At 35.5% G+C, this 144,179-nt stretch overlaps 7 protein-coding genes, 1 long non-coding RNA gene, 1 other non-coding gene and 3 pseudogenes across 11 annotated transcripts; 8 read left to right on the top strand and 4 right to left on the bottom strand.

Moving 5' to 3' along the window:
• Positions 1-21,748: 21,748 nt before the first annotated feature.
• LOC148566157 (uncharacterized) lies at positions 21,749-22,880 on the top strand. The gene is made up of 2 exons (XM_088486633.1): positions 21,749-21,777; positions 22,160-22,880. Exons 1-2 carry the CDS (start codon positions 21,749-21,751, stop codon positions 22,878-22,880), a joined length of 750 nt encoding a protein of 249 aa, XP_088342759.1.
• Positions 22,881-34,246: 11,366 nt separating this feature from the next.
• LOC148566156 (uncharacterized) lies at positions 34,247-34,609 on the top strand. The gene has a single exon (XM_088487404.1). The coding sequence runs from the start codon at positions 34,247-34,249 to the stop codon at positions 34,607-34,609; it is 363 nt and encodes a 120-aa protein (XP_088343530.1).
• Positions 34,610-35,537: 928 nt separating this feature from the next.
• On the bottom strand, positions 35,538-37,505 carry LOC107644361 (spermidine hydroxycinnamoyl transferase pseudogene; annotated as a pseudogene). The gene has a single exon (XR_015883141.1). The product of XR_015883141.1 is annotated as a spermidine hydroxycinnamoyl transferase pseudogene (transcript).
• A 421-nt stretch (positions 37,506-37,926) lies between these two features.
• Positions 37,927-43,538, top strand: LOC107641264 (uncharacterized; annotated as a pseudogene).
• A 6,180-nt stretch (positions 43,539-49,718) lies between these two features.
• On the top strand, positions 49,719-63,113 carry LOC110262593 (DNA mismatch repair protein MSH7-like). Its single transcript, XM_088487057.1, has 4 exons — positions 49,719-49,942; positions 50,166-50,232; positions 62,749-62,844; positions 62,961-63,113. Exons 1-4 carry the CDS (start codon positions 49,719-49,721, stop codon positions 63,111-63,113), a joined length of 540 nt encoding a protein of 179 aa, XP_088343183.1.
• Positions 53,146-53,790, top strand: LOC148566155 (uncharacterized; annotated as a pseudogene).
• A 15,895-nt stretch (positions 63,114-79,008) lies between the features above and the next one.
• LOC148566154 (uncharacterized) lies at positions 79,009-79,605 on the bottom strand. Its single transcript, XM_088486632.1, has 2 exons — positions 79,555-79,605; positions 79,009-79,476 (listed from the first exon to the last, which is right to left on the bottom strand). Exons 1-2 carry the CDS (start codon positions 79,603-79,605, stop codon positions 79,009-79,011), a joined length of 519 nt encoding a protein of 172 aa, XP_088342758.1.
• Positions 79,606-84,714: 5,109 nt separating this feature from the next.
• Positions 84,715-84,822, bottom strand: LOC148566153 (small nucleolar RNA R71). Its single transcript, XR_015884638.1, has one exon. It is a non-coding gene; the product is annotated as a small nucleolar RNA R71 (small nucleolar RNA).
• Positions 84,823-105,989: 21,167 nt separating this feature from the next.
• Positions 105,990-115,017, top strand: LOC107644359 (aldehyde dehydrogenase family 2 member C4). 2 transcript variants are annotated; one of them, XM_016348196.3, is made up of 9 exons: positions 105,990-106,212; positions 110,322-110,464; positions 112,638-113,021; positions 113,117-113,206; positions 113,672-113,845; positions 113,939-114,076; positions 114,249-114,386; positions 114,496-114,557; positions 114,637-115,017. In XM_016348196.3, the coding sequence occupies exons 1-9, from the start codon at positions 106,116-106,118 to the stop codon at positions 114,908-114,910; spliced, it is 1,500 nt and encodes a 499-aa protein (XP_016203682.1). In that variant the 5' UTR covers positions 105,990-106,115; the 3' UTR covers positions 114,911-115,017. The 2 variants fall into 2 exon arrangements, with proteins under 2 accessions (XP_016203682.1, XP_016203683.1); XM_016348197.3 differs by having other exon boundaries at positions 106,023-106,212; positions 114,620-115,017.
• A 1,005-nt stretch (positions 115,018-116,022) lies between these two features.
• Positions 116,023-126,671, top strand: LOC107644360 (DNA mismatch repair protein MSH7-like). The gene is made up of 7 exons (XM_088488583.1): positions 116,023-116,535; positions 116,618-116,721; positions 116,812-116,931; positions 124,759-125,648; positions 125,868-125,934; positions 126,308-126,403; positions 126,519-126,671. The coding sequence occupies exons 4-7, from the start codon at positions 125,425-125,427 to the stop codon at positions 126,669-126,671; spliced, it is 540 nt and encodes a 179-aa protein (XP_088344709.1). The 5' UTR covers positions 116,023-116,535; positions 116,618-116,721; positions 116,812-116,931; positions 124,759-125,424.
• Positions 126,672-128,076: 1,405 nt separating this feature from the next.
• Positions 128,077-130,089, top strand: LOC148566152 (uncharacterized). The gene is made up of 2 exons (XR_015883581.1): positions 128,077-128,411; positions 129,484-130,089. It is a non-coding gene; the product is annotated as an uncharacterized LOC148566152 (long non-coding RNA).
• An 11,146-nt stretch (positions 130,090-141,235) lies between these two features.
• MBF1C (multiprotein bridging factor 1C) lies at positions 141,236-142,224 on the bottom strand. The gene has a single exon (XM_016345432.3). It carries the CDS (start codon positions 142,119-142,121, stop codon positions 141,468-141,470), a length of 654 nt encoding a protein of 217 aa, XP_016200918.3. The 5' UTR covers positions 142,122-142,224; the 3' UTR covers positions 141,236-141,467.
• Positions 142,225-144,179: the final 1,955 nt, after the last annotated feature.

Here is a 144,179-nt window from a genome sequence, read left to right as displayed (position 1 = left end):
GCAACTTTGTTACCAGCGCACAGGCATTTCAAACTACTAATCTTTAAAAAAAAATTCTAACTTGCTGAAAAATTTATCAAAGTAGTCTTTATATGTTATGAGATTATCCTAATAAAATCTCAAGTTATTTTAATATTGATTCCCGCTTTTAATTTAGAAGCAACAAAGTTCACAAGAATTCTATATTATTGTATTAAGATAGCTAATATCTTTCTAATTCTAGTAAAATTTTACTTCAAAGCACCATTGCATAGATCAAATTAGTACCTTAGTACATAATTTCACTTACACTATTTTATTTCATGAACCTAACCAAATGTGAATCATGAAACATTAGGTCTCATTGAGAAATCTGATAATTTAAAATAAGAGTTATTAAGTTCATGAAAAAAAAAGCATGGTTTAATAATTAGTTGAATGTAATAAGGAGAAAAATCATATAAAGAATTTATTTAGCTTTAAGAAATAGGATATCTAGTCTCTTTTGTCAGAAATTGCCAGCAATTTTTTCCAATATCTAAGATCTACAATCCCAATCTCACAAGGGCACTACAAATCAAGAAAACAAATCTCCTAAATCTCTATAAATAAGAACAATGGTTAAGAACAAGAGAATATTTAGAAAAGCAAAATGTTAAGAACATTCTCAAGTTTCATATCTTAGCCAAAACAAAATTCATCTTATAATCACCAACCCAAAAGCAAGCATTCATAATCTTTCTCTCAACTTATTAAAACAGAAATAGTTCCGTGATAGAAAAGCCATATTCAGCAACAAAAAACTATAACGGAATTGAATCGTCAAATTAGAAAAACACAACCAAACTTCTAGATCAGAAAAAAAATTTTCAATCCAACTAACTGATTACCCAAATAATTCACTACACTTAAGCAAAAAAAATCGCCAATCGAACAAACAACAATAACATTTTATTCATATTTCATCACATAGTCCTTCTTCTTGAGCAACAAGATAACAGTTTTTAAAATTACTGATTTAAAAGAAAGAATCAAAAGCAAATTAAAATTATGTGTTATAACTTCAAAGATTATCAACATAAGCAAAAAAATTTCAATATCGCTTATCAAATCCAAAACAAAGCATTTCGATCAGAAACTCATAAAATCCATGCAATCTACAAATCTAAATACAGTTCTATAAGGGAATTAGATAATAATTCACGGCAAGCACGGATCGAATCTTCCAAGTAATGCATGAGATATTGACATCAAGAATCAGAGAGAAGAACAACACGAAGATGAATAAGATTAAAGCATACATTTAGAAAAGTGAGGAAAATTAGCATTAGCTACAAGGCAGATATCGCGAACTGGAATCGAAATTGAAGTCATTGCAAAAGCAAGTTCAAGAAAAGCTACCAAATGATAAGTCAAGATTGGGTACAAAGAGACAGGAGTAGTAAAAGGCAACAGAAGACGCATGATCACAATCAAAAGACAACAATGACACAGAGGACAAAGATGACATTCATATAGGCTTCTGATATTGCCACAATTCGTATAAATATGCACGCTTCTATTTATACAATTGTGATCCTACCATAAGACACTTGTTCCATATTACACAGGTTAACCTAAAGTTCTGATACCACTTTGTCACAGTCCAAAATGAGCTACGACTGGCGCTTAGGGAAATAGTTTCCCAGCAAGCCTAACAGATTCGAATATAAGACAAATAAGAAAGTTACAAATATTTTTGATAAATTTACAGTTTCAAAAATGAATAATTACATATTTTTAACAAAAATAAAATATAGATGGATCCTGCCTGTGACATATGGAGCAGATGATGTCTAAGAACTCAACAAAGAATAGATACCTTTGTAGATCATTAATCTTGAATAGAAGGCTCACATAATCAAATATTTATTCCTGAAAATATTTTTAGAAAAATGGGGTGAGTTTTGCAACTCAGTGACTAGACAATACATCTATAATCGACATGAGACCATAAAAATATCATTATTAAAGTGATTTTTTAATTAGAAAATAATAATTGATAATAATAATAAGCGAATCAATAAGGGAGTTCTCATACAGAAATCAAATCAAAAGTCCACACTTGGGCGGCTCCACCTCAATGGGTAGCCCTTTCCTCTCGTGTGTCCTAACAGAATAAGAGATCTAACGTGTGGCCTACACGTTAGGCTAGCAACACCCCTGCCAGCTGAGGTCTGAGTTAGATGCTTCTAAGTTAACGTCATAACCACTGTTAACTACAGTTTTCTAATACGAGCCTCTCAAACCAATTCAAAACATATAATTTCAAATACAACAAATCTTTGATATTTCAAATATATAAGGTATCGAATCAAATCAAATCATATTATACTTTCTCATCAAAATCTTTTCCAATCATACTTTTTCAATCATAAGACATTTCAAACATATTTCACAATCTTTAAACTAAGTGAATACCAACCAATACTTCAATGCTTCAAAAATAGATATTCAAGTAAAATCAAATATTTTAGAATAATGTAAAACTTCATCAAAAATATATATGGTCTCAAAAACAGATATTCAAGTAAGATAAAAAAATTAAAATAATACAAAACTTCATAAAAAATATATATGGTCTCATGTATAGTTCTGAAAGTATAAACTTCATAAAAACGAATTATTCAATTTTAATAAATCAATTATTCTAATCAATTTAAAACCATTCAAGACAAATATAGTGAGTATAATTCAAAATTATAATAGATATATGTCAAAATAATCATAGATGCACAATCAAACAATTATAAATGTAAAGCCTACTCACAACTTGGTCCCAAGGGACCGAAGATACCGAATCCCAAGTGCCAGAATCCAAGGTGACGAGGATTGAAGTAGAATGGAACGAATGAGCGCAGAATTTGGATTGGGGCAGCGACAAGGTGGAGCTGGCGATAGTTTGGGTTAGTGACAGGAACGATTTAGCTCCACGAGCGGCACCAACAGCTCCAGCAGTAACCAAGGTTCACCCGAATGGTGACGCAACAACGGTGACGAAATAGCCCTCTATTCACCGTAGCTCCTCTCGCACATCCTATTTCTCTCTCTTCAAGCACTCTCTTCTCTCTCAACAATGGTGACAGCAACTTGGCATGGCGGCGGTTAAAGCTCAACGGCGACGGAGACAAGGCGCGGCGCCACCCAACGGCTCCTCCTTCCTCCACGCAACCCAGACGGCGACGATCCAGGCTTCGGTAGTGGCACAAATGGCGAGAAATGGCGACGAAGATGGCTGGCTCCAGCGACGGTGACAGGTCGTGATGAGGACGATGGTGGCGACCTTCCAGCATGCGCGAACAGCTTCCCTCTCTCCTCGCGTTCGCCTCTCTCTCTCGTCTATCGTTGGCGACGACGACGGCAAGGCGGCGCGACAGCGAGCTGAATGCGGCTGGGCAAGACGGGTGCGGTGGCGGCACGACGGCAAGTTGGACGACGGTGAGGCACACCGCCTGTGCGATAGCTATTGAAAGAAGGATTTATACCGGTTCGGAATTTAACCAAATATTTTTGCTGTGAGCATAGCCCAAACCGACAATCGATCCTCAAATCAAAGTTTAGTTGTGGTTGTCACAAGTCCAACCCAATAAAGATAACCGAGAGTATTAGTCCCGGGTCGTTCTCCCTAGGAATCACAATCGAGTGATCAATTATTGGTTATGAGATACAAGGGGATTGGGTTGATAAAACAAGAAATTAAATGGCAAGAGATGTAAAGCAAGCAAATAAATAAAACAAGTAATAAATAGACATTCATGGCAAGGATTGAGAACCTAGGTTTTCTATCCTAATCATTAATTATCATACAATGATTAAAAATAGCTAATCCTATTTCGTCATCCTAAAATCGGAAGAAGGTACAATGTTATATTCACATTGAGAGAAAGTCAAATAAGACTAGTTAATCTCAATCCAAAAGTCCTAATCAACTTACTAATTGAATTAGCAAGAGATTAGAGTCAATGAAAACAATATTAACTAACAACCCTAGATCACCAACATGAGTTGGCTGTGTATTAATGACTCAAGATTGCCTAATTTCTCTTTCCAAGCCAAGAATGCTCAAAAAGCTACTCTAACATCCAACCAAGTATTTTATCAAACACTTGGAAGGCATAAAAGGAAAGCATCATAAAATTACAATAAATGTAAATCTACAACTACCCAATGCAAGGAATTAACAATAACAACCCAAATAAACAACAATAAACAAAAAAATATTAAATTGCATTAAAAAGAAATTAAAGTAACAAGAGTGCTCATAAACATAAAAGTGACACAAAAGGAAAATTAACACCATAAACTAAGAGAACAAATATGTAGGAATAAGAAATTGTAAAGAAAACAAGATGAAAGCAAGAAATTAAACCTAGATCTAAGAGAGATTAACCTAATTCTAACATAATTCTAGAGAGAAGAGGGAGTTTCTCTCTCTCTAGAAACTACCTAAAGCGTGGTCCTAAGCTAATCTAATTGCTCTCCCTTGATCCATCTTGAATTCAGCCTCAAATAGCTTCAGAAATGAGTTGGATTTGGGCCTGGGCAACTCAGAAATCGCCCCCAGCGTATTCACTTTAATGAGGTCACGTGATCAGCGTCACGCATGCGCGTGGTTGATGCTTGCGCGTCGCTGGCAAATTTTCCCCTCAAACGTACCCGTGGGTGACGCGTGCGTGTGGTCATTAATGTTCTTCTCACACGTACGTGTAAATGACGCGTGCGCGTGGCCTTGATTCCTCCAAATGCTCATTTTTTTCATGAATTCTCCACCTTGCATGCTTTTCTCTTCACTTCTTCCATCCAATCCTTGCCCTATGAATCTGAAATCACTCAACAAACATATCAAGACATCGAATGGAATTAAAGTGAATTAAATTTAGCTATTTTAAGGCCTAAAAAGTATGTTTTCACTCTTAAGCATAAATTTAGAGAGAATTACAAAAACATGCTATTTCATTGAATAAATGTGAGATAAGTTGATAAAATCGCCTAAAATCAACACAAGATAAACCACAAAATTAGGGTTTATCAGCCTTCTCCCTCCTCTTCTTCCTTCTCTCCTCCTTTCCCTCACTCTCAAAATCTCCATCTTTCTTTTCTTTCTTTCCTCAGCTCGTGGGTGTGTGCTGTGAGGAAGAGGGTGTGAGGGGAGTGAGGGTGTGTGCGACAGTGAGAGGTGAGTGAGTGTGTTAGAAGAGGGTTAGGTTTGGTTTGAAAAAAGGGGAATAAGGGTATTGTAGGGATTTTACAGAGGTCATCGTGAACTAAAATTTATTAAAAAAGATGTTAGCAATTATATTACAAGAGAAGTTTGTAATGTATCTAAATAAGATGATGCCAAAGAATTTGGGGCTTACTTATTTAAAATGAAAGAGAATGATCAAAACCTTTTTTATGAGCTTGAACTTGAAGCTGGTGAATTGATTAAAAATAATTTTTGGGATAATTCACAAAGTCGGGCTGCTTTTTAGTATTTTAGGAATATTGTTTCATTTGATACCACTTATAAATTATAATATAAACAGATACTTTGTTGTGCTAGTGTGAAACATTTTTGGTGTAATTAGAAACATTTGTTGTTTTTTTTTAGAAATATATATATCTGATTTTTGTTGTTATGTTGTTGAGTTCAAGTATAATTCTTCAATCCCAGCATCCATCACTTTAAGCAAATTTTCCATCTCTTCAACCAGTGATGGGCTGGATTCTATAATAGTAGCTTTAGTGCTTAGACGACCTATACCAAAGTCAAATGATGGTCCATACATGTCACATCATGAGAACTGCAGGATGACATAAAAAATTATTTCGAATAACTCAATACTATGAATCAATACAGTACATAATAACTAATGGAATAGCACAAATATATATATATATATATATATATATAAAAAGAGATTCTTGGGCTTGTTGTTGAGGTTGTGGGGGATTGGAAGTGGATGTGCGTGCTTGTTGTTTTTGGGCTTGTTGTTGAGGTGGTGTAGGATAAATTGCTTGAATTGGCACTTTAATGAAGGCAAACAAAAAGTGCATATTATTAAAATAGTGCTTAATAGCACTAAATTTAGCACAGAATAACTGACAGAATATCACCAAAATTTTAAAAAATTATACTTAACTAAATGAAAAATATTAGATTCATTAAAATAGAAAATTTATATATTCAGGGGTTAAGTTAGTGATAGGCTAGGTTCTATAATAGTAGCTTTAGTGTTTGGAGGAGTTATGTCATCACTATCTTGAGAGCTGCAGGATGACACAAAAAATTATTTAGAATAACTAATGGAATAACACAGAAATTATAAAAAAAAAAAATTTAACTAGAACTTACACATAAAGAGATTTTTGTTCAGGTTGTAGAGGATTGGAAGTGGATATGTATGCTTGTTGTTGAGGTGTGTAGGATGAATTGGCACCCTAACGAAGACAAATAAAAAATGCATGTTATTAAAAAGTTATACTTAATTAAGTGAAAAATATTAGATTCATTAAAATAGAAAACTTACATATCCATATGCATTTGTTATTCAGCACCAGTCTCACTCTCAAGATTAATAGTTGGACTACTGATTTAAAATACAAGAATTTATTTTGTGAGACATATGAATATGGTCTTAATAACACAAAAATTGTGCAATATCAACTCAAAGATAGGATACCTTACTTGTCAGATTCTAGTACATCTTTCAATTTTAGTTTCTTCTAGATTTCTTTTTCAGCAAGAGGAGCATTTTCTTCCTCCATTGGTACTTCTTTAACTTGGACATCTTCCTCCATTTATCCCTTTGGCACTTCCAAGATGAATAACACTGAAATTATATTAGGACAGCACAAAAATTATTGAATAGAAATAAAAAAAATTACGTTATATATGAAAACTTATAAGGTTGTAGGCAGCAAACTCTTTTTTTCCATTTTTTTCATGTATTTTTTTTCTTGAAAAAAATTTTTAGAGGAGATTCTTGTGTTTATTTCCAAAGAAAAAAGATATGAAATTATAGTTATGAACCAAGTTATTCATATTAAAAGCACGTAAGCTACACAATTGTAACACAATAAATTTATATTTAAGAAATAAAAAAATAATAAGAAAAATTACACGAGATCACTTGGTGCATTTAAAGATCCCTCAATGCTTGACTGTGTTTGAAACACAAGATTATTCTCACTCGAAAAATTAACAGTCGATATTCTAAAAAAAAAGAACAGCTTTTAGGAAATTATATAAAGAAACAAAAAGAGAACAATATAAGATCTTGACTTTACCATTCTGAAGAAGCACGTTGAGCTTCTGTTGAGTCTTCTTCACTTTTTTGTTGTTTAGGTTGAACAGTCATTATGCCACGTGGCACTTAACGTAACACGTCATCATCTAACTGACGGAAGGACTAATTTGATTTACATTTTATTTTTCAGGAACTAATATGACTAAAAAAATCATTTGAGGACTAATTTGAAGAATGAGTGATCTTTCAGGGATGAATTTGAGTATTAACCCGTGAAATATCTTTCTTTTTAGCCTTCACTTCTGTAGGTTTATCATTCTTCTTTGTTCTTCTTTCTGGTTATTTTCTTTTTTTTTTTTCCTTCCTTTCTTCTCTTTTAAAACAGAAAAAAATTTGTTCAATAAATAGAATATATTTTTAAATAAATATATAGCTTTTAAATCTTACTTATAGTCAGAATCAATCCTTATTTCTAACGATAAAAGCTCTATAATAAACTTTTTTTCATTCTTCTTCTTTTTACCTTTTTTTTCTTACTTGAGCTATGCCCTTTTTATGATTTTCTAAAATAGAAATTTAATTAATTAACATATTTAGAGCCCGTTTGGGAAGTAGCAGAAGCTACTTTTTTTTTTTTACTTTTGGATTATGAAAAGTCAAAATCTACGTGTTTGGCAACATTTTAAAAAAAGCTTTTAACTTTTCGAAAAGTTAATTCACAGCTTTTTGAAGAAGTAGAATTATATGACTTCTCTGCTTCTCGATAAGTCATTCTACTACTTCCTTAAAAAAAATTTAATTTCAAAACAAAAAAATCTACTTTCGTTCTTGACTCTGTGAAAAATACTTCACCACCATCTTCACGCAAGGTCTACTAGAAGTACTGACCTTCCACCATCATTCCACCATCATTCTCACGCAATATTCCAAATCTCACCATTTTCACATAATGATTCATCTGATGGAAGTATTGATCCTCCACTACCATTTTCAGACAATATTGCATCTGAACAACCTAGCTTCTAGGTATTTTTTTTTTATCATTTTATCACTCTATTTTTATTATTAAATTTGTATTTAACTGTGGTATGAAATTTCAGTTTTAATTTTATTTTTTTCACATGTGATTTTATAGCTTGTTATTATTTTCATAGTTAATTATAGCAAGTTCCTACCTCAATAAAGGAGAAGGGAGTTTTAATAGGAGTAAAAAAAATAGAAAATAGCAACAAAATATACATTGACACACATTTTATATTTATTTTTTATTTTCACCTACCATATCATACACAATATTAGTGATTAGGTCATGTAAAATCAACATTCAATATTAGAAAGTATTTTTTATCATCGTTATTTTAATATTCATTCTCTTCTGTAAAAAAAATTAATTTTTGAGTTATTTATCCAAACGCTACAACTTTAAAATAAGTACTTTTATAACTAAAAATCTAAACACAAAATAACTTACTTATAAGCTGCTATTAATAAAAGTCCTTATGCTTTAAACTCTTTTTCCAAAAGAACTTATTTAAGTTATTTAACCAAACTGGGCCTTAGTGCTATAAGACAGAACTTTGGGTGTTAATTTAAATGACATTTGGTGTTATTTTGTAAAGAAATAATGATACCAAAATTTGAAAGAAATGAGTTCTTTTATTTTACCATTTCTTCCTTCCCCTCACATTTAATCCTTTTAACGAGCATCTCCCTTATCCAATGGGCAACTCACAATAGTCCGGGCATCGTATTTGCTATGATATCAATAAATTTGGACTCATAAAAGTATATAATTATGATTCATGAGTGTAAAAAGAAACTTATCGATTGAGTATTTTTCTTCATTTTTGTGACTCTTTAGTCCTTTAATTAAGAAGTTCAGCACATGAGTAGCCCAATTCTGCCCTCGTGTATTTTCAGTATCAAAGATCGTTGACATGTGAATTAGAGAGACTTTGCTCATGGTTGTTGGCAATAAGAAGCAATTTTGGATTAAGAGAATGAATATCCTCGTGAATTTCAACCTATTTTCTTCTCCATCCAGGCTCATTTCCAACAAAGATTTTGTCAAAGAAGACAATGAGGAGCCTTTGAAGCTTTCAATAACTTCTTTTTTCTCTTCAGTGCTGTCTTTATTTTTAATCTTTTTTGAAAAAGTATTCCCTACAACACCAAAATAGGAAAACAAAAACGACGTTACCAAAGAATAAAAATACCGAAAGTTGATCATGAGAATAGATTAGAGAAGCAAATTTTATCTATTGTATTTAAGTCTAGGACATCCCTTATCTTTACAGGGGTTATGGTGATTTTTCAATATCCTGTGATAAGGGTGTTTTCATACAAATTGAAAGAATTAGCTAATTCGTTCAGAAGCTTGTGTGTCACATTTAAGGATGGGATATGGCTCAAAGTACAAAATCACATTTCATCCACAATAACTTTTTTCTCTCTAATCATTTTTATAAAAACATCAGTTATAGTTCTTGTAGAGTACCGCAAATCATGTGTTTTTAGCAAAGTAATTTAAAAATTATGTTATAAAATTTATTTATGCAACAAAAACAGAGTTGTTTTGTTAAAATATGCTTACATCATATTTTGGTACTTTTTTAGCTATAATATGTTTTTAACAATTTTTTTCTTTGTCATTTTGCTTGTAATGAATAAAAAAATGAATCACACTGAATCTAACTCATAATAAAACTCAAAAATTACAAATAATCACACCAAAAAATTTATCAACATGACTTAAATCATTTAAGAAACAAAACAACTGCATAGACACTCTAAATGCAAGCCTATGAAATGAATCACACTGAATGTAACTCATAATAAACCCCAAAAATTACAAATTATCACACTAGCATGGCTTAAATCATATAAGAAACAATACAACTACATAGAGACTCCAAATTCAAGTCTATGACAAGAATCACACTGAATCTAAATTAAAATGACACCAAAAATTGGAAATGATGACACAAGAAGACTGATCAACATGGCTTAAATCAAATAAGAAACAATACGACTACATAGAGACTCTAAATCCAAGCCTATGAAAAGAATCACACTAAATATAAATCAAAATGTCACCGAAAATTGGAAATGATGACTTGAGAAGACTCATCAACATGGTTTAAATCATATAAGAAATAATACAACTACATAAAGACTCTAAATGCAAGTATATGACATGAATCACACCGAAGGTAACTCACAACAAAATCTGAAAAATACAAATGATCACACCAAAAAACTCATCAACATGGCTTAAATCATATAAGAAAAAAATACAACCACATAGAGACTCCAAATCCAAGCCTATGTCAAAAATCACACTAAATCTAAATCAAAATGACACCGAAAATTAGAAATGATGATACCAGATGACTCATCAATATGACTTAAATCACATAAGAAACAATGCAACTAGTCAACTACATAGAGATTCTAAATGCAAGCCTATGACATGAATCACACTGAATGTAACTCATAATAAAACCAGAAAATTGCAAATGATCACACCAGAAAAATCATCAGCATGGCTTAAATCATATAAGAAACAAAATAACTATATAGAGACTCCAAATCCAAGCCTATGTCAAGAATCACACTAAATCTAAATGACAATGACACCAAAAATTGGAAATGATGACAGAGAAGATTCATCAACATGGTTTAAATCAAATAAGAAATAGTACTACGTAGAGACCCCAAATCCAAACCTATGACAAGAATCACACTAAATCTAAATCACCGAAATACTACAACTACATAGAAGCAAAAATGCACGATTTAGAATCATATTATCTTCAATGATGTTTCGTCTTTTCATTTTTTAGAAATGCACAGAGAGCTTCGTTGAGAGTTTCTTCGTTTGGTGTTGTTGTTGATGATTCGAAACTTAGCATAGAGAAGTTCGTTGAGATTTTTTATTTGGTGGTGGTGTTGATGATTTAACCTAGCAGAGAGAGGTTGGTTGAAAAATTTTTAAGTCATTTCAAGTTTAGTGTTAAAATAGGATTTTGAAATGATTTTTCGTGTCAAAGAGCGCACATTGAAACGTCGTGTATGTGAAAAATGAGAGCGTATTCGCATGTAATGAATAATAAAACTATTTTTTTGTTGAATTTGAATCAATTTAATTTAATTTGGTCACAAAAAAATTTATATGTGTTGTTTATTTAATTTAAAACATACATTAATCAACTCTAAGCACAAGTGCATGACGACTATCAATGAGATGATAGCTTTAAATAAAAAATCTATCACAATCAAAAAAGAAAAGGTCACTTTTCAAATTTTTCTTTTTCTTTGAAAAAAAGGCACAAGTCCAAATAAAAGAAGGAAGAGCGACGGGCACATACACTTTCATATTATACAAGAAGGTTATCACGTATAGAAAGAACATTATTAGTATTCAAGTACTTTAATGATTGATTTTTATTATAAAATATATACATAATTAATATTAATAACTAAAATTATTAAAACATTAATATTTTTAAAATATTTACAAATTTTCTTATTAGATATATTTACAATAATCTAATATAAATACGACTAATTTTCTAAATATATACGTAAGTTTGACAATTAATTTTTGACACATAAATATAAAGCAAATCATACTATTAAAGCAGAGTAGAAGAGAAATTGCATGATTTAACCAAAGCTAAAAACATAACATGGATCAACCAAAAGCATGTTTTTATATCATTCGAATCAAGCTAATTCGAACTAGAAAAACAAGAGTAATTCAAATCATATCAATTCGAATTAATAGGAAAGTGTAATTCGAATTTGATCCATTTGAATTATGCATGCATTAAGTCATAGGTAGTTCGAATCAGCCAAATTCGAATTACGCATCCAGGTTGACTTAGGTAGTTCAAATCACATTGATTCGAATTATGAGGGAAGCAATTCAAAGTGTAGTTCGAATCTGACTCCTTCGAATTATCAAGCCACCCACGTGAATTCCATGACATAAATCTAATCCATGCAATTATTTTAATACACAACAATTATATTTATATGGAGCCAATGCTAAATCGAATTTAATTAGTTCGATAATACAAATCTATAAAAAAATTGTATTTTATAAAATTTAAAAATTTTTATTATGTAATAGATAATAAAATTATAAAGAATTGTGAAAGAAAAAGATGAAGAAAATTTTATTAATTGTTGATTGATTGAATTGTAAACTATGAAGGTAAAACTAAGTATATATAGAGTATTGGCCTATGAAAGATAAAAGTAGAAAAAGATAAGATAGAGATAAAGATAACTATAAGATAAGATAAAGACTAAATTATAATTTAATTTGTGTATTCTGTTGGGCTGAATTTGTGGGCCGTGAGACGTCTTTATTGTTGTCATGGGCTAAGGTGGAAGAGTGGTTTAATACGCCCCCGCAAGCTGGAGGATGAAAGATGTCAAGAACACTAAGCTTATTCAGATTAAGATGGAAGGGTTGAGGAGACAAAGGCTTGGTGAAGATGTCAGCTAGTTGCCCAGAAGAGGAAATTGGGAGAAGTTTCATCACTTCAGCTTGAACTTTTTGTCAAACCAAGTGACAATCAACCTCTAAATGTTTGGTTCGTTCATGAAAAACTGGGTTAGCAGCAATATGAAGAGCACTCTGATTATCACAATATAAAACTGGTGGGCGGATAGGAGAGATGCGTAAAAATTGTAACACATTTAATATCCATTGAAGTTCACAAGTTGTGTTGGCAAGTGCACGATATTCTGCTTCCGTGGATGAGCGGGCAACGGTGGTTTGTTTCTTGGTCTTCCAGGAGACTAAAGAACTGCCTAAGAAGAAACAATAACCTGTTAAAGATCGTCGAGTGTCAGGACATCCGGCCCAATCAGAGTCACTAAAGCCGAGAAGCTAAATTTCTGATTCCCTTGGAAAGAAAAGTCCTTTGCCGGGACTAGTTTTCAGATATCGTAACACATGCTTGGCAGCTTGAAGATGAGATTCAGTAGGAAATGCCATGAATTGACTTAATTGTTGAGTGGCATACATGATGTCCGGTCGAGTAGTGGTGAGATAGATAAGACGGCCAACCAAACGACGATATATAAAAGGATCGGATAGCAGGGGACTTTTGTCTTGATATAGTCTTGTGGTATTATCCATTGGAACAGAGGCAGGTTTAGCACCTAATAAACCAGAATCCTCCAAAAGATCAAGACAATATTTTCTCTGAGATAAGCAAATTCCCTTCTCTGATTGAGCAACCTCAATACCCAAAAAATATTTTAATGGGCCCAAGTCTTTAATTCGAAAGTGTTGGTGCAAAATAGACTTAATGGCAGCAAGTTCAGAAATAGAATTACCAGTGAGAACAATGTCGTCAACATAGACTAAAAGGATAGAAATTTGATCACCAATGAATTTGACAAATAAACTATAATCAGATGAGGTCTGCTGATATCCATGAGATAGCAAAAGATGAGAAAGTTTGTCATACCACATACGACTAGATTGTCGTAAACCATACAGTGACTTTAGTAGCTTACAGCATTGATTCGGTTGAGGAGATATAAATCCGGGTGGCAGAGTCATATAAACATCCTCAGAAAGATCCCCATGTAAGAAAGCATTATTGACATCCAACTGATGTATAGGCCAACGCTTCATAGAGGCCAATGCCAAAACTAATCTGATGGTGGCAGGCTTGACAACAGGGGAGAAAGTTTCCAAGAAATCAACACCTTCAGTTTGAGTGAACCCTTTAGCCACAAGGCGTGCTTTATATCGATCAATTGAACCATCAGGCTTGCGTTTGATGCGATAGACCCATTTACAGCCAACTGGCTTAACCCCTGCAGGGCAATCAACAAGACGCCAAGTTTTGTTCTGCTCAAGAGCATCCAACTCATCTTTCATAGCACTACGCTAATTAGAGTGTTGATTGGCGTCCTTAAAAGACTTTGGCTCAATGTCAGAATGTAGAGATAAAAGAAACTTTTTATGTGAAGATGAAAGAGAAGAAAAAGACATGACTGAAGATAAAGGATACTTGCACTTTGAGGGAGATTGATTTGTAGAGATGAGAGAAGAATTACACAAGTAATCAGAGAGATATGCTGGAGGTCGGTGAGGCCGGTCGGAATGACGAGGATGGGGTTGCTCAGGTGGTGAAGAAGGTGACGGGGGATGAAAAGGTGATGGTGGACTGGTGTCTAGTGTTGAAAGTGATTCAGTGGTCATGGGTTCAACTTGATTAGGAAACGATAGTGTGGAAGAAGGAGAGGTTGTTGGAGAAAATAAAGAACTAGGTGGAGTTGGGTCAATGGGTATAGGTGAGGGTTCAACTGGAAGACTAACTGAATCTTGTTTTTGAGAAGGTGTGTTTGGCAATGTTGGGCTGAGTGTCTGGAATTGGACATTTTTTGTGACTAAGGGCAAGATCATTTCATAAAAAATCACGTTTCTAGAAATCTCAATTCTTTTATCTTCTAAAACATAAACAATATACCCTTTAAAACCAGGTTGAAAGCCAATAAATACAGCCTTTTTGGCTCTTGGATCAAATTTTGATCTGTTTGCCATTTGGGTAGAAACAAAACATAAGCATCCAAAAATTTTAAGGTCATGATAATTTGGTGGATGATTGAATAAAATCTCAAATGATGTTTTAAAATTAATTGCGGATGATGGAACTCTATTAAGTAAATAAACAGCATGTCCAACAGCATAAGACCAAAAAGATGATGGTAAATTAGATTGAAACATAAGAGCACGAGCTATATTCAAAATATGTTGATGCTTGCGTTCTACCCTTCCATTTTGTTGAGGAGTTTCAACACAACTACGTTGATGAATAATGCCCTTTGAAGCATAAAAATCAGGTAAAATAAATTCTGGTCCATTATCGGAACGAATAGTTTTGACTTTGGAGTTGAATTGTGTTTCAATTAAAGTAATAAAATTTTTTATTTGATTTTGCACTTCTCCTTTTGATTTTAATAAAGTAACCCATGTAAAGCGGCTAAAATCATCAACAATAGTAAAAAAATATTTATGATTATGAATAGAATTTTGTCAAAACGGACCCCAAATGTCAAAGTGTAATAAATCAAAACTTGCATTGGCTTTGTTAAAACTTTGAGAAAATGAAAGTTTCTTTTGTTTAGAAAGATGACAAATGTCACAAGCCTCGTTATGATGCATAGAGATAAAAGGAAATTGTTTATGTAAATGATTAAGTCTTTGCCCAGACAGGTGTCCTAAACGAAAATGCCATATATTGGAAGGTGTAATGGGTGGAGATTGGATAGAATTTATGGAGTGTGTAGTGGATGAATTTTTACCGAAATTGGGTTCAAAGACATATAATCCCTCTCTCATTCTGGCCAAATCAATCGTTCCCAAATTGTTGCTCTGTAGAGTGCAAGAAGAAGATGAAAAAGTGAGTTCACATATGAGTGCTGAAGTAATTTTTGAAACAGAGATATTATTAAAGTTGAAATGAGGTAAATAAAGAACATCATGAAGAACCAATGATGGTGAAAATTGAACGATGCCTTTATAAGAAACAGTAGTTCGAGAACCATTTGGTAAATGAACAATAATAGGAGAAATTTGTGTGTAAGAAATAAACCAAGACAAATTTGATGCAATGTGATCTGTGGCACCAGAATCAATGATCCAAGTATTCAAGAATGAATCTCGATTTGAAGAATTGTTAACAGTAGAAAAGGCATTGAAAGAACAAAGATAATGAGTAGTTGGACTTGGCAAAAGCTCAAGCTGGTTTGAAGGACGAGCTTCTTCATTGGAAGGAAGTGCCATGAAAGAGAAGTGTTGGGCTGACGAAAGATCCAAAAGAGGCTCCGGATGAAGTTGCTGGTGTGCCCTTTCTCCTTGATCCATGGATGTCAGCAGAGCTCAAGAGGAGCTCTGATACCATAATAAAATTATAAAAGAATTGTGAAAGAAAAAGATGAAGAAAATTTTATTAATTGTTGATTGATTGAATTGTAAACTATGAAGGTAAAACTAAGTATATATAGAGTATTAGCCTATGAAAGATAAAAGTAGAAAAAGATAAGATAGAGATAAAGATAACTATAAGATAAGATAAAGACTAAATTATAATTTAATTTGTGTATTCTGTTGGGCTGAATTTGTGGGCCGTGAGACCATAGTAGCTAGAATCTCGATTTAACTCTTAAAATCTTCCGATATTACGATTTTAAATGAGTTTATCGATTTTACGAAATTTGTACTAAGTCTGACGATTTTACATTTAAATCTTGTTAAGATTTTACGTTTTACATTTTTTGTTTATTTTTTCGATTTCACATAAAATCTCGATTTTCTCTACCTTGCGTGAGACGTCTTTATTGTTGTCATGGGCTAAGGTGGAAGAGTGGTTTAATAATAGATTAGTAAAAAAGTACATTACAAATTTTTATAATACTCATCATAACAATGTTTAATTTAAAATTATTTACAATAATAATAATAATAATAATAATAATAATAATAATAATAATAATAATAATAATAATAATAAGGTTTAAACATACTTTGTTATATTAGGTTAGATAAAAATTAAACCATTTAAATAAATAATTCGGTCAAACATGAATTCATAATTATGTAAGTATGCAAAGGATTTATTTTTTAAATTATGTTTTTAAATTAAATGGCATTCAATATTATTAGATTGTCCTATTTTTAAATCGGTCAATTCATTTTATATTTTTAAAATTTTTTACTGTAATTATTCATTTTGTAATAAGTACAACTAAAATTTAAATAACAATTTTGAAATTAAACATTATTACGATGAGTATTATAAAAATTTGCAATGTACTCTTTTACTAACCTATCACATAATAAAAATTTTTAAACTTTATAAAATACATTTTTTTTATTATCGAACTAATTGAATTCGATTTAGCATTGGCTCCATATAAATATAATGATTGTGTATTAAAATAATTGCATGGATTAAATTTATGTCATGGAATTCACGTATGTGGCTTGATAATTCGAAGGAGTCTGATTCAAACTACACTTCTAGTTGATTCATATTACGATTTTGGCTTTAATTAAATCACGTAATTTCTCCTCCACTCTAGTTTAATAGTGTGATTTACCCCATAAATATGAGTAATATTTAAAAATAAGTACCATAACATTTAATTTTAATTAGAGTAAAAGATAAATAATTTTTTGACTTTTTTGTTTACAAATATTTAAGTCTCTAAAAATTAAAAAGTTACTAACTCTCTCAGTTTTAAAAACGCATGATGAGTTGGGAGTTAAAAAATGTATCGAAAAATGCTTATCTGGAGGGGAGACAGATGATTTGTTTGTTACGGTGATGTGGTTGGTAAAAAGTAAAGGAGAAATAGGTTCTGTGGTGGCTCTAAATGACGCCGCGCGAAGAAGTCTTCTTTCCTTGCGCAAATTGCATGTTTCGCCGATTAACCTTTGCAATCCGTTTAGTCTTCTTTTGCAATCCTTCTCTGAAAATTCTGTAAAACCTAGGAAAGAAAGAACTTTTGGATGGATTCTGGGGTTATATTCTTATCGATGCGGCGTCGAAAGTTACCGTCGCTAGAGGCCTTCCTGGTGCCGTCGTCGCTGTCGTCGGCGACCTCGTCACGGGCTTCTCCGATCATCGATTCCCCTTCCAGCGCAAGAACTCTCACTCCCTAATCCGAAAGATCGAGGTTTTTCAGCTCCTATTAGAGTCACTGAGGGATTCAAGAGTGCGCGCTCTACTTGAGGGAGCTCTATTTGCTGGTATATCGTTCCAACAGATTCTCCTTGATTACTGCGCACAATTGAGCAAGTTATGGCTGTTGCTTCAAAACCACTCTATTTCCGGTCACTTCAGAATTTTCGACCCTTTTGGATGTTTTCCCTGTTAGGGCCGTTGACCTTAGCAACAATGTTAGAGAACAGATTGAGTTGTTGAGGAGACAGTCTAGGAGGGCCAGATTGTTTGTGGATAAGAAGGATGATGTCGTTAGGATAAAGTTCTTTTCTTTTCTCGAGGCATTTGAGAATGAGAGGATTCCTTGTTCTGATGAATTGAGTTGAAGAGTAGTGATGCGAGGAACTGTGTGGCTGAAACTGAAGTTTTGGAAGAGTAGATTGTTAATCATGAGGGTGAAATTGGACCAACCATTTCTGTGCTTAATTAATAGAAAGGGGGCTGTTAGACAAAATATAATTTTTATAAGAAAATTATAAAAAGAAATAATTAGTTATTTGGTAATGTTCATATATATAATATTTATATTTATTTTAAATTAAATTAGATCATTTGATAGTTAGTTATTTATTTAAATTTTGAAATTAACATCAAGCAAGAAGTGCGGGAACAGTTACAAGAAATTCAAATTTTCTGCAAGTGGTGCACAAATAGTAACTGTTAGCTGATATTAGGCTAGTCTATAAATAGAGCTTTAGGAAAATATTGTAATCAGTTCAGTTTTTCTTGGAAAACGCTTAGAAACCCAAAAAACGCTCTCAGCCCCTTGGCATCACAGAGTAATATTGGGAATCTTAAGTAATTCCTTTGAATTCAAACACTTGTACTTTGCTTTTTTCCGGTTTTTATTAATAAAATTCATCTACTTTTACTTGTTATTCTCTTTTACGTTCATGTTTCTTCCTTCATCTCCTTTTTAATTTCCTGTTTATTTTAATTTCTGCATTTTACTTTGCCTCCGGCACCTTGCGTGTTTTCTTTTCATCTTTAATTTTACTTTCGAAACTACAATTGAGACTTTGAGACACCCACAAAAGGAGTCGTTTCCGCTCCTTAAATTAAGATTGTGAAACAAAACTCGAAAATTGTTGATTTATTTGTTGTTAACAATGGAACAAAAATTTGAGTAAAATAAATTGGCACGCCCGGTGGGACATTGTCAATAGATTGTAGTTTGTCAAAAGAAAAATCAAGAGTTTTTGAATTTGCATGTGGTTGCGTAGTGGTAAGTTCGTGCGTCCAGAGCCAAGGAAATCAGCGTCAGTTGACATGTCAAATACTTCTGCAGCATCTTCTTCTACTTCTAGTGATGAGATTAGAGGAAATGAATCCAAAAATTCTCCTATGGTTTCAAACGCAGAGCCTACCTTGATGTCAGTGAGGCATGATGGTGTTGGCCATGCCCATACAGGGTTAAATGCAACTCACATAAATACCGTGGGGTGGCCGCCATATGGCTTGCCACCGGGGTATGTCCCCTCCATGGTGACACAAGGATTGCCTGTGCCTCTCTACTCAACTTTTCAAAATCCTATTTATCAAAATCCATATGGCATGTCAAATGTACATGTTTCTGGGGTGTCAGGTTCACACATATCACAACAAAATTTTTCACATGCTGTTAATGAAGGAAATAATAGTGCATCTAATTCTACTACATCTACCGTCACTAGGGTAGAAAATTCCAGACCTGTATTTCCTGACATGTCAAGAGCAATGCCTGTTAATCAACCTAGTCAAACTGTGGGATCTTTAGCAAATATTAGGCAACAGATGGATGAAAGCCACCATGATCTAGTAAACATGTTAACTCATCAAATGGTGACAATTTTAAACCCTCTTTTAGAAAACACAAACACTAGAATTGAACAATTAAATAGGCAAGTTAATAGAATTGCTACTGTGGTAAATTTAGAAGAAAATGACAACCAAGGTTTAAGATTTGATAATGTCAATCAGAACGGTGGAGCAATTCCTAATTATGATGTTCATATGCCTAGACATGGTCAAAATGCTGATGATATGTTAGAAAGACTTAGGCAAAACAACTTAGGGGGCATTATAATCTAGCAAGAAATGTTGAAAAGTTTTAAACCGTTTGGGATTTAATGTTGGTTTCTTAAATAGGTCATATTTTGTGTCTGCTTTTCCTGAATGTGTCCAACAAGCAGAGCTCCCAAGGGGTTGAAAAATTCGAAAATCCCTTACAAAATTTTCTGGAGAAGAAAATGAGTCTACAGTAGAACATATTGCTCGATATACTGTTAAAATTGGGGAAGCAGCTTCTAATGAATATCTCAAGATGAGATACTTTCCTTCTTCTTTAACAAAAAATGCATTTACATGGTTCTCCAACTTAAGACCAAATTCTATTCATTCTTGGGCACAGTTAGAAAAAAATTTTCATGATCAATTTTTTCGAGGTGAATTAAAAGTTAGTCTTACAGATTTATTCTCTGTTAAACGTGCAGAGGGAGAATCCATTGACACCTATTTGGCACGGTTTAGAAACATGAGAAATAAATATTTTACTCCGATTCCAGAATCTGAAGTTGTCAAAATGGCTACTAATGGGTTAGAATTTGGAGTTAGGAAGAAACTTGTCAATCAACATACTTTAGATCTTTCCCAGTTAGCTGAAAGAGTAAGACAAATAGAACAAATTAAGAAAGAAAAAAAAAATTTCAAAAAGTGTTCGAAAAAGGTTGCATATATTGATTATTTTTCTGATAGTAGTGATTCAGATGAGAAAGAGATTTATATTGCCGAATTACGTGGGGGTCCTCCTTATGTATGCAAATCTTTGAAGCGTGTTAAAGGAAAAGAAAAAGTTTCTTCTTATTCTAAAGTTGAAAATAAGACTTATTCTTTTGATATTTATAAGACAGATTAAATTTTTGAGGTTTTATTAAAAGATAAACAGCTTATTTTACCAGAAGAAAAAAAGATGCCTTCAGCTAATGAAATAAAGAATAAGAAATTTTGTAAGTTTCATCAGGTATTTTCACACACCACTAATAATTGCGTCCGTTTCAAGGACTTGATACAAAAAGCAATTGAGGAGGGAAGATTGAAGTTTGAGGATAAAACTACTATGAAGGTGGACACTGAACCATTTGCTACTGACTCAAATTATGTTGAGTCATTCAATTTGTCAATCAACATGGTAGAAGTTGATACCACAATGGTTAGTGCTAAAGATGAAAATAAAGACCTAAGAGTCTTTGAGCAAGATAAGAAGCCAGTTTATCCTCGTCCTGGTGAGGATCTGTTAGATCTTTTGTTGAGAATTAAAGAATCTGACAGCACCATTGCCATGTGCCCAAAGTGCAATGCTATTTTTGACAAGGAAGCTGCAAAAGAGTTTGAAAAGTACAAAGTTGAAGAGAAAGAAAAGGCTGAGTTGAGAAAGAAGATTGCTGAAAAAGAAAATGAAACTAACGAGCTAAAGCGGAAGATAGCCGAGGGAAAACAAAAGTTGGGCGGTCAAACTCCTTTGAACAAGTGCGTCAACAACACTGGGGTACAACCCGTCAACCAGAAGATGAAGACTCTGGTCATGATTGGTGGAAAACTTGATGGATTTTCTCAAAAGACAAGAGTACCTCCCACCAAAATTTCAAACAATAAATGGGTCCAGAATGTGAGAAATGTGTAGAATCAACCTACTGCTTTTACAAGAGGAAAAAATAAATGGGTAAAGCCTAGACCTTTTAAGCCCAGGTACTATGAGTCTCAGTTATGGAACATGAATCATGCACAAGACGGAGGTAGTATATATATTCCAAAAAATGTGCCTATTCCCTCAAAGCCAATTTATTCTTGTTATAATTCTAACATACAGCAGGTTCCTAATTATTCTCCTTGGCAAAATTGTCAAAATATTCCAAAATATTCTCCTTTTACAACTTTTGAGCAGAAAGAGAATATACCTGAGTATGTTCTTTTGGATCCATACAAGGGACACGGAGTAGATTTTCCTCCTTTGCCAACCATGGCCAAGTCTGCAGAAACAGGCAATTCTTCTAATCACCCTAAATGCAATAAAAATGTCAAGAAGAATCTTGTTGAGAAGAGGGTAATGGTTGAAAACAAGGGAGAAAAGGATGAAGACTTAATTACTGATAATTTTGACACTGATTTTGATGACAGCTTAGAAGCAATATTTGGTGTTAAGCAACCTATAGCTGTGGTGTCAATACTGCCTGAGGAGTATAGTCAAGTCCAGAAAGTAGAGTCATTAGAAGATGATTGTTATGATGTCTTCCCTGGAAGCGAATGCTTATTGCTAGATGATAATATGTGTGGTGGAGGATTATTTGAGAAGCCTACTGAAAATGATAAGGAACACTTACGTCCACTGCATATTAAGGTTCGTGTTGATGGAAGGATAGTCAATAAGATTTTGGTTGACGGGGGAGCTGCTGTCAATCTCATGCCTGAAAGAATGATGGGAAGGCTTGGAAAGACTGAAAAAGAGCTGATTAAAAGTAGCATTGGGGTAACAAATTTTAATGGAAGGACTTCTTCTGTTAGAGGTGTGGTTCTGCTGTCAATTGAGGTTGGTTCTGTCAATAGGCCAACTCTATTTGTTGTTGTTCCTTCTAAAGCTGGTTTTAACTTGCTTTTGGGACGTGATTGGATTCATGGAATGGGTGCTATTCCATCCACTCTACATCAAAAGTTGATTTTCTGGAACGAAGATGGAGGAGTGGAAGAAGTTCCTGCTAATAATAGTACATGTTATTATGATGAGATGCATATGGAGTTCAGGATGTATAATCTTGGAGTCAAGCCACTAACAGTTGACACCAAGGCATTTAATCCTGAAAGTATTGAGATGTGTAAAATAGATATGAATGGTTTTATTTAAAAAAATGCATCAAGTTTAAGATCTTGGACAAAAATAATCTCTCATTGACATTTGGGTATGTACTTCATAAATACAAAAGCCTAATTGACTTAGAAATTCTGTTGAGTCTCTTAGCGCTTGGAGTCAAAACTATTAGAATGTTAGTGTGGAGATTTTATAGGATTAGAAATTTTATCAAATTTAATTGACACCTGGAGTTTAACATATGAAAGAAACGACTTCACGAAGTTAAGATTTTGTTACTTCTGAAGTTAGGAAAATTGTGTCAATTAAAACAATGAAAGTGTGTGTCAAAAAAAAACTCTTAATTGAAATATTAAAGGTCAAAACAAAGGTCAATTGATACACATTTAATGTGCCGAAATTAGAAGAGATATCATTTGACACACTTAAAAATTTCATACAAAAGAATAGACCCCATTGACAGTTCAACTATTAATGTAAAAAAATTTATAGACTTAGAAATTATGTTAAGTCTATTACTAGTAGGCATTTAATCTGTCAAGCGGATGTGTCTAAAATGTCAATTGACTCTCAATATCAAAAATAAAAAAAATGTCAATAAACAACTAAGTTTTCTCACTTTCAATCTTTGCATATCTTCAAGTGAGAAATCTTGGGGGGCATCTTGTTAGACAAAATATAATTTTTATAAGAAAATTATAAAAAGAAATAATTAGTTATTTGGTAATGTTCCTATATATAATATTTATATCTATTTTAAATTAAATTAGATCATTTGATAGTTGGTTATTTATTTAAATTTTGAAATTAACATCAAGCAAGAAGTGCGGGAACAGTTACAAGAAATTCAAATTTTCTGCAAGTGGTGTACAAATGGTAACTGTTAGCTGATATTAGGCTAGTCTATAAATAGAGCTTTAGGAAAATATTGTAATCAGTTCAGTTCTTCTTGGAAAACGCTTAGAAACCCAAAAAACGCTCTCAGCCCCTTGGCATCACAGAGTAACATTGGGAATCTTAAGTAATTCCTCTGAATTCAAACACTTGTACTTTGCTTTTTTCCAGTTTTTATTAATAAAATTCATCTACTTTTACTTGTTATTCTCTTTTACGTTCATGTTTCTTCCTTCATCTCCTTTTTAATTCCTGTTTATTTTAATTTCTGCATTTTACTTTGCCTCCGACACCTTGCATGTTTTCTTTTCATCTTTAATTTTACTTTCGAAACTACAATTGAGACTTTGAGACACCCACAAAAGGAGTCGTTTCCGCTCCTTAAATTAAGATTGTGAAACAAAACTCGAAAATTGTTGATTTATTTGTTGTTAACAATGGAACAAAAATTTGAGTAAAACAGGGGCAATGACACGGTATAGTAAGTTTCTACTCTTTTCGTTTGAGGAAGATGATGACGACTTTGGTTTGGGGAATGAGAATCAAAAGAAGGCCAAGGGGAGGCGAGGGATTACACCGGCGTCGTTTTGAGCCACAGGGGACTTATTTATCCCTTTATTTTTTGCTAATTATCTACATCATCACCGGAAGAGATACATCATTTATTTCTCTTTCAAATTAGTATTTTTCGTTACCAATAATGTTAGCCAAGATGGTTTCAGCCAAAAACCAGTTAAATGTCTCTGGGTAAATTCAAAATTTCTATGTGGATGGTACTTATGCTAGGTATTAGGATGCTTTTTTTTCTTTGTAAATTGGATGGTTTTGAATCTGTTTTCTAATTTATCATGTTTTAGGTATTTAGAGAGGGAAGGAGGATGAAGAGACGGAAGTTAATTAAATAAGTTTCCGTAATTCACGTTGCAATGATACTGAACGTATCTCCTCCTAATTTAAATGTGTTAAAATATTTAATAACTAATATTTTAAATCATAAATAAATAAAATTAATTACTATATTTATAATTAATTAAATTGTTCCATTCTAGGCTGATTTGGAGTTGGTTCCATATACTTTTTCTTTCGTTACGTTTTTTAACCCTAACTCAATCGATTAAAGGGATATAATTGTCATACGTTTTTAAATAAAAGGAAATTAAATGTAATTTTCAATTTTTAGAGGTTTAAATATCTACAAACAAAAAAGATAAAAATATATTTATCATTTACTTTCTTAGTTAATGCTATAATAACAAGTGTAGTATGAACTCCATTAACAATAAAATTTTATTGAATTTAAATTTTAAATATTTACTTAAATTATTTTTGAATATTAATTTTTCAAAAATTTTAAATATTTTTTTATCAATTAATTTCTATATCCAAGTCATTTAACCAACTAAATTCAACCAAATAGTTTTGATCTAATTTACCTCCACTCGTCACTACTAAAAAAATTTTGACTCACCGGGAGAATATATAACTGTATTTTTCATACGGATTGCGTTTCCTTTCTCAAATTTTCTCAGCATTTTCTGCGTATCTACGTTCTGTTCCATCTCTGCGTTCTCTGCATTTTTCTTTTTTTTTTATGTTCTTTTCGTTCAAGTTCAATGCTCTTTTATCTGATTTGAAGATTTGGATCAAAATTTTTGAAATCAAGCTGTGAAATCAGGTTTGAACAGGTATTTCATTGTCGAAGATAATGAATGATTCAAGTTCAAACTATTAATTGAACCAAAGCGAAGTGGATTATTGTATTAAATAGAATCAAGTGGCTGAGGTGTGGTTCAATTCTAGTTAATGTAGTTCGTTAGTAGTCTATGATTCTGTAGGTGAATAATTTTGTTTTTGTCTTTGAAAATTGCTGGTCATGGTTGATTGTTTGAATTAAATGTAATGTAGCAGTTCTAAATCTGAATTATTATTGTGATGAATCTGTTCCGTTCTTGTTTCGATGTATTTCTATTTATAAATTAGTGTATTTTGAAAATCTTTCGATGTACTTTTAGGTTCAGACTTTCAATTGGACCAGGCCGAATTGTATTATTATTTTGAATTGAATCAAGTGGTGAGGTGTGATTTGAATCTAGTTAATGTAGTTTGTTGTTTATGATTCTGTAGTTGAATAATTTTGTGTTTGTTTCTGAAAATTGTTGTTCATGGTTAATGGTTTGAATTTGAATGTAATGTACGAGTTCTGAATATGATTTTATTATTTTGATGAATCTATTTCATTCAAAGTTTCGGTGTATTCTAGATTTTAATATGGTTTATTTTGAAACGATTTTGGTATATTTTCGGTTTCTGTGTGATGTTAATGAGCAGTTTGTTCTAAAGGTTAGGTGACTTTTAACGTGCTTGAAGCTGAAAAATTCTACAAAAATTATTCTAAACTTGCAGGTTTTTCTACGAATATTTGGAACACAAATAAGAAAGAAAATGAAATTAAGAACCAATTGGTTACATGTACCAGAGAGGAAAATGAAAATCGAAAATATTTCCAACTGAGAAGACGAATCCCTTAGTTAGATTAAATTGTCCTGTAAGAATTTATATACATATATTGAAGGACGTTGGTATTTAGATCATTTCAAAAATTGTGTTGCATAATTTACATTCATGTTGTCCAAATCAAGCAGAGATGCTTAATCAACACAGATAATTAAGCATGTCTATATGATGTACAATAGAGAATAACAAGAAAGCCAAAATCAAACCAAGCAAAACATATAAATCATTTGTCGCAGTAACAGGATGTTATCGTAAATTAAGTTTTATTGAAAAAGATGAGAGAAATTACATCACGAGAGAAGTCCAGAATATTTCGGAACTAGAGGATGCAAAAGAATTTGGGAAATGCTTATTAAGAATGAAAGAGAAGAATCAAAATTTTTTTTCGAGCTTAAACTTGAGGTTGATTAGTCAATTAAGATTGTTTTTTGGGCCGACGCAAGAAATAGGACTACCTGTGAATATTTTGGAGATGTTATTTCATTCGATACCACTTACAATACAAATAGGTAATATGTTGTTCTGGTTTATCTGTATTTTGAAATACTTTCGGTGTATATATGATTTATTTCTGTGTCATTGTATTCAGGTATAATTTGGTTTTTGGTTCTTTTGTTGGGGTGAATCACTACGGTCAGTCAACACATCTGGGATGTGCTTTGATGAAAAACGAGAATATTCAATCATTCAAATAGTTATTTGAAAGTTGGCTTCGTTGCATGGGATAAAATGCTCTGAAAGGCATTCTTACCGATCAATGTGCATCGATGCAAAGGGCTATTGAGGCTTGCTTGCCCATAACAATTCATCGGTGGTGTATTTGACATATCATAAAGAAGATACCAAGTAAATTAAATGGCTACAAGTGACACAAAGAAATTGAACACGAGATGAATCATGTTATTTGGAACTCTTTTACAAAAGAATCATTTGATAGGAATTAGAATAATTTCTTTATGAAGTATGGTGTTGGGAACAATAAGTGGCTTTCAGGTAATGGTATCTTTATTAGGATTAACTGATGTTGTTACTTTTAGTGTGTGGATATTTATGTGTTTTACTTGTGCATTAGAGGTGTCAAACTGTATGTCTTTCAGTGTATTTTGGTTATGATTTAGGTACCATCTGATTTTTTCAGAGTCTTTTGAAGATCGTCATTCATAGATTTCAATTTATCTTGATCACCACTTTTGGGTCGGGATGAGAAGCACACAAAGGAGCGAGAGCATGCATGCTTTTTTTAACAAGTTTATTACGTGCAATAGATCACTTATCCAATTTGTCAAACAGTATGATAATTTTCTAGGAAGTAGAGAGCAGACAGAGAAAATTGGTTGTTGCAGATTTTTATACCGTCATACTGTGTGCAACAAAATCCTCAATAGAAGCTCAATTTTAGCATGTGTATACTCACGAGAAGTTCAGGGAAGTCCAAGCACAATTTAGAGGAAAGGTGAATTGCATCACAAGATCAACGCAGTCCGCTCTAAGTTATACGGTATATGAAGTTGTATAGCAGGTTTCTAACTCAACATTCAACAAATTTTCGGTTACATACAATGCGATATCATCTAAAGTTAAATGCCAATGCTTATTATTCGAGTCAAGAGGGATATTGTGCCGTCACTCTCTGAGTGCGTTAAACTTTGAGTGAGTAAATAAAGTGTCACCAAGATATATATTGGAATGATGGAATAAGAACGTAAAGAGGAGGCACACATGGTGAGAAATTTACAATCCACATCTTACCGGCAAGTGCACTGGGTTGTACCAAGTAATAAACATAGGTGAGTGAGTATCAATTCCACGAGGATTAACGGATTAAGCAAACAATAGTAAATTGATTATTCTAGTCAAACAATCAACATTTAGGGTTTCAATAGCAAATAACATAAAAACATAGAATTAAATAAAAGCAAACTAAAATTGGTTAAAATAATATGATAAAAATAGTTAAGGTGTCAGAGATATTTAAATTTTCGGATTAATATTCAATGTTAACTACCTTAATCATACAAAGATTATGTTCATGGCAAACCCTAAGTGATTAAACTCTAATTCCTTAGTAATTTGATCTCATATAACCTAATCAACTGCCAATTCTTTGTCACTTAATTAAATTAGAAGGTTAAGTCTAAGTTCTAGTTTATAAGCCACATAAACCCTAAGAACCCAAAAATAAGACGATTATATGTCACATATCGTGTTAAATCCAGATAATTAGAGAATTGTGAGAAATTAGTTTCAAGCTATAATTCTAATGATATAACTTTTCCAAGACTCAAATAGAATTCAAGTTGAATTAGAGTTATTTTTCAATAATCACTAATTCTTAAGATGAAGAACGAAACCAATTCTTAAACAATAATCAAAACATTAATCAAGAGTAGAAGAATAAATAATTATTCCATCAAAGTAAATAGAGCTCCTAACCTTAACAATGGAGGATTAGTTGCTCATAGTGCAGATAATTCCAAATCCTAATCTAAAGTAAAACCTAAAACTAATGAAGAATGAAAAGAGGGAAGAGAGAACGAGTGTAGTGTGTGTTCTTGGGGAGGAAGAAACTCTCCTATTTATAGTAAAACCTCTAAGACTAAACCTAGAATTCAAATTCAAATTAAATCAAAACAAAATCAAATCTAATCATTCAAATTCAAACTAAATCAAAACAAAATCAAATCTAATCAAATCAAATCTTTTTTCAATGACTCTTTGACTAACTAATGATCTTTCTTGTAATTTAAGCTTGGTGTATTCAAATCTTCATTAATTACGAAGATTTTTCGGGTCCGGAGATGTTGTAGGTATTTGGCGCAACTTTGATGCCATTTGGTGTTGCTTTTTACACAATTTCGCACTTCCTTGCTTCCTGTCTGGCGCCAAATGCCGGTTTATGGCGTTTGGCACCTGGAGTCCCGAATGGAATGGTGATTGCTGGACGCGGTTTGGCGCTAAATGTCAATGTCGCGGCATTTAGCGCCGTGATGCTAGAGAAAAAGTATAGACTATTATATATTGTTGGAAAGCTCTAAAAATTGGCTTTATAATACTGCAAGAACCGCGTCAATTGAACCTCTATAGCTCAATTTGTGCTCGTTGGAGTATGAAGAGGTCAGGATTGACAGCATCCACGAATTCTCTTTGCACTTGTCTTTAATTCTTGGTTCCTTCTTGTTCTTTTGCTTCTTTTTCCTAATATTTTTCTACAAGAATAATGAAACCAAGGAAATCAAAGTACTAATAGAAAAGTCTTGAAAATCATATAAATATTAAGCAAAAGTCACAACTTTTCTATAAGAAATGCTAATGAAAAGTGCTTAAGATGCTCATGCATCACAATACCAAACTTAAGCTCTTGCTTGTCCTCAAGCAATCAAAGAATCATGGCTTAGTCATCAAATTTTTCAACTTTAAAATACAAGGGGGAATGGTTGCAATCCAAATGAGTTTAGTTAGCCATTTCACTTATGCACAATTCAACACAATTGGTTATAATCTTTCAAGGCCTCTGTCCGGATTAGATTATAGAATCCTTCCTTGAATCATCACCTTGAAGCAAGCTTATTTACTTTCTTTCTATAATTTATTTTCATTGGGTGCTTTGTACCTTGAGCCTAGTCACGACTCTAAATATTTTGCCTCAAGCTTTGCTTGATACAAAAACACCACAAGCACATCATTTGGGAGCTCTTTGAGTTTACTATGTCCTTTGAATATTTCCCATCATTAGTGCTCAGAGCCTTTAGCTTTCTCCTTTTTTGGGGGAGTGCTTTGCACCTTGAACCTAGCCATGACTCTAAATGCTTTGTTTTCAAGCTTTTTTTGCTTGATACATAAGCACCACAAGCACTTGACTAGGATGCTCTTTGAGCTTATTTCTCTTTCAATATCCTTACTCAGAGGTACTCAAGGCCTTTGACTTCTCTTCCAACCCTTTTTCTTTTTTTTTTTTCATTACATGTTGCTCCTTCAAGACTTTGTCAAGTGTAAAGACTCCATAATAGTCATCTAGACTAAGACCTCAAGCAATTTGGCTCAGCTTGTGTTGAACATTCTTAGTTAGTTTGGCCTTCCAAACTCACATTGTCATGCTCTTTATTATCAATCCTTTTTTCTTTTTGTTCTTTCTTGGCACATGATCCTTACCCACATTTAGGAGCAAGCACAATTATAATTGTCATGTTGTGATGGACAAGTAATGATATGCACTTGACTAATAAGAATTCTAAATGCGTTATATAAGATAGAACAAGATAACATATGCATATAATTAAAAAGGAAGGAAGCGATTAGAAATCAACAACCTTAGTTCTCATTTCCATCAACTTCATCATCTTCCTCTTCATCATCCTTTTAGGCTATGTAGAGCATAGCCTCCAACACCAAACTTAGAATGGTTGCTTGTTCTCAAGCAACAAAGAAAAACAGTGGTGATAAAAATAGGAATAATCATGATTGTCTAGTGAAAATAAGGATGCAAGGCAAAAACTTATTCAAATAAAACAAACAGAAATTAAAAACAAAACCAAAGTAAAGGCAAAATAAAGCAAAATAAATATGTTACTAATGTATTGGCACGGGGGAGTGGACCTTGCATGGATGAAGTGTGGTAACACCAAACTTGGTGTGAGAATACCAAACTTAGTGTGACACAATCAATGAAAGCAATCATATTGGTGTAGCAACACTAAACTTAATCCATGAAATACATATGCAACATGAAGCAAAGCAAAAAGAAAAATGAAAAGAAATTACCTAATGTTGGGTTGCCTCCCAACAAACGCTTCTTTAACATCACTAGCTTGATGATTGGTTCTTGAATTTTCTTTCTCTTCTTCCAGTTGGTTAAGAGAAATGACTTCAATGGACATGAGGAGAAAAAGGATACCCACTAAAAAATAACCCCCATATAATTTTCTGATTCACTAGGATCAAAGAAAGCATATTTAAGTGTTGAGGGAGAAGACTTCAATTCAAATGTAGGTGGTGCATTTAGATTTTTCTTTCCGAAAGTTTGCATGCATTTTTCCTCCTTAATTATTGGAATGTGTAAGCATGGAGTGTGCATGACTTCCTCCTTTGTTTGTGCATCTTCCTCTCATAGCCTCTGAGGATATGGAATCCTAGGCTTGTATTCCTCCACTACCTCCTTCCTTATTGGAAGTTCACTTGGTACATGGGTCTCTTGGTTTTGCTCTTGCACTTCTAACTCCTCCTTTGTAGTCCCGGTTTGATATTCATTGTTCTTGCTAAGCACTATTCAACTCTTCAAGTTTATTGCTTTGCATCCTTCCTTTAGATTTGGAATTGTGTCACTGAAAAAGGTGTTGGTAGGCCTCTCAGCAATTTGTCTGGCTATTTGATCCATTTGAACTGTCAAGTTTCTGATGGAGGCCTTGATTTCCTGCATGAAGCTAATTGTGTTTTTGGCGAGTTTAGCTAAGGCTAGCTCCAGAGATGATGGTTCTTGATAAGAATAAAGAGAGGATGGTTCTTGATATGAATAGAGAGATGATGGTTCTTGGTATGAGTAAGGAGATGATGGTTCTTAATGGATGGAATATGAAACATTGAAGTTTCCTTGGTCTTAACTTTTTCAACTAAAATCCGGATAGTTCCTCCATCTATAGTAATATGAATCATTCTTTGAGTGTGAATAGTAACCCATCGATGCTTTGATGTATTTGTTGAGTGATTTCAGGTTTACAAGGTAGGTATGGATTGAAGAAGTGGGGAAAAAGCATGCAAAAAGTGAAGAATCCATGAAGAAATGAAATTTGGAGTGTTTCAAGATCATGCGTACGCACAATCATATATGCATACGCAAGTTTGTAAATTCGTGCAACCATGCGTACGCACAATCATGCATGCGTACGCAATTTGTAAATTCGTGCAACCATGCGTACGCATGGTCAGGCGTGCGTACGCACGACTGTGATCACGTGAGTTCATTTAATGCAACATGTGGGTTGCAATTTCAGCCCTTCTAAAGCCCAATTCAACTCTTTTTGAAGTAGTTGAAACCAAATTCAAGAAAGAACAAAGGAAAAGCAATTAAGGTAGCTTAGGAACATATTTTAGGGTAGTTTTAAGGAGAGAGAAACTTCCTTTTCTCTCTAGCATTTAGGATTCTCAGATCAATTTCTCTTTAGTTTTAGTCTTTAATTCTTGTTTAAGTATTATTTCAATTATATGCTCCATTACCTTAATTCTCCTAATTTCTCTTGTTAATTTCTCATTTGTGCCATTTTTTAGTTCATGAACTCTTGTTAATTTCAATTTTATTTAACGCAATTTGATATTTTATGTTTCCTTTATGCTTGTTTTAGTGATTGTTATAGTTATCTTGCAATTGTTAGTTTTAGTTTTTATTAATTCTTACTATTTTACCATGCTTTCATTTTATACCTTTCAAGTGTTTGTGAAAATGCCTCTCTTAGCTTTAGAGTATATTCTTTAGCATTTTTGGCTTGGAATTGGAAAATTAGGTGATCTTGAGTCATTAATGTCCAATTTAGATTGGTAATTCATTAGAATGATTAGTTAATCTTGTTTCCATTAATGTTACTTATGGATTGGGATTAACTATATCCACTTGACTTTTTTCCGATGTTAGAGATAATGAAATAGAATTACTCTAGGTAATTGTTGTGTTATAATTAATGATTATGATAAAAAACCTTAGAACAACTCCAACAGTTACTTTTTGGAGTTCTTATTAGTGTGCATGTCAGAAAAAGAAAGAGACCAACCGTTAGAGTGAAATGAAAAGGAATTCCTTCTCTTGGATCGAGAAGGGAAAGTCCTTTTGAATAGGGACTTTTGTTGTCCAATAATAACTTGCTATTTGGTAAGTTATTATAAAAATAAATAATTATATAAAATTTTAATTAATTAAATAATTATATTAAATAATTAAATAATAATTAATTCATATTAATGATTATAATAAATTATTATATTTTATTTAATTAATAATTTATATTAATTATTTAAATAATAATTAATTAAATAATTAAATCATAATTAATTTATCAATAATTATAATAATTAATTAGATTAAATAATTAAATTTCTATTTAATTAATAATTTATATTAATTATTTATATCATAATTAATATTGAAATTTCTGGTTCAAATAACGATATCAACGTGTTAGATCGTTCTCCAGTGTTCGATGATATTCTAAATGACCGTGCTCCAGAGGTAAATTATACTAGAGTAAAGTATCGTTTTTATCCCAACATTTAGGGTAAGTCCCAAAGTTGCCCCTAACATTTCAATCATCCTATTTAAGTCCCTAATGTTTCAAAATTGACTCAATGTTGTCCTACCGTTAGGGATCCATTAACAGAATTGACGGCGGGACAAAATTGAGACGATTTTGAAACGTTAGGAATTTAAATAGGACGAAAATGTTGGAGACAAAAATAATACATAAAAATAAATTTTAGTTTTATCCTTTAATAATATTTTTTTACTGTACATAGTATTCAATTATTTTTCAATCACATCTAAATAAATTACACTTAATCACATTACTTTCATTCTAAATAAATTTATTTTTTATAATTTTACACTTAAAGTTATAAGTTAATATAAAAATATAAAAAAATTTATTTAGAATAAAAGTAGTGTGATTAACTGTAATTTACTTAGATGTGATTAAAAAAATAATTGAATATTAAATACAGTAAAAAATTGATATTATTGAAGGATAAAATTAAAATTTATTTCTATGTATCATTTTTTATCCCCCAACATTTTCGTTCTATTTAAGTCCCTAACATTTTAAAATCGTCTCAATTTTGTCCCACCGTCAATTCTGTTGACAAATCCCTAACGGCAGGATAACATTGAGCCAATTTTGAAACGTTAGGGATTTAAATAGGACGATTGAAATATTAGGGACAACTTTGGGACATATCTCAAACGTTGGAGACAAAAACGATACTTTACTCATTATACTATTAATGGTAATAATTATACTATGGGATACTATTTAGCAGATGGTATTTATTCTGAATGGGCCATATTTGTCAAATCAATCTCAAAGTTACAAGGGGAGAAACGCAAGTTATTTGCACATTATCAAGAAGGGCAAAGAAAAGATGTGGAGCGAGCATTCGGAGTGTTGCAAGTACGCTTTGCAATTATACGTGGTTCAGCTCGCTTTTGGAAAAAGAAGCTTGCCAACATAATAAGAGCTTGTATTATATTGCATAATATGATTGTTGAGGATGAAAGAGACACTTATGCAAGAAATTTTGCTCAAGACTTAGAGTATGACGATGTCGAAAATGGCTTATCACAACCTCAATTGGGAGAGGAAGATTTTGCACCATACCATTAATTTCTCTAAAGAAATGTCCAACTTCGAAATAGGCAGCAGCATAGACAATTGAAAGAGGACTTGATTGAACATATATGACAATTTTACAATACTTGTCGTCAACTATAGAGCTTAATTATGTTTTTCTTTATATTAAGTAATTTTACAAATTAGTGTAATCTCAAATTATATATTGTGTATTATTGTTACATATGAATTTTTTTAATATTAATATCTTTTAATAGTGAATTATTTTAAAATTTATAAATTTAAATAATATTATTGAAAAAAATAATTACTTTAATTTTAAATATTTTAATTAATTAATTAAGTGGGACCACAATAAGGACTAAAGTTAATTCTTCCTAATAGAGAAGAGAGATGCTTTGAGTTCCTATTTACTGTTTATGACGCAAAAGTTGATATGGAATTACTTTTTATGACATATGGATCATAATTAGAAATTGGGATGAGTTCCCTATTGAAGATGGTTAGTATTTATTATCTTTAGTTGTTTGCTTTACTTTATTGTCATCTAAATTCTTATATGCTTATCTACAAACTCCTTTATTTTCATAGCCGATAACACACGTATATCTCATTGTAATTTTTTTGAGAGATTATCCGAGATTTAATACTCTCAATTTTTATTGATTTGCACTTGTAACAAATAAAATTAAACTTTGATAAAGAATTCATTATTGTTCTAGACTATTCTTCCAACAAAATTATATTTTATTAAAAAGTTTTTGACCGACATTCATTATTGCCATCAACACGACAGGAAATACAAAAGTGAATGGAAATAATATCGGGGAGTGCTAGAGGAACAATGAAAATTTTGAACAACATAAACAACCACCAATCAAATAAAAATACATTACACCCTAATTTAATGCTACTAATTAAATTTACTCTTTTAACCCTATTAATTTACATTGTTTACACATTGTTCAAAAATCTTGTTTGTTACTTATACTTTTCCAATAATAACACACCCAACTCAGCTCTAGCAAACTGAATTTTATCACACTAGTGAATTTTTTTTTTTCAAAAAGAAGAAAATACAAAAGACAGATTAAATTATTTTGAAAGAGCTAATACCATCATCTTCATCCCTTGTTTTCAAATATCTTCCCAAAAGTATTTGATGAAATCTTTCATGTGGTCTACCTGAAAGTGCATGTACACCACAACACCATATCCATTATCACCATCTTCGTCAGGCATTAGAGCAATCATCCCTCTATCATAAGGACACAGACCACAAGGACCAAAATAAAACGGCTTCCCCAACCCAAAATCAGCCTCATAAAACGGCATGCTCATCCAACTGCCAAGTATAATGTTAGGATTCCCAAAGAAAGGCACATCAGCTCTATACTCACCTTTCTCCGAATAATGTGTCCTAATCAGATCCCAACGGTTTTCAAACCCTGCCACGTAATGCATTTGTGATTTAACAAACTCGTGATTCGACACTTTATTAACAGCTTCCCTTATTTTCTGCGCTGCGTAACTGATTGGTTGAGTGGTGATTTCTTTAGCGTAGCAAGTTGGCGTAACCGTCGGACCCAACGCGTTTCCGAAGTAGTTTTGAGGAAGTGGCGGATTCAATCTGTTGCGAATATCGACGTTGAATCTAACGACCGTTGGTTGATTCTCTTCAAGATTACGAGCTTTGCAAGCGCATCTCCATATATGTGCGCTGATAATTTCGAATCTGCTGTACGGTCTCGGAGATGGGTTATGAGGAGCGTTACCGTTACCGTTTCCATTTACGGTTACATTTGCATTTGCATTCGCATTCATTTTGAGCTTCTGGACGTGTTCTGGTGTGAGTTTTAACCGCGCGAAGGTCGTCTTCTTCTTTTGCTCTTCGATGCTGTCGGTTCTTCCGAGGATGAGCGGCAGAGGCTTGAACTCCCGGTGGTCGAACAGGGGTGGAGTTAATGGCTCAGTTGGTTTGAGCACGGTTCGGTCGAGAAACGGAAGCTCGCTTGGATCTAGCTTCGCACCTCGAGCGAGCTTCGCCCATGAGTTGATGAAGCCAATGGCGGCGGGGCCGTCGCCTATTGCATGAGAGAAAAGGATTCCGACTGCAAAGCCGCCATCGCCGCCGTAGAACTTTGTCACCTGTGCCAAGAACAAAGGAAGCTCGTTTATTTGACGAGAGTAGTCAACAGCTGGGATGAGTTCTTTGATGCTGGGTTCATTTGGAGTGAAGTCTCCATATTCCGCCATTGATTTCTTCGATTCAGCTTCGAGAAGCAATACCCCCTTTGCGTTGCAATCGAGTTCCAAACGGCCACCGTCCGTCCAACTCAGCCTCCCGGCTAATGGATAGTAGTGAACGAGAATCTCGCTGAGAGAATCTCGCATTCGCTCAACGAGGACATTGACATCGACGACAGTATTGTTGTTGTTCTTGGCGTTGTTCTGTTTTGGGTTGTAAAGGTAGATTGAAGGTGTATGACTCCATCGCCAAAGTTGGTCGTTGTCTGATAGCCATAGAAGACCCTTTGGGGTCTCTTCTTTTGGGATCACTGTATGAGTACCTAATATTGTTACCATTGTTTCAGTCTCTCTTGTGTCTAAAGGCTTCGTTGATTGCTATATAAGACTATGATAGCGGTGAAGGGGACTATTATAGTAACGGCCAATAATGCTAGTGTGAGTAAAGCTATTTTCTTCCTCACATGAGAAACGTGCGTGGGCCAGTGAACTTGTGACGCCTTATCATGATTGTCTCCACAAGCTCAGGCATGTGTTAGACATAGGTTTGTGTAGCTTGTTCATGCTTAATGAGGGTGGATATTGGTTATTCATTAATTATTTAATTAAGTTGTTGGACATTAATGACAGTGGACCTTATGTAACTTTTTTGTCCTTTGGTTGTGATGTTATTGGTAACGCTGTTTTTTACTGGTAACGCTGTTTTTGACATGAAAGTTAGGTTTGGCTTGGTAATGTGTGGATGGAAAATGAATTGGGTTGTGAATATTGTATGACCAGAAATGAGTTAATACTCAAATTCGTCCATGAAACATACTCCGATCTCCATATTAGTCCCCGAAAGATAAAGTTAATCAAAAGAGTCCTTGAAAGATACACGACTGAATCAGATTCGTCCTTCCGTCAAATCGCTTGATGACTTGGCTAACGTCTGCTGATATGTGACGTTAACTGCCACGCTGGCAGAGAAGAAAAACGACGCCGTTTTGAGTGAATGCCCTGATAGTCATGATTCGGCGCCGTTTTGTGGGCAGAATGGAGATTTTGTGGTTGGTTGGTTTTAAAGTGTGTGAAGTGAAGCAGCAAAAGAGGAACGTGTGGAGATGGGTAAAGGCAACCCACAAAGAAGAAGCACCGGCGATGAGCTCCATACGGCGGCAAGGTCTGGTGATCTCGTCGCTGTTCAGATGATTTTGACTTCAAACCCTTTGGCTGTTAATTCCAAAGACAAGCATTCGAGAACACCGTATCCTCCTCTCATTTATTATCACTACTAATTGCTAAAGGAACCCTAACACTCTGTTCGGTTCCCACGGTAAATTCTCCATTCAATTCGTTTGCTTTGAAGTTTAACTTGTTCTTTCCTGATGATAATTGAATCCATTGCACCGTGATTTTCTTCCCTTTCCTTTTTGACCTATCTGCATCGAATCGTGGATTAGCTTCCCTAATACCATTGTATTGGAATCTCTGTTGACTTATTGTTTATGCTTTTTATCTTTTTGTTGCATGAACAGAGTTGTGCTGCATGTTTTATCTGAAAATGATTTGGTACTTTGTTATGTGCTTAATGTGTAATGCCCTGTGAACTTGTTATTATGGGGTAAGGTTGTTTTATTGGCGAGTAAAAATGGGGTGAAACTTTTCATGGAAGTGTTTGATGACTAAAATTACACATGGACTCATGAAGCTCATCAAAGAAAACTTTCACCCAATTTTTTTCCTCTAATTAAAGATACCCTAGGAAGAATTAGAAATAAGTAAGGATGTTTTATATAGGGTAAAATGAATTTGGTTTGTCTTGGAAATTATAGCATTTCCACTTTGTTCCTTTGACAATTAGCTTTGGACCATAGACTTCATTTAGCAGCATTTGCTGGACATGCAGAGATAGTAAGTTATCTGTGCAAGAATAAGGTTGATGTTGGTGCTTCTGCTATGGATGACATGGCCGCAATACACTTTGCCACTCAGAAGGGGCATTTGGAAGTTGTTAAGGCTCTAGTTGCAGCTGGTGCATCCATCACAGCTTGTACTCGCAAAGGCATGAATTCATTACACTACGCAGCTCAAGGTTCCCATCTGGAGCTTGTTAGGTACTTGGCCAAGAAAGGGGCGAGTCTTACTGCCAAGACAAGGGCAAGAAAGACTCCTTTGGATCTTGCTAACAATGAAGAAGTCCGCTCAGTTCTGGAGGAATTCGAAAGATCAGCCAAGAACAGAGCATCTAGCAACAAAGATAAAGCTGAACAGTCTGATCCAAAAGCATCCACGTTGGAATCAGAAGATAATCAAGTGCCAAACAGCCTGCAGTGGCTGTCGATGAAGAAAACGGTGACGGAGAGAAGACAGAGACTAATGAGGATGACGAAAATAGTGATAGAGAGAAGAGGAAGGCTAACGAAGAGGACGCAAGAGAAGACTCATCACAATCAAAAAGGGCAAAAAGTTAAGTTAAGCCATCTCCAAAGTTCAAATGATATCCAAGAAGAAGAAGAAGAAGACATGTAGGTTGGCAGAGGCATAGTCTAGTAGAACGACACACCACCACCACGGCCTCCATTTGCTGCCTCCATCGTCGCCCGAAATCAGCAATTTCAACACTAACCCAATCATATGGCCCACTGATTGTTGAAGACGACGTATTTATCGTCGAAATTAGGATTAGGTTTCAAACAATTAGGGACTGATTTGAACTGTTTTGCCAAACTTACCTTGTCAGCAATCGGTTATGACACGTTGGCCTCTTCCACGTTGGAAGCTAACGAAACACGTCAGCAGACGTTAGCCAGGTCACTAAGAGAATTGACGGAAGGACAAATGTGATTAACTTGGGTATCTTTCGGGGACTCTTTTGATTAACTTTATCTTTTGGGGACTAATATGGAGATTGGGGTATCTTTCAGGGATGAATTTGAGATTTAACTCGACCAGAAATTATAGCTGTTGGTGTAAATTGTTAAAAGTTTTATCTGAAAAAAAAAAAGAGAAATAGGTCTTTAACTTTTTGGCCTAAAGACATTTAAATTTCTAACGATTTGAAAATATATTTAATTTATTGACCTTCTTAAAATTTGGACACATCTTTCTGTTTATTTGGGTCTGGCAGACCCAACGAAAACATCAAACATGGCTTCTGGTGTCTTGATTTGGCCGATATACGGATGTACACGTGGAAAAATTTTTAAAATGGGACAAACTAGACCCAATGATTGATATGTCCAGATTTTGAGAAAGTCAAGAATTTAAATGTATTTTCAAATTCTCAAGGATATAAATGTCCGCAGGCCAAAAGGTCAAGAACCTATTTGTCCTTTCTCAAAAAAAGAAATTGTATAGTTGTTCAGTAAAAATTAAGATTGGCAAAGCGGGTCAGCCTGCTCTGCTTTGCCCCATCCTGCCAAAATCCGTCTTAATCGGTCTGTCCACCAAAAGACAGTCTGGAGGTTGGCGGGCCACCCTGCCTTCTCCTTTTTTCTATATAAAAAACTCCAAAATAATATATTAATATTATAAATATCAACAAGTAGAACCAGAAATAGAAAAATATAAAATAGATATAGAATATATAAGAAATTCAATATGAACATTAGAACATGAACAATAGAAAAACAGAGAACATGAACATTTAACAATAAACAAACAGAACAGTCCTCCCAGCTCCTAGTACCACAAATCGAAAAATAAAAAAAATTAAAAATTAAGAAAATAGAAAAATAGACAACGCTTAGTCACTGTCATTGAAGCGCCGCCCGCTACAGATTTGAGAGAGGGATTTACAAGCCGTCTAAGTTGTTGGCTGTGGACCCGAGAGAGGAAGAGCAATGTCGCGTCGCCGCTGGTGCGAGAGAGGAAGAGACGTGTCGCATCGTCGCCAGTACAAGAGAGGGAGAGCCGAGTCTTCGTCGCTGCCGGTGATTCTGCCGTAGACTGGGCGAGGGAGACAGAGACGTGACGGAGAGAGGGAGAGAGAGAAGGAAAGCGAGACAAAGAATGCAGAGAGCCAAGTCATCATCGCCAGCTCGCCACCAGTACGCCGTTTATTCCGAATGCATCTGTCGATCAGAATCTGAAGCTGCATTTGTTTACAGGGACGGGACACTGAGACAGAGACACATAGATACAAAATTGTGTTTAGCAAATGAGACATGGACAGAGACATTGTGTTCAAAGACACTGAATTAGTGTATTTTATGTCCATCCTGATAGGAAGGACACATAGATACTAATAAGGGACATAACTTATTTTTTATTTTTTCTTACATTATTCTTGTTCATTTTTCATAATTATACTTTTTATTATTATATTTTTTTCTCAAATTTTTTGAATGAAAAATGTAACACCCTCACTATCAGAAATCATGCTTCCGGCTGTGCTACTGTGATAGCAAGAAGTATTACGACTACTTTACATACTAAATATTAAAATAGGAGCCTGTGACTCGACACTGTATCGCTGATTTCTTTAAAAACCGGAAATAAATACTTTATCTTAAGAAAAATACAAGCAGGCATAGATTCATATACAAGACTCCTTACATAATATCTCATAATATAATATACATATAAAACATACAACTCCTATCCCTCTTACAAACTTGTAATAAAAAAAAAGACGAGGGAAGAAAATAATCTAATTAACACAACAACATATAAACCAAATGCAATATAACTTTTCTTAATGCTTCTTCATCCGGTTCCAGAAAAGGTAAAGCTGTAGGGGGGTGAGAACCTAACCACATGGTCTCACCACAGAGTTTCAAAGTTGTCATAAGAAGATATTCAACAAGAAAATTATTTTCAAGCTCAGTAATTATCATTGCCTTATGAATCTTTTAAAAACCAATAGGTAATTGTTCAAAACCTTTTCAAAGAAACAATGTTCAATCTTTTAGAAATCCAAAACATTTCCTTTCTTATAAGAAAATCTCAATCAGAAACCAACCACGCAATCAAACAACATAATCATTAACTCAGCACCAAAGTTCATTCTCAAATGTAGCACGCCAGGACAAACACAGGCAAGACAGACAAGGAAAGCACAAGTAGGTAGCAGTTAAGAACAGTTTAGCAATTAGGCAAACCAAAACAAGTTCAAACCCAAGCAAAGCATACAAATGCATGTGATGCATGCCTGTCCTATGGCTGATGAGGCTCATCTGTCGGTTATCCAGCCAACCCGACAAGTCTGAATTGTCCTTAGGCTGTCCCCCGATGTGCATCCCCAAGAGTCTATGCATAGCTTTTTCTCAAATAATCAATATTGCTCAATAGGGGTAACATTCCCGGGAATTTATATAGTGCCCGGTCACACTTACGTCGTAGGGTCAACAGAGTATCGAGTTTTCAACCTGGTACACGTGGTGGCAAGCCACGGCACTTAATCCAGGGAATCTCGTATCTCAGATATTTCAAATTCATAAGCCATATGAATAATTCAAAGATCATATCTCAACATTCTCAACATCATAATCATTCATCAATCCAAATCTCATTTCCAAATTCATTCAAAAATCATATTTCAAAGAAAATCCTCATCATCCTTCTTTCCATTCCGTTCGTTAACAATCCTAATTCAAAATGTAATTTTTTCTTTGATAAATAAATCAATCTTAAAACATATAATGTTTAAAAACAAATCTTTTTAATTAATTACTTCAAATAAAACATCCAATTTTATAAAATTTCGACAGCATCTCCTCTAAAACTTGGACACTGCCACCCTTTTCGGGTTCCAACCAAATCAAACCAGACTCCTGTTAATCAGTCAAATCACTTCCAATAACCATTATCACAACAACACTCAATCCAAGGAAACTGCAAAATCCAGAATTCAATCAACCAATCCTATAAATCGCAATTTTAACCGACTTCAACCAACAACATCAATCAATAGTTAAGAATTCTCGGTCATCTCAAATAGTTTCAAACCAAGCCATTCCTCAAACACTTTTTGAATCATTTCCAAAGTAGCAAATCATTCTCAATAAATAACCCGTTTTCAAATATCAAGTCTTTTCCAAATTTATTTTAAAATCAAATTCCGATATCAAATCGGGTTTAATATCAAATCAAATTTTAATATTAAATCTTTTCTAAAATCAAACCGTTTCCAAAATTAACCTAAAACGCAATAATAAATCTTCTCTAATAATTCAAGGAAAACTGCTTTAACAACATCAATCAACTAATCCAAATATTTAGCTTTCTCAATCGGTCAATTTATCAATCAAACTAATAATCTCATTCAACCAAAACAGCTCAATTCAATTCATAAGACTCACGAAATCACAAAAATGTATTTTACGCATTAATATCGATTTACAACAACCCTGTAATGTAAAATAGATTTAAGAAAAACCCCTACTCCGTTCTTCCCAGCTATGGTGGCGGCTTTCATCAAAGGCGGCAGCGGTGGTGCTCAGCATTGGCGGCGACGACTCCAGCACAGCGACAAGACACGGACGACGGACTTGCAGCGAGCGCGACGGGCTCCTGCTCCCTTCCTCATCGTAGCGCTTCCTTCCTCTGTGAACCGTATCGATGGCAGCACAGCAGCCCGACGGTGGCGGCGGCGTGGCAGCGCGATGATTCAGTGGTGGCGATGGCAACCGGCGCAGGGAGCGGCGGCGAGGTAGCAGCGCGACCTTCCCTCTCTTCTCCTTCCTTGGTTCTCCCTCTCTCTTCTCTATGTGACATGGCGGCGCGGCGGTAGTGACGTCCGCCAGCGCCGTCTCCCTCTCGTCCCTCTTCCCCCTTTCCCATTCTTCCTCAACGCCCTTTGCTCTCTGTTCCTCCCTTTCTTTTCTTTTTCTTTTCTTTTCCTTCTTTCTTTCTTCGGTTAGTGGGGTATGAAGGGGGGGTTAGCATTGGCGGCTAGGTTTTTGGGAAAATTAGGGTTAGGATGATATTTTGGGGATTTAGGGTTTTGGTAAAAATTAGGTATAAGGATAATTTGGTAATTTTAATAAAATTGAAGCATAAAGTATTAATTTTTTTAAAAACTAATTTAATCTCTAAAATTACTGTAAAATATTATTTGTGGTATAAAAATACTAATTGATTCCCAATAAATTACTCTAATTGAAAATACATGGTAATATAATTAATTTTCTTTACCTTTAACTTAAAATATTAAATGATATAAATATAAAGTAACTAAAATCAAATCATATAAAATTCTTATTATTTCATAACTACCAATTTTATAATTTAAATATAGAAAATAATTCAATAATTATAAAATTAGACAAAATTCTAATTTAAATAGCCAAACCTCATTATTTTCGAATTCTCAGAACTTTAAATCATAAATAGAAAAATAATCCGTAGGTATAGAGTTTGGATAAAAACCTTAATTTATTTCAAGTCCGATTAATTGCCTTTAATTATTTTTCAATAAAAATAATTTCTGAAATTAAAACTATAAATAAATATATATAATTTGGGATTAGTTTAAAATAGGACTTTTCAAAAGTCTTGGGTCTTTCATCCTAGCCACGTTATAAAAATTTTCGTCCTCAAAAATTGATACAAAATGAAAGAGATTCTCACCGGAATTCAACTTCATAGTTTTTTTCTATTCCAAAGCAAGGAATAGAATTCAATTCATCTATGATTTTAAATCAGATGCATTCCAAACAGGCTGAATGAGATTATTGTGAAAAAATGGATAGAAAAATTTTTATTTAACGTAACTGATAAAAGAATTTTTTAATAATAAACCTTTCTTTAGGAGCAATATTGAAACTTAAATTTAAACACCAATTATCCTTATATAAAGTTTTATGTTATATTTAAGTAAAAGTGAGAAGGATGTAAGAGAAGATGAATCAGAAAAGAAAAAAAAGTTTTTCAATTATGCAGTAACAGTAACCTGATATGATAGATAGTAAGAGAGGAAAGAGATAATTATAGAAGTTTCGTGATTGTGTGAATTAATTAGATAAGAGAGAACGTGAATGTATATGATGAGAAAGTAGATAAAGTAGTGGAAGTTTTTTAATATAGAATAACTGATATATAGTAGGATAGATTATTAGGAAGGGTAAAATTGAAAAATAATTTTGAACACCAAACTCATGTATTGGCATTATATATATATATATATATATATATATATATATATATATATATATATATATATATATATATATATAAGAATTTTGATTTATAAATTATAAATTATAAGTTCTAGAATGTTTTTAATGCCAATTTACATATTTTAGATTGATTGCTTTGAGTTAAATTTACGAAATAGGATTTTTAAATAAATTTATGGTCTTGTTGGACTTTTAAACAAGTCCGGCTCGAACCGAATAAAAAATAATAGACCTAGACTTAAGTCATATATTTACAACATGATTTCGGTTTGTCTAAGCTAAAATTCGACTCAACTCGAACCTTTTTATCATAGTTTTAAAAATCAGACCTGACTGATCAGACGAACGGGTCCTAAACTATTAGAAAGCGTCAACAATTTCGATTTGATTTATTAGATAAAATTGTCATTATAAAAGCTGTCCCAAAATCATTGAACCAGCCAAAAACCAATCGGTCGGATCGAACTAGGACCGGCCAATTTTTACTTTTCAACCTTTTTTTAGTTTTAAATTAGAAAAAAAAATTAAAAAAATAAAAGAATAATTACCTCTCCAAAAATTTTAAAAATAAACACTTTAATTTCTAAAAAAAAATTAATACACAGAAACATACTCAAGCTTTTCTTCCTGCAAACGAATCAGTCCTTAGCTTAATTTTTCATTTGTACTCGACAACGAAAAACGATGACTGATACATTTAGACACCACATGGCCCATTACGTGTCATAGACAAATAAGTCCCCATCCGTCGTAAATGAATTGATTCAGAAAAACCGGTTTGCAAGCTCAGCTATGGTGGACTTCTCCCTCCCAATTTCCCTAATTGAGTTGTAATAACCCAGCCAAGCATGATACGCGGCTTCTCCCTCCCAGTCAAAACCATGGATCATCTTGAAAAGCCGAACTTGAAATATCAAATGTATTAACCTTATAATCAGGTGTTTGCATGACATACTCCCTTAAAATATGGTGTACTATTTGAAAATGTGATTCGTGTGGAGCAATAAGAAAAGATTGCTTGACCTGTAATCACAAACCAAATCAAGCATTAATGCCTAATGCCGGAAATTTTCAATATTTAATTGAAATATATAAGAATAACACACAAAGCACTCTTATTAAAGGAAAATCTTCTTTCATTTTCCGATTTCGCCCCTGAGCTTGAAACCAAGAACTCTCTCCATCTTAGCGAGCACAGCCTGGTTGGGCTGGGCTTTGCCGTTCTCGTACTCCTGCACCACCTGCGGCCTCTCGTTGATCTGCTTCGCCAACTCTGCCTGCCTCATCTTCTTATCCAGACGGGCCTTCTGTATGGCCTGCCTCGCCTCCACCGCCACCCGCTCCAGCGCCGCGGGCTCTGTCCCTTCCTCCAGCTTCCTCGCGTTGATCCCAGGCCCGGGCTTCCTGTTAGACCCCGCGTCAAATTTTTTGATGGTCTGCACCTCAGGGCCTGGTTCACGGCCTTGGGATTACGAAGGTCCTGAGCCTTGGGCTGGACAACTAGATAATTATTTGGGATTATAATTATATGGGATATAATTTAATCGTGTTTATTTGAAAAAGGTATGAGTAATAACTTGATGACAACCAAGATACTCATTCGTGATTCTAAATAATTTTGTCAGAAATATAGATTTCTTGATTTACTTTTATATTTTAAATTTTTAAATATGCTCATTTTTGTGTGACATACTTGAAAGTAATATATTGACATTTGAGAATTGTTCTCGTGTATGAAAGAGTTATCATGGAGATGATAATTCTATTAAAATAATATCTTCCAATAAAATTATTTTTGAAATGATCAGAACTTTTAAAATATTTGTAATATTATTTTACATGGGTTGTTTGGACAGCCATAAGTTCTAATTTCAAAGACATCTCCCTACTATTTATTGCTGAACATCTTGAGAAGATGTGGTGCCCAAAGTAAGATAGTATGACTATCAAAGATTTTATTTAAATTAGTGGGAGTATTGGGCGATATATTTTGAATTAAACAACTTTAGAAGTTGGAATGCCATTAGGCAAATAGCTTTTGCGAGAATTATTCTTGCAAGCATTTTTGGAGATTTATTTTGTTACAAACAATTTATAATTGGCCTTAATATGATTAAGGTTTGTGGCCTTTTTAGAAAAATTCAATATGAGTATTGAGGATGCGAATCAAAATTGCTCTTAAGGGTTAGTTTGACCAATAATAAAAATATTGAGTATTTTTATTATAAGAGTTTAAAGTAAAATCTCTAATATCTAATTGATATTCTATTAAATAGAAAATGAGATTCTCTCCGTGTATAAATACTAGTACTCTATGTACTCCAAACAAGGAATTTGATTCAGTTGCTAATCTTTTGTTAAATATTTAGACTACATTTTAGAAATGTGGCTAAATTAACAAATTTCTCACTAAATCAATTTTTTACCCATATGAGATATGAAAAAGGCAGAAACTGAAACTCAAGAATATTAGTGTTTGGAGATGTCTTATGTGTTAAGAGATTGTACACCAATAGAATTGATATTAGGTCCAATAAATGAGATTTATTGGTTACCCTAAAGAAATAATGAGATTATTTTTATCACTCTTCTTATGACAAAATGTCTGTGATAAGAGGTTAAATTCCTTTTTAGAAAAGGGATTCCATCTTAAAGAAATAGTGGGAGTACAATTACTTTTATTAGAATTGTATACCACTCAATAGAGGATATACTTTCTCTTGAAAGTATAAAAAGTTTGATCGTCAAACTAACTTTTCGAAAAAGTAGCCTATTTGTATAATGATACAATTCTATAAAGATAAATCTAATGGTTACTTAGATTTTTTATAATCATGTTCAATAAGGATTGTCCTTAAAATAAAATTATACACTATTGTAGTGGGAGATTTCATGTTTTGAGAAAACGTGATATTTATTATGCACTAGGTGTATTTTACAAAAGGTCAAGCAAACATGCTCAAGAGCAAAGGTGTTTAAGGTCAAAAGGGTTTTGATAAACACAAATGTGCATTGAAAAATTATACACATGATTGATTGGCTCTAGTGCAAGTGGGAGATTATTGTGATAATAGTATGCCCAAGATCCAATCTATCATGATTGGCTCTCGTGCAAGTGGGAGATTGTTGGGAATAAGTAGTATGACCACAATCCAATCAATCACGTGTCAAATAATTTGTTATTGTTATTATATTAAAATGTTAATATAATAAGGTCCTTGATTAAATTTAGAGATTTATCATTGTGATAGTGATCATAATATTGAGAGATAAATCTTTTATAATTTAATCTAAATTGTTCTTGGTCATAGGATTATTAAAAAGGACATTAATAATCTGGAAAGACCAATATATATATAATTGTCTTCATTGGATAAAGATTAATAGATCTAATTTATTAAATTTTATATATAGATGGTACATATAAAGATATGACTATTGAACTGACTCACTCTGAGAATTCCTAATGGTTATAATTACCGTATATTTGTCAATAGGATATTCTCAAGATGAACATAGTAATAGAGTTTCCTTTGACCTGCGACTATCTTAGTAATTAACAATGTATTTATTATACTTTGATTCCGGACACCTAATACCCTAGGGTGCTAGTTGAATGGATATTGGGTATGATTTAAATACTTGTAGAATTAATGATTAGTCAATAAGGAATCTATAAACTCTCGGTAAAGAGTTTGTGCTCTATGATTATAATGACTGAGATGAATAAAACCTTGGCCAAGGGGATTGAATGAATGAAGAAATGAGTTTCTTAGGTCATTCACAGTTCATTATAATAATGGTAACAAGTTAGAGTTTGATAATTAAACCATACTCGAAAGATTAACCAAGAGCTGGAAAGATAGAAGGAATTATACTTTGTTCTTCTGAGGTTCTTAGTAAAAATAAATTACTTCAAACTATCGGGTCGTTGAGGAGTGTTGCTAGACGTCAACCTTGATTAGTAAATTTAGTATGACTAATTTACTACCCGCTTAGTATTGAACCTATAGGGTCACACACTAACGAGTGTTCTAATCTTTGCTGTAGAATTATTTAATTATTATTTTGATTTGATCAAATAAATAATTATATTAATTCAGATGGAATATTATTATATTTTTTGCTAGTATCAAGAATATAATAATAGTATGATAATTGAGAATATTAAATGAGATTTGAGAATAATTAGTTATTCTATTTCTGAATTTGAATTATAAATTTGGATGAGATCCAAATTGATTCTGTTTTAAATTGTTATGATATGATTCATAAAATTTGAAGGATTCAGTAACAAATCTCATACTATATATATGTATACCAAGAGTAGAGGAATGTGACACAGACGAGAATAACAAGAGTTTTATTCCGTTACCTCTACACACATAAACGTATGTGAGCCTGATTTTTGGAGAAGAATTTTATGGCGTGCAAAGATTTGCAAGAGGTTTCTCAATTTAGATCAGATGTCCATTGGTCAAGGAGTTGACAGTAAATGTTGGTCTCGGTGGGGATACGCATAGCGCCTTCGTACCATCGAAGGAGAAAGTAATTTTTACTAGCGTACACAGGTATTTAGATCTGATCTATATATATTGTATATTATTGGAATAAAGTTTAAGTACAAAATAGATCTTTAGGATTACCTTATTTTTCTTGTGCGGCATATTATGAACACATGGTAATCCTTCATTGACTTTTCTGAGGATTTACTGTGTATTCATTAACTTCAATTAATAGTAGTCTACCATAATTAATGGCAATCACCGGGGAAGTTTTATGAGCTCTATGAAATGGATGCTGAAATTGGCCATAAGGAGCTTGATTGGAAAATAACATTAAGCGGTGTGGGAAAATGTCGACAGATCAACTCTTTTGTCGTATATAGTCGTTTGGTTATTACTTTCCTACTTGTTTACCTCTTAAAGATTAAAGAGAGTTGTTATTACTTGCTACTTCAGGTTGGTATATCTGAAAGTGGGATTGATGATGCTGTTCAAAACTTTATTGCTCGGGGGTAAGTACTAAGGATAGAGTGAGATTTCGTTCGAAAGTTGATTTGACTAAATGTAATGTACATCTGAAGTGGAGATTTCGTGCAGCACATAGATGAGTATGGCTAACTCCAGATAGATTGGATGATATGAATTAATCTTACTAATCATGTTGCATATCAATTTCCTAGCTAATGAATTGAGGACTTAGTATGCTTGTTTTGAGTTTTTTCTTTCATTGTGAAGATACAAGGTTGGAAGGGTGGAGCAGTTGGAGACATCCGAAGAAGCAAAGGCTAGAGGAGCCAACTCCGTAAGTTTTTCCATGCTTACAGTTGTGTTGGCTTTGTTAAATTCTTGTAGATGACATTGTTCTTTGGTTGTTGTTTCGAGGGTTACCTGAAATTGGAGGTCGATCTCGGTCGAGATCTTCTGTACTGGTCGGTGCCGACGTGTCCGGCTGGTGAGTGGCGGCCGGAGCTGTTGTGTCCGACTTGTTGGCTGGCTCCACTGCTGATCCTTGGTCACCGGAGGGTGGGGGGTACCTGCAAGAGATTCCGATACTTAAGTTAGCATGGGTATTAAACAGGTTTTTAGTAGAATAAGAGTATGAGTTATACCTGGGTGCTCCAGTGTATTTATAGTAGTTGTAGAGTGACCTTTTCAGATAAGATAAGTTAGTTATCTTATCTTATCTTATCTTTTGACAAGGTCAGCTTATCTTCAATGGAACCGCCCTTATCTCTATAAGCTTGGGCTGCCTTTGGATCTGGGTCGTATTCCTTGAGTTTGGCCCCTTTTTTGGGCTTTTCTGTCGATTTGGCTGACCTCTTTTAGGAAGAGGTCGGATAGTCTGACCTGAAAAGGTCGGTCGCTTTATCGCCAATCATCTCGGGTCGGATAGCTCGATCCAGGGTATGAACAGTGCCCCTGCTTGAGCTCGATCTTCTTCTTTTTTTGAGGTCGAGTCCTTTAGACTTCGGTCCTTCTCTAGTGAAGCCGAGTTCAAGCATTTTGTCGATTTCTTCCTTTATAGAACCTTTTTGAATTTAGAACGTTTTTCCTTTAAAAGTGCGCACTTCTGTATTAGCGCTTTGTTCTAGGGAACGTGCGAGGGTTTAATACCTTTATTAATTGGTATTAATTGCCCCGTTTCCCTTGGCTTTATTTTGAATTTTGCTTCCTCAGAAAACGGTTTCTCTTCTTCGTTCTTCTTCGTAACTTCTTCCTTTACTCTCTCATTTTTTGTCTACGCTTTGTCTTTGCTTTGCGGCATCATTCGGCGATTTTCTGGGCGATTCCGTCTTTCCACCTTCACTTCCCTTCGAAGCTTCTTTCTTCATTTCAGGTTGGTTCTTCTTTCCTTCTACGTCATTTTTTCTGCCTGATGGTGAGAAAGTTTCGATTTTGCTTTGAGAAAGTTTGGATCTTTTTGCTTTTGCTGTGCTTGGTTACTGTCGTAATGCGTGCTCTGAAGTTTCTTCGCCCTTTTGTATGAATCTTTTCGTCTTTCCTATTGCTTGACGCTCCTAGGGCTTTTGCATGTTATCATTGTTTTCGTTTGTGCTTTTGGTGATAATTTGTTTGATTCTGGAGAAAAGGTTGTGTCTTTGATGATTTCTGCTTGGCGTGTTTGATGTTGTCAAAGCTTTTTGCTGATAGACTGTAAAAAAATAGTAGCTTTGATGACTTTTTGTACTTTTTTGTATTTTGTCTTTCTCCTATGAAAATGCTCGTTGTTTGAAATCTTCTTTTCTTATTTGGGGGATGCCGAGACGTAAGTTGTAGATTTTTCCTGAAACCTTGCTTTGTTACTGCCTCCAAAGGATGCCCCAGGACTTTGGTTTGAGTCTTGGGATTTTTCTTTTCTGTTTGTTTCTCTGTGTCACATTAGTCGAGTTGTTTTGCCCCTCGTCCGAGATGTTTTTTAGTAATCTGATCTTCTTTTCTTATTGTAGGATTAGTTGGCTTCATGTCTTCTCGCAATAACATTGTAGAGATGTCCTCTAAAGTTCCCGAGGGGATGTTCGATTGGCTGGACTCCCTTGTCTTGATGTGTGTCTCTGTGGTGGACACTGATTTTTGTGTAGAGCTAAGGAAACGTCATAGAATTTGTAGTGGCAGTGCCCGGGAGAGGGATTATGAGTTTATAGCGCCCAACTCTGATGAGAGGGTTTGTTTTCCTACTTCTGTCGAGGGGGAGCGTCCCTTTTTCTACGCCTATGAATACTTCTTCAGCCAGTTGGACATTACCTTTCCTTTTACTGCTTTCGAGACCGACTTGTTGTGGTCGTGTAACATTGCCCCATCCCAGCTTCATCCAAATTTCTGGGATTTTATCAAGATTTTCCAGTTGCTTTGCCAAGAGTTAGGCGTAACACCTTCTCAAACTCTTTTGCTCTATCTTTTTGTTTTTGCCAAGCCTGGAGGTTCTTCCAAAAAGAAAGCTTCCTGGGTTTCTTTCAGGTCGGCCCAGGGTCATAAAGTTTTCACCATGTATGATGAGTCTTTTAAAGATTTTAAGAATTACTTCTTCTGAGTTCGTGCTGTTGAGGGGGTCCGCCCTTTTTTCCTTGATGAAAATGATGAGCCTGCTTTTCCTCTAGAGTGGCAAAAGAATGTGAGAGTGTCTCGCTATACATGGGAGATGCTTGACGAGGTTGAGCGGGCTTTTGTAGTTGTTCTTGAAGATTTATGGGGGGAGCCGCCCCATCTTGATACAAAAAGATTTTTGAGTGACCCATCCCTGGTTCGAACTGTTTTGGGTACTGTCTGACTTGTTTCTATACTTGTTTCTTGGTTTTGCTTCTCCTAGATTGTAACTCATCACTTATTATATTTTTCAGAGATGTCGAAGAATAATGATTCCATGAAGGCCTACAAAAAGGCCAAGAAGGCTGCTACTGCTCAAAATATCTCGGCCAAGGCGACGGGAGAGGGATCTTCACAAGTTCAAGTGAAGCCGCCCGTACCGAGCTCTCCTGGGCCAAGGAAGGTGATTCCCACTCCTCGGGTTTGCCTGGCCGAGCCTCCACAGTCTTCCACTGCTACTTCTGGTGCTCCTCCCAATAAGAAACAAAAAACAATTGAGCTTTTCAATCTTGACGCCCCTGATTTTGACGCGGTCGAGTTTGTAGATCAGCAGATCGGTCCTTACGGTATCGTCCCCACTGACGATGTCTCTCTCCTTCGCCATTTAGACTTCATCACTCGGAGTAGTATTAAGATGGCGCATATGGGGGCTGCTATGTACCGTACTGTTCAAGATCTCCCTCTTCATGCTACCAAAGCCTTTATGGAGGAGGCCAAACAGGAGTTTGATCGGATGAAGGGCTTGAAGGAGGAACTTGAAATGAGGGTGGCCAAGCTAGAGAAGGATTTGGAGAACGAGAAGGCGAGTTCCCTTTCTCTGGCGGCTTCTGTGAGGCTTGCCGAAGATACAGCACTGAGGCACAAAGACAGCTATGTCACATCTTAACGGGAAGGAATGCGTCTGAAGGAGGAGTTGGAAAATGCCCGAGCTGATTACTCCGAGCTCCAAGGTCATCTTGTTGGCAGCGTAACTGCTGCCTATGAGAACCTGAAGGAGCAGGTTCGGATTATTGCTCCCGAGGCCGACCTTACTCTCTTCAGCCTGGATAATGTTGTGAGGGATGGTAGAATTGTCCCTGATGACCAGGATGATGATGATGTTGAACCTCCCCCTGTGTCTTCTGCCAAAGTGTCAACCTCTTCAGTTCCTCCAGTTGTGTCTGATCCAGATTGCCAGATTCTGAACCAGGATGATGGAACCGTGGATGCTGTGCCTATTCAGACTCGCCCTCCTTCACCTCAGACCGATGCTGCCGAGAAGTCTTCTAATCTTAGCTGAATTTTCTTGGATATTTGTGTGGATAGCCCGACTTGTGGGCTTTTAAACTCTTTATTTTGTAATTTTGAATATTTTGCTGACTGTTGATACTCCTTCTGGTTGCTTGTTTAGCAACTTTTGATTTTGAAAAAATAACAAGTAGCTTTCAAGCTTTTTGGGCCTGACCCCGAAGCTTGTTATATTTTTATATTCTGCCTGCTTGCACTCGTCTTGACACCTTTCTGGGTTTTGAGAATGTTAGAGCCTTGCTGCTCGGCCTCTTTGGATTGCTTTGTACTTATTGCTTGTAGCTTGGATCCTTTGAGGTTGTGGATATGTAGGTCCAACTTGTATTTCGGTTTTCTTGCTCTTGCTTGTATTTCTAGCAACCCATAACCAATTTCTTTATGTTGGTCCTCTTTCTAGTTACTTTTGCAGTCCTCTTTCTTGGACCTTAGCTAGGTCTCTTTCAAGGACTACTTTTATAACTTGTTTGCAGGAGTCGACTTCTTTATGTCATCTTCTTCTAAGTTATTTCTGTAATCCTCTTTCTTGGACCTTTGTCAGATCTCTTTCAGGGATTACTTTTATAACTTGTTTTTTGTAGGAGACCGACTTCGTTAGGTTGATCTCTTCTAAGTTATTTTTGTAATCCTCTTTCTTGGACCTTTGTCAGGTCTCTTTCAGGGATTACTTTTATAACTTGTTTTTTGTAGGAGACCGACTTCGTTAGGTCGATCTCTTCTAAATTATTTTTGTAATCCTCTTTCTTGGACCTTTGTCAGGTCTCTTTCAGGGATTACTTTTATAACTTATTTTTTGTAGGAGACCGACTTCGTTAGGTCGATCTCTTCTAAGTTATTTTTGTAATCCTCTTTCTTGGACCTTTGTCAGGTCTCTTTCAGGGATTACTTTTATAACTTGTTTTTTGTAGGAGACCGACTTCGTTAGGTCGATCTCTTCTAAGTTATAGCAATTCCTCTTTTATAGGGTTGGCCAGACCTCTTTCCATGGATTTGCTGATAACTTGGGTTGACTTGGTCCGACTTCTCAACGTCGGCCAGTCTTTAAGTTATTATTTAGCAATCCATAAGACCTCGTCAGGTTCTTTTTTTTCGGATCACTTTCAATAACTTCTTGCATTATTCTGTGTTCATCTTTGCCGATTTGTAGAAGGTGATTTCTATCTTTGTTTGGTCGACCTTTGGATGAATCGCGTTTTCAACTTTATTGGTCTCCTATCGTGATCGTGCAGTGAATCTGTTTTTCACTTTTTGCCGATCTGTTACTTTATAATCGGACGATGAATGCTTCAGATTAATGCGTCTTGAGAGTTTGTAGAATATCTAAAATATACTTTATTCAAAAGAAAGTGCAAATATATACATGCGGGAGTTTTTCATCCCTTTAAGTCGGATAATTTCTGGACCTCAACTTGGTGCCTCATTAAAAAACCTTTTTAGGAAAAAGAGTGCATCCTATGACGAGATCTTTTGCCTTTTCTAGCTATAGTACCTTCTTAGGTTGCAGGCGTGCCATCATCTAGGAAACCCTCGTCCATCGAGTTCGGACAATCTGTAGTAGCCCTTCCCAAGTTCTTCTATGACTCGGTAGGGTCCTTTCCAGTTTACTGCCAGCTTTCCTTCTCCAGGTCAAGTTGTTCCAATATTATTTTGGATTAGGATGAGATCATTCTCAGCGAAACTTCTTGGCACTACCTTTTGATTATATCTCGAAGCCATTCGGCGCTTTAGCGCTTCTTCCCTGATTCGAGCTCTTTCTTGGATTTCTGGAAGTAGGTCGAGCTCTTCTCTTTGAAGTTGAGAATTGGCTTCTTCATTGTAGTGGACTACTCTAGGCGACCCTTCCTCGACCTCTACTGGGATCATTGCCTCCACTCCGTACGCTAATCAAAATGGTGATTTGTTTGTGGTGGAGTGTGGCGTAGTTCGATATGCCCATAGGACTTATGGAAGTTCTTTGGCCCAGGCTCCCTTTGCATCTTGTAGTCTCCGTTTCAACCCAGCCAGTATGACTTTGTTGGCAGCTTCGGCCTGTCCATTGGCTTGAGGATGTTTGACAGAGGTGAACTGGTGTTTTATGTTCAAGTCGGCTACTAATTTCCTGAAGCCTGCATCTGTGAATTGAGTGCCATTGTCTGTGGTGATGGAGTATGGAACCCCGAACCTTGTGACAATGTTCCTGTATAGGAATTTTCGGCTTCTTTGAGCAGTGGCGTTGGCTAAGGGCTCTGCCTCAATCTACTTTGTGAAATAGTCCACCCCAACTATGAGGAATTTGACTTGTCCCGATCCCTGGGGAAAGGGTCCGAGAAGATCGAGTCCCTATTTTGCAAATGGCCAAGGTGAGGTCACGCTGATGAGCTCTTCTAGCGGGGCGATGTGAAAGTTGGCATGCTTCTGGCATGGTGGGCATGTCCTTACAAACTCTATAGCTTCTTTTTGTAGAGTTGGCCAGTAAAATCCCGCCGGAATATCTTTTTGGTGAGAGCTTGTGCTCCGAGATGATTACCACAAATGTCGCTGTGTACTTCCTCTAAAACTTCCCTTGTGTTAGAGGTCGGCACACATTTTAACAACGGTATTGAGATCCCTCTCTTGTATAGGGTGTTGTTTATGATAGTGTAGTACTGAGCCTCTCGTTTTAACCTTTTTGCCTCCTTTTCATTTGTGGGGAGTGTTTCTATTTTGAGGTAATTAATTATGGGGGTCATCCATCCCTGATCCTGACCTGCTATGGCTAGGACTTTTTCCTCTTCCGAGATTGACGGGTTCTGTAGCATTTTCTGGATGAGGCTTCTATTGTTGCCCCCTGGTTTGGTGCTGGCTAGTTTTGAGAGTGCATCAGCTCGGGCATTTTGTTCGCGGGGTATGTGACAGATCTTATATTCCCCAAGTTGTCCGAGCTGTTCTTTGGTTTTATCCAAATACTTTTTCATGGTGGGATCTTTGGCTTGGTAGCTCCCTGTTATTTGTGAGGTGATTACCTGTGAGTCGCTGAAGATGTTGAGTTTTTGAGCTCCGACCTCCTTAGCCAGCTTCAAACCAGCTAGTAACGCTTCATATTCCGCCTGGTTGTTTGAGGCCGGGAACCCAAATTTGAGGGAAAGCTCAACTTAGGTTCCTTGGTTGCTTTCTATTATCATACCTGCACCGCTTCCGGTCTTATTCGAGGACCCGTCCACATAGAGATTCCATTCTGTGGGAGTTTCCAGGGTATCTGTGAATTCTGCAATGAAGTCGGCCAAGTACTGCGATTTGATGGCTGTCCGAGCTTCATATTGGAGGTCAAACTCGGATAGCTCGATGATAAACCCCATTTTGACGGTTTATCTTGTATTGATTTTAAGAGATTTTATCACCTTTTACCCACATTTATTCAATTAAATAGCATGGTTTTGTGATTGTCTCCTTATTTGTGCTTAGATGTGAAAACATGCTTTTAGACCCTTAATTTGATGGTTTTAATCTCCCTTTGATTCCATTAGATGCCTTGATATGTTTGTTAGTGATTTCAGATTAAAAAGGCTAGGAATGGATCAAAGGAGTGAAGAGGAAAGCATGCAAAGTGGAGAAATCATGAAAAGTCAAAGAAGTTGAACTCGCCCATGGACGCGCGGCGCACCTGGCGCTTGCACGCACCTGCGAATCACCCCATGGACGCGTACGCGTGCTGTGCGCGTACGCGTCGGTGCTGGTTTATGATTTTTTTAATGAAAACGTGGCCAACGAATTCTGAAGGGTTGTGGGGCCCAATCTCAACCAACTTTGGCGCCTAAACTGCTATTTAAAGCCAAGGATTGAAGAGCAAAGGGGGATTGCAATCATACACACTCATTAGGATTAGTTTAGAGTTAGTTTCTAGAGAGAGAAGCTCTCTCTTCTCTCTAGAATTAGGATTAGGATTAGGTTTAGCTCTTAGATCTAGGTTTTAATCTTTGCTTTCTTCCACTTCTATCTCTCAATTCTTTGTTGCTACATTCATCTTCTTCTATTCTTTTGTTATAATTTCCTTTATGTTGTTCTTATGTTTTGTTGTAGATCTACTATTGTTCATTCCATTTTCTTTCAACTCAATAAGAGGTAATTCATGTAGATCTTGTTTCCTTTAATTGTTGTTGTTAATTCTTTACATTTGATTGTAGTTAGAATTAATTCTTGTTGTAGATTTACTATGTCTTTCTTTTGTGCCTTCCAAGTGTTTGATGAAATGCTTGGTTGGATTTTAGAGTAGAGTTTTATGTTCTTGGCTTGGAAATGTAACTTAGGAACTCTTGAGTTACTAATGTCCAAGTAATTGATGATTGGGATCCATTGACTCTAGTTCTCACTAATTGAATTAGTGGAGAGTTAGGACTTATGGACTAGGATTGATATAGCTCATTTGACTTTCCTTTACTACTAGTTAGAGGATGATTTAATGAGATTAATCCTTGCCAATTCTCATATTGTGGTTAGTGATTAGGATAGAGATCCTTGACCACCAACCCTTGCCAAGACCTTTTTAGCCATTAGTTTACTTTCTTACCATTTATCTTTCATGCTTCATATTAAAAACCCCAAATATAACTCACAACCGATAACAAGACACTTCATTACAATTCCTAGGGAGAACGACCCGAGGTCCAATACTTCGGTTTATAAATTTTAGGGGGTTTGTACTAGTGACAAACAACTTTTTGTATGAAAGGATTATTGCTTGGTTTAGAAACTATACTTTACAACGAGATTTCATTAGTGAATTTCTAAACCGTCAAAAAATCCTCTCATCACTTGACTGCCCATTGTAAAATTCTGCCTGCTAGATCTGTTTTCTGCAATATCCCTTTTATGGGCTGGTCGGTCCGAACCCTAATGGTGTGAGCGTGAAAGTACGGGTGAAGTCGTCGAGATGTCAGTATGAGAGCGTAGACAAACTTCTCTATTTTTTGGTAGTTTAGCTCGGATCCCTGTAGCGCTTTACTAATGAAGTATACAGGTTGCTGTCCTTTGTCGTCCTCTCGAACTAGTGTTGAGGCTACTGCCCGACTTTCTATCGCAAGGTACAATACGAGTGGTTCTTCCTCTCGTGGTTGAGTTAGGATAGGTGGTCGTCCCAGGAAACTTTTGAAATCCTGGAAGGCTTGCTCGCACTCCATTGTCCATTCGAAGTTCTTTCCTTTCCTTAGAGTAGCATAGAAAAGAAGGGATCTTATCGCTGTTCCCGATAGGAATCTAGACAAGGCTGCCAATCTCCTGTTGAGTTGTTGTACTTTTTTTATACAAGTTGGGCTCTTCATGTTGAGTATAGCCTGGCATTTATCTGGATTTGCTTCAATTTCTCTTTGTGTGAGCATGAAACCTAAGAATTTTCCCGCTTCTACTGCGAAGGTGCATTTTGCGGGGTTGAGTCGCATGTCATGCTTCCTTATAGTGTCGAACACCTGGACCAGGTCAGACAATAATGTCTCTTCACTTTGTGTCTTTATTAACATGTCGTCCACGTAGACCTCCATGATTTTTTCGATATGATCTGAAAAGACTTTATTCATTAGCCTTTGATAAGTAGTTCCCACATTCTTGAGACCGAAAGGCATCATAATGTAGCAGTAATTTGCCTTTGGTGTTAAAAACGATGTCTTTTCTTGATCTGGTGGATACATGGGTATTTGGTTGTATTCGGAGTATGCATCCATAAACGAGAGGTATCTATATCCGGATGAAGCATCTACCAGAGCGTCGATACTTGGGAGTGGGTAAGGATCTTTTGGGCAGGCTTTGTTGAGATCGGTGTAGTCGGTGCACATTCGCCATTTCCCATTTGATTTTTTCACCAAGACGACGTTAGCTAGCCATAGTGGGTACTTGACTTCTCTTATGAATCTTGCCTCCAGTAGTGCTTGTACCTGTTCTTCCACAGTTTGGGATCGTTCTGGCCCAAGTTTTCTTCGTCTCTGTTGTACCGGCCGAGATCCTAGATAAACCGCCAACTTGTGACACATTAGCTTGGGGTCTATGCCTGGCATGTCTGCAGCTTTCCATGCGAAGAGATCGACATTATCTCGTAGGAACTGTACTAATAATTCTTTTACATTTCCTTTCAGGATCGTGCCAATATTAGTTGTTTTGTCCGAGGTGTCTCCGATCTAAACTTTCTCTACTTCACCTTCGGGCTGTGGACGGAGTTTTTCTCGTCTCTGAACTCCACCAAGCTCAATTGTATGGAACTCTTCTCCTCTGCCTCTGAGGTTTAGACTTTCGTTATAACAACGGCATGCCATCTTTTGATCTGCTTTTATCGTAGCTATCCCTTTTGTAGTTGGAAATTTCATGCATAGATGTGGAGTCGTGACTATTGCGCCGAGTTGATTTAGTGTTGTCCGACCTATTAAGGAATTGTAGGCTAAACTCACGTCGACCACGATGTAGTCTATCTTGAGTGTTCTGGATTGGTTCCCTTTTTCGAAGGTTGTATGTAGTGACACGTATCCCAATGGTTGTACTGGGGTATCGCCTAGTCCGAACAGATTGTTCGGGTATGCTTTAAGCTCCTTTTCTTCTAAGCCGAGCTTGTCGAAGGCAGTTTTGAATAAGATGTCGGCGGAGCTCCCTTGGTCTATTAATGTGCGGTGGAGGTTGGCGTTTGCCAGTATGATGGTGATGACTACGGGATCGTCATGTCCTGAGATGATACTGGATGCGTCTTCTTTGGTGAATGTGATTGCAGGGATGTCGTGTGCTTCTTCCTTCCCTTCGACATGATATACTTCTTTGAGATGTCTTTTGCGGGATGATTTGGAGATTCCTCCTCCTGTAAATCCTCCGTGTATCATATGGACATGTCTTTCTGGCGTACGAGGTGATCGCTCAGCTCGTCCGACATCTTCATCCCTTCATCTCTTTCTTTGTTCATCATCTCTGGTAGCTAGATACCGATCTAGTTTTCCTTCTCTCACTAATTTTTCTATGATGTTTTTTAAGTCGAAGCATTCGTTAGTGGAATGTCCTCGGACCCGATGGTATTCACAGTATTCGTTCCGATTTCCTCCTCCTCTTTTGTCCTTGAGTGGTCGAGCTGGGGGTATCTTTTATGTGTTACAGACTTCTTTGTAAATATCCACAAGGGACACGTGAAGAGGTGTGTAATTGTGATACTTTTTAATTTTTTCCCCCGTTCGATCTTCCTTCTTCTTGGATTCTTTATCTCGGTAGGTGAAACTGGATTTCGAGGCTTCTCCAAGTCGAGAATTTTCTTCCATGTTGATGTACTTCTCTGCCCACTCTTGCACCTCATCCAGAGATGTGGGGTATTTCTTTGATATAGATTGGCTGAAAGGTCCCTCTCGTAGGTTGTTGATGAGGCCCATGACGGCAGCCTCTGTTGGCAAGTTTTGTATGTCTAGGCATGTTTTGTTGAATCTTTCCATGTAGTTGCGAAGACTTTTCTTATCTCCTTGCTTGATACCCAGTAGACTGGGGGCGTGCTTAGCCTTGTCTTTTTGGATGGAGAATCTGGCCAGGAACTTTTTGGCCAGGTCGTCAAAGTTTGAGATGGACTTCAGAGGTAGGTTGTCGAACCATCTAATTGCTATCTTTATGAGAGTCGTTGGAAAAGCTTTGCAGCGAACGGCATCTGAGGCGTCGGTGAGGTACATTCTGCTTCTGAAGTTGCTGAGGTGATGGTTGGGATCTGTAGTGCTATCATACAAAGTCATATCCGGAAGTTTGAAGTCTTTAGGGATTTTAGTCTTCATGATTTCTCTAATGAATGGGTCTTGATCTTTGCGTGAGTTGTCCTCATGGGTGGAACGAGTAGCCTTTGCCTTAAGATCAGCTTCGAGTTGGAGGAGTTTATCTTCTAATTCTCGACGTCGCCTTACCTCTCTTTGTAGATCCTTGCCAATTTCCTGTTGATGCTGGCTTTCTTTTTCGAGTTGCTTTAGGCGATCTTGAAGTGCTTCTATTACTCCCGGATGCGATGAGTTTTTGTCTCCGTTAGGTTCTGGAGTATCCTTCGGTGTGACATCCGTATTTTTGTGCGGTGTTCTGTCCTCTAGATCTGAGTTGTGGTCGTTGTCATGGTCGTTCGCCATGATGATGGGATGACTTCCAGATTCCCCGGCAACGGCGCCAATGTTCCGAGGGTTACTTGAAACTGGAGGTCGATCTCGGTCGAGATCTTCTGTACTGGTCGGTGCGACGTGTTCGGCTGGTGAGTGGCGGTCGGAGCTGTTGTGTCCGACTTGTTGGCTGGCTCCACTGCTGATCCTTAGTCACCGGAGGGTGGGGGGTACCTGCAAGAGACTCCGATGCTTAAGTTAGCATGAGTATTAAACAGGTTTTTAGTAGAATCAGAGTATGAGTTATACCTAGGTGCTCCAGTGTATTTATAGTAGTTGTAGAGTGACCTTTTCAGATAAGATAAGTTAGTTATCTTATCTTATCTTATCTTTTGACGAGGTCAGTTTATCTTTAATGGAACAGCCCTTATCTCTATAGGCTTGTGCTGCCTTTGGATCTGGGTCGTATTCCTTGAGTTGGGTCCTTTTTTGGGCTTTCCTGTCGATTTGGCCGAACTCTTTTAGGAATAGGTCGGATAGTCTGACCTGAAGAGGTCGGTCGCTTTATCGCCAATCATCCCGGATCGGATAGCTCGATCCAGGGTATGAACAGTTGTATATAGAAAGTTTTTTCATCATAGCTTTTTACTCTAGATGTGGATAAATTCATCTTCATTCAATCATTTTGAATTTCCTGTGTCTTAGTCTATCTTATGTGTTGGAAACTGTTTCAGAAAGATCCTACCTAATGTTGCAGCAGATAACATGATATTGAACTGAATTAAGATAAATCTTTATATATCAATTTATTTATTCATTATCCTTAATGCTTTTGAGTTCTAATAAATTATCTTATACAACGTGCAAATTTAGATTGCCTTTTTTGCATGGTATTACTCTGACTGTCATCATATTTTCAGGTTATTCAAAGAAAATTAGTTCAGGTCATCACTCCATCAACCACTGTGGAGGGTAATATTGGGCCTGATGCCAACCATCTGCTTGCAATAAAAGAGGTTTGCACTGTTGCTGAGTTATTAATTTTTGCAAGCTATTATAAGTATACCTAATGCATAGATAGTTTTGTTGGTACCTTGAATTGTTAAATGGTGATAAATTGAAAAATTTACAGGGTAGCACCATCTTGGATGATGGTTCAGTTGTGTATGGATTTGCTTTTGTTGATTGTGCTCGTCTTCGATTTTGGGTTGGCTCCATTGATGGTGATGCATCATATTCTGCTCTGGGAGCTTTATTGATGCAAGCATGTTTTGGGACATCTTAATTACGTATTTTTCATTTTTATAATTAGGGTATAGGTTTCATGAATTGTAACTCATTTGTAAAACTTTTAGCTAATTTAATTTTGGGCATTGGTGTTTAGGCGTCGCTAAGGAAGTATATATGAAAGTAGAGGTGAACAACAATCTATTCTCAAATACATGTCAAATCTAAAGCTCCATTATTTCATGTTAAAATATAATGTTTTTTCAGGGTTGTCCAAAGGAGCTCAGAAAAAAAATTCTCATTACATGGTGAGATGTGATCTTCTGTTGCTGGTGTGGGGATATATTCATGGGATTTTATATGGGTGTTTCTTCGGCTTGGGAGCTACACATCTATTACAGCAATACTTGAAATTGATTTCGCACGGTTTTGTATAGTAATAAACATCTTGTGGTTGGAAAATATTATGATATATTTGGTAATTTTGTTTTTCTTATTTCAAAATGAACCTGGTTTTAATATGTACACAATATGATTAACCTTCTGAATCTATAGACACTACCTGGACTATATCCATATGAGATGAATATAATCTTAAATCTTAATAACAATAATTGAACCAGTAGAAAAGTAATAAATTAAATTCTCATTCTATTTTATTACCACAGTCACGTTTTATGTTTTAATAAATATAAAAAATAAATGTACATGAAAACATATATATATATATATATATATATATATATATATATTAAACAAGAATGATTATCATTATTATCAAACAATAGATTAACCTTGCACGCCGTTTTGACTTCAGTTTCTAAATATGAAGTTTTTTAATTTAGTTTGAAGGAGCTATCTGATAAAGTGTTTATGATTATATTGATAAAGAAGCTACCTCTTTCTTCTGACTTTAATTTCTGAATATGAAAGTTTTTTTAAAGAAATTAATAATGTAATGTTAGATTGAAGCAGTGATTGAATATTCTTTTCTCAAATTTAAGAACTTCAAAACCCTAATAATATTAAAGATAATTAAGGAGAATTCTGTGATGCTTATAAAATTTTTGTTTAAATTATCTAAAGATAAAAATAAAAAAGATAGAATCTACATTTTTGTTTTTAAATTTTTATATATAAAATTTAGGCATCATAGACACCGATAATTAATTAAGTGCAAGTGGATTGCAGTCAATTTCATTATCACAATAATGAAGCATGATTGGGTAATAGTATATATGAAAATGAAGTAATGAATTACGTGCAATTGGACGTAAAGTCCAAGAGCTATGTATAGCAAAAATTAACTTTAACCCAAGATATTAGGCGGTAAAAAAGGATCAGTGCAGGATGTTAGACCTCATCACAAGCTGCCATTTACTATTCGTATAAATATATTTTAGGGTAAAGTATATTTTTATCTTATATTATTTTAAAATAATTAAAAATAATTCAAACGTTTAACTATATTAATTTTATTTTAAATATTAGAAATAAATGTTGATTTTATTTCAATATTTTAACTCTGTTAAATAGACCAATTATTGAAGACAAGAATAATTACAATTTTTTGGGGCAATTTTAAACTATTTTTATCCATAGAAGTTATTGCAAATGAAAGAAAATTAAATAAAACTTATTTCAAATATTAAGAGGAATTGATATTTTTTATTTTTTTTTTCAACTAACATAAGCTAAGAATGAATATTTAATTTATAAATATTGCAAGTAAGCTTAGTTTACTTCAGGTTTGGACAAGGACACCACTTAGAGCTGAATTTATTGCCTGATTTGTGCATTTAACATGTTTAAACTTTAAAGACCCGGGACAGATTCCTCTATTTGTAAACATTCATGGACTATTTTGTGTAATAAACTAATAACGTTTTTGACTATCTAGCGGATTTAAAGATTGACATAAATATATAGGTTAACTAAATATTATTATATACTCATTGTAAATTTGTAACTCAGTTGATTTTACTATCTAAACTAATTAATTAGGACCGCACATGTTACAATGGACTTTTTAGGATAAATGAGAATAGGTATGATGTCCTGCAACCCCATTGTTATTAAGGTTTTCCCATAAAAAAGACTAGGAAATGAAGGGAATGTATTTTTTCAATTTTTTTAATAATTGAGAGAGTAAATTGTGATTATTTATTATCAATTTTATAAGTGGAGCCAAAAACAAATATAAAAAAAACAACAATAAAAAATTAGATATTATACTTTATATTTTTAATTTTTTTTTAATAATTAAAAGAATTTATTTTCGAAAATAAAAGATGCTGAGTGTACATGATTGAATTCTTTGTTAAAATATATAGATCTGTTTCAAGAGTTGCACTTAATAGTTAATATAAAAAAAATTTTAAGTGTATCGAAAATATCAATGTTCTAATTATTTTAATCGTTGATTTTAATTAATATATATTATATATTTTTTATAATTTAAATTCACATTAAAATAATTAAAACACCGATATTTTCGGTACACTTAAAACTCTTCTGTCAATATAATATGGCTGCTATAGATTTCATCTTTGTTTAGTCCAATAATACGAGCCCAATGAATATAATACTCATTCTGTTTTAAAACAATTGTTGTTTTGATTTTTTTGGTTACATTATATATAATTTAATTGACAACTACATTGTCGGAGTGTACATGGGTCGGGTGAAACCGGGTTTGATGTGATCTGACTCGAAATATACATCGAGCCTATTTATTAGACTCGAACTCGATCCTAAACCCGATAAAATCTATACACTTTCGGGCCACGATTATACTGGGTAAAAACCGGGCCGTTAACATTACATTATCTTGATACCTTCTTATAAGTTAGCATGTGAAAATATCCAAATTTCCAAGACTCCAACCATTATTTGACCATTATTTGACATGATAAAATTTACTTAGAAAAATATAACAAGAATCAACTCTTCTCTAAAATTAAAGTATAACCATAATCAATACTAATATTGTCTAATAACACTAAATATTTAAATCAATACAAATAATATAATATTATGCATTAATTAGTCTAAAATCTTATACATTTTAAACATAAAACATTAACTTATAGTCTTATAATAACTAATAACACAATATATTAAGGTTTACAATACTTAAATTCCACATAAGAATAGCCATCATCCATCACTAATAACACAAAATATTAATTGTGTATGATAACCGGACCACCTGACTGATTTCGGGTGACCCGAGTCATGGCCCGGACCCGACCCGAAATAATAACCGGGTCTATTTTTGAGACCCTTATCCAGTTCTAGACCCAATAAAATTACACCAAATTAGCTCCTAAAATATTCGGAACCGAACTTAATTTTCGAGCCGGACCGGGCATGCACACTCCTACTACATTGCATAATTTCAAGGGTCTTGCTATGGTATAGATGTTAAATAACATCTATTACCTGTAGAACTGATGTCACTGATTTGTCTTCATCCCATATTGACAGCCGCATTTACTGTGGTTGAATTAGATAGTTGGTGGAATGACCTTGCAGCAGCTTTTTCAGATGAATCAGCAGAGGGTTTGTAGTGGTATAATTGTGATTAGCCATGTGATTAACCATGTCAATTAGCTTCATTGTTTTTTGGTGAGTATTGGGCTAAGTAGGTTGTTCAAAAACCTGTGGAGTTAGGCCAATGGATGGGCTGGTAAAACAACCACTAAAAACTTACCAAAAGACAAAAAAGACAACCACTAAAAAATGTATAGCTTTAATCTAAAAAAAATTACACAGGTATTTATTATTATTATTATTACTATTATTATTATTATTATTATTATTATTAAACAGTCCCAACATATAACGTGAAATACCAAATCTTCCACAAAATAATAATGTTCTATATACTCTTTTTATTAAAAAAACACAAATATCTGTTAAAAATTAATTACTTATTAGTTTTATTGTATTGTTTGAAAAATTACCCCAAAATATATGTAACGAACATGCTCCGATTTTTTATAATAACAAATTTATATGTAACATTATTTGTGATTCCAATCAAAATTTAATATCGGTAAAAAATGTGACATTTTCCTGAAATTATATCCAAAATTAGATCTAGGTTAATTATTCAAATTTTTTATAACCAAGGCCTTTTCACATTTTTTAATTTAAATTTAAATTTAAAATGAATAACAAAACAACACTTAGGGTGGATTTGGATTTTTCTTTGAAACAAGTAGCTAAATTTTTTAACTTTTTTAAATGGATCATTTCAATATACAAAACACTATTTCACATTTAGTATTTTTAAAAAAGAAATTTTAAATATAAAAATTTGGTAAAATTTACTTTTAAAAATAGCTTATAAAACTAATTTTTAAAAAAGAACTTTCTAAAAGTTATAGTATCTATATTTGATAAACCAAATTAAAAATAATTTTTAATAAAAATAAACAATAATAATTATATTTGATAAAATAATTTTAAAATTTAAAAATAATATAATAAAAATAAATATAAAATTTAAATTTAAAAATTATTTAATATATAAAATTATATTAAATTTTTTAAATTCGGTAAAAAAGACAAATTAATATCATTTAGTAAATACAAACTGCCAAAAATAAAATTAATAAACTTGCCATTAATAAACTCATTGGATAATAAATAAGAATTAGAATTGTATCAATATAATTAAAATGATTAAAAATATTTTCAAGTGGTAATACTAGTGCCATTGTCATATGATTATCATATTATTATTATTATTATTATTATTATTATTATTATTATTATTATTATTATTATTATTATTAAAAATATTTTCGATTGATAATTAGTTAAATAATGTATTAAATATTGATTTTATATAATTATAATAGAGATATTTTTTTAAATTAGTATAGTTATACAATATTACTTAAATGTTAATTATAGTATAATTATAATAAAAATATTTTTATAAAATAAACTTAAGAGATGAAATAGTGCATTTAGTTTGATAAAAAAATAGATTCATGAGAAATCAACATGTCACTTCCATTAGTTGAGAAAAAATCCAATTTCAATATATTAAAGTAGATTCTTTTCATGCTTCTCACAAAATTATTTTTCAAATCATTCGCATAAATGCTCTTGACTAGTATTTCAAAACAAATTTATAATTGATCACTAAATAATGAATCACCTAATTTCTTTATTTTTACTGCATAAAATATTTCTTCAAAATATCAAATTAATACTAATTATTAATTTCAAAACGACATTACAAACACTTATTTTCTTTCAATTTTCCTAAAAGGAATAATTTCAAATATAAACCTCCCAACCGTAAAGTCATATTCCTGGGTTAAATTTGTTTCCAAAGACGTGGGTTTATTTGTTTTTATGGGCCTCCTATTAAGCCTAATTTAGGGAAGGGATTTAATTTTTTTCATTGTCACAATTTACGCTATTCGAACAAAAAATTTTGCATAAAAAATTATTTCTTAATTTTAGTTATTAGCGCTTTGTCACAGCTTTCATTAAAGATTGATCACAAAAACATGTGGGGCCTACCTTTTTTCAAATCACAGCTTTTCACAGTTTTTATAAAGCTGCTCCTCAACACACATTTCTATATTGTCCAGCTGTCCTATTTCTATACATGGCACGTAGTTTCTATACATATAGAAGGAATAACATATCTACACACTAGCAAAACCCTAATTTCAAACATGCCCGTGGAATTAGATTCTGAAATGATTATGGGCCACAAAGCATGCCCAACTCCCCAGGCTTAGTAAAGCTTCGATTACAAATGAGATGCATGTTTATAGGCTAATTATTGATCTGTCAAATAATATGAATAACTGAAATTAAAGTAAAAAGTGTAATGTACATACAAAAATTAATTATCAAATAAATCTATTATTTTAATAAAGAAGGTGAATTTGATAATTTGAATGACTAATTTGATAATTAATTTTTAATATACACATAATATAATTGTATTAACAATAAAGAAGGTGAATTATTGAAAATGTAATATATATTTTTGAAGGCCGCTGACTATATATTATATATGCAATTTATCTTAACAAAAAGGTCAAAAATAATTTTTTGTACAAATATTTTTTTAATTACATTTTAAAAGCGTGAATTATAAAAAAATAATAATTCAAAGAAAATAACTATTACTTTTAGATAAATGTGACGCTTTTATCATGTGTCAAAATAAAAACTTTATAAACTACTATTCAATGATGAAAAGAAATCATTTTCATTGAAGATAATTATAGAACCTTCACTAGAATATGCACCATTACATAGACATCTGCGTGCCACACATACTTTCTCAGCCACCACACAAAAACAACACCATGTGACCATGTCTAGTATTTTGGTTTTTGGAGAAGGGTAACTATTTTGGCACAATAAAATTTTGGTTTTGACAAAATGACTTTAAATTAAAGAAATGAATATGTGATCTTTGAAACATTTTTTTTTTTTGACAAAATTCATGAGTCATTATTTGTAGATCACCAACTAAAATTCCTATTGGACCTCAAATAAGCAAATTCTAATCTCTAATACAGCATTTAAACTCCCGAATTTGCATGGTTATGAAAATTAAAATAAATTGGCCGGTTCGACTAAGTTAACTTCAGCTAGTTCGATTGATATAAAAAATTGTATAGCAAAAACCAATAAAAAAAAATTACTCGAACCGACAAGTCCAATTTTTTTAGATTGTTATTACAGACTCGAGTCAAGGTTGGGGAGAGAGAATTTAATTTGTGAGTTATCCCCTTCTCTAGTAATGCTATCAAAGATAAACACAAATTAAACAAAACACACATCACATTAAAATGATCTAAAAAATTAACTACCAAAACATAAACAAACCTTTAAACAAATAAATAATAAGTAAAAGAGTAATATTAGGGGACCAGTAACTTTTGTGATTGGTAGCCATCAAATAGTCATTAATGATGATTTAATGGTGTGAAATTGGTGTGAGATTTCATCTAATGACTCACCTTTCTCTACTGGTTACATACTGGCCAAAATTCAATAAAATTGCTGCCCCCTAGACTTTTCCTAAGTAAAATTACATGATAAAAACATGAAAAAGTCTCTTCGTGTCTCTTGTTGAGCATTTTAAATATTGTGTTTGCCTTGTTTTGATTTTTTTTCAAATGATTTTATTATGCTAACCACTCATATCATTCTAATTTCACAATATTACATCATTTATTCCATCTTCATTACCATGCACTTATAAGTCTCAAAGTGGTCCCTGAAGTTATCCTCGAGCCTCATAATGATCTCTGAAGTTAAAAATTACTCATATTCATCCCTGAAGTTGCACTTCGGGACTCATACTCGTCTTTCCGGCCAATTTCGTCCAGCTGGCGCAACCGAAAAACTGACTTGGACTCGTAGGTGACACGCTGTCAGCACAACGGCTAGCTGACGTAGCGCCATAAACTGTTTTAACTCAATTTGGTCCCCAAATTGAAGTTAAAAACCTTAATCCCCAATTGACTCTCTTCTCTTGAAAGGCAAAATTTAATTTATCATTTGTCAAAATCAAGAGCTTCTGTAGCATCACAGACCAGCTTTCTTCATCTTCTTTTGATTTCGGAAGCAATGCAAGGCAATATGCAAGTTTCTGGATGTTCCAAGCCGAAGACAGTATACATCAAGATAAGAACATTTTAAATTTGTTGTCTTTATCAGAGAAAATTTCCTCCAACAAATGCCAACTAATGAACAAAATAGACATTAAACTAGAAAATGAAAATAAATGGGGAAAACACTCATCAAGGAGGGCTCGCCTGCTCGAAGAAATATTAATGCAAAAAGGCTGTTTTTTTCTAAATTGCAGTCATGGCAGCGCCATGACGAAATGGCGTGGCAGATTTTGAACCCGCCAAGAAGCCGTCGCAGCAGCTTCGCCACAGCATTGCTTCCGCCGCAGTTGGCCCTCCTCGCTCCAAGTTATTTTTTTCCAACTTTTCCTCTCTTTTCGAGACTGTTCTGTTACAAAATATTAGTTTTCTTTTTTTTTCTTTTTCTTTTTCTTTTTCTGTTTGTTCCTCTCTTCCATTCCCTCTCTATGACTCAATTTCAATTTATGAACCTCTCTTCTTCTATATTCTTTGTTTTCTCGTGTTTCTTTTGAGTTTTTAGTATTTGATTATGCCATAGTTGTCATTTAAACTCTATATCTTATGTCTTTAAACGTATACCACATATTTTTCTTGGATTCTTTTACTATATACCTTTTCTGTTCCTCTCTTAAAAACTACAGGACTCTGTTAGGTCACAAAAATGGCTGCAACAAGCATAAGCAGGGAAATACACCCTCTTAAAAATCTTCCGTGATACCCTCCATGCACTCTTATATTTACAATATAATCATATCATAGAACAGGCTCTTTGAAATTTGATGAAACCATTACCTTTGCAATATCAGAACTGCATTCGTTGGACTCTTTGGACAAAAGTTTTATAGCAATAGCACATTCAATCTGCATAATTTCACATCATAAATCAAATCATTAACACGTCAGCAAGAAAACTCTAATGCTTTTCATGTTCAGTTTTTCCACTGATAAAAGCTACAAGCTAACTAGAAACGCATACAAATATGACATCACCAATTGTTTTAATCTTTTAAGGCATAGAGATGTAACAATCTTGCATTAAAATAGAAAAATCTAGTTCAACATAAATGCATATGTAGGTGTAAAACACAACCACAATCAACGTCTAAGGAAAACTATTTAACAATAAATTTAATATGAAAATCAAAATGGATTAGAACTATTTCATAAACATAATTCTATTTGATGAAATCATGTCCTTTTGTCAAAATCATCAAAATTTGAATGCTTACTGGTCAAGTTTTTTCAAGCTACATACACATTAGAATAAAGCATGTAACCAATGTTAGAAGGGAAATAGTAACTTACACTTTCATAATGATTCTGATTAATAGAAGATTGAAATGTCGTAATTATGGTACACAACAAATTAATTGCGCTCTCCTGCATTCACCACAATACATACAATGAGCAAACCCACTGGATAATTTATGCCCAAATAAATGATACACGAAAAATTTTACAGAAGTTCATATCCCGTTAAGGTTATTTGTAATTTTTCATATCCTGTTATCGACTCAAAAACGCGAATCTATGTTTCTATTCATTCTCCTTAAGATGCTTCCAAATGATTGTGGATTGTTGGAGCTCCCAGCTGCGTTGCTCGCACTAGCCATAACGTGTGGTTTTTTAAGATGGAAAAGACACTATAGGAGAAGCAACAAAGAAGAGTCACCTCCGGTGCGATGGAGAAGAGAGTCAATTGGGGATTAGAGTTTTTAACTTCAATTTGAGGACCAAATTGAGTCAAAACAGTTTATGTTTTCACGTCAGCTAGCCGTTGTGCTGATAGCGTGTTACCAACGAGTCCAAGTCAGCTTTCCGATTGCACCAACTGGACGAAATTAGCAGGAAGGACGAGTCTGAGTCCCGGAGTGCAACTTCAGGAATGAATATGAGTAATTTTTAACTTCAAAAATCACTATAAGGCTCGAGGGTAACTTGAGGGACCACTTTGAAACTTACCTCCATAGCCACACTCCTATTCTTTTCTTGCCTTAAAATCACTGAGTATTTCTATACTTGACTCCAATATTTTATACTAAATACTTTATTCTATGAGCTTTATTTTTTAGGTTTCATTACTTCTAAGACATACTTTCCTTTTTATTTAGCCACTTTACTATATTCTTGTTGTCAATAAAAATCACAAAATAGAATCTCTCTTTTTTGACAACTCAATATCCCTAAATTTGTATAAATTAGTTATTATTATTATTATTATTATTATTATTATTATTATTAAGAAAAAAAATCAGTTGCATGTCAACTGATGTTGCTAATAGTCATCCGGCAAAATTTTTAAAGCAACTAAGGTGACGTGTACCCCTCCTCTCCTTTAACCGACCAAATATCTCGGCCCTGAACAAACCCCAACCATAACTCAGTCAAAGTCACATGTAAGTCAGATCTTATCTTCGGCCCGTTACTAACAGACAAACACCACTGAGAATGTCGCAGCAAACCCAAAAGAACAGAACCCCCGCTCACCTATAAAACGGAACCAGGCAAACTCAAAGTCCTAGGTTACGAGACACTCTCACTTTTACTTACTCATCTCATCTCGAATACTTTTCTAACTTGAGCGTCGGAGTGCTCTTTGCAGGTGCTCCCGCCGCCGAGTTTCATCAGAGCCGAGGATAACTCCAAGCATACCCTCGAGGCGACCTATAGCTCCTCCCTGAGACGGACAGCCTCGCTTGAAGACATACACCTCGGCTGAAGCTGAACGGAACATTTGGCGCCCACCGTGGGGCCCAAAAAATTAATTTAACCCCACTGTTCTTCTATTGCAAACTTTTATTTTTTACGCAGGGTTTTTCAACCTTCGGACATGGCCGATAATGGAGCCCATCAGCTCACCCAAGCCGAACTCATGGCCCAGATGGTCGAGCTGCAAGCAGAAGTCAAAAGACTTGCCGAGTTATCCACTCAAAACAGCGCTAGCAAACGTGAAGAGAATGGTCCCAAAGGAAAAGGCAACGCAGACCTACTAAGTGTGGACCCACCAAAGGAGAAGCTGACCCTGGACAATCTGTTCTTCGAGGAGATCACCAACTACCAGATGCCAAAACAATTCACACTACCCTCCTCACTTGAGCCATATAAAGGGATTGGTGACCCCCGGGCTCATATTAAGAAATTTCAATCTATGATGTTCTTTAATGGCCCTAATAACGAACCTGTTCTTTGCAGAGCTTTCCCTACTTATCTCGACGGCGCAGCTTTACTTTGGTTTTCAAAACTGCCTGCAGGATCAATCTCTTCTTTTGAGGAGTTGGCGAAGTCCTTCATAGACTACTTCGCTGCAGCGCGAATATATGTACACGGATCGGACTACCTCGGCACCATCCGCCAAGGTCCCCAAGAAAGCTTGAAAGACTACCTGACCAGATTTGCAGAAGCGACAATGGAGATACCCGATCTAGATCCCGCCGTCCACTTACATGCATTAAAGGCTGGACTCCGACCCGGGAAATTCAGAGAGACAATCGCGGTTACTAAGTCGAAGATGCTGGAAGAATTCCGTGAAAGGGCGGCGGGACAGATGGAGATAGAAGAACTCCGTGAATCCGAAAAAATGGAAAGAAAATAGCCAAAAAGAGAGGATGACAGAACCACAAGATCGGCAAATGCCAAAGACACCAGAAAACCTTTCAGACTAACCCCAAAATTCGACAACTACACCAAATTCAACACAAGGAGGGAAAAGATCATTAAAGAAATCCTCAATGCTAAGATCATAAAACCACCGGTAAGGGCAGGAAACTACCAAGACCAGTGTTTCGTCGACAAAAGCAAACATTGCGCTTTTCATCAGAAGTACGGGCATACAACTGATGACTACGTGATAGCTAAAGATCTGCTAGAAAGACTGGCTCGGCAAGGCCTACTCGACAAATACATCGAAGGAAGAAAGCACAAAGAGGACGGCAAGGACCGAGAAGAGCGTCGTCAAGTTCCAGAGCACAAGGAGCAAAACAAATGGTCAAACAACAATCCACCAAAAAGCATCATAAACTGTATATCTGGAAGATTCGCCGGAGGAGGTAACACAACTTCAGCGCGAAAATGAAGCTACCGCGCAATGTTAGCAATTGAAGGAACAAAACCACAAAGGGGTGTTCGACCTCAACATCACCTTCAGCCAGGAGGACATATGCTCGGCAGCACCAAAGTTGGACGACCCAGTGGTAATTTCCATCCAAACGGGCGAGTTATTGGTAAGAAAAGTCCTTATGGACCCAGGTAGTAGTGTCGATGTTCTTTTTTATTCTACTTTCCTAAAAATGAAGCTATCTGAAAAGCTCGTGCAACCCTCGTCTGGAGAATTGGTAGGGTTCTCCGGAGAAAGAGTCCCGATCAAAGGATACATATGGTTACAAACAATGATAGGAGAAGGCTCACTATCACGAACCATTGACATGCAATATTTAATAGTTGACTGCCCAAGCCCTTACAACATTATTCTCGGAAGGCCTGCTCTGAACATGTTCAGGACAGTAGTATCCACTTTTCATCTGTGTGTTAAATTTCAGGCACAGGACGGCAGGATAGCTACAGTCCGCTCAGACCGTCAACAAGCTCGGCAGTGCTACAATGCAAGCCTGAAAAGGTCGGCTACAAAACAGGAATCCCATCAAGAAGTCAAAGCAATTCACAGCACGAACGAGATATTGTCCCTAGCAGAGCTCGATCCCAGAGAAGACACCCAAGAACGACCTCAGCCAGCGGACGAGCTCATAAAAGTCCAACTGACTACGAAGCCAGAACAAGTCACATACATCGGCCAAGCACTCCAGGGGCAACAAAGAATAGAACTCATAACAACATTGCAAGCCAATGCCGATCTCTTCACCTGGACCCCAGCAGATATGCCAGGGATAGACCCTAGCATCATCTGCCACAGGCTCGCCATTAATAGAGCCATCCGACCTATAGCTCAGAAAAAGAGGAATCTCGGTACAGAGAAGTCAAAGGCGGCCCTAGAAGAAACCAGGAAGCTTCTCAGTGCAAACTTCGTCAAGGAAATTCGATTCACAACATGGCTATCTAACGTGGTAATGGTAAGAAAAAACTCAGGTAAATGGCGCATGTGCGTCGACTTTACGGATTTAAACAAAGCTTGTCCTAAGGACGCATACCCTTTGCCAAACATTGACAAGCTTGTAGATAACGCATCGGGTTTCCAAAGCTTGAGCTTCATGGATGCATACTCTGGGTATAACCAGATCCTTATGCATCCAGAAGACCAAAACAAAATAGCATTTATAACTGAGCATGGAAATTTTTGTTATAGAGTAATGCCATTTGGTCTAAAGAATGCAGGTGCAACTTACCAACGGCTGATGGACAAAGTATTCCATCACCAAATAGGTCGGAACATGGAAATATATGTAGACGATATGGTCTCCAAGACTACTCAAGAAAAGTCACATTGCGACGACCTCAAAGAGATATTTAAACAGATCCGAGCATACAACATGAGGCTCAATCTAGAAAAATGCGCATTTGGAATCCAAGGAGGCAAGTTCCTAGGGTTCATGTTGACCTCAAGGGGAATTGAAGCAAACCCCAAAAAATGTGAAGCAATACTTAAGATGGCAAGCCCAAGAACAATAAAAGAAGTACAGTAGCTAGCAGGAAAAGTAGCAGCACTATCTCGCTTCCTGCCAGCAGCATCAAGCCGATCACACCACTTCTTCCAAACAATATCAAAAAGCAAAAAATTTCAGTGGACAGAAGAATGCAAAAAAGCGTTCGCCGAACTCAAGACAATCCTGGCATCACCACCTGTGTTACATCGACCAGAAGTCGGTAAGCCTTTATGTTTATATTTATCTGTCTCTAATTGTTCTATAAGCTCGGCCCTAGTCATTGAGACAGGTAAAACACAACAACCAGTATACTTCGTCAGCCGAGTCATGCAATCAACAGAGCAAAGATATCCGAGGATAGAACAGTTAGCCTTAGCATTGGTAATAACGGCAAGAAGACTCAGGCACTATTTTCAGAGCCACACGATAATTGTCAGGACCAACCAACCATTAAGACAAATACTAACAAAGCCCGAATTGGACGGACGTCTGACCAAATGGTCTATCGAGCTCTCAGAATTCGACATCCAATATCAACCAAGGACGGCCTTGAAAGCACAGATCCTCGCAGACTTTATCTCAGAATTAACCCTGGACGAGCATAATAAACACTGGGAACTACATGTCGATAGGGCATCCAGCCGAGGAGGAAGCGGAGCAGGAATAATCCTCAAAGAAAGAGATAAAGTGGTAGCCGAGCAATCCCTCCAGTTCCACTTCCCAGCAAGCAACAATCAAGCCGAATATGAAGCCCTCATAGCGGGACTCAAACTGGCCATAAGTCTCCAAGCAAAAAGCCTGATAGCATACTGTGATTCCCTCTTAGTGGTACAACAAATCCGGGGAGAATTTCAGGTAAAAGATCCCTTGCTAGAACGATACTGGCTCATAGCAAAGGATCTCATTTCAAAATTCAATTCATTCATTATTCTGCATATACATAGAGAAAATAACGTTAGAGCAGATGTATTATCCAAACTTGCCGCCACTAGGGCAGACACACAAACTTCGGCACTTTCACAACTAACACTCCAAAAACTAAGCACCGAACTATTATCTATAACAAACATTAACCACCTCCGAGATTGGAGAACACCTTTTCTTGAATACATTAATGCAGGTATCATGCCCAGAGACGAGCCCAACCCACAGAGCTTCAGACGAAAAGCGAGCCTCTACACAAACATAGCTGGAGAGCTATACAGGCACGGTTTCTCACAACCATTACTAAAATTCCTAAGCAAAGACGAGGCACACGAAGTAATGAATGAAGTCCATGAAGGAGTTTGTGGGAACCACATCGGAGGATGGGCCCTGGCCGCAAAGATCGTCCGAATAGGGTATTTCTGGCCAACCATGAGAAGGGATTGCATAACAAAAGTCAAACCATGTGACAAATATCAAAAACACGCAGCCATCTCCACAAGACCGGCTGAAGCATTACACAGCATGGAGGTAAGCTGGCCTTTCCACAGATGGGGCCTCGACATTCTCGGGCCATTCCCAATAGCTCCGGGACAGGTAAAATTCTTTTTAGTTTCAATAGACTATTTCTCAAAATGGATAGAAGCTCAACCACTAGCGAAAATAACCGCCAAAAAGGTACGATCTCTTATATGGAAAAATATCATATGCCGATTTGGAATACCAAAAGAGATAGTATCGAACAACGGTAGACAATTTACTGATAATAAGCTCGGCTCATTTCTAAAAAATTTTCATATACAGCACTATTTCAGCTCGGTCGAACACCCACAAACCAATGGGCAGGCCGAAGCTGCTAACCGAGTTATATTGCAGGCAGTAAAGAAAAAGCTCGACAATGCAAAAGGTGAATGGGCAGAACTAATACCAGAGGTGTTGTGGAGTTATAACACAACAATACAAACAACAACGGGCGAAACACCCTTCAAGCTGGTCTATGGGTCAGAAGCCTTGCTCCCGGTAGAGGTCGGGATCCCCACGCTCAGAACCGACCTATATGACGAACAACACAACATAAGTGCAAGAAATGCCGAGCTTGATCTTGCAGAAGAGGACCGAGAAATCGCCGCCATCAAACAAAGAGCCCAAAAACAACTGGCAGAGAGAAGTCACAATAAAAGAGTGGTGCCGAGGATATTCGAGGAAGGCGACTTAGTCCTTAGACGAACAGAAGAGGCCAGACGACCCCCTCACATGGAAAACTCGCTGCAAACTGGGAGGGACCATTCCGAATATCCGGAGTGCTCGGAATGGGGGCCTACCAGTTACAAATACTACAAGGAAATCCAATGTCAGGAAATTAGAATATTTCTTCCCTAAAGTTGTATAGGTCATGAACTTTACACTTCACGAATGAAGGTACTCTTTTTCCCACTTAGAGGTTTTTTCCCAAAAGGGTTTTACCTAAGGAGGGTTTTAACAAGGCCGGACGCCCAAATCAAACAAAATCATTTGCCATTTGTACATACCTAATCAGAACATCGATTATACGTTTACGTATCTCATCTCAATAAGTCAATTATCTACTTAATCCAGCTCGAAAGCAATAATCTCCATCTATATACAAAATCAATACTATCCAAACTGACCGAGGTCAGAACACAAAGTAACGAGTTCCAAAATACGAAACAACTAACATCACAATAAGTCTGACCACAACCCGGTCAGCACAAAATAAAAAGTCCGCACCATAACAAAAGTAAATATGTTCGAAACATAAACAACAACATCAAGATGGAGGCGCATTTTCGCCATGCTCCTCCACAGTCCCATCAACCACGAGTTTACCACCAATCACAACCTTAGTGACATCAAGTTGGTCACAATCAAAACCAGGAGATAACAAAGTAATTTGGCTAACAACACGATCAAATCCCGAAGAGAACATCTCCATTCCCTCTTCTTCCAACTCATGAACTCGCGAAGTCAGCTTTCCTTTTGAGATATCACTTTCCATAATCTCGGACTGAAGTAGCCGAACTTGGTCCCTCAAATGAACTACCTCCTCCTCGGATTCCCTCATTTTGGCTGTAGCAGTGGCAAGAGCATCATCCTTCACTTTGGACGAGCTCTCCAGATCAGCAACCCTAGCCTTGTACGACTTCTCTAATTCAGCAACCTTATCCACAGCTAACTGCTGCTCGGCACCGATGAGTTCGGCTGTACGGCCAGCGCACATCAAACGGGCTGCAACAATCTATAACACGAACAGCAAAATAAGAAACGACACAGCAAAAACAGCAAGAAAGGAAAGAACATAAAACAAGAAGATCACCTGAACAAATTTCCCAAGTCCCTCCATGCCAACCCGACGTGTCATAAGCATGTCGCCTGGGTATTGGGACACCTTATCAGACAATTCGGCAAAAGAAAACTGGTCGCTCCACAATGAATGGGAGTTGGTCCCCGGAATGAAACCGTGAAGTTTTTTCTGACGATCGAAAGCAGGCTTAACGCCACCCATAACCTCCTGATCAGCCTCGGAGATGACTTCCAGCGAATTGTCAGTCTCACCCCTTTTTCTCTTATATGATGACTCCGGCTGAGCAATGGACTGAGTAGCCTGCCCCGCATCCTCCTTTGGAATCTCAGAACCTCCGACGCCTCTCTCCTTTTTCTTTTTCAAAAACGACTAGAACCGATTAGGATCAAGACGAGGGACCCGTCCACCTACCAATACACCAAACATATTAGTAAAACCCAACCACGCAAGACACAGTCAATAAAAAATAGAACTTTTACCTATATAAGCCTTTAAACCGTCATTATCACCAGAATCATACAAATTCAAAAGCTCAGGGATAGACAAACACGCCCCGTCAGCAAAACATTCAACCAAATAGTCTAAAAGATAATCCTCTTCCTCACTCCACTCAGTAGCCTCAAGGATTTGAGTCGGTTCAGAACACCAATAAAGGGGGAACTTTTCAATTAGCTCATCGTCCAGATAAAAAGGATACTCAGTTTCCACGGAACGGACCTTAACAAATAAGGATTTGAAATTCTTAAAAGAAGACTTGTAAAGCAGGAAAAGAGAACGACCAGAAAAACTGCTGAGACAAACCCACAACCCCTTACGAACCCCTTTCGACTGAAACAATAAAAAAATAAAGATAAAGAACACGGGAAGGATAGAAACTCCATTAGACACTGAAAGGCACGAAGCAATGGCCAGGAATTTGGATGTAATTGAGACGACGCACAGTTAAGCTGGGTCAACACGTCACACTCGAAGGCAGTAAAAGGAAAACGAATGCGCAACTCGGTCAGACACGGCGTGTACATATAAAAATACTGCCAGTCACCTCTCCTGTCACAAACCCTATCTTCACCAGAACAAGGAAGAAGATCAATCAACAGACCAGAACCACTCCTCACAAAATTTAACCCATCTAAATCCCGCAATGAGTCGACACTGGTATAAGATGAAGAGCGAGTCCTGACGTCGTCATGCACCCAATGATATGGGTCATCCTCCCTAACTTCGATGGCTTTCAACTTTTCTTTCTCTTTTTCTCCCGCCATTTGATGAGCAGATAATTTATACGCTTTTTTGCATTGTTTTTAGTATGTTTTTAGCATGTTCTAGTTAGTTTTTATTATATTTTTATTAGTTTTTATTTAAAATTCACTTTTCTGGACTTTACTATGATTTTGTGTGTTTTTCTGTGATTTCAGGTATTTTCTGGCTGAAATTGAGGGACCTGAGTAAAAATCTGATTTAGAGGCTGAAAAGGACTGCAGATGCTGTTGGATTCTGACCTCCCTGCACTTGAAGTGAATTTTCTGGAGCTACAGAAGCTTAATTGGCGCGCTCTTAATTGCGTTGGAAAGTAGATATCCTGGGCTTTCCAGCAATATATAATAGTCCATACTTTGCCTGAGATTTGATGGCCCAAACCGGCGTTCAAAATCAGCTCAAGAATTCCCAGCGTTAAATGCCGGAACTGGCACCAAAGTGGGAGTTAAATGCCCAAATTGGCACAAAAGCTGGCGTTTAACTCCAGAAAAAGTTTCTACACGAAAATGCTTTAATTCTCAGCCCAAGCACACACCAAGTGGGCCCGAAAGTGGATATTTACGTCATTTACTCATTTTTGTAAACCCTAAGCTACTAGTTCTCTATAAATAGGACCTTTTGCTATTGTATTTGGAGATGAATCTTGGAGTAGTTCTATGCTACCTTAGATCACGTTTTGGGGCTGGCCTCAAGGCCATGCCTAGACCATGTTCTTATGTATTTTCAACGGTGGAGTTTCTACACACCATAGATTAAGGTGTGGAGCTCTGCTGTACCTCGAGTATCAATGCAATTACTATTGTTCTTCTATTCAATTCAGCTTGTTCTTGTTCTAAGATATCACTTGTTCTTCAAATTGATGAATGTGATGATCTGTGACACTCATAATCATTCTCACCTATAAACGTGTGCCTGACAACCCGTTCTACCTTCGATTGAGTGTTTATCTCTTGGATTCCTTAATCAGAATCTTTGTGGTATAAGCTAGAATTGATGGCGGCATTCTTGAGAATCCGGAAGGTCTAAACCTTGTCTGTGATATTCTGAGTAGGATTCAAGGATTGAATGACTGTGATGAGCTTCAAACTCGTGATTGTGGGGCGTTAGTGACAGACGCAAAAGAATCACTGGATTCTATTCCGACATGATCGAGAACTGACAGATGAATAGCCGTGCTGTGACAGAGTGCGTTGAACATTTTCACTGAGAGGACGGGATTGTAGCCACTGACAACGGTGATGCCCAACATACAGCTTTCCATGGAAAGGAGTAAGAAGGATTGGATGAAGACAGTAGGAAAGCAGAGAGACGGAAGGGACAAAGCATCTTCATACGCTTATCTGAAATTCTCACCAATGAATTACATAAGTATCTCTATCTTTATTTTATGTTTTATTTATCTTTTAATCATTCATCATCCATAACCATTTGAATCAGCCTGACTGAGATTTACAAGATGACCATAGCTTGCTTCATACCAACAATCTCCGTAGGATCGACCCTTACTCGCGTAAGGTTTATTACTTGGACGACCCAGTGCACTTGCTGGTTAGTTGTGCGAAGTTGTGATAAAGAGTTGAGATTACAATTGTGCGTACCATGTTGATGGCGCCATTGATGATCACAATTTCGTGCACCAAGTTTTTGGCGCCGTTGCCGGGGATTTTTCGAGTTTGGACAACTGACGGTTCATCTTGTTGTTTAGATTAGGTACTTTTCCTTTTTATTTTTCGAAAAAAAAATTTTCAAAAATACAAAAAGATTTTCTATTTTGTTCTTCAGAGTTTTTAAGAATGAATTCTAGAGTTTCATGATGATCTGTCGAAGTCTGGCTGGCTGCGAAGCTATGTCTAATCTTTTGGACCGAGGTTTCAACTTATCATCACAAGAGCTTGTTGATTTCTATCAATTTTGCTGTTGGGAGCAATGATCTGCTAAAGCTTGGCAGGCCATTGGCCATGTCTAGTGTTTTGGACCGAAGCTTTCTTTGAAAGCTTGGCTGGCTAGTAAGCCATGTCTAATTCCTGGACCGGAGTTTTAGGCTAGCATTGCAATGATTCCTGGAATTCTCATTAAGAATTTTGAACCCTTATTTTTTTTTCTTTTCCACTCAATTTTCGAAAAAAAAAACCACAAAAAAATTTATAAAATCAAAAATAATTTTATGTTTCTTGTTTGAGTCTAGTGTCTAATTTTAAGTTTGGTGTCAACTGCATTCATCTAATTTTCGAAAAATTCATGCATTATGTTCTTCATTAATCTTCAAGTTGTTCTTGATGATTTTCTTGCTCTGATCTTTAAATTCTCTTGTTTAGTGTGTTTTGTTGTTTTTCATATGCATTTTTACATTGTTATAGTCCTTAGTATACAAACATTTAAAGTTTGGTGTCTTGCATGCATTGTTTATTTGATCTTAGTTGCATTTTTATTGATTCCCATCATCAAAAATTCAAAAATATTTTTAAAACTATGTCTTTTCAAGTCAATAATACAGAGAATTGAAGATTCAGAACATATAGCAGAGGAATTATACAGAAAAAGCTGGGCGTTCAAAACGCCCAGTGAAGAAGGAAAACTGGCGTTTAAACGCCAGCCAGGGTACCTGGCTGGGCGTTTAACGCCCAAAAGGGTAGCATTTTGGGCGTTAAACGCCAGAATGGATACCATTCTGGGCGTTTAATGCCAGGATGACACAAGAGGGAAGATTTTGTTTTTAATGCACATTTTTTTTTAGTTTTCAAAATTTTTCAAAATCAAATCTTTTTCAAATCATATCTTTTCAATCATATATTCTCAAAATCAATTTCTTTCCATTTTCAAAAAAATACTTGATAACAATTAATGATTTGATTTAAGAATTTCAAGTATGTTGCCTTTTCTGTTGAGAAAGGTTTAATGTTTGAATCATATCTTTTCTTGTTAGCCAAGTCATTAATTTTAAAAATCAAATCTTTTTAAAATTGTTTTTCAATCATATCTTTTTAAAACCATAACTTTTCAATCATATCTTCTTAATCACATCTTTTTCAAAATTAAATTTTCAATCATATCTTTTTGATTTCTAATTTCAAAATCTTTTTCAAAAAAATCACTTTGTTTCTTTCCCAACTCTAATTTTTTAAAATCATTCTTCAATTTTTCAAAATTATTTCAAAATCTTTTACTTTAATTTCGAAAATTCTTCCCCTCTTCTCACATCTTTCTATTTAAGGACTAACACTCCTCCATTATCAATAATTCGAATTTTATCTCTCTTGATAAGTTCGAATTCTTCTACCTTCTCCTTCTATTCTTCTTTTCCTCTGGCACCTCAAGGAATCTCTATACTGTGACATAGAGGATTCCATACTTTCTTGTTCTCTTCTCTTTCATATGAGCAGGAGCAAAGACAAAGGCATTCCTGTTGAGGCTGACCCTGAACCTGAAAGGACCTTGAAGCGAAAGCTAAGAGAAGCTAAGGCACAACTCTCTGAAGAAGACCTAACAGAAATTTTCAAACTAGAAGAAGATATGGCAGCCGAAAACAACAACAATGCCAACAATGCAAGGAAGGTGCTGGGTGACTTTACTGCACCTACTCCCGACTTCTATGGGAGAAGCATCTATATCCCTGCCATTGGAGCAAACAACTTTGAGCTTAAGCCTCAATTAGTTTCTCTGATGCAACAGAATTGCAAGTTTCATGGACTTCCATTAGAAGATCCTCATCAGTTTTTAGCTGAATTCTTGCAAATCTGTGACACTGTCAAGACCAATGGGGTTGACCCTGAAGTCTACAGACTTATACTTTTTCCTTTTGCTGTAAGAGACAGAGCTAGAATATGGTTGGATTCACAACCTAAGGAAAGCTTGAACTCTTGGGAAAAGCTAGTCAATGCCTTCTTGTCAAAGTTCTTTCCACCTCAAAAATTAAGTAAGCTTAGAGTGGAAGTCCAAACCTTCAGACAGAAGGAAGGTGAATCCCTCTATGAAGCTTGGGAAAGATACAAACAATTAATCAGAAAGTGTCCTTCTGACATGCTTTCTGAATGGAGCATCATAGGTATCTTCTATGATGGTTTATCTGAACTGTCCAAGATGTCATTGGACAGCTCTGCTGGGGGATCTCTTCATCTGAAGAAGACATCTACAAAAGCTCAGGAACTCATTGAAATGGTTGCAAATAACCAATTCATGTATACCTCTGAAAGGAATCCTGTGAATAATGGGACAAGTTAGAAGAAAGGAGTTCTTGAGATTGACACTCTGAATGCCATATTGGCTCAGAATAAAATATTGACTCAGCAAGTCAATATAATTTCTCAAAGTCTGTCTGGAATGCAAGTTGCACCGGGCAATACTAAGGATGCTTCATCTGAAGAAGAAGCTTATGATCCTGAGAACCCATCAATGGAAGAGGTGAATTACATAGGAGAACCCTATGGAAACACCTATAATCCTTCATGGAGAAATCATCCCAATCTCTCATGGAAGGATCAACAGAGGCCTCAACAAGGCTTCAATAACAATAATGGTGGAAGAAACAGGTTTAGCAATGGCAAACCTTTTCCATCATCTTCTCAGCAGCAGGCAGAGAATTCTAAGCAGAGCCACTCTGACTTAGCAGCCATGGTCTCTGATCTAATTAAAACCACTCAGAGTTTCATGACTGAAACAAGGTCTTCCATTAGAAATTTGGAGGCACAAGTGGGTCAGCTGAGCAAGAAAGGTACTGAACTCCCTCCTAGTACTCTTCCAAGCAATACAGAAGAGAACCCAAAAGGAGAGTGCAAGGCCATAAACACAATCAACATGGCAGAATTTGGAGAGGAGGAAGAGGCAGTGATCGCCACTGAGGAAGACCTCAATGGACGTCCACTGGCCTCTAATGAGTTCCCTAATGAGGAACCATGGGAATCTGAGGCTCATACTGAGACCATAGAGATTCCATTGGATTTACTTCTGCCATTCATGAGCTCTGATGAGTATTCTTTCTCTGAAGAGGATGAAGATGTTACTGAAGAGCAAGTTGCTAAGTACCTTGGAGCAATCATAAAGCTAAATGCCAAGCTATTTGGTAATGAGACTTGGGAGGATGAACCTCCATTGCTCATCAAAGAACTGGATGACTTGACTATGCAGAGATTACCTCAAAAGAGACAGGACCCTGGAAAGTTCTCAATCCCTTGTACCATAGGTACCATGACCTTTGAGAAGGCTTTGTGTGACCTAGGGTCAAGTGTAAACCTCATGCCTCTCTCTGTAATGGAGAAGCTAGGGATCCTTGAGGTACAAGCTGCAAGAATCTCACTAGAGATGGCAGACAATTCAAGAAAACAAGCTTATGGACTTGTAGAGGATGTCTTGGTAAAGGTTGGAGACCACTACATCCCTGCTGATTTCATAGTCCTAGAGACTGGGAAGTGCATGGATGAATCCATCATCCTTGGCAGACCCTTCCTAGCCACAGCAAAGGCTGTGATTGATGTTGACAGAGGAGAATTGATCATTCAAGTGAATGAAGAATCCCTTGTGTTTAAGGCTCAACGATATCCCTCTGTAACCATGGAGAGGAAGCATGAAGAGCTTCTCTCAAAACAAAGTCAAACAGAGCCCCCACAATCAAACTCTAAGTTTGGTGTTGGGAGGCCACAACCAAACTCTAAGTTTGGTGTTGAACCCCCACATTCAAACTCTAAGTTTGGTGTTGGGAGGTTCCAACATTGCTCTGAGTATCTGTGAGGCTCCATGAGAGCCCACTGTCAAGCTACTGACATTAAAGAAGCGCTTGTTGGGAGGCAACCCAATTCTATTATATTTATTTATTTTCTATTGCTGTTTTATGTTTTTTGTAGGTTGATGATCATTTGAAGTCACAAAAACAATTGAAAAAGCAAAAACAGAATGAAAAATAGAGAAAAAAATAGCACACCCTGGAGGAAAAGCCTGCTGGCGTTTAAACGCCAGTAAGGCCAGCAAATGGGCGTTAAACGCCCAGTCTAGCACCATTCTGGGCGTTTAACGCCAGAAAGGGGCACCAGACTGGCGTTTAACGCCAGGAATGGGCAAGGAGCTGGCGTTAAACGCCAGAAAAGGGCAGCAGCCCGGCGTTTAACGCCAGAATTGGCAGAAAGGGCGTTTTTGCACGCCACTTGGTGTAGGGATGAGCTATCCTTGACACCTCAGGATCTGTGGACCCCACAGGATCCCCACCTACCCCACCACTCTCTCTCTTCTTCATCCATTCACCAATCACCTCAATACCTCTTCCCTAAAAACCCCTCACATATCAAATCCCACCATTCTCTTCACCACTCACATCCATCCTTCATAAAACCCCACCTACCTCACCATCCAAATTCAAACCACTTTCCCTCCCAAACCCACCCATAATGGCCGAACCCTACCCCTCACTCTACCCCTATATAAACCCATCTTCACTCCTTCATTTTCACACAACCTCAACACCACTTCTCCCCCTTGGCCGAACCACAAAGCCTCCTCCATCTCCTCCATTTTCTTCTTCTTCTACTCTTTTCTTTCTTCTTTTGCTCGAGGACGAGCAAACCTTTTAAGTTTGGTGTGGTAAAAGCATTGCTTTTTGTTTTTCCATAACCATTTATGGCACCTAAGGCCGGAGAAACCTCTAGAAAGAGGAAAGGGAAGGCAAAATCTTCCACCTCCGAGTCATGTGAGATGGAGAGATTCCTCTCAAGGGTGCATCAAGACCACTTCTATGAAGTTGTGGCCATGAAGAAGGTGATCCCCGAGGTCCCTTTTAAACTCAAAAAGAGTGAATATCCAGAGATCCGACATGAGATCCGAAAAAGAGGTTGGGAAGTTCTCACCAACCCCATTCAACAAGTCGGGATCTTAATGGTGCAAGAGTTCTATGCCAATGCATGGATCACCAAGAACCATGATCAAAGTATTGGCTTACAATGGTTCGGGGGAAACGCTTAGACTTTAGTCCGAAAAATGTAAGGTTGGCATTCAACTTGCCCATGATGCAAGGAGATGAACACCCCTACACTAGAAGGGTCAACTTTGATCAAAGGTTGGACCAAGTCCTCATAGACATTTGTGAAGAGGGCGCTCAATGGAAGAGAGATTCAAGAGGAAAGCTGGTTCACTTAAGAAGGCATGACCTCAAGCCCGTGGCTAGGGGATGGTTGGAGTTTATCCAACGTTCAATCATTCCCACTAGCAACCGGTCCGAAGCTACTATAGACCGGGCCATCATGATTCATAGCATCATGATTGGAGAGGAAGTAGAAGTTCATGAGGTTATATCCCAAGAACTCTATAAGGTGGCGGACAAGTCCTCTACCTCGGCAAGGTTAGCCTTCCCTCATCTCATTTATCACCTCTGTAATTCAGTTGGAATTAACATAGAGGGAGACATCCTCATTGATGAGGACAAGCCCATCACTAAGAAAAGGATGGAGCAAACAAGAGATCCCACTCATAGACATGAGCATGAGGAAATTCCTCATCATGAAATCCCTGAGATGCCTCAAGGGATGCACTTTCTCCCACAAAACTATTGGGAGCAAATCAACACCTCCCTAGGAGAATTGAGTTCTAACATGGGACAACTAAGGGTGGAGCACCAAGAGCATTCCATCCTCCTCCATGAAATTAAAGAAGATCAAAGAATCATGAGAGAGGAGCAACAAAGGCAAGGAAGAGACATTGAGGAGCTCAAGAAATCCATAAGATCTTCAAGAGGAAGAACAAGCCGCCATCACTAAGGTGGACCCGTTCTTTAATCTCCTTGTTCTTTACTTTCCTATTTTTCGAATTTTTTATGCTTATGTTTATCTATGTTTGTGTCTTATGATCATTAGTGTCTAAGTGTCTATGCCTTAAAGCTATGAAAATGAATCCATCACCTTTCTTAAATGAAAAATATTTTTGATTGAAAAAGAAAAAGAAGTGCATGAATTTCAAATTTTAAAACAGTTTAATTATGTTGATGTAGTGGCAATGCTATTGTTTTTCTGAATGAATGCTTGAACAGTGCATATTTTTGAATTTGATTGTTTATGAATGTTAAAAATTGTTGGCTCTTGAAAGAATGAAAGGAAAAGAAGAAATGTTATCTGATGATCTGAAAAATCATAAAATTGATTCTTGAAGCAAGAAAAAGCAGTGAAAAGCTTGCAGAAAAAAAAAAGAGGCGAAAAAAAAAGAAGAGAAAAGAAAAAGAAAGAAAAAGAAAAGCAAGCAGAAAAAGCCAATACCCCTTTAAACCAAAAGGCAAGGGTGATAAAAAGGATCCAAGGCTTTGAGCATCAGTGGATAGGAGGGCCCACAGGAATAAAATCCTAGCCTAAGCGGCTAAACCAAGTTGTCCCTAACCATGTGCTTGTGGCGTGAAGGTGTCAAGTGAAAACTTGAGACTGAGCGGTTAAAGTCGAGGTCCAAAGCAAAAAGAAGAGTGTGCTTAAGAACCCTGGACACCTCTAATTGGGGACTCTAGCAAAGCTGAGTCACAATCTGAAAAGGTTCACCCAGTTATGTGTCTGTGGCATTTATGTTTCCGGTGGTAATACTGGAAAACAAAGTGCTTAGGGCCACGGCCAAGACTCATAAAGTAGCTGTGTTCAAGAATCAACATACTTAACTAGGAGAGTCAGTAACACTATCTGGATTCTGAGTTCCTATAGATGCCAATCATTCTGAACTTCAAAGGATTAAGTGAGATGCCAAAACTGTTCAGAAGCAAAAAGCTAAAAGCCCCGCTCATCTAATTAATACTGATCTTCATAGATATTTTTGGAATTCATTGTATATTCTCTTCTTTTTATTTTATTTTCAGTTGCTTGGGGACAAGCAACAATTTAAGTTTGGTGTTGTGATGAGCGGATAATTTATACGCTTTTTGGCATTGTTTTTAGTATGTTTTTAGCATGTTCTAGTTAGTTTTTATTATATTTTTATTAGTTTTTATTTAAAATTCACTTTTCTGGACTTTACTATGAGTTTGTGTGTTTTTCTGTGATTTCAGGTATTTTCTGGCTGAAATTGAGGGACCTGAGCAAAAATCTAATTCAGAGGCTGAAAAGGACTGCAGATGCTGTTGGATTCTGACCTCCTGCACTCGAAGTGGATTTTCTGGAGCTACAGAAGCCCAATTGGCGCGCTCTTAATTGCGTTGGAAAGTAGACATCCTGGGCTTTCCATCAATATATAATAGTCCATACTTTGCCTGAGATTTGATGGCCCAAACTGGCGTTCAAAGTCAGCTCAAGAATTCCCAGCGTTAAACGCCGGAACTGGCACCAAAGTGGGAGTTAAACACCCAAACTGGCACAAAAGCTGGCGTTTAACTCCAGAAAAAGTCTCTACACGAAAATTCTTTAATGCTCAGCCCAAGCACACACCAAGTGGGCCCGGAAGTGGATATTTACGTCATTTACTCATTTTTGTAAACCCTAAGCTACTAGTTCTCTATAAATAAGACATTTTGCTATTGTATTTGGAGACGAATCTTGGAGTAGTTCTATGCTACCTTAGATCATGTTTTGGGGCTGGCCTCATGGCCATGCCTAGACCATGTTCTTATGTATTTTCAACGGTGGAGTTTCTACACACCATAGATTAAGGTGTGGAGCTCTGCTGTACCTCGAGTATCAATGCAATTACTATTGTTCTTCTATTCAATTCAGCTTGTTCTTGTTCTAAGATATCACTTGTTCTTCAACTTGATGAATGTGATGATCCGTGACACTCATCATCATTCTCACCTATGAACGTGTGCCTGACAACCACCTCCGTTCTACCTTCGATTGAGTGTTTATCTCTTGGATTCCTTAATCAGAATCTTCGTGGTATAAGCTAGAATTGATGGCGGCATTCTTGAGAATCCGAAAGGTCTAAACCTTGTCTGTGGTATTCTGAGTAGGATTCAAGAATTGAATGACTGTGACGAGCTTCAAACTCGTGATTGTGGGGCGTTAGTGACAGACGCAAAAGAATCACTGGATTCTATTCCGACATGATCGAGAACCGACAGATGAATAGCCGTGCTGTGACAGAGTGCGTTGAACATTTTTACTGAGAGGACAGGATTGTAGCCACTGACAACGGTGATGCCCAACATAGAGCTTGCCATGGAAAAGGAGTAAGAAGGATTGGATGAAGACAGTAGGAAAGCAGAGAGACGGAAGGGACAAAGCATCTTCATACGCTTATCTGAAATTCTCACCAATGAATTACATAAGTATCTCTATCTTTATTTTATGTTTTATTTATCTTTTAATCATTCATCATCCATAACCATTTGAATCCGCCTGACTGAGATTTACAAGATGACCATAGCTTGCTTCATACCAACAATCTCCATGGGATCGACCCTTACTCGCGTAAGGTTTATTACTTGGACGACCCAGTGCATTTGCTGGTTAGTTGTGCGAAGTTGTGATAAAGAGTTGAGATTACAATTGTGCATACCATGTTGATGGCGCCATTGATGATCACAATTTCGTGCACCACCATTATAGAAAGAAGAAACGAAAAGGGATAAACTAGAAAAGAGGAACTATCCTTTGGAAGTCATGGTCAGTCAAACAGGAAGAAAGAATTTCGAAGAGAGTAGAATATCGAAAAGTGCAGCAGAAATTAAGACAGCCCACTAACTTAGTGGGCAAATTAAGAAATATAACCGTTCTAAAACCTCGAAGACCCAAAACGCCAAAAAGGGGGTAATTAATGAAGCACGATTCACCACACTTTCTTGAAAATAAAAACTTCCCACCAAAACCATTACGCTTCTATTTTTCTGGCTCAAGAAAAAGCCTAAAAATACAAAATACAAATTCCGAGAACACACAAAACAAAAAACCTTGCCCGTCAACTGACGTCTACGGACAAGCTTGGGGGCTATGACGTGTACCCCTCAAATATCGGCAATCACCCTCTCCTCTAACCGACCAAATATCTCAGCCCTGAACAAACCCCAACCATAACTCAGTCAAAGTCACATGTAAGTCAGAACTTATCTTCGGCCCGTTACTAACAGACGAACACCACCGAGAATATCGCAACAAACCCAAAAGAACAAAACCCCCGCTCACCTATAAAACGGAACCAGGCAAACTCAAAGTCCCAGGTTACGAGACACTCTCACTTTTACTTACTCATCTCATCTCGAATACTTTTTTAACTTGAGCGTCGGAGTGCTCTTTGCAGGTGCTCCCACCGCCGTGTTTCATCAGAGCCGAGGATAACTCCAAGCATACCCTCGAGGCGACCTATAGCTCCTCCCTGAGACGGACAGCCTCGCTTGAAGACATACACCTCGGCTGAAGTTGAACGGAACATAAGGTATATTCAAAATCTGAGTAAAATGTAATTTGTGTTGTTTTTAGTTGTATATAATTTGGAATACTTAATGGTAATTATGATTTGTGATGAATAGCATTTTTTATTTTATTATGTTAAAACTTATTATGTATTTATTATTTATGTACATTTTGATTTTCTTTAATTATAGACAAATTATTATGTAAAATTATAAAATTTTAAATTTTATTAATCTTAAAATAATTAAATTTAAAAATTTAAAATTATATAATAAATTTTTAATAATCTTATTTTATATTTAATTAAATCCGTCAACTAGGCTTTAACTCTATTTGAACGATTGAACCAATCAGTTTTTTTGTTCAACCTTCCAAATTTGTACATCCTTAACTCAACCTTACACCAAACGCTCACAATTTTGTATATTCGTAATATAAAAATATTGGGTTATGAGAAAGAGTTGGTGAATTTTGTCATAAGATTTTTATTTTTCTGTGGCCATGGATTTTTTTTTCCTTGGAAGAGCCATTTTGTCAAATTCGAATTTTTTAATAGCGAAAATTGTCATCTGCCCTTATATGCTATTTTTTTGTGACTTACCCTTGTATGCATTTGTTACCCTTCTGCTAATTTTTAACTTTTTATTGGATAACTCATTCAGCAAGTTGAGTTTCTGGTCTACATGAGTATGATAATTTTTGTCACTGATTCTTTTGGTCGGACATTTCCTTTTTTGACAGATGGTTGGATGCTTTTAGATGTGAAATAAGTTTATAACTGGGCAGACTGCTAGGCCTGTTAAGCAACAAGACCCATTTTTTGTACAGTATTGTAATTTTCAACGTTTGAAATATATTTATCTAGGGAAATAAATGACTAAGATAAATTCTAAGCCCAACAAAAAAAATCTATAGAAAATGAAGAAAATATTGGTATTTGATTGAAGAAAATATATGGTATTAGTGTGGAGAATTTGTTACGGAAATATTTAGATGCTGCTTGTTAGCAGTAACAACAAGCAAGCTTGAAGAAGCACAAGTGGCAAACCAGCATTCAGTTAGAAAATTAGTTACAATCAGAATCTTCCAGAAGAAGTTAGTTAGGCCTTAGTTAACCAAATCAAGTTACCCACCAACTGTATATATATATCTGTAGAACTTGTAAAATGACTCAGGCTAATTCATTTTCTCTGAAGAAATCCTAATCAGTTTTTCTCTCTTCTCTGTTTGCTTTTCTCTCTGCACTTCTTCACTTCTCTGTTCCTTCTTCACTTTCTTTCACTTCAACCTTAATACCTTCACATGGTATCAGAGCTTGCTGATCCATGGAGCACACACCTCAGTTCACCACCAGTGCTTCTGCAAGTGCACCAAATCAAAACGCATTCGCTGCCTTTGCTGCAATCAAGCTCAACAAAAACAACCACAACGCATGGAAAAAGCAAGCCCTTGCGTGCATCAAGGTCAACAAATTGCAGAGCCACCTCAATCCTTCGAAGATTCCAGCAAGATTCAGTTCAGAGTTAAATCGAGTTAATGGAATTGAAAATCAAGAATATGAAGAGTGGGAAATTCATGATCAATGGCTGGTTGCCTGGCTAATTGCATCTATGGAACCAAGCTTTGTAAACCGAGTGATAGAATGTGAGTATGCTTACCAGATCTGGTTCACATTAGAAGAGTACTTTGCGGCAAGAGTGAAAACAAGAATCAAGCAACTGAAAACGCAGCTGAGGACACTCAAGAAGCATGGCTCAACAGTAACATAATATATGGCAAAGATCAACCAGGTGGCAGATTCACTGAAAGCATTGGGAGCTCCACTCTCAAGGGAAGATTACATTGAAGCATCCTTGGCAGGACTTGGTGAAGAATACAATACATTTGTCACTGTTACAACAGCAAGAATAGATCACACCACTGAAAGTGAACTTGAAACACAACTCTTAACTCAAGAAGAGCTAATTGAAAGATTCAGAAAGACAGAACTAGGAGCAATGCAAGTAAATGTAGCTCAAAGCAATGAAGAAATTCAAGAAAACTCTCAAAGAAGAAGCTATAGCAACTACAACAACAGAGGCGGCTTTCGAGGGTCCAGAGGCAGAGGACCGTACAGAGGAGGAGGCAGCCATTCCTCCTGGTGGCAAGGAAGCAGACCGCAGTGCCAACTCTGTGGCAAGATTGGACACATAGTCATTCAGTGCTATCACCGCTTCGACTAAGATTTTATGAACCCTCATCTTCAACCTCTAAACACAACTCAACTCCCATCCTTTGCCTTCCACAACAACAATTCCAACTCAAGAACCACTCAGCAGCAACAACAATCTCAAAATGCAGCACAACCGGTTTCTCCAAATCCGCAGGCTCTCCTTACTGTCCCCTCAGCAATGCCAGACACAGCATGGTACCCTGATTCGGGAGCCTCTCACTACTGCACCTATGATGCACGGAACCTAGCCACAGGAACCAGTTATGATGGCACAGAATAGGTCTTTGGAGGTAATGGTCAAGGTATAAAAATTAAGCATATTGGAAGTACATTTATGCATGCATCATTATCAAACAAACCCTTCCAATTACAGAATTTACTCCATGTCCCTGCCATATCTAAAAACCTAATAAGTGTAGCCAAATTTGCATTAGACAACTATGTCTACTTTGAATTCTGGCCTTACTTGTGCTATGTAAAATGCCAGATATCCAAGAAAGTCCTCCTCCAAGGACTGCTTAAGGATAGACTGTACATGTTTGAGGGAGTTCAAATCACTCCAAAAACTCCTAGCCTCAATAATCATAGTATAGCCAACTCAACCTGCTACCACACAAATACCAACCTTAATCCACCCTTATATCACACCCCACACACCAAACCAAATGAAGCCACACACCTCCCTGCCACCTACCCTTCCACAGCACAGCTCCCTGTGATGCGTGAGCATCTTTTCTATCTTTTCCTAGTGAATTTGTATCTAATTTGTTGAGTTTAATTAAGAATTAATTATATTTTAGCCACTATGGATGCTATTTTGAGTTTCGTGCAATTTTATTTATTTTATGTAGCATTCGAATGGATTTGATGAAGTTTCTGCAGAGAAAGAGAAAAAACCAAGGAGATGGCAGCGAGGAGCGACGCGCACGCGTGACTGACGCGTGGGCGTGATCTGGAAGTATCCATGGCGACGCGTACCCGTGACTGACGCGTTCGCGTGATTTGAAGATTTGCTCAGCAACGCGTCCGCGTGATCGACATGTCCACGTGACTCGCGAAAAAGATCATCGACGCGTATGCGTTACTGGCGCGTACGCGTGACATGCGCCACGTGCAGAAAAATGCAGAAAATGCTGGGGGCGATTTCTGGGCTGTTTTGACCCAGTTTTCAGCCCAGAAAATACAGATTAGAAGCTGCAGAATGGACGAAACAAGTGGTCCCCATCCATCCATTGAAGACTTGATTATTTAAATTAATTCAAATTTAAATTCAAATCTTAAATTAGGAAAAGATATTATTTTAATTTTTAGTTTTAGATATTAGATTTTAAATTATTAGGATTAGTTATAAAAGGGAGAAGAAACCTCTCTTTTGAGAGAGGTCCTGAGGAGGATCCCAATCCATCTCAATTTACAATCCTTATTTTCTCTGAACCATGAGCAACTAAACCTCCACTGTTAAGGTTAGGAGCTCTGTCTATTTCTATGGATTAATTTTATTGCTTTTTCTACTTTAATTTATGTATGGATTTATAATTTAAGAATTGTTTTCGCTCTTTGTTTTATGAATTTGGGTGGAACGGAAGTATGACCCTTTTTCTATTTGAGTTCTTGTAAAACTTGGAAAAGCTCTTTACTTAAACAACAACTTGAAAACATATTCTCCTAAATTTTAATTATCTGGATTTAACGGGATACGTGACATATAATCCTTTTATTTTTGGATAATTAGAATTTTTGTGGCATACAAACTGGAATTTGATAATCACCCTCTAATTGGAATTAATTGACCAAGGAATTGGCTGTTGATGAATTTTAGAGAAGACTAGAAAGGTCTAAGGAATTAGGGTCTAGTCACATATAGTTTGCCATAAATTAAATCCTACATGATTAAAATAGTTAGTAAGAAAAGTTAATCCGGAAGAATAGATAACTCTGAAACCTTAACTGTTTTCTCAATATTTGATTTCCAATTTATTTACGTGTCTATCTTTTGATATTCTGAGTTACTTCTCAAACCTTTTGAACATCTCAAAACCATTTTCTGCTTGCCTAACTAAGTAAATCATTTAACCACTGTTGCTTAGTCCATCAATCCTCGTAGGATTGACCCTTACTCACGTAAGGTATTACTTGGTACGACCCGATGCACTTGCCGGTAAGTTAGTGGGTTACAAATTCCGCACCAAGTTTTTGGCATCGTTACCGGAGATTGACTGTGATTAACAACTATTAGTTGCTTGATTGCTTAGATTAGACGTTTTGATTTTAATTAGTTTTATTTTATTATTATTAATTTTTATTTTTTATTTTGTTTAATTCCCGTAAATTTTTTTTATTTCCTTCCTTTGTTCTTTCGTTAGCACCCTCTTCCCCTGTTTCGTTTTCTTTTTTTATTATTTAATAAATAAAAAAATAAAAATAAATAATATATATATATATATATATATATATATTTACATTAGTATTAATAAATTTTGTTTTTAGTTTTTGAAAGTAAGTTTGGTGTTACCCAGTTGATTTTATTTTAGTTTTTCTGTTTATTTTTCTTTTTAATTTTTGACATTTTTTTATTTAATTTTAGTTTTTAATTTCGAAATTTTTATTTATTTATTTATTTAGTATTTTTATTTCATTAGTTTACACAGGTTACCTTACTGGGAATTCTCTACACTCTGACGTAGAGATTCCCATCTTTTCTTGTCTTCTGTTTGTTTATGCGCAGGAACAGAAACAAAGAACATCTCTTAGACTTTGATCCTGAACCTGAAAGAACTTTCAGGCGGCGTTTACAACAAGCAAGACTTTACAAGGCTACAGAATCCACTATGGATCCTAATAATAATGCTAATGCCAATGTGGCAAATCCGAATGGGGATGATCAACAAAAGAGAGTGCTTGGCTCTTATTCTGCCCCTACTGCGGATCTTTATGGAAAAAGCATTGTAGTGCCTCCTATAGCTGCAAACAACTTTGAGTTGAAGCCACAATTGGTCACCCTGGTGCAACAAAACTGCCAGTATCATGGACTTCCTCATGAAGATCCAAATCAGTTTATATCTGATTTTCTACAGATATGTGATACTGTGAAGACAAATGGAGTGAACCTAGAGGTGTACAGACTCATGCTCTTTCCATTTGCTCTGAGGGATAAAGCGAACTCAGAATCACAGAACGAATCTAAATCAACAGCTCCAACAAACACATTGCTGCCAAAGAAAACTCAGACAGACAAAACAGTAGGGTTGATGTTAGCAGTAACAACAAGCAAGCTTGAAGCAGCACAAGTGGCAAACCAGCATTCAGTTAGAGAATTAGTTACAATCAGAATCTTCCAGAAGAAGTTAGTTAGGCCTTAGTTAACCAAATCAAGTTACCCACCAGCTGTATATATATATCTGTAGAACTTGCAAAATGACTCAGGCTAATTCATTTTTTCTGAAGAAACCCTAATCAGTTTTTCTCTTTTCGCTGTTTGCTTTTCTCTCTGCACTTCTTCACTTCTCTGTTCCTTCCTCACTTTCTTTCACTTCAACCTTGATACCTTCACACTGCTTATATAGACTAATTTGAAGACGCAGCAACATATACTTTTGTATTAGAATAGATCTTTTGTTTCACTTAGAAATCACTTCTATTTGGTAAAATTTCATTTTATTTGATATCTGATAGAATATGAGAGTTTGTGTGAGTTAAGAGAATCGTGGACTTAGATTATTGATCATCATATTGTGTATATAAGCTGCTATATATAAAATGTAGATCTAAATTAAAATGATTAGTTTTGTCATGTAAAATTGGATTTGCAGCCAGTAGGACTACACTTATATTGTCATTTAAGTCTGACCCCAATCAAAATCTGAAGATGCGAAAAATCTTCAGCCGGTGCTTGGATTATTGTTCATATTGTTCATATTGTTCACTAGAATTATTATTCACCTATACTTTTCTTTTCTCCAAAACCGATGATGTAGAGAAGCATCTAATTATTCCCCCTCCTAGGAAAAGTATAGGTGAACAATAATTCTAGTGAACAATATGAACAATAGGGTTACAAATGTAAATTACTCATAAATTTAATTAATGATGTAATTAATTTAATTATAATAATAACCATTTTTTAAAATTTAAAATATCATATTTTTTAGTAGGAAACAGTTACACGTTTCCTATCCTTTCACACCTTATCTCTTCCCTCCCTCGGTGGACCCTTTTCTCTTCTACACTCTCAACCCAGTCCCAACCTTCCGTCTGACACCACCGCCATCACCACCGGCGACCACCGTCGCCTACCCCTTCTCTCTTCCCTCTCTTCTCTTTTTCTTCCCTCTTTCTCCATTTCTCCTCAATCCCCTGTACGTTACTCCTGGTCTCTGTGCAAAGTCCAACCCCGCGCGAGAAACCCGAGTGCAACCCAACAGCGGCTGAGTTCTGTGCCGCTGTAACACCGCCTCTGCTATCCCTCTCTTTCCATTCTTCCCCTTTTACCAACACAGGTTCCATGCTTCCTTCTGCTCGTGTTCTTTCGTTTATTTATTTTAACTAATTTTTAATTTTGTTTTTAGTGTTTAGATTAGGCTTAGATTAATGGATTGATACTTTTTGGATTCCAAAATGTTTGATAGCTGATTTTTCTATATTGATTGCTGCTTAAATTGAGTTTAAAATCTCTGTTTACATATTGTGCACACCATATGCTCGATAAAATGCCTGAGTGAAATTTTTTGTTTAATTCTTATGTTTGGCCAGCATTTGTCTTAAATTTTGTTATCTTTAGGCATTATAATTCAAAATTGTGTAATGTTATGCTATTTTTAATGATGTTTAGATTGAGTTTTGACATGGCACTTGATTATTAGTTTTGTTTAAACACAAAATTAGTTTAAAATTTTAAATTTAGTCATTTGATTAGTGTAATTTAAGAAATGCATATCATGTTTAGTTAAGTGAATTGAATGAAACTACCAATTCAGGTATGTTTTAAACATTCCACATGGTTGCCATTAGATTATTTTAAATTCTCATCCTTATGCTTCCATGCCATGCATGCACAAACAAATTTGGTCACAACTCACTTTACAGATGAAAATATATGCTCTAAGTGGAGATGTTGTTCATTTTGGATGCTCACTAAATGTGTTTTTTTGTTTTTGCATTCTTTTTTATTTTTTCACGCTATATAATATTGCTAGAAAATATATGTACAGTTGTGCATAAGATACAATATAGTACTCAAAGGTCCCAAAATTCTAATTAGTAAGTCCATAATACATACAACAGTGATTACTACTATAAGAAAAATAAATTAATTAATAAACAAATAAGGAGAAGAAGAAATGAGAGAGGATTGACAAGGAAGGAATTGAAGAAACGAAAATGGAGAATGGAAATGTATCATTCACATCCAAGAAGAAATAATGAGCTTTTTGACTTTTCAAAGCATAGAAATAGACTTGGTTTTAGATTGTGTAGGTGTGATTCAGATGTAGCAAATCCATGCATGCTTTATATAAATACTTAATATAAGCCTGACTAATTAGGTGAGATTTTTTATGAGTACACTTTTCATTGTTATTATTTCTTGTAAGTTATGTATAGTAATAAATTTTTAATGATATTTTTGGAAAAAGTATTAATAAAATCTTTTTAGTTGAAACTTGTTTAATAGTACGGTATCTAATTAGTTTGTATATGTTTGATTGTAGGTCATAGAATGTACCGACATTACTGGAAGTGATGACACGGATCTTGTTGATGAGGTTTGGTCTCTAGTATATTGCTGTTTTTTCGTGAACTGCATATTTGAATCGACCATTAATCCTCATGTTCATCGAATGATGTATGTTTTGAACTGATTCGCAGTTACCGGATCATAGTTGTCTTGCCGAAGACGAAATACCAAGAGTTAGGATGCGGTTTGAGCATTTGAAGTTGGCTTAAGATTTTTATGCAACATATGCAAAGAAAGTCAGTTTGGATTCAATAGCGTAACGGATGGTTATTTGGTACCCAGATGGTTATTTTGTAATAGCCTTGGTGTGGTGTGTATAATTAGTTACAAATATGTTAAACTGGATATTCGATTTAATAGGATAGTGGATGTTTATTTCTATTGTTACCCAGATGGTTATTTTGAATAATTTGGGTGTAGTGTGTGTGATTCGTTAGAAGTATTATAAATTGGATGTTCGATTTAATAGAAAAGCGAATGGTTATTTCTTTTATTATCCAGATGGTTATTTCGAATAATCTGGGTGTAGTGTGTGTGATCAGTTACAAGTATTTTAATATGGATGTTCGATTCAATATGATAGCGAATGGTTATTTTTACTGATACCCAAATGGTTATTCATAATAGTCTTGGTGTAGAGTATGTGGCAGTTACAAGTAATAAAGGTTGGATGTTCGATTCTATAGGCTAACAGATGGTTATCTCTATTGTCACCCAAATGGTTATTTAGAAGAGTCTTGGTGTAGTGTGTAAAAAGTAACAAATAGTAGAGGCTGGATGTTCAATTCCATATGATAGCGGATGGTTTTTTTTGTTGGTACCAGATGGTTATTCTTAACTAATAACTTTTACGCTTTGCTAATATCTTGAAACAGAATCAAAGTAGTTAGAGAACTAAAAATGTTATTCACCATGGAAATTTATCCTTTCTGTTGTAACAAAATTCTACCACGTAAACAATGTGAAAAAGGTATTTGTGGTCTTAAGACTAAGGTCCAATTTGGGTTAACAACTTAAATAAGCTCTTTTGAAAAAAGAGCTTAAAAGTAGAAGGACTTTTATTAATAGCAACTTATAAATAAGTTATTTTGTATTGATTTTTAGTTATAAAAGTACTTATTTTAAAGTTGTAGTGTTTGGATAAATAACTGAAAAAATACAATTTTTTTACACAAGAGAATGGATATTAAAATTCTAATTCTTAATAATCTTGATGGCAATGCAAAAGAATTTATTGTATAGTTAGTACTTATTGTTTTATTGTGCATGATATGGTAGGTGAAAATAAAAAATGAATATGAAATGTGTGTCAATATATATTTTGTTGCTGTTTTTTAGTTTTTTTATTGTGACTTTTCATAATTTAAAAGTAAAAAAAAAAGTAGCTTCTTCTACTTCCCAAACGAGCTCTAGGTATATCTATTGCTTTCTCTGATTCCGGTTCTTCCTCACAGGTTCATCAATAGTCCGCTCGCATTATTTAGAAAAGAAAATTTCACACGCATAAAAAATATTATTTCTATATAACTATGTATTATTCTTAAAATTTTAACACGAGTCTTTACAACATCCATGATCGAAAATAATAAAGTCATAAATATGTAGACATCAAATATTATGCAACTATAGTATTTACAACCAATTTAACTCATATCTAGTTAAGCTACCACTAAAAGCCATCTCTTTTTTACATCCATCTTTTCTTACAATATTAAACATCCGTAATTCATAGAAATTAAAAGTCAATCACATGAACCAGAAACATATAAAGAAAAGAATTCTAAGATATGAAGCCCAAACTCCATCAAATTTCATACCGTTCGCTTTAATCCAAGCATCTATGAACCATGTGATATTACTATCTTTGCTGTAATTTCAAAAAAAATGAAAATCAACCGCAGAACACCCAGAGTCGTGCACAATATGAGTAACATGCAAATAACAAAAAAACAAGTAAAACAAGGTTCTTGGAAGCGTAGCAATCAAAATTGAACTCTGATTACGAACGTCACCAACACAAGTCATAATATAATCAGCTTGATTGACTCCAGATATTAGTAACAATAGAAATTGCTTCCTAAATGCTTTATATCATGTCACAAGTCTAAACTTTAAACATTCATCTAGTATAATTTTTCCGCTGCAAGTATTAATAAAATCAAAAGGACCAATTAACTTGCAAAGTCAAGGCAACGCACTATTTATTTCGATCTGCTGTGCCCGAAGAACTATTCATATTCTATATAACTATGAATTATTTTAAAAACTTTAGCATGAGTCTTTACAACATCCATGATCAAAAATAAAAAAATTCATAAATATGTAGACGTCAAACATTATGCAAGTATAGTATTGACAACCAATTTAACTTATATCTAGTTAAGCCACCACTAAAAGTCACCTCTTTTTTTCATCAATTGTTTCTTACAAAATTGAACATCCCTAATTCTTTGAATTTAAAACTCAATCACATGAACCAGAAACATATAAAGAAAAGACTTCTAAAATATTAAGCCCAAACTCCATCAAATTTCATACAGTTCGCTTTAGTCCAACCATCCATTAACCATGTGATTTTACTATTTTTGCTGTAATTTCAAAAAAAATATGAATATCACCGGCAGAACACCAATAGTGGTGCGCATTATGAGAACACTGGCAGATAACAAAAGAACAAGTAACACAAGGTCCTGATAACGAAAGTCACCAACATAAGTCATAATATAATCAGCTTTATAGGCTCTAGATATTAGTATCAATAGAAATTGCTTCCTAAATGCTTTATGTCATGTCACAACGCGCAACTTTAAACATTCATCTAGTATAATTTTTTACGGCCCAAGTATTAATTAAATCAAAAGGACCAATTAACTTGCAAATTCAAGGCAACGCACTATTTATATTGACTTAGTCACCATTTTTAAAGTCTAAAGCTGGTATATTTAAAATGTTCTGAAATATTGATTGCGATGGTAGTCAAATATACTGATTAAGATGTAAATAGAGTCTTCACATGGTCAAACTCAATGCCAAAACTACTTTCATTTAGATTCTATCCAATCAAATGCATCAAATACAAGTAGACATGTGAGGAAAAAGTAAAATATACTTTCAACTAAAACTAGAAAAGTGTAAATTTATTCCAAATTATAATTACAATTTTTCCTTAAATAAACAAACAGGATACCAATTCAAACCTATCTCTTCAAAATCAAACATACATAATCAGACAATTGAATAGTTATTCAAACGTGCCACCCTTTTAGGTTAGGTATTCGGAAGAAAAATGTCTACATCCTAAACCAAATTTCAAACAGCTGTGCCAAAATAAATAACCATCCATTTATGTATAGAAATGACCATCTGACTTAGATTGACTAAACAACTCATAAAGCAACAAATTTTAAGCATGTGCTTTACACCAACTGCTGACTAACTAATACCCGGAGGCAAAACAAACCCAAATACAGTCAACCATTAAAAAACAAGTCACGAAGAACAGGGTCCTGAGCAACATGCAAGGGTCAGTATTTTTCCCAGTTTCTTTATCTTAACAAACACTTGAAAAACTCAAACAGGCCCACCAAGTCCTACAAGCAGCAAAATCCTTCTATACAACTCATAACATGAAAATTACTGTGAACATCTATGCAACCCATAACATGAAGGAACGACTATCGGAAACTGACCTTCAATAGCGGCATGCAAACACACCCCACGGTTGCTTTGGTGTTGCCCGAGGAAGACTCCAAGCGGCGCGAACATGCAGTGACTTCAACCTCCGGAGATGGCCGTTAACAGACAACGTGGGTGGCGGCTGGCCGACTTCCACACGATGCCGACTCGGGGATTCGCCTGCTGCTGCTCTTCTTCACAATGGAGGCCTCTCGGGGGATGGTCAATTCGGCGATGGGCAGAATGGACGACGGAAAGGAGCAGAGAAGAAGCACCGGATATAGGTTGGTCCGAGTTTCTCAATGCCGTTTCAAATGGGGTAGGGGAAGGGTACTAGTTCCTGAATGGAGTTTGAATTGAGGAGAAGGGAAAAAGTTTTTATGGACTGGTCGAAAAGGGGGGGGGGAGTGGGTGGGAATGTGAAATGATTACGATGTTAATAATTAAGATGATTAAAATTAGGATTTTGGGAAGGGGGTGCATAAGGTAAACTGTGTTAGTAAGCTAATTGGGCTAGTTTTTAGGGCCCGTTGTTCATATTGTTCAACAAAATCATTACCCTTGAAGAAATTTAGGTAATTACTAATTTAGCTTCTCACATTATGCCCCCACATTCTTGAAAAAAAAACGAGTCTTGTCCCTGTTTATTTTTTAAGATTCAACAAGTGATCCCACAAATCAATTTTTTAATTATTGAGTTCTATCATATAAATTAAATAATAATAAAAATTATAATTTTAAAAAATTTAAAAGATTTAAAATTTAAAATAACTACTATATTATTTAGTGAGATTTAAAATATTAAATTTGTAAATATATAATCAACAATAATTTGATAAACTCGTTTAAATAAAAAAATTTCACTATAAAAAATTACAATTTAAAAATGTAAAATTTTAAAATACAAATGACAAAATAACTTTATAATAATTTAATTATTTTTATTATTTTATGTAAAGAGAATTTTTTTATTAAGATCTAAAAAATAATATTAAAATTAGTATTATCAAAAAATATTTTAAATTTAATATTATGAAGAAAAATAAAAAATATATATATAAGGACTAATTTGATTAATTTTTAAAATTTTAGGGATAAAAATGACGTCTGGATTTTTAGGGACTATTTTGATTATAAATAATTCTTTTACATATCAAGTGATACGTGGTATGCTAGGTGTCGTTAACCTGACACGTCAACCAATCATCTAGTGATACGTGGCATTAACCTACTACGTCATCATGTCACGTGTTATTTAACGTGACACATCATCATCTAACTAATGAAAGGACTAATTTGATTTGTGTTTTATCTTTTAAGAACTAATATAACTAAAAAAAAATTTTCAAAAACTAATTTAAAAAATAAATGATCTTTCAGAATAAATTTGACTATTAATCTAATTTTTCTTTCTCTCTTTTCGCCTTACTCCAAAAATCAAGGAAACTTCTCTTCCTCATTTTCGCTAGGATAGAGTGTGAAAAGTGAAAACAAGTGAAAATTTTGCCAGGTTTTTGCAGGCTCTTATCGCGAAAATGTACTTGTCTATTTTCGTATTTTTTAACGCAACTAAATGCATAAAAAGGTATATTTTTATATTTGTATTGCAATCGATAAATAATAAATTTTTTATTTAAACAAAAAAAGTCCATCATATCATATTAATATTAGGAGTCACTCCGATAAAGATACTTAAAACGTCTTTTTTTAAAAGATATTTTTTATTAATTAAAATTTAATATATATAATCGATTATATTATATTATTTTTGTCAAAATTAGATCAGACAAATTAATTTGACTAAAAAATAGTAAATCAAACATTAAACCGATCTAAATTAATATTTCTTTTACAAAAAATAACTACAATAACCTTATTATAAAAAATTACTAAAATATTCTTATTATATATTTTTTTAATTTTGAAAACCCTAAATTCTAACCTTATAACGGCACAGAAAAAAAAAAGGTTAAAATTTAGAATTCTCTCTATATATATATATATAATAAGAATATGTTAGTTATTTTTTATAATAAAGATATTGTAATTATTTTTTATAAAAAAATATTAATTTAGACTAATTTAAAGTATAATTTATAAATTTTTTTGCTAAATTAATTTATCTGATCTAATTTTAATAAAAATAACATAATTTAATGAATTATATGTATTGAATTTTAATTATTTAAAAACATCTAAAAAAAGGACATTTTAAGCATATTTATATTTATGTAAGTGATTCTCTTAATATTAAATATTAATATAACATTATTGCCATAAAATAATGGTATAAATAGTGGAGTAGTCCCTACTTGTATTCTCCCATTCACTTGTTCAATCTAAAAAGCCTTCATCTATTTATCTTTTATTCTTTCCATCACTTGAATCTCCCTTGATAACAAAACCAAATATGTCTATTGATATCTCCGATGGCCACGTCAAGATTCCCACCACCGTGAAGTTCACCAAGCTCTTCATCAATGGACAATTTGTCGATTCCCTTTCAGGTTAGTTTGTTGCTAACTTAATTAACTTCTTAAACAAATTTTCTACATTTACAGGGTTTTTCTGTTATTATTTATACCCCTACCTCTCCCTTCTATTCTATTTTAATTATCTAAATAATTATCTGCATCTTATTTTCATATAATTTTTTCTTCTTATACATAAATTTCACGTGTATGAAAAGTGAAATACAATTTCAGAGATAGATGGAGACGAGAGAACCCAGTTTTGTCGGTTTCAATTATTAAACTTAGTTGTACTGTACAGCAAGAGATGAAAACTACTCTCAATCATGCAACATAGTAAAGTAATATTTGCGTCTGCAAACAATTTTATGGAATTTTTGAAAAAATCAAATATGGTTTTTAATTTTTTTTGTGATGATTTAATATAAAGGTTTATACAAAAATTATTAATAAATAAGTTTTTAAAAATTTGTAATTTGAAGAATCGCATTGCATTATTGGATTTGGACATGTGTTGGATACGTTTCCTTTTTTCAGTTTTGCCTCCCACTCAGTTTAGTCAACGAGTAAAGCAACCATTTCATAATTCATATGTTTACGGACTTAATATGTTAGGCTCCGTTTGGAATGAAGACCGAAATGGGAAGATAAAGATTAAATTAAGTTTTAAAAATGTTATTCGTACATTAAAATTAACTATTAAAATCAGTCATTAATATATTTGTATATAAATATATGTATAGTTTAATTTATTTTTAATGTGTATTTATATTTCAACATGTATTTTATATTAATGGCTGATTTTGATGACTAATTTTAGTATATATATAACATTACTCATTAAATTTTTGTATTATGTTTAGCGTAAAATATAAGTGTTATGTTTAAGTTAAGATAAATATAAAAATTAAAGAGTAAATTTAAAATTTAAAAAATTAAATAATAATATTTTTGAAAAAAAATATTAAATTTCAGTTTTCATCGTTCTTGGTAATGAAATGACAGAAATTTTATATCCTAAGATTAAAATTTTAGTTTTACTCTTTAACCATCAAACATAATATATAATATTGAATTTTAGTTTTCTAGTCTCAGTTTCTTTCAATGGTCTGAAAACAAACGTTACTATAATTTACAAAGACTTATAAATAAATTTTTGAAGTATTTGCTTAAGGATATTTTTTTTTTTATTTTGAGATCTATAAACCAAGAAAACTTTTAGAGGCCTACATATTCTATCACTATTATTTTTTGTTAAAGAAAAGTTGATTTAGTTAACGACAGTAATTTTTTTTAGGGAATCAATTTATTTTTCAGCAAACAATTAACTAACAAAGTAGTGAATGGTACAAGTTTAACATGGAAAAGAAAAAAAAATGATAAATATTAACTAATTATTGGTAAAAAAAATGATTCTAAATCTTTTTTCTAGTTTTAATATAATTCTTGATTTTAACTCGTTTAATTTATATGAGAATTTTAAGATGCTGAGTATCAAAATGTAATTCTTTTTTCTGCTCATAATGGAATTATTAGACTTATAAATTTCTTATGTAGATTCATATTAATCCATATTTTTATTCCTTAATAATAATTAAGTTAATAATTTTTAACCACTTATTCTTTAGAAGCAACAAATATTTACCAAAAAATTTGAAAACAATTAAGTACAAATTCCCGAATTATGCAATAATCTTTCAATATGAATAAAAGAAAATTAAATAATTTGTTCTTTATAATTATAATATGACGAGTTATAAGTGGTTAAGATTTCGTTTTCTAATTGCACAAAGTTCCATCATGACATCTTGACCACCCAAAGGTTATTGTTGTTTTAGAATCAGATTCATTTTGAATATGTATTAATACTATGTAATTTCTTGTACATAGATATTTAATTATTACATAATCCTATTAATATAAAAGTGTTTAATTCTGTCACTTATCTAATATTTCATACCTACAAATATTTAATTGAATACATCTTTGTAGTGTATTAAAATTATATAATCTCATGTATAATCATATTTGTAACTATACTACAATTAATTTTTAAAATTTTATCCACTACTTTAATAATTATATAAAAATAAGGGCAATTTACTGTTTTAAATAAACTGTACATCAATTTTACTAGAATACACATTATGCAAATTGGATACCGAAATACATTTTTTCTATAAACTATGTAAACCGCAACAGGGGTATCGCGGTTTACAAAATACACGTAATCTGCTACAGGGGTGTCATAGATTACGTTGGTAAAAAAAATCACATAAACCGCTACACGAGTGTTGCGGTTTATGCTTTAGTGTGGACTTAGTTCATTTTTCATGGAGGATGAGTTTTTTTATGAAAGTTTAACTTGTGTATGGCGCAACATAGGTTCCTGCTTTGATTTAATTGAAATTAGCCTGTTGTACTCATAGAATTACCAACGAAATTAGGAACATGTTAACTAGAGAGAATCACAAGTACATAGAGAATCGATCAGCAAGTACAACTTTACTTAACAGTAAGCACAACTAAAACAAAACAAGAATACAAACAAGGAAAGAAAAATGTAAGCTAATCGTGACAACCTAATGACACCTATGCCTCGGCACTGGGGGCGGATCCTCGCTGAGGGCAAGTCCTGCGAGTGTGTCATGTCTGTCTGCATAACCCACATTGCTTCGGTCGACCAGTATCAACCTCATCCATGGTGTTACAGATTCTTGTTGACCTTGGTCGCCCTTCTCTGACACGTCTCATGTTAGGATCAGGGATGATAGTAGGACCGGCGTACGGTGGCCAGAGACCCTCTGGAATAGGGGGCAAAAATCCCATCCGGTATACGCTGAACTCTTTACTCATGGTATAAACCTCATGGACGTACATAGCACAGTCTAATCGGGACTGAGCACAGCATGCAATCGCATGACAGCAAGGGTAATGGAGAGCTTGAAAATACCCGCAGTCACAAGTGCGATCTCTGAGAAAAACCCGATACATCCCAAGCGAGAAGTAGTTACCGGTAGGAGTCGTCTCAGCCACGGTATACTCAGACTGATGTCTTTCGAACAGAGTAACCATGAAGCACCTCGCATCTTTTAGGTTGCGCTTTATCGCCTTGACCAGGGCCTGACAAAACCGTTGGCCTGATCCCAATTACGCCTCTGCTGTCTACCCTCGGACGACAAAAAGCTCTGTTAACCTCCCATATGTGGATTTGACAAGTGCAGTAACCGGCAGATTCCGTATCCCCTTCAGTACAGAGTTAACACACTCGGATATGTTCGTCGTCATGTGGCCGAACCGTCTGCCTCCATCCTGGTGTTGGGTCCACTTATCGTACTCCAGCCGGTTGGCCCAATCACATATGGCCAGATTCTCAGTCCTCATAATATCAAACCAGTAGTCAAACTCGGCCTCAGTCAAACTCCAACCGATTGGCCCAATCACACATGATCGATTCTCTATGTACTTGTGATTCTCTCTGGTTAACGTGTTCTAATTTTGTTAGTAATTCTATGAGTACAACAGACTAATTTCAATTAAATCAAAGAAGGAACCTATGTTGCGCCATACACAAATTAAACTTTCATCCAAAAACTTATCCTCCATGAAAAATGAACTAAGTCCACACTAAAGCATAAACCGCGACACTCCTGTAGTGGTTTATGTGATGTTTTTTTACCAACGTAATCTGCGACACCCCTGTAGCGGATTATGTGTATTTTGTAAACCGCGATATCCCTGTCGCGATTTACATAGTTTATGAAAAAAATGCATTTCGGTATCCAATTTGCATAATGTGTATTCTGGTAAAATTCATGGGCAGCTTATTTAAAACAGTAAATTGTCCTAAAAATAAATTAATTTAATGATATTATAAAAATTCATTTAACATTATAAATTTAATTTTAAGATATTAATAATATATATTTTATATAATTATTTAATTATATTTATTTTTTTTAATGACTATTCATACTGTTAATAATTTTTTTTAATAATATGACCATATATAATTAGTTACATATGTAAAATTGATTTACACTAACAAATACATCAAAAATTGAAGTGTAACATTATTAGTACATCAAATATATATAAACAATTTTTGTTTTGTTCCTTTGTGGTTACTGGGGAAAAATAAATAGGGAGTGAGTTTGAGACAATAGATCCAAGAACAGGAGAGGTAATTGCGAGAATCTCGGAAGGAAGAAAAGAAGATATTGATGCTGCCGTCGAAGCGGCGCGTGAAGCATTTGACACCGGTCCATGGCCTCGCATGCCCGGAGCTGTAAGTTTCTCTCTCTAGTCTCTAGCAAAATAAAAATAATTATTTTGAAATGGTAAAAATTCAGGTACAATAAACTTCACGTGAAATTGATAGTTGAAAGCCGTTAAATGAATTAAGTAATTTGACTAAATTTTTATCTAACAACTAGTTATCAATTTCACATGAAGTTAATTAGTTAACTATACTTGAGTTTTCACCATTATAGAGACCAAAAATGTATCATAAAATTGTAGAAGAGAAATAAAAAATTGAAGAGTTAGATTTGAGAAACAAAAAATCTAAGGGTCAAATTTATATTTATAATTTTTTTATATATTTATAAAATTTTATTATAAAATTTGATCTTTAAATTTCTTATTTCTACCTTAAAAAAACACTCAATTTATTCACAAGTATACGCTAAGTTTAGTTAAGAACTAAGAATATTATTTTTTTGAAAAAAAAAAAATCTTACTATTAAGGATAGGTGTTTTATATTTTCAATAATTGAATATATGAAATTTTAAAACTTTTTATTATTTTTTAATAATATTTAAAAAATACTTTCTAACTAAATACTCTGAAAAGTTACTATTTTTAGATAATATTAAAGAATAAAGGGGAATACGGTTTATCATTATGAAATTGTCCAAGTAACTCAAATTCTTATAAGTTTTTCCGTCTAGATTTTCAATTAAATTTAAAATTTTACACATAAGATTTTTTTTTATGGTTTACTGATAAGCTCTTATGAGTTTGTGATTTAAACTTCACTATTCTAATATATTTTTAAGTGAAAAGAAAAAAAGAATGTTATAATAAGTGCATGTTTGGGCGCCATTATTTTGTTAAAAAAAGATCTTTTTTCAATGAAAAAAGATCTTTTTTTATTTTTTAACGTGTTTGGCAAATTTCTAGTAGTAAAAGTAAAAGCACTAGTAAAATAAAAAAAAGATCTTTTTTGAGAAGCTGTAATTTACATCTTTTTTTAAAAGATCTTTTTTCCTTAAAAAAAAGATATTTTCCATGTAATAAATAAACAAAAAAGTACTTTTATATTGTTATACCCAAACATAATTGATTGATAAAAAGACCTTTTTACATGACATATCCAAACATAAAATTACTTTTACTTCTCTATAAGATCTTTTAAAAAAAGATAACTCGAAAAAAGATCTTTTCTTAGAAGCTCACCCAAACAAGCCCTAAGACCATCACTTCTAGTATAAAATATTGAGAATTTGTTAGTGTTAGTATAAATATAAGATAAAAACATAAAAATAAAGGTGTTAGAAATTGAACATTTCTAAAAAAGAAATATTTATGCTTTTATTATATAGAGATATAGGATTCTAGAATCAGATGCCTCCCCTTGAATAATCCATCACGTTTGTTTTTCTTCTTTGTTTCAAGGCTGATACTGATTGCGACAAAGGTATAGTTTATTAAATTCGTACCTCTTACTATAATGTGCTTATTCTTTGTTTTATGTTCACAATCAAATATACCTACCTAGTTTTTGACATTTATAACAAAAGAAAATCACATTAACCATGTTACAAGAAAACCAAAAATGAATAACCAAACAATTATTGTATAAGAATGTACATTTGATGTTTATGATTTTTTTTCGGTTATGCTACCGTAAAACAATTTGATTATTCTCCAGTAAAATATTTTAATTGCTCTGGTAGATAAGATTCTGATTTTGATTTTAAGCTACTTGAAGTTCAAAGGAATCCCAGAATTGTGGTAGGTCAACATTGTCATATTCCTAAAATTAAAGTAGCTTTATTGTGAAACAAAAATGTTATTCGTACGTCAAAATCAGCAACAATATATTTACGTATAAAATATATGTATAGTGTTTTAACTTATTTTTTAATATATATTTTGTATTTTAATAGGTATTCTCTATTGATAGTTGAATTTGTTAGCTTATACCTAGTTGATTATGAAGCAGGGCCACAACCATTTCATGGATATTAGACATGAAATCTTATCCTATCATTGTTAAACAATTGAGTAAATTACATTCAAATCTCTCCAAGTTAACTCATGATATTGTAAGAGAGAAATATCAGTTATAATAAAACCAAATTAAACTAATTGAACCAAGTTGTATCAGTTAGAATTTGGAATGTTACAAGATACTAATTAAACTCAACATGGCTTAACTGACTAACCAAATCAGGAGAGGGCCAAAATCATGCTGAAATGGGCAGATCTGATTGATCAAAACGCATCAGAGTTAGCAGCATTGGATGCCATTGATGCTGGAAAGTTGTACAATAGGTGCAAGGCCCATGAAATTCCTGCAGCAGCAAATATGCTGCGCTACTATGCCGGTGCTGCCGATAAGATCCATGGTGAGGTGCTAAAAGCATCTGGAGAGTTCCATGCATATACTTTGATGGAACCGGTTGGTGTTGTTGGACACATCATTCCATGGAATTTTCCTAGTAATATGTTTTTCATTAAGGTTAGTCCAGCATTGGCTGCTGGTTGCACCATGGTACTTAAACCTGCCGAACAAACACCGCTGTCGGCTTTGTTTTATGCTCATTTAGCTAAGCAGGTATGGTTCTGTTGTCCAATTTTTGGATATCACATTGCATTGTTAATTTCTTGCTTTGATAAGTTGAATATTGTGTTTGTTCTGTTTTTTCTAAGGCTGGAATTCCAGATGGTGTGCTCAATGTAGTACCAGGATTTGGACCCACTGCTGGTGCCGCAATATCCTCACACATGAATGTTGATAAGGTAATCACTTGATGCGGCTTTTGTCATAAAACCATTTCTATCAAACAATTAAGCTAATTGAATAGTTATATCTCTAACACGTTCCTTCATGCAAGAATTTCTTTTGGATTTGCATGAATTTTTACATAAGTTTTCTTTCTATTTTTTTAATTGTCGTATGCTGAAATTCTTCTTTTTAGGTCAATAGGAATTAAACTCTAGATCTTTAAATCATAAAAGCTATATTATATCAAGAAATTATTTTTCCTAAAAGTTTAAGCTGATAGAAAAATACACATTAATAGTTATATTTCTAACAACTTTAACATTGTTGCTTGACCCTGCATTATATTAAGTCACATTGTGGGATGTCTTGGATAGTTTGATTCATGTAACTGACCGTAATGTAACTTGGCTATAGCGTTGTTTGATTTGTATAGTTAAACTCGGCTAATATTTTTATTTTTATGCTTTATGTGTGTGCAGGTTAGCTTCACCGGTTCGACAGAGGTAGGCCGTGAAATAATGCATGCTGCAGCTAGCAGCAACTTGAAACAAGTGTCACTTGAATTAGGAGGAAAGTCACCTCTTCTAATTTTTGATGATGCTGATGTGGATAAAGCTGCTAGCCTTGCTCTCTTGGGCATAGTATATAACAAGGTCAAACTTCTCTTAAGTGAATTAATAATGAAGAAACTCAGGTTACACATTATAATGACACTCTTTAACATTTTGTTCTTGTTTTGATTTCAGGGTGAGATATGTGTTGCAAGTTCACGTGTGTTTGTTCAGGAAGGGATATATGATGAATTTGAGAAGAAGTTGGTAGAGAAAGCAAAAGCTTGGGTTGTTGGAGATCCTTTTGACCCTAAATCTCAGCAAGGCCCTCAGGTATATGGAAAATATTTCCATATCATATTATATCATTTTCGTCGTATTTTAAATAAATATACCTTACATTCATCATCTTTTAATGAATAAAGTCTAAATAGTAGATAGATTATATATCGATACGAATAAAATTAAGAATTATCTTTCATTCGTAACTACTGTCCCTTTGTAGATTGATAAAAAGCAATTTGAAAAAATTCTTTCCTACATAGAGCATGGAAAGAAAGAAGGAGCCACCCTTTTATGTGGGGGTAAAAGATTAGGAGACAAGGGCTACTACATTGAGCCAACAATTTTCTCTAATGTTAAGGTGAACGTTATATCCAAAAAGGAGTATTTGAATCAACCTTCTTTAGAAAAACAAGACATCTGACATGTTGTCAAATATTTCCCTTTTATTCTTAAACAATCATTTTCAGGGGGACATGCTTATAGCACAAGATGAAATATTTGGCCCTGTGATGTCACTAATGAAATTCAAGTAAGTTACACAAATTATTGCTTTATGTTTTCTTTGTACACTATTACCTATTACAATAATAGATGGAAAATTGAAACAGGACTATTGAAGAGGCAATTATGAGGGCTAATAACACTAAGTATGGGCTAGCAGCAGGAATTGTGACAAAAAATTTGGATATTGCAAACACAGTGTCCAGATCCATTCGTGCAGGCATTGTTTGGATCAACTGCTATTTCATATTTGGGAGTGACATTCCTTATGGAGGGTATAAGCAGAGTGGATTTGGAAGAGAATATGGAATGCAAGCACTCCACCAGTACCTACAACAGAAATCTGTTGTAACTCCAATTTACAACTCTCCTTGGCTTTGAATTCAATGTCTCCTCTATCAAATAAAATGGATCGGATGAAACTTTTTGAAGCTATGTATACCTTTCGTCACACATAAAATTCCCACTTTATGAAACTTTTTGTTCCATTTTTGGTCTCGTGGTGGCTCACTAAATGCATGTCTTCATTAATTCAACCTTTAGTATAAGACCTGAATTTTGAAAAGAAATTAATAAATTATTTATGATCCATAATAATATTTATTTAAGATAATATTTTTAGAAATTTTTATATATAAATTGAATAAATTCTTATTTATTATTTAGAGTTTTTATAATTAAAAAATAATGAGTATTTTATATGTCTTAATTTTAATATATAAATTTTTAATCTTATTTTATAAATAAAAAAATTAATTTACTTATCTCTAATTTTTATTAAATTGGTATTTAACTGAAAATAATTTACAGATTAACAATTAAAAGGTATTTTTTTAAGATAAATAGTTTATATTTAATTTGATTTTTAATTATTATTCTATCTTTTAATTATTTTATAAAAGAGTAAAGTATCGTTTTTGTCCCTAACGTTTAGGGTAAATCCTATTTATGTCCCTAACGTTTAAATCGTCCTATTTGTATCCCTACGTTTGTAAAAGTGATTCAATGTTATCCTTCCGTCAATTACACATCATGAACGCTTTAGTTTGAGTTTTAAAAATCTCTTCTTGAAATTAGAATACAAATGTCTAGGATAGAATCGATGATCTACTCCGAAAAATAGCTCATCAAATGTTGAAACTAATTCCTACAACATTTATATAATTTACTTTTCTAGGGACATAATTGAATCTAAACACAAATAGTGAGTATAATATTAAAATCGAACACATCCAAGTGAGACCTAATTGAGAATGAATACATCCAAGCGTGGGAATAATTGAAAAATATAATCTAATTTGTTAGTATAATTGATAGTAGGATAACATTGAATCACTTTTATAAACGTTAAAGATACAAATAGGACGATTTAAACGTTAGGGACACAAATAGGACTTATCCCAAACATTGGGGACAAAAACGATACTTTACTCTTTTATAAAATTATGTTATTACTCTTATTTATTAAAATTTCCTAATCTACCCCAATCCCTAAACTAAACGACACTCGCCCCACCCCTCACACACAACACTCACACAGTCACACTCAACACAAGAACACACACACGCAGAAACACAAAAAAGAAAAGAAGGAAAGAAAGAAAAAGAAAAGGGAACGAGGAAGGGAGCTCGAGGAAGGAGAGGAAGAGAAGGGGGAGCTGTCCGCGCCACCACCCAGCTCGCCGTCGCCGCCGGTCCACCTTGGAGCAGCCGTCGAAGCAGAACCGTGAGGAGTGAGGGAGACCGCGTCGGTTCACCACGGAGCCAGCACCGCCGTTGTCCTCATCGCGGACCTCCACCGTCGCGTGTTGCCGGGAAAGAGAGGGACGCGCAACATTCAAGAGGGAAGAGCTGGAGGAGGGAAAGAACGACGCTGTTTTTCCGTTCCCCGTCGCGGCTGAAGCTCGCCGCCGCTGTGGCTACCCGTGCCGCCGTCTGAGTCGCGTGGAAGGAGGAAGAGTTGGGTTTCGCCCTGCCTTGCCTCTGCCGTTGGATCCTCTGTCTTGGTAAGCGTTATCGTCTCTAAGACCTTTGAAATCAACTTTTCTGTCATAACTTGTTAGAGTTACTGAAATGATGGTAACATAGGGTCGAATTGTGGTTCGTGCATGCCGAGTTCAGTAGTCGTGCATGCGACATCAAGCTGCCACGTCGTCAACGGAGTTGTCGCTGTTCCGTTTTCTCGGATATTCGTAGGTTCAATAAGCTATTCCCTATTTCGATTTCTTTTAGTCGCTATTCTGTGATATGTTTCTAAGGTCCTTGAAATGTTAATGCTTTAGGTTTAAGTTCGTTCTTATGTGCCGTGATTAAAGTTGTTGTGGTTGCAGCTGCCACGGATTGTGCGCTAAGAGGGAAGGTTTCCTTGACGTGTTTGGTTTTCAGGTCTCGGCTTGTCGGGGGTAGGGGTGTTTTTCTAAAAAGCTTATTTTATATTTTGGAATTGTTATAAATGGATATGGATGTGATAAATACAATTTCTGTTATTATGTAAGTCTTATGTATTGTCGGGCTGTTTTGAGATGAATATAACTATTGTTTGATTGGATTATTGTTTGGTTTTGTTAAATTAATTCTTTAAAGTTTTTGAAAATGAGGTTGGTTCGTTAAAAATGATTTGATTTTGAATCGATTTCCTTGAGATACGAAAATGATATGAATTTTTAGAATTAGCTTGATTTTAAACTGATTTGGTTTTTGAACCCGTTGGAAAGGGTTGTGGAATGGTTTAGTTGGGACCAAAAAAGGGTGGCAAAGTCCAAGTTTTAGGAGAAATGTTGTCGAAATTCCTATAAAATTTGAGATTTTATTGAAATGTTATTTGGAAAATTATGATTCTAAGATTTTTACTATTTTACTTGAATTATTCAAGAAAGTGATAAACCATGTTAGAAATGAATTAGTAAAATGAAATTTATAATTTAGTCTTATTTTCTTGAGAAAAATATTATATCTCTTTTGGGAGCAAGTCATTTTGAAGAAACTTATGTCTTAAGGTTGTTTTAAATATGAAAAAGGTTTATATTTTTGAATTTGACTTGAGGATTTCAATTGGAGGAGTATTAGTGGATTTAAAATAAATTGGACTTTGATTAAGTAATTCTGATTGTGACGTTTTGGAAGAAGTCAGAGAATTGGTTTTAAAAGTGAACTTGAAGGTGGTTTTGATTTGAATGGGCTGGTTTTGTTCTAAGTGATTCGGCTTTGAAAATTGTTTGGAATTTCTGATTTCTGGATTTAATTTTTATTCAAATTAGGAAAACAATGACTTTTAAGGATCTTTAATGAAATTAAGAAATTAAAATTTGGTAGATTCTCCCTCAAAATCTTGAAACTTTGTGGTGGTAATTAATTAATAATTCCTAATTTAAAGTGGTTAAGCGGATGGTTTAAGAATGAAATGATTTTGAGGTTGTTTGGGAAAATTAGATGGTGTGGAAAAGAATGCTATAAAGAGAAAGGACTTTTGGTTTTAAGGTAAAGTAATTTGAGAAGAAAGTGATATATAGCATAAATAAATGTATGTTTGAGATACTTGGGTATTAGCAAGGATAGTGGTTCGTCCCACTTGCTCCAGGTCATTGTTTGAGATACTTGGGTAGTATCAAGGATGGTGGTTCGTCCCGTTTGCTCCAGGTCAGTGATTGTGACACCTGGGTAGTAGCAAGGGTTGTAGTTCGTCTCACTTACTCCAGGTTGAGCTTTTAAACACCTGCCTGGGTAGTAGCCGCAGTAGTGGTTATTCCACTGGCTCTGGGTTAAGCGGGTAGTAGTAAAGGGGTTGTAGATCAAACACACTTGCTCCGCATGGGTGTTTCGGTCAATGGTTAGCTTGCTCCGCATGGGTGTTTCAGTCAATGGTTAGCTTCCAGGACGTGTCGGGTTGGCTATATAACTGGTAGATGATATCATCAGCCATAGGGTAGGCATTCATCATATGCATCTATATGACATTGTTTGGGTGTGCATATTGTAATTGGTTTGCTTATGTGATTATTTATGTTTAAACAATACCTTGCCAAGGTAAACGAACTGAAAGAAGGATTCGATCACGTTACCATACAACACGTTCCTAGGAAACGGAATGCCAGGGCAGACTTACTTTCTAAACTAGCCAGCACCAAACCAAGACATGGCAACAAGTCGCTAATTCAGGAAGTCGTTAGATCACCTTCCATATCGACCACGACCAGCGCCTATCTGACACTCTCTAGCCAGGGATCATGGAACCACCCTATCCTACAATATCTCCTCAACAGAACACTACCAGAAGACCCCAAGGAGGAAAAACGAACAAAAAGGGAAGCCGCCAATTACACAATCATCGCGGGACAACTATACAAATGCGGATTCTCGCAACCCCTCCTCAAATGCGTCGAACCCGGGGATACGGAGTACATACTCCGCGAAGTCCATGAAGGCTGTTGCGGCCACCACATCGGGGGTAAAACCCTGGCCCAAAAAGTAGTCCGGGCCGGATACTTCTGGCCCACGGTGATCCGAGATTCCATGCAGCTGGTAAAAAACTGTAATAAATGCCAAATACACGCCAATATCCACCAGGCCGCCCCGCACCAACTCAGCATTATATCGGCAGAACGGCCATTCGGTACCTGGGGAATCGACCTCGTCGGGCCCTTTCCCACGGCACCCGGTCAACTCCGGTATCTCATTGTCGCCATAGATTATTACACTAAATGGATCGAGGCCGAACCCCTAGCCTCCATCACGGCAACCCAATGCCGAAAGTTTCTTTGGCGACAGATCATAACCCGGTTCGAGATCCCCGAGATCGTCATCTCGGACAACGGAACCCAATTTGCCGATAGGAAATTCAGAGAATTCCTAGAAGGGTTACATGTATCCCATCGTTTCAGTTCGGTAGAACACCCCCAAACAAATGGGCAAGTGGAATCCGCAAATAAAATAATCGTCAAAGGACTAAAGAAGCGACTCGACGAAGCCAAGGGACTGTGGGCTAACGAACTCGGATCAGTCTTATGGTCGTATCGAACAACCCCCCAAACGGCCACCGGAGAAACCCCTTTCCGATTAACATACGGCGTGGAGGCTGTCATCCCAGTAGAGATAGGAGATCCAAGCCCAAGGAGAATGGTCGGGGGTAACGACGAGGAAGCAGAACGAGACCTCACCGACGAGGTAAGAAGCATAGCCCACATCAAAGAGCTAGCCCTAAAACAAAGAATCAGTCTAAGGTACAACTACGGCGTCATCCGACGAGAATTTGGGCCCGATGACCTCGTCCTACGACGAAACGACATCGGAGCCCCGACCCCGGGGGAAGGAAAACTCACCCCGAATTGGGAAGGACCGTACAGAATCAAGGCTGCAATCGGAAAGGGAGCATACAAGCTCGAACGGCTAAATGGCGACGAAATCCCGAGGACATGGAACGCCGCCAACTTACGACGATACCACACTTAGACTGACCCCCTAGGTCATCCCTTGCTTTGGTTTTTCCCCTATTTGTTTCATTCCTCTGTTTTATTTCGCTTAGTCTTCTTTACATCAATTTTTTCCGTTTCTCTTTAAGTGTCAATCTCGGGTACTCTTTCCCGCCATAAACGGAGGGTTTTTAATGAGGCCCAACCATCAATAAAATTCTATTAAGCTATTTTTTCCTTTTTCCTAAGCACGGAATAAAAACACGGCCAAAACTGGGGGACCGATCACCCCCCGGGTCCAAGATACGGATATCCACGAAAAATTGACCTCGCGACGGTCCGCTAACCCCAAACAAAGGGAACGAATAAATTAAAAAAAAAAGGGCTTAAAACGGAATATACAAAAAGGCCCGAATGGCCCAAGTAGCATAAAACGAAGTTCAGAGTCAAAACCACAAGTCAAGATTACACGGCCACACGGCCAAAAACCATAAAAACATACAATCCAAAATAAAAAGTCATAAATCACAACTACTCGAGGTCAACAATCTCGCCATCACGGACAGTCTTGAAAGCTCCCATCACAGACACGTCCGCGCCAGGCGCCAACACCAAAGCTTGAGCCCTCATCGTCTCCTCGGTAGCAGCAACAGCTTCCTTCACGTCGGCAAGCAACACATCTTTTTCCTCTTTTAAAACCACGACCTCCGCTTTCAAACCAGCCACCTCATCCTTCAGCGAACCGACGTTGGCCAAAAGCACGGCTGCCCGGGACTCAGCATCTGAAGTTTTCCTCCGTTCTTCCCCAAGTTGAGACAAAAGAGAAGTCTCAACCTCGGAAAGACGAAGGATCTCAGCACCAAACTCTTCGGATGACTTCACTGCCCGCTCCCTCGCCGACTCGGCATCTGCGAGCAACCCCTTCAACCTCGCCATCTCGGCCTGAGACTGACGGAGTTTTTTGTCCAAAAGGCCCACCTGAGCCATTACAGGCTCGGCCTTCCGGACAATCACAGCAGAAGGAAGAAGGGAACGATAGAGGGACTTAGCCTGAAAAGTCACATCACATTCAGGGAAAAAAATCCTCCGTGCCGGGCATAAGGTACTCATCAATGAAAGCCGGAGCGTCGAAACGACGATCCATCACCGACGGAACCGCATCCTCCCCTTCCGCCAAATTCTCACTATCATCATCCTCTAACCGTTTTCGCTTACGTGAAGCACCCTCTGGCGACACCTCAACCACATCACTATCAACCCCCACACCCCGACCTGACCCTTCGGTCACACCTCTAGTCAACGTGAGATCCTCAGAGACAGCTCTCGTTTCATCACTAGGTCGCGACATCGGAGTAGAGGAAGTACCACCAGAAGGAGTCCCCTGAGACAATTGAGCCTTCAACCTCACAAGAGTCATCAAACCTCCAGCCATCTCAACTGCAAAAGAAATCAAAAGAAGGAAAAAGCCTAAGTACCCAACTCGGAAACCAAAAAAAAAAAGGTTCACACACTAACTTAGGTCTGACAAGCGACCGGGTCACCCATCACGTCCCGGGGATTAAGAGGACGCTCCCTAAAAAACTGCCACAGAATAAGGGTGACATCCCGATCCTCCGCAGTCAAGAACTCTTGCGTTACTCGAGTAAGAACGGACGGCCCCGCCCCAAAATTCCAATATGTAGGGAACCGCCGCCCACCCTCCAACGTCAGCCAGAATGGATGATGCCCCCTCGCAGGACGGATCTTAAAATACCCACTCTTAAACCCATGAAAAGAATCTTCATACAAACCAAAGACCCGGCGATGGGGCTGAGCTCTAAAAGACATATATCCCTTCTTGTTCTTCCCTTCCTTAGTCGGAAGGGTTGATAAACCCATATTTTATGATATATTTTGTGCCTAATTTAAGTGATTTATTCAATCCTTCACTCACTTATTCATGTTAATTGCATGGTTTTACTTTCCCTTCCTTATTATGTGATGTATGTGAAAAACGTGTTTCTTATGCTTTAAAGATAATTATTTTAATTACCCTTTATTTTCATTCGATGCTGTGATTCGTGTGTTGAGTAGTTTCAGATCTTCTAAGGCAGGAATGACTTAAAGGATGGAAAGAAAACATACAAAAATGGAAGGAAAGCGCAAAATGGAGTTTTTGAAGAAACTGGAAGCGATGCGATCGCATGGACGACGCGGCTGCATGCCAGCGCAAAATAGTAGTGACGCAACCGCGTGATTGACGCGATCGCGTGCCTTAAGAGAAACGCATATGACGCAGATGCATGACTGAAGCGACCGCGTGACAAGGAAAACTCCAAATGACGCGACCGCGTGACCCACGCGGACGCGTGACAGAGGCCACGCACCAGAAATTACAGAAAACGCTCCCAGCGATTTCTAAAGCCTTTTTGGCCCAGATCCAAGTCCAGAAAGCACAGATCAGAGGTTATGAAGTGGGGAAATGCATCCATTCAGAGGAGAGTCTCCAATTAGTTAGTATTCATGAATTAGATGTAGTTTTGAGGGAGAGGTTCTCTCCTCTCTCTTTTAGGATTTAGAATTAGGATTTCTTTTGCTTTCAGGATTATCTCTTTTTATCAGGTTCAACATTCTTTTTTATTTATCTTTTCAATTTATTTTATGAACTCTTCTATGTTACAGATTATTCTTTGAATTAATGTTATTTGAGGTATTTCAGTTTATTATTGCTCTCTTTTATTTATATTACTGTTGCTTCCAATCTGAAGACATTTTTATTCCAATAGATTTACTTCTCCCTTTTGGTCTTGGTTAAGAAATCAGTAACTCAGGAGTTATCAAACTCAACATGATTGATAATCGTTATCTTTGCTAATTGAATTGAACTTCAATAATCCCAATCTTTCCTTAGGGATTAACTAGGATTTGAGGATCTAACTAATTAGTCACTTGACCTTCCCTTGCTCTAGCAAAGGTTAACTAAGTGGAATTAAGGTTCAATTTTTATCATCATTGATAAGGATAACTAGGATAGGACTTCCAATTTCTCACACCTTGCCAAAAGTATGTTTTTACAGTCATCTATTTATTTTACAGTCTTTTACCTATTTTAATTGCAATTTAAATTACTTGTTTCTCATCTTCACAACCCCGATTTACAATCTTCATAACCAATAATAAGAACATACTTCCCTGCAGTTCCTTGAGAAGACGACCCGAGGTTTAAATACTCGGTTATCAATTTTAAAGGGGTTTGTTACTTGTGACAACCAAAACGTTTGTAAAAAAGGTTGATTGCTTGGTTTAGTAACTATACTTGCAACGAGAGTTTACTATAACTTCTAAACCATCAATCTTCAGTTCTTTCAAGGGTACACAAAAAGAGGAAGAGGAAGACATTCACCGAAGCAGGGAGCTCCAGAAACTCGCACACAAGCTCGAAAGACCGTATCGCCGCCCAGCTATTCGGATGCAGTTGGGACGGCGCCACGGAGCACTGACTCAACAGCTGTTGAACAAAAGGGAAAAAAGGGAGCCAAACGCCGAGTCGGGTGAACATCGCCTCGTACACCCACATCCAATCCGGAACGGTCGGCGAGTCGAGGTTGGTATAACAAACCCTCTCATCAACCCCAGGAAGAGAAAGCTCATAATGACGTTTGGCGTCGCCGCCCCCACAAACAGCTCCCTGATCACGGAGCTGCTGGAGGTCCGCCTCCGTCATCCGCGATGGCGTCTCCCACACGTCACTAGTAACCCAAGAATAAAGGGAAGGGATACCCCCCGCTGGGGCCACCGGAGCCCTCATACCCTCACTCCTCCGACGAGCCATACCTAAAACAGCGATGAGCACCACCGTCAGCCAAACCTCGCGGCAGAAAATGGTGGAAGAAACCAAACAGACATCACTACACACTACCAACTACACAGTGGCGCTCCTCCCCTCATAAAACTCACTACCCCAAGAAAAACAAAAACTACCATGCAACACCATCATACACCAGATGCAATCCTAATCTACACAGATACAAAACAGAAATGCAAAAGGAAGACAAAACGCAAATCACATAGGAAACAGAGAAGGAACACCAACCTAGTAACACACTGATGAAACCCGAAAAATAGGAGCACAACGACTAGAGAAGCAGAGCACGCCAAAGCAAGGGAAAGAAGAAAGCAAAGTTGCAAAGTAAAAACTAGGAAGACTAAGCGAAATGAAATAAACGAGGGAAGAAGAAAAAGCATAAAATGATTGAAAGGGGTTGGAAAACCAAAAATGCCCCTAATAACCAACAAACGCGAAAGGGAAAATTTGGAAGGCAACCCAAGCATTTTTTCCTCCGCAATAAATGCTCTCTTAAAAACCAACTGACAGCGCGCATTGGGAAGCTAAGTGAACACAGAGAAATGGAAAGGTCACGTCTCCTACAACACGAACTACGAGTCTGACAGACCCTACGGGTTGGCCCATCCTAGGGCCCGATGCATCGACCTACCAACATACCGATTCGGTAAAAAACGTCCGACAAAAAGAAAGGCCACCGACAGCCGAACCCCATGCCAGCGGAAGAAACCGACCTCGCTCACTTTCCTGCTGCGGGGCAACTGTTACGGATCCGGCCCACGAATCCCGCACCCAGAACGACCTCGGACCCCGGTTACCCGGGTCCGGGTCCCACCCACTTCGTCTTTCCAGAAGGCCCGAAACCTGCCCATTAAACAATACCGAACATACAATACTGCTGGAACTGAAATTTCTAAATGAAAATGCTGTTTAATTTAATTAATTTTTATTTTTGTTATTTTGCCACTACAATGATCTTATGTGTGCTAATGTTTTTGCAGGAGCCAGTCATCAGATGACAGTTTGTGTAAGTCTTCTTCACCATTATGTGCTAACGGTAAAGGACAGCATCAGGAGTATGAAGGAGCTTTTCAACCTATGGTGAAAAATACTGCTGTAAGTCTCAAGGCAAAGGCAAATCAGTTAAACATAGTGCCTATCGAAATTAATGATGATGTTGTTATGCCTGAAACACCAGGAATGCAGCCTCTTGCTTCTCATGCTAAGTGAAGTCGAGATGACGAATCCAAGTTTCGTTCATTGATGGATTCTGGCAAACGAGTCAGATTTCTTGAGGATTCACCATCACTGAACTTGACTAAGAAGGAAGCAGAAGTGGCTAGCAGGTTTGAGTGGCTTGATCCTTCTCGAATCAGGGATGCAAGTGGAAGAAGGCCCAATGATCCTTTGTACGAAGGACAACACTTTATATACCTCCGGATGCTTCGAAAAAGATGTCAGCTTCACAGAAACAGTATTGGAGTGTCAAGTGTAAATACATGGATGTTCTGCTATTTTTTAAAGTGGTTAGTCCATGAAGTATTTTGACTATTGATGTCGTAATACCATTTAATTCTGAGGATTTACTGTGTATTCATTAACTTCAATTAATAGTAGTCTGCCATAATTAATGGCAATCACAGTGGGAGTTTTATGAGCTCTATGAAATGGATGCTGAAATTGGCCATAAGGAGCTTGATTGGAAAATAACATTAAGTGGTGTGGGAAAATGTCGACAGATCAACTCTTTTGTCGTGTATAGTCGTTTGGTTATTACTTTCCTACTTGTTTACCTCTTAAAGATTAAAGAGAGTTGTTATTACTTGCTACTTCAGGTTGGTATATCTGAAAGTGGGATTGATGATGCTGTTCAAAACTTGGTTGCTCGGGGGTAAGTACTAAGGATAGAGTGAGATTTTGTTTGAAAGTTGATTTGATTAAATGTAATGTACATCTGAAGTGGAGATTTCGTGCAGCACATAGATGAGTATGGCTAACTCCAGATAGATTGCATGATATGATCTTACTAATCATGTTGCATATCAATTTCCTAGCTAATGAATTGAGGACTTAGTATGCCCTGTTTTGAGTTTTTTCTTTCGTTGTGAAGATACAAGGTTGGAAGGGTGGAGCAGTTGGAGACATCCGAAGAAGCAAAGGCTAGAGGAGCCAACTCTGTAAGTTTTTCCATGCTTACAGTTGTGTTGGCTTTGTTAAATTCTTGTAGATGACATTGTTCTTTGGTTGTACATAGAAAGTTTTTTCATCATAGCTTTTTACTCTAACGTGGATAAATTCATCTTCATTCAAACATTTTGAATTTCCTGTGTCTTAGTCTATCGTATGTGTTGGAAACTGTTTCAGAAAGATCCTACCTAATGTTGCAGCAGATAACATGATATTGAACTGAATTAAGATAAATCTTTATATATCATTTTATTTATTCATTATCCTTAATGCTTTTGAGTTCTAACAAATTATCTTATACAACGTGCAAATTTAGATTGCATTTTTTGCATGGTATTACTCTGACTGTCATCATATTTTCAGGTTATTCAAAGAAAATTAGTTCAGGTCATCACTCCATCAACCACTGTGGAGGGTAATATTGGGGCTGATGCCAACCATCTGCTTGCAATAAAAGAGGTTTGCACTGTTGCTGAGTTATTAATTTTTGCAAGCTATTATAAGTATACCTAATGCATAGATAGATTTGTTGGTACCTTGAATTGTTAACTGGTGATAAATTGAAATTTTACAGGGTAGCACCATCTTGGATGATGGTTCAGTTGTGTATGGATTTGCTTTTGTTGATTGTGCTCGGCTTCGATTTTGGGTTGGCTCCATTGATGGTGATGCATCATGTTCTGCTCTGGGAGCTTTATTGATGCAAGCATGTTTTGGGACATCTTAATTACCTATTTTTCATTTTTATAATTAGGGTATAGGTTTCATGAATTGTAACTCATTTGTAAAACTTTTAGCTAATTTAATTTTGGGCATTGGTGTTTAGGCGTCGCCTAAGGAAGTATATATGATATGAAAGTAGAGGTGAACAACAATCTATTCTCAAATACATGTCAAATCTAAAGGTCCATTATTTCATGTTAAAATATAATGTTTTTTCAGGGCTGTCCAAAGGAGCTCAGAAAGCGCTTAGAAAATTCTCATTACATGGTGAGATGTGATCTTCTGTTGCTTGTGTGGGGATATATTCATGGGATTTTATATGGGTGTTTCTTCGGCTTGGGAGCTACACATCTATTACAGCAATACTTGAAATTGATTTCGCACGGTTTTGTATAGTAATAAACATCTTGTGGTTGGAAAATATTATGATATTTTTAGTAATTTTGTTTTTCTTATTTCAAAATGAACCTGGTTTTAATATGTACACAATATGATTAACCTTCTGAATCTGTAGACACTACCTGGACTATATCCATATGATATGAATATATATATGGAACAAAATGTTTTCATAGGAATTCAGGCTATATGTTCATTATTCTTAACGCAATTGCTTGTGTACATTCTGATAACTTGAGTCTTGATTATTATAGAATTTTACAAATAGAAATTATTTCAAACCAATTCAATTGAAACTTAAGATTATTTATGGTTTAGGACAAGGAAAATCTTTAATATTAAAAAATTTTAATTTAATTAATTGTTTTAAATTACAACTATAGTTATATATATTTATTATATCTAACATTATATAATTGTACATTCTAGCAATAATTAATAATTATAAAATAAAATAATTTTAAACTGTTTAGGATCATTACTTGATATTAATATAAGAAAATTACAAATAAATCCAATTCTAAAATTACAACAAGGGTGAATTAATTTTTTTCAAATGAATTCAATTTTACTTAAATTAATATAAGAAAATTTTATACTAAAATTTTTTTATGGTTATTAATTCAAACCTTTAGTTCCATTTTTATTTTCTAAATTTCATGGTTAAAGGGGTCTAACAATCTTTGATTCATCCAACTATTTTTTAAAACAAGTATTTTTGTCCACCAACACTTTGGAGTTGGACCATGTCACAGCTCTTTATTTTGAGGTCGAAATCCCTCCACTGCTCCAGTAAACTCATACTTACCGTGCTTAATCACCTAAAACTGTGCCACCATAAAACTGCTCAGTCTACCCTGTATATAACTATCAATAATGCTAGGGAACTAAGAGGATTCTAGCAAAAAATCAGCCAAATGCTCTTGGGCCGGGATCTCAAAACCCATTTCACTTCAGCCGAATCCCAAAATTCACCTTGCTCAAAACCCTACCTTTCCTTTTACTATTTTACCGCATCAGATTTTGAAACCATCCACGGCCACACCAGAACAATAGGATCCTCGGGCAAACGTCGTCTCTGACTTCATTTGACGCCACGCCTCCGTCCAACGTACCAGAACGGTACGACTCTCCCGTCCCCTTGTAGCTTCCCCAATCTCGGTCGCGGTGACGGGCTCCCACCCAAGTTTGTCGAACGAGTAGGTTCTCCTGCTCACGGAGGGCGCGCCGCTGCTGCTGCATGCCGGTGTTGGCAGCGCCGTTGAAGCCTCCTGGTGCAGCTCTGCTGAACGCCATTGGACAGCCCCTGCTCCAGCCTGAAAACCTCCCTTCATCTCACTGATTGGTAAGTATTTAGATGTTGCTTCTGATTTTCTCTTCGGGTTTTTTAAAAAGGGTTTGGATATGGTGTTGTTATAGTGTTTCCGGTGATTTTTTAGGGATTGGAGGTATCTGTTGTGTTGTATGTTATGTTGGATACTTCAGGTACTAGTACTGGAAGTAGTATGAGATATTCGTAAAATTTGATGAACCACCGGTCGTTTTGATAAATATCAACTGAATGTTTCATTTGTGGGTTCTGTGTGCTTTGATTGATTGCTCTTGGATACCTTAGTTGATGTTCTTCCTTGTGGTTTGGGAGTTTCGCAAAAAGGTAAGTTAGTGATAAGTATGTTTTTTTTCCTAATTGAACTTGGGTCTAAACTTGATTATGTGAAATTCTAGCATAAAAAATTTGATTTTTTGGGACAGATTTGTTGGAGGTTTAACAACATCTATTGGAGTTTTAACTGTATGGTTCTTTTATTATAGATTGGGGTTTTTACCTTTTTTTTTTATATCATGGTTGGATGATTTTTTCGTTTATGCAACATGTATCTCCCTTTCAAAAAGTTTATACTCATGTTCTTTTGTTTGGATAGCTGAATTCTATTTGCAAATGCTAAGTTGTAGTATGTTTGTAAATTGCTATAACTAGATATTGGATGTTGCTGAATTTAGAGAGCGAATGATGTTGTTATCAAGAGTTGGATTTTGCTGAATTGCATATGATTAGAGATTTTTTATATCATGATGAACTAAGTTGGATTCTGCATGTTACTGGTTCTGCCTGAATTGTTAGATTCTACATTGACATATTCCCCTGTTTTTTTTTATGTGGTTTGGGAGTTAGGAAAAAAATAGTTTAAATTTGCTTGAATTGAAGTTAGGTTTGAGTGTAGTTATTTAAACATGGTGCAAGGGTGAAATTTTTCCTAATTTGTTAGATGTTTCATATCAACTAAAACGGATGTTCGTTTCAATTAATAGATGGATGGTTCTTTTCAAATTAAATTGGATGTTGCATTTTATCGTGAATAGATGGAATTTGTTTGATTCTGCATGCTGTGTGTTTATGTTTTGATGTTATTTTACAGGGCTCCATTGTCAAAGGATCATTGGTTATGCAACTATCATACTATCCATAACTGGTATTACAGACAGGGAGCATGGTAAATCAGCCACAAGCAATAAGTTCCGCTACACCGATCCAGAATACTGATGAATGATGATCAAGTAGCAAGTGGCTCTTTTATTGTGAACTTGATAGATTCATTACAGAAATACTATCTCAAAATCAAAGAGCATGCAAAAACCTACCCTTATGTATGAGCTTCCTATATTGTTGTATATGGTGACTTTGGTCTATGGACTGCATATAGATGGAGAAAGCTTCTAAAAATCAAGGACAGAGTAAGGAATCTTCAAGAGAAATTATGGAAGCTTGTTGAAACTGAAGAATCTAATCCTTTTACTTCTAAGAATCTTTTAATTTGTCTCTTTTTTGTTTTTATTTTATTTTATTTTTTTTGAGCTTGTGCATGTTGGCTTTGAGTTTCAATTATTGTATCTCTATGTATGTGTTTGAACAATTGTAGACTAGATGCATATTTTTTAGTGTTAAAGCCAAACCAATGGAAGTGATTGTATTTTTCATTAAGTTCAAGAGGAAAGATGAAGAATAAATACAAATTTTTTCCCCTTCTTTTGTGATATTTATATTCACTATCAATTGAATCATCTTTATTAAAGAATAAATACAAGTAACTTATGTTAGATACTTAATTATTTTTGCAAAAATATAAGTGGATGTTACTTCTGTCAAGTATCAATATGTTTCTTTTTCATGCTAAATAGATGTTACTTTAATAAAAGTCATGTGAATGAAAAAAAAAATGTGAATGAAAAAAAAAAAAAAACTTATTCTACATAAGTAACTATAAATTTGTCGTCATGCTACGATGCAATGAAAGGAATCATAATATTCATTTAACTTATCTATACAATTTGCAACACTATAAATACAGGAATTCAACATTGACCAAAATTAATACAAGAAAAATCATCCATTTAGTAGAAAAAGAAACATCTATTTATTTAACAAAAGAAATGTGTGACGTTATTCAATTAAATTTTTGCAAAAACATTTAAGTTACCTACAAGAAGAAAGATCCTAAGTAGAACCAAAATAAAATACATCCAATTCTTAAATTATTGTAAAAATTCACAACTATAACTCAAGAAAAATCTCAAAATTTATTAAAAGTGTCTCAACCGGTGACATCATCACATGTGTTAAAAGACATTAGTTTGACAAGTTATGAAAGTTTTTATTCTTCATTGATCATTGCAGTATCCGCCCAAATTGATGCACTTTTCTTGCAAAGAATGCTTGGGATATTTGTGTAGAAATCTACCTAAAAAAAATTTACACCGAAAAACATCAATATACAATAAAAAAAAATTCAACTAAGAGCAAACAAAAACATCCACAATCCTATACTAATTACACCAAGAAAATATGCATAAATGTATGCAATTACAGCAATTCCTCCATTAATTTAAGAAAAAAAGTCAATTAAACTAGTTCAAATGAATTCAGCAACATATTCCATCCATTCAATCAGCAAACTCAGAATAGTTCCAAACACTTTCAGCAGAAATTTTTCAAAAAAAAATTGTCAGTAAAATATTTTCAATACAAACACAAAATTTACCCAATAGTTTCAGCAATATATTCACGAAATTAGTAAAACAGTGAAACTCTACCCAATCAAGCAATTTTCACACAATCTTAACAGCCAATTCTCCATTAATTCAGCTCAAAAGAGCAAATCATCAATACAGTTAATTCCAGCAGCAGTTATACCAAATCAACAATTTCAACGCTTCCGGCTCAAACGAATTCAGCAGCAAATGATGGAGGAACAGGGACTATCCTCTGTTGCGTCGAAGCTTGGCTGAGCTCAAGGAATTTCAGCTGTTTTACTGGTTCAGTGTTGGAGAGTGAGATGGGGTGGCGCAGAGCGAGAGGCCAAAGCTAGTGTTCGGTGGCCCTGGAGTTGCTGACGGCAACAAATCAGAGGCAGGTGCGAAGGTCTGGTTCGCGAAGAGAGGAGAAGAGGGTTGGTGTGGCTGAGGAGGACAGAGAAAATTTTATACTGGGTGGTTTGGTGACGATGACAATGGAGAGGAGTGTGGATTGTGCGACTGTGGGAGTGGGAGATGGAGATGGGGGAAAGATTTCTATGCGGCTATGGCAGTGTGAAAGAAAGGGAAGAATTTCTATCGTTTTTAATTAAGATTTATTTATTCAAATTTTTAATTTAAAAAATTTAAAATTAATTATTAAATAGAGCTATTTAAAAATTTGGCTGATTAATGTAGGTTCTTTATACTTTTTCTATATATATATATGGCTTCGTCTCTTACTAGATGGTTATTTTAGTTTGTTGATATTACTTGTAATCTCTCTTCTTCTCACTCACTTTCTGTAATCTTGATCACGATTACCATGTCACAGTTTTTGCCATCTCACGGTGCTGTCGTGCAGCACCCCTTCATGTACGGCACGGCGGTGCTTCCACCGGGAGCGCCCTTCTTGCACGGTGATGTAGTGCAGCACCCGTTCATGCAAGACGCAGTGGTGCCGCAACATGATCTTCAACCGAGAAAGCACTTCTTGCACGGGGCTGTGGTGCAGCACCCGTTCATGCACGGCACGGTGGTGCCGTAGCGCGATCTTCAACGGGGAGAGCCCTTCTTGCACGGTGCTATGCAGCACCCGTTCATGCACGGCGCGGTGGTGCCGCAGCACAATCTTCAACTGAGAGAGCGCTTCTTGCACGGCGCACTGGTGCAGCATCACAATCTTCAACCGAGAGAGCCCTTCTTGCACGGTGCTGTGGTGCAACACCCGTTCATGCACGGCGCAGTGGTGCAGCAGCACAATCTTCAACCGAGAGAGCCCTTCTTGCACGGTGATGTGGTGCAGCAACCGTTCATGAACGGTACGGTGGTGCGGCCGGGAGAGCCCTTCTTGCATGGTGCTATGGTGCAGCACCCGTTCATGCACGGCGCGGTGGTGCCACGGCACGATCTTCAACCAAGAGAGCCTTCTTGCACGGTGCTGTGGTGCAGCACCCGTTCATGCACGGAGCGGTGGTTCCCCAGCATGATCTTCAACCGAGAAAGCCTTCTTGCACGATGCTGTGGTGTAGCACCCGTTCATGCCCGGCACGGTGGTGCGGCCGGGAGAGCCCTTCTTGCACGGTGCTATGGTGCAGCACCCGTTCATGTACGGCGTGGTGGTGCCACGGCACGATCTTCAACCGAGAGAGCCATTCTTGCACGGTGCTGTGGTGCAGCACCCGTTCATGCACGGCGCGGTGGTGCGGCCGGGAGAACCACTTGTTGGAATAAATTAATTTTATTAACCCAGATCATCCATATTGAATCACCAAAATATAACATAATGCGAAAGCGTACCTTTACTCATAAGAGTTAGAAATTAATGGAAGAATTTGGATCTTGGTTCTTTCGATCTTCTTCAACCAAAACCTTTCTATATTCCCAAGTGGATGAACTGCAACTCTTTTGATGGGGAAAGAACAACAAAGGCGGCTTTGGTATATTGGGGACCAAAACTCCTGTAGGCCTATTTATATTTGAGCATGGCACCCATTAAACCCTTAAGCTCAAATAAAATAGTATCTAAAGCCCAAAAGATAATATATCTAAAATTCAAAAAGATAATTATCTAAGGAACAAAAGATAATATCTGGTTTTATTCTCATTTAATTCCAAATCAAAAGTAATAATGAATTATTCAATTAGCATTTATAACAATAAATGAGATCATAATTATATAAGTCATTTAATTTGAAATAGCATAATTTGTTATTACAATTAATATATGTATTGCCCACAAATAAATTAGGAAATTAAAATAATTTCCTAACAATCTCCCACTTGGGTTATACATGTATTCTTTCTTGACATAATCACACCTTATAAACTTTATGCGCGTATCTGAATGCTATTTCTCTCATTACTTTAACAATCTGGTCCGTCTCATACATTAGATATAAAACTACCGCAGCTTTTATCACATTAATGTCGTGACTAAACCACGAAAATCACCATCCTAATATACTTAACGACATAGATCAAATTTGGATGAGTAATATGAAAATTACATGCCAAGTGATCTCATGCATGTCTATTTCCAGCTGGTCCAACTTTAAAACTTTATTGAGATCAAATACAATATGAATATAGCAAAATGAACATTTCACATAACATGAAATAAACCATCAACTTAATTCTGCAGAAAAATAACTCAATATCTATCATAGAACATATAGCATAAACTCCCACTAAACCAAGGCATCACAAATATTGACATCCATCCGAGTAGTGTGCTCATGAAAGACTTTAGGGATCAATCCCTTGGTTAATGGGTCTGCTAGCATATACTCTATTCCTATATGTTCTATGGAAATATTATTTTCTTGAATTTTCTCCTTGACAACTAAGAACTTGATGTCTATATGCTTCGATTTTGTCAAGCTCTTATTGTTGTTGGAGTATAATACTGCTGAATTGTTGTCACATAATATCTTTAATGGCTTTTCAATGTCATCTACTATATGAAGCTCAGTGACAAAGTTTCGTAGCCATATGCCATGTTTAGATGCCTTAAAGCAAGCAACATATTCTGCCTCCATTGTTGAGGAAGCTACAAGAGTCTATTTGTTAGACTTCCATGCAATAGCTCCTCCAGCCAAAATGAAGATACAGCCTGAAGTAGAGCATCTACTGACTTGGCATCCCACAAAATTGGAATCAGAATACCCAATGATCTCCAAATTTTCTGATCTCCGATAAGTGAGTATGTAATCCTTTGTTCTCTTTAAATAACGCATTACGCGTTAAACAGCTATCCAATGATTCATGCCTGGATTGCTCAAGTATTTACCCAACACTCCCACTATAAATGATATATCGGGACGTATGTAGACTTGAGCATACATTAAGCTCCCTATTGCTGATGCATAAGGTTTATCATGCATTGTTGTCCTCTCAAGATCATTTTTAGGGCATTGTTTGAGACTGAACTTGTCTCCTTTAGCTACAGGTGTGTCCATTGGTCTACAATTTTTCATGCCATATCTACTTAAAATCTTTTCGATATAGTTCTTTTGTGATAATCCAAGAATACCTTGAGAACGATCTCTTAGTATCTCGATTCCTAATACAAAAGAGGCATCACCAAGATCTTTCATTTCGAATTTGTTCGATAGAAATTTCTTAATTTCATGCAACAAGCCTATATCGTTGCTGGCAAGTAGAATGTCATCAACATATAAGATCAAAAAAAAGTATTTACTCCCACTGAACTTGCGGTATACATATTCATCTATAATATTTACCTCAAAACCATATGAGGTAATGCCTTAAACTTGTGATACCATTGACGGAAAGCTTGTTTGAGATCATAGATGGGTTTTCTCCCTTTTTCTGTTGGATCTCCTTAATGGTACTTCTTGAGGTTGTTGAGCTTGTTGTATGGGTTGAGGTTGAGGAGGATTCTCATTATTTTTCGGTACTGTAGCAGTATCTTGAGCAACAACAATATTCTCATTGTTCTCTTGTACTGTAACTAGATCTACAGTAGGATTCTCATTTTGATCTTGTACTATAATTGTATCTTGAACAACAATAGGCACAAGGACCTGATCATTGTCAGTTACAGAATCCTCATCAAAAGCAACATTCCTAATATTTTCTTCCCCCCTCCCCCCAAAATCAACATCCTCAAGAAATCTCGCATTTTCCGTTTCAAAAATAGACCTTGATACAGGATTGTAAAACTTGTACCCCCGTGAGCGCTCAGCGTAACCAACGAAGTAGCAACTAATTGTCCTTGAGTCCAATTTTCTTTCATACGGCCTATAAGGTCGCGCCTCAACTGGACATCTCCAAATATGCAAATGCTTTATACTGGGCCTTTTCCCAATCCAAATTTCATATGGGATTTTGTTAACTGCTTTGCTTGGCACCCTATTAAGAATGTACACTGCGGTCTTTAAGGCTTCTCCCCAGAGTGATTCAGGCAAGGAAGAATGACTAATCATACTTCTCACCATGTCCTTAAGAGTTCGGTTCCTTCACTCTGCAACACCATTCATGCTAGGTTTGCCTAGCATGGTGTATTGTGGAACAATACCACACTCCTCTAGGAAAAGAGAAAAAGGCCCGGGACGTTGCTCACCTGAACCATCATATCTTCCGTAGTATTCACCATCACGATCAGATTTGACAGCTTTAATTTTCTTTCCAAGTTAAAGTTCAACTTCAGCTTTGAAAGACTTGAAAACATCCAAGGCTTGGGACCTTTCATGAATTAAATATAGATACCCGTAACGAGAGTAATCATCTATGAACGTAATAAAGTACTGTTGTCCATTTCAATAGACAGTAGGGAATGGGCCACATATATCGGTATGTATCAGTTCTAAGACATCTTTAGCTCTCTCGGCACCTAATTTTCTTTTGTTTGTCCTTTTTCCCTTTATGCACTCAATGCAGACTTTAAAGTCTGCCAAATTTAGGGGTCCAAGAATTTCATCCGACACGAGCCTCTAAATTCTCTATTTAGATATGTGACCTAGGCGCTTGTGCCATAATGATGCCGAATTCTCATTTAGTTTTTTTTTTGTACCTGTTTGCAGTATTTCATTATTATAGGAATTTAATTCAAGCCTATAGCCTATATAGATTATCCACCAAATGACCAGAGCAAATATTATTCGAATTATAGAAGAGACTAACTTTATTATCTCCAAACAAACAAAAATAACCTGATTTGTCCAAACAAGGAACAGAAACCAAATTTCGTCTAAATGATGGTACATAAAATGTCTCTAATAAATCCAAGTAAAATCCACTCATGGAAAATAATCTAAAGGTTCCTATAGCTTCGACTGGAATTATATTGCCGTTTGCCACATAGATGTATCTTTCAGCATCACTTGGTGGTCGGCTCCATAGGCAACCCTGCATAGTAACACTTACATGAGTAGTAGCAGCAGAATCTACCCACCAAGTATCAACAGGTGCATAACTTAAACTAGCCTCAGAAAAAATGAAAGCAGAATTATACCCTTCTTTACACGCCAGGTGGCATATTTGGTACAATCCTTCTTCATGTGTCCCACCTTCTTACAGAAGAAACAAGTTGAAACTTGATCCTGTTTCTTAACCTTTTTCTGCTGAGAAGGCACATCCGCAATAGTATCACGCTTTCTTTTATATTGAGAAGATGAAGCCATGTGAGCGCTTTCAGTCTTATCTTGCTGTAGCCTCTCTTCTTCTTGCACACAGTGAGATATAAGCTCATTTAAGGACCAAGTGTCCTTCAGAGTGTTATAACTCACTTTGAATTACCCAAAGTGTGCAGGAAGGAAAATCAAAATGAAATGCACGAGTAAATCTTCAGACAACTCTAACTTTAGTGCTTTCAATTTTGAAGCAAGATGAGACATTTCCATAATGTAATCTCTTATGTTCTCTTTATCTTTATACCTCATGGAGACAAGTTTGCTCAAAAGACTACTTGCCTCCGCCTTTTCATTCTTAGTAAAGAATTTTTCAACATTCTTTAGGAACTGTTTGGCATCTTTATCCTCAGTAATTGAGCACCGAAACGCCTCAGGAATTGAGCGTTTCATGATCATAATGCTCATTCGATTGGATCTCTCCCACTTCTCTATTTTAACCTCATTAAGATTTTTCGGAGTGGAAGTGGGTTTTTCTTATCGAAAAGCTATATCTAGATCAATACAACCGAGGACAATCTCCACGGTATCCTTCCTAACTTTAAAGTTTGAACCATTCAGCATAGGAATACTGCTAATTTGTGCAGAAATATTGGTAGCTAAAGCCATAGTTTCTGGATTAGAACAAATAAACATGCAGTAAACATTAGTAAAATAATGAAAAAAATCCATACTGAGATATCTAGAACAACATTAATTTTCAATCTTTGGATAGAAAAATTAACTGTAAGTGATACTCTTATTGCACTAATCAAATATTAGCAAAATTCCTGTCACACATGAAGTCTTTCTTTGGACCGACTTAATGCGCACATAGAGACTTAAACTTCACAACCTATTTATTACCGCATATATTTTTTATTAATTGACCAAACAATAACCTTTCTTTGGGCCGATTATTGACCGCATAATTAATAGAAAATAAACAAAAGTGTGCAATACTTATTATTTGGCCAAACAATAAACTTCCTTTGGGCCGATTATTTTCCGCATAAATAATAAGCATTACTTTATTCTTTATTTGTTACCCAAACATGTATTTACCATTAATATGTATATGTAATTCGGCCAAATATAGACCTTCTTTTGGGATGACCAATATTCGCGTAAATTACATATCACCGTATGTTTTGAATAAATCAATTTTCACAAAAGAGGTTACTTTGGCAGCATAATGTTCAATCAATTTATTTCAAAACCACATCTTTATAATAGATGGGTATAATAATCCAAATTGTTACTAGTTTCCTTATGTAACAATTAAAAATATTTAAATTCCAAAATGAATTAAATCTTAATGGTGTCTTGTTCCGACCTTAAAAAAAACATAATTATAACTGAATTCAACAAATTCATATGGCAAAAAATTTTTTTTTGATCCATTAAGATTAAAATCAATCATTATGATTCAATCCATGCAAAACAAAAAAAATAATAAATTTGCCAAAAGAATGATTCATGTAGAATGATATATAAAAATAAATAAATAAATAAACAAACAAAGTACCCTTTTTTATTTAAAAAAAAAATATATTCACATATTAAATCATAGTGCATACAAAAACTTTATAATAAATATGCTATTCGATGAATGTGTAGTGTCCTTAAGTAAGAAATTAATTAAATTCTTTTAATTTTGCGAATTAACCCTTCCAATATTTGGAATCGAGACACAGATAAAAAAATGGTATGCACATATATAAAAAAGAATGCAATATTTTTTTTTAATATATCTTTTGTATTTTTTATGTACTCTTCATGTATTATTTGTGTACTCTTTATGCACCTTCTCTATATTCTTTTAGTTTTATTAAGGTGTGCTATGCAATCCAAAGGCAGCACGTATTTGAATCTAATTTCACAACCTCAAATTAAAATAAAATAAATTTATAATTTCTTAATGATTATTTCTTAATGATTTAATTATGGTCCGTGTGGTGCCGCAGCACGATCTTCCACGGGAGCGCTCTTCATGCACGGCACGGTGGTGCAGCAGCACGATCTTCAACCGAGACATCCCTCCTTCTACATGGGACAGAACGAACTTCTAAGATATAATCTTGTATATTCTGCGGCTGAAATGGTCAACCGCCTGGTCTCAGAGGTAGTTCCACATATCCAATCCTCGGAGCCAATTTCACCAACCCACTCATCCCCTCGTCCAACACTGAATCATCATCGAACACTAAATTCTCATCAATCATCAGGTGATTTTTAGATACACTATATTTGGAAGAGGAGAAATTCATTCTGATATGTCAAGAGAATCAGATTTAGTTAGTAATATAGATGAGTTGTTCGTGGTATCAGCTGGGGATATGAGAAGTATGTGTGTGTTGTGCATTATTGTGGAAAATGTGAGCGATAGACATAGACGGAGGAATAACTTTTTCTAAAATAGGGACGAAGAAATCGGACCATCCGATTTATTTGTAAAAAAAAAATAAGCTTACTAATCGAACAGTCCGATTAGTGTGAAAGAGGAAATTTAAATTTTAGTGAAGATCAGACCCTCCAATTTGTATTTAAAAAATTAAAAAAATTTGGAGTACACAAATAATACACACTCTAAATTTTTTTAATTTTTTTAAACACAAATAGGAGGGTCCGATTTGTGTACTCAAAAATCGGATGGTCTGATTTTTACTCCTAACACCACACTTGCGTAAACCACTTATACACTCCATATCTGCATCCTACACCATTCTCTCTCTGCATCCTACACCATTCTCCGTTCCACATCTAAATTAAAAAGTGTGTATTCTTTTCCTTTTTTTTTATTTTTTTTATTTATTACACCTTAAATATGATTAAGTATTCCTTGTGGTTGAAATTTTTTATGATTGATGCATTAAAAGAAATTAAAAAAACAATATATTTATTGTTATTTCCAACATTTGTGTTAAGGATCAGACATTCAGACCATATTTAACTAGTCCTGCTCTGGTTCATTTTTCACTTGATTGTGTCCTGTTTAGTAAGTTGTGTTGTAGCTTGTTGAGTTCATATATTATGAAATATTAATCAGTTTGCTAATTTGTTCAGAAAGTAATCAAAACTGTTTATTGATATAAAACCAGGTTCCTAAACCACTTAATCAAGTTGTTTCTCTAGGTGAACAAGATTCCAACCATCATAGTGAGAGCCAGAATCTAAATCCTGATGAACAAAACCATTTTTATTCTGTTGATGAATTTGAGGTTCGTATTATGGAGCCAGATAAGTCTGGTGGCCCTTGGCAAACAAAGGCAACAATTCCTATGCAAACTTCTGAAAATGCCTGTGAGAATGGTTACACTGCTGGTAATTGTATTTTCCTTCTGAGTGCTGAATATGATAACAGAATAGATAATGTTTTTAGCTGCTTGGCCTCACTAATTCTATTTTGTGATTTGTCTTTTTTCGTAGAATACATCCTCTAAAGAAAATGAAACACTTTTGGCTGTTGGCACTGCTTATGTGCAAGGAGAAGACGTATCCTGCTGTTCTCTTTAGGAAAAAATACCGATAATCCTCAAACGCTGGCATCTTCGGGGTTGCTTTCTCAAAATTTGGCTGAATTTTTGTCACTTGGCTAAACTTTGAGTGATGCCTTTTTTTGGTTCATTCTCACAGGTTTCAGAGGTGTACACAAAGGAATGAAAAGGAGCTATATCTGCCTTGGCCTCTCTTCAGGGCCATCTGTTGATAGCATCTGGTCCAAAAATTATTTTGTCCAAAAATTATTTTGTACAAGTGGACTGGCACTCAGTTGAATGGGATTGCGTTTTTTTATGCACCACCATTACATGTTGTGAGCTTAAACAATAGCAACCAAGTTTATATATAGTAGTCAATGGGAAAATGGGATGCAAAGTTTATTTATTTGCATCTGTATTTAATATTTACACAAGTTTTACTAAATGGAAAATTAAAAGAATTTTGAAATCATCTGCTTCCCTGTAATTTTCTGAGTGAAATAAGCTTTGAATGCTTATCTTAAATATATTGAACAAGTGCCAGAGAAGTGAAAAGAAAAAAAGAAAATGAGAATCAGATAAATGGATGTTATTAGAATTAATTTCTTCTTCCTCTTTTAGGTAATATCTGTTAACATTTTCTCAGGTAAAAAAACTTCATCCATAAAAGTATATACTTCCTTAGTTGGAAAGAGCAGGGTGCTCAACTTAGCTTATTGACCAAAGATTTCGGTAATCTTGATTGCTTTGCAACGGAATTTCTGATTGATGGTAGTGCTCTGAATCTCATGGTTTCAGATGATCAAAAGAACATCCAGGTTGGTCTCAAGGCTATATGCTACTGTGTTTTGTTTTATTTGTTTTTATGGGCATTTACGGCTTTTTTTTTTTTTTTCATATTGTAACTTGGGAAAAGCATTTCCATCTTTGGTCTCGTGGTGTCTCACTAAATACATGTCTTCATTAATTCAACTGTTAGTACAATTATAGTAGTTTATAACAATGTTATTCTTAGGAAAACAAACAATTTAGTTAATGAAATTTTCATATACAAATTAATGTAATCTCCAAATTTTAAAATCGAATAAGTCATAATAACATTAATCTACAGCGAGATCTCATTACACTATCAAACTTTTGTTAACACTCTCCCTAAAATCACACACTTTAACGTTCCCTTCCATCATATCAGATATTAAACAACAGACCCTGATCCAGAACAGAACAGAACACAACACAACACCACAACACAAAGCACTCTTATTAAAGGAAAATCTTCTTTCATTTTCCGATTTTGCCCCTGAGCTTGACACCAAGAACTCTCTCCATCTTAGCGAGCACAGCCTGGTTGGGCTGGGCTTTGCCGTTCTCGTACTCCTGCACCACCTGCGGCCTCTCGTTGATCTGCTTCGCCAGCTCTGCCTGGCTCATCTTCTTATCCAGACGGGCCTTCTGTATGGCTTGCCTCACCTCCACCGCCACCCGCTCCAGCGCCGCGGGCTCCGTCCCTTCCTCCAGCTTCCTCGCATTGATCCCAGGCCCGGGCTTCCTGTTAGACCCCCCGTCAAACTTCTTGATGGTCTGCACCTCGGCGCCCGACCTCAGGGCCTGGTTCACGGCCTTGGGATTACGAAGGTCCTGGGCCTTGGGCCTGGACTTGTGCAGAACCACAGGCTCCCAGTCTTGCGTTATGGTCCCCGTCGATCGAGTCGGCATCGTTGCAAAACACGAGGTAAGTTTTGAAGAAAAACGAAAGGATGAATTGAATGAAGAAAACCGGTTGTGAGTGAAGAAGAAAAATTGAAAACTGAAAAGAATGGTAGAGAGATGGTGATATATATTCGAGGCTTGGTGAAATGAGTGTCTCTGGAACGTTCTTTGTGTGATTTGGGTGCCGTTTGTGTGGTTTCTCCAGAAGGTTCGACCTATATCCATTATTATCCAATTCGTTGCTTTGTGGCGTTTTCAAATGCCGTGGATATTTTCTTTCTTTCTTGTTCATCAAGGCAAGTCGAATATATACTCTTTTTTTTTCCCCTTATTTGGAGGTTGATTATAGATCATGAACTTCATTATCAGGGAAAGCAAAGTTAGCAAACAATGGGACGATGGACGAAGGTTAAAAAAGTATTTATATTCTTAAAATTTATTATTAAAAAATAATTGTGTTTGAATAAAAAATATAAGAAGTATTTTTAAGCAAATAATTTATTAAATTTTCTTACAAAATTTTGGTTTTTAAAAAGTGTGAAAATACTTAATCAATTAAAAGTAGATTAAAGGATGGATCCCACTATGGAGACAATGGACTATTTGTACAATGTGTACAATGGGTTAGTGAGTTACAAAATGAACCCCCATACTATCTAGAATAACCATCCGAGTACTAGCGATAATAAACATCTCCCCAAAACCTTAAACTGCGGATCTAGCACTCTAATACCATGTCATGATACCACTCATCTCAAAAACTTCAACTGATGAGAAAAAGTAACACTAATGATTATATCTCTAATACTCTCTAAACCTCCATTATACACATTATATAAAAATTTCGTTGACTCCTTATACTTTCTCTTAAAGAATTATTTTAGTTTTGGATCGAATTTTACTTGGAATACTGTCCATTGAAATATTTTATTTTTATTTGGAATGACTTTAATTTGATATAATGTTGTTCGTTCTATTAAATTTAAAAGATATTTAATATTCTTAGTAACATACATAATAATTACGAAATTAGTTAAATAAATATTATTAATTTATTTTTTCGGTTCTCATATCGTGACTTTATATTGGTCTTCTTCTTAATTTATTTGTTAGTCGAAATAATTATTTTCGAAAGATTAAGTCGATTCGAAAAGTTGGTAAAGTGTTGAGATGGAAGCAGGGACTAAAAGAGATACATGTGCAAATTATTAGGTGAAAATTATTTGGCACAGATTCAATTTCGATACTTTGATAAATCGAGCAGTTACTCAAATGGAGAATCGAGCAGTTATACGAATGGAGGCAAATGGAGGCAGGGACAGATGTACATGTTTTATTGCGGGGGCAAGCGCCCCCACTACAATTTGAAATTTTTTTGAGTAGTATATGATAATAATATTTATTTGTCCTACTAAATTATTGAATTTGTCCACACAGCAATATTTTATTTAATTTTTGGTACTTCATAGCCAATTTAAAAATATCATATTAGATATTATTAGAATGATAAATTCACAATTTAAATGAAATTTATTTTTTTTCTTAGAAATCGCCTCGAAAGAGTATTATTTATCTTTTTTTATATTAGTTTTAATTTTTTCCCGTAACAACTACATAACATAAATGTGTAGCATTATTCTATATAAAAAGAGAGATATTTCGATTGTATTGTTAAAAAAAGTTACTTAATTTTTTTAAAATATGAAATCTAAATAATAAAATTTTAAATTATATGTTATTATTAAAATTATAATTTTAGTATTTTAATTTGTAAATTAGATATTTTAAAAACTAATCATGTTATATGTACATAGAAAATAACCACATGCATATATATATATTGAAATAAAAAATACACATTAAAAATAAATTAAACAATATATATATATATATATATATATATTTATATACAAATATATAATGATTAATGAATAATTTAATAACTGATTTTTATGTACACATAATATTTTTATTATATATATATATTTTCTCCACTATCAAAATTTTCTAGATCCGTCACTGATATGGAGGGGATCGAAAGCCTTCTTTGAATTAAGAATTTGTTGGTAACGCTCTTGGACAAAAGAGCGGGAACGGTTACCTTAATCTCCACACGCAAAGGGCACGAATTCTTTAATGATCAGTTATGGAAAGAGGGCTATAAATAACAGGAAGCAGTATGGCACAGGGGTTGGAACTTTTCTCCAATAATATACTCAAGAACACTCACATGCCTAGCGAATTTCTGAGTTTGCATTCGAGTTCGATTTCTGTAGGGTTCCT

This window comes from Arachis ipaensis, chromosome B5 (genome assembly GCF_059453495.1).
Source record: "Arachis ipaensis isolate K30076 ecotype BB chromosome B5, ASM5945349v1, whole genome shotgun sequence".
Taxonomy (NCBI): Eukaryota; Viridiplantae; Streptophyta; class Magnoliopsida; order Fabales; family Fabaceae; genus Arachis; species Arachis ipaensis.
Note: the sequence above shows the minus strand (reverse complement) of the source record. Positions and strands in the feature narration are given on the sequence as shown.

Bases quoted from the DNA above. Each gene is read 5' to 3' on its own strand.
- LOC148566154 (XM_088486632.1), bottom strand. From the start codon at position 79,605: ATGCTTATGACACGTCGGGTTGGCATGGAGGGACTTGGGAAATTTGTT. The intron at 79,477-79,554 runs GTGATCTTCTTG...TTCGTGTTATAG, and splicing joins GACTTGGGAAATTTGTTCAG to ATTGTTGCAGCCCGTTTGAT.
- LOC148566157 (XM_088486633.1), top strand. From the start codon at position 21,749: ATGGAACATGAATCATGCACAAGACGGAG. The intron at 21,778-22,159 runs GTAGTATATATA...TTTTGATGACAG, and splicing joins GAATCATGCACAAGACGGAG to CTTAGAAGCAATATTTGGTG.
- LOC148566156 (XM_088487404.1), top strand. From the start codon at position 34,247: ATGGGATACTATTTAGCAGATGGTATTTATTCTGAATGGGCCATATTT.
- LOC110262593 (XM_088487057.1), top strand. From the start codon at position 49,719: ATGGATGCTGAAATTGGCCATAAGGAGCTTGATTGGAAAATAACATTA. The intron at 50,233-62,748 runs GTAAGTTTTTCC...TCATATTTTCAG, and splicing joins AGGCTAGAGGAGCCAACTCC to GTTATTCAAAGAAAATTAGT. The intron at 62,845-62,960 runs GTTTGCACTGTT...AAAAATTTACAG, and splicing joins ATCTGCTTGCAATAAAAGAG to GGTAGCACCATCTTGGATGA.
- LOC107644359 (XM_016348196.3), top strand. From the start codon at position 106,116: ATGTCTATTGATATCTCCGATGGCCACGTCAAGATTCCCACCACCGTG. The intron at 113,022-113,116 runs GTATGGTTCTGT...GTTTTTTCTAAG, and splicing joins ATGCTCATTTAGCTAAGCAG to GCTGGAATTCCAGATGGTGT. The intron at 113,207-113,671 runs GTAATCACTTGA...ATGTGTGTGCAG, and splicing joins CACACATGAATGTTGATAAG to GTTAGCTTCACCGGTTCGAC.
- LOC107644360 (XM_088488583.1), top strand. From the start codon at position 125,425: ATGGATGCTGAAATTGGCCATAAGGAGCTTGATTGGAAAATAACATTA. The intron at 125,649-125,867 runs GTAAGTACTAAG...TTCGTTGTGAAG, and splicing joins CAAAACTTGGTTGCTCGGGG to ATACAAGGTTGGAAGGGTGG. The intron at 126,404-126,518 runs GTTTGCACTGTT...GAAATTTTACAG, and splicing joins ATCTGCTTGCAATAAAAGAG to GGTAGCACCATCTTGGATGA.
- MBF1C (XM_016345432.3), bottom strand. From the start codon at position 142,121: ATGGATATAGGTCGAACCTTCTGGAGAAACCACACAAACGGCACCCAA.